The 137,333-nt window shown below is 41.9% G+C and overlaps 1 protein-coding gene across 6 annotated transcripts; it reads right to left on the bottom strand.

The window, feature by feature from the left end:
- Window positions 1–16,302: 16,302 nt before the first annotated feature.
- MPPED2 (metallophosphoesterase domain containing 2) lies at window positions 16,303–126,262 on the bottom strand. Of its 6 annotated transcripts, none has more exons than XM_031505083.2 (7): window positions 126,147–126,262; window positions 120,564–120,806; window positions 87,472–87,653; window positions 65,327–65,552; window positions 22,619–22,734; window positions 19,971–20,084; window positions 16,303–16,492 (listed from the first exon to the last, which is right to left on the bottom strand). In XM_031505083.2, exons 2-7 carry the CDS (start codon window positions 120,689–120,691, stop codon window positions 16,374–16,376), a joined length of 885 nt encoding a protein of 294 aa, XP_031360943.1. In that variant the 5' UTR covers window positions 120,692–120,806; window positions 126,147–126,262; the 3' UTR covers window positions 16,303–16,373. The 6 variants fall into 6 exon arrangements, with proteins under 6 accessions (XP_031360943.1, XP_021392390.1, XP_021392395.1 ...); XM_021536715.3 differs by lacking the exon at window positions 126,147–126,262 and adding an exon at window positions 125,558–125,658; XM_021536720.3 differs by lacking the exon at window positions 126,147–126,262 and adding an exon at window positions 124,501–124,550.
- Between the last annotated feature and the right edge of the window lie 11,071 nt (window positions 126,263–137,333).

Below are 137,333 nucleotides of genomic sequence, written 5' to 3'. Positions count from 1 at the left end.
CCATAGAACAGGCTTTGCTGGTGACAACAATCAGTGGAAATGCAGAATTGTCTTGGTTCCTGCAGCACCTGGTGCCACAAAGAAAGGGCCACATGCTGGAAGCTGTGTTGGCTTGCTTTGAGAAAGACAGGGAAAGCTGGGCACACTCTCTCTGTGGATTTAAGCCTGCACCCTGAACCTGCTGGGGGAAAGGCTAGCAGGATCTGAAACCTGCTTTCTTTACTTCCAAAGACTGCAGCGAGGCTTCTTTATGCACTGAAGCCCACTTGGAAGAATAGGGCATGTTATTCCTAATCTGAATTAGGTCGAGTTTCCCAATATTCCACCAGCAATCAGAAAGGGAATACCCATGAAATCTGTTTGTAAAGCCTTTATCTGTGTCCTCTGTAGCATTTCTGACATAAAACACATTCAGTTATCTGAGGCACACATCTCATATTCTCCTTTTGGCAAAACAGCCGGATCCACAAAGCTCAGTGTGCACGTGCAAGGCTCACACTTGTAAATGGGAAGGAACAAAGAGCTTCCCAATGAAAGGGCATTTTACTTTAGAAATTTATTTATTATTGCTTATTTATTTTCCAGGGTGCTTTTCCAGTTAAGCTTTTTCCATTTTCCTGTGATCAAAAAATGAGGGGAAAAAAAGTAATCTGCTCACCACAAACTTTTTTTTTTCATTTAGAAATATTTCAATATGAATGCACTACAAAGTGACAGGGAGGTTTTTAAATCATGAGACATGAAAGTAGTTCTAACAAAAAATCTGTGCCAATTGTTCCAGCTTTGCTGGGCTCTATGTCGCTATGAGAAGTGGAAAAGAACATTCCCACATGGAGGGAGGCAGTGTGCATGTCCTGGTTGAGGGCAAATTTGGGAGAAAACCTCTAAAGGGGCTCCTCTAGAAAGCAAATTCAAACAACCCCTCTCCCAACTGGTTTGGTGTCAGAATCTGAGCTATTGATGATTCTGAGATTGTAGAAAGTCTCTGTCTGTCAGCCCCGCTGCCAAAGCAGAAGCCATAATTGGTCTGTGCTGGTTTCCAGGTTGTTTATTCTGTTTATCTCTCACATGTTCTGCTGCCCTGCCCAGCTCTGTCCTGCAGGGCAGCGTGTGGGGCTCTGCCCTCAGTGGGATGTGACAAACATTAAATACCAGAAACTCCCTGGGCTGGATTTACAAGAACGTGCCAAAATCTGTCACCTACGTTGGACAGTGTGTCCCCAGCCTGAACCAACAGAAAAATGCCAACACCACAGTGAGACATGGAGGGCATGAAGAAGGAGAAAAAGGACAAGGCACACCCAATTTCCTCCATCTTGGCCCCTTTGGACCCCTCATCTAGAATCCTAAAATTTTACTTTTGCACCTGGGCCACACTTAATTATTACTTATAGCAAACCCTCAGAGCTGGTAATTGATCCTGTAAGATTGAAAACTCTTTTCCATGGACAGAGATCACAGCCAGTGTCTCTGGGGGCTCTGTCCAGGGGGGTTCCTGACCCCTGCCAGGGTCCCAGACCTGCCAGGGCAGCCAGAGGGAAAGCTCTGGATTCCCACAGTTTGGGAAATAGATTTCCTTGGAGAAAAAGGGAAAAAGCCTGTTTATTTAACAGGCAAAGCATTCACCAGCAAAAAAAACAAAAAACAAACAAACAAACAAACAAACAAACCCAATATTAAACAACACTAAAAAGTCACCCCAGGACACAGTGGCTGCTGGGCTCAGCTGCTGGCTCCGGTTAAACCATGGCAGGACAGGTCCAGGCAGTACAGACACCCAAGTCTAAATGTTGTAACTATCAAAGATCAATCCACAGGGCTAGATTTCTGCTCTTACCTTTGCACACAAATCGAGGATCTTTCCCCTTTACTGTCCAGCATTTCAGTCTCTCCTCTGAAGATGTGGAGACACAAAAACCAGCAAATTGAAACCAGCTGGAAGCAGAGAGGGAAGAGAAAGTGCTCTGAAGCCTGGGTCACTCTCTGGGTGTCTCTGGGGACAGAGGAGAGCAGAGCTGGGGCAGCAGCGAGCACCCAGCTGCACTGGGGAGTGCTGGACCAGCATCCTCATGGCACAGCAGATGCCACCACCAGGCTGCCTGGGGAGCAGGGAAACCCAAGAGAGTGAAACAGCAGCTCTAGAAGGAAGAGTTTTGAGCCTGATTTCCCCCAGCCCAGTTGTCTTTGAAACTCCTTGTCTGCTTCAAGCCATTCAAGGGCTCCTGAGATTTTGTCTGCCAGCAGGGTGACACAACCTCCCTCCTCAGGTGCTCCACTTCCCCTGGCAGACACGACCATGGCTTCCTCAGCCATGCCCTATTGATTTCTGCGGCCTCTCCTTCCCCCAGGGGCTGACTGCACTTGATCAAATGAAGAACAAACTGAGTATTTAATGGGGCTCCTTCAATAAAGATGAAGTTTGATTGCTTGAAGTTCATCATAATTATTTATGCTGACAGCACCCTCAGAGACAATAAATCCTAGCCCTTTCTTGAAGGCCTCTCCTCATCAGGGAATTATTTTAATCCTGCTGTGCTTACCTGATACACTTCCCATTATTAAATATACTTATATTTACTATGTATTACTAAATACTATCTATATTTATTATTAACTATACTTCTCATTATTAAATATAAGAATAACAATCAGACAACAAAATGTATTTTTATTTCCACCGAAAGTGGTATCAAAACATTTATTTTTGTTCTGTTCTCATTTACCAAATAAAACACACATGCCTGAGTGTTGCCCTAATTTTAAAAGTACTAAGTTTTCTTTTATAGTTATTTTGAAATTTTAAAGTTCTTTTAAAGGTTTTCTATGCCTTCTGATGTTTACATATTTCTACTGGAGTTCTCATGCACTGTTCATGTAAATAATGATTGTTTTGCATTCTTCTTTGTGGGAGGAGAAAATTGATGGACTGCTGGTTTGACCAGTGTGGTTGGAAAGGTGGCAATTCCATCCTCCAATCCACTGTCACTTTTAGACTTTTATATTGCGAGGTGAGAAATAAAATTTGCTCTTTTTCTCTTTTGAACTTACCAAGCTTCTGTGTACTCACTTCGTGTCCAACAGCGACACCTGAGCAGTACCAGCAACTCACCTGCAGTTTGGAGTTAACAGCAGAACTTTTGGCTCTCCTGGGCAGAGGATCAGGGTTCTCCCTGCTCTTTTGCAGTTGCACAGGACTTATAAAATCCATTTGTGATGAAAAGTGCAGCATTTTTGTAATGTCTGAGAGGTCTGTCCCGAGGATTGCCTATAACCACCACTCTGAGCTAATAAATAGGTTTATCTGTGAGCAGGTATTTTCATGAGTGACAGAGAGGCTGAAAATAAATCTCTTGCAACTTTTTGAGTTCTGTCATTAAAAACCCTCGTGGCTGGGTATAATGAAACCAGACCTCAAAGTCTGTGTGTGTGTTTGTGGGTATCCCACAGAACCAGCTGTCCTGACACCTGAGGATGTTTGTCAATGCACAAAACAGCAGCAGGTTTCATTTTTGGTGTGTGTACACACACACATAAAAGTGAAAACAAGATGTTTCATATTTTATATATGTTTGCATTTATATGTTTTATATATGTTTACATTTGTACACACATATAGAAATACACAGGTGTAAAGGAGCCCTCCCCTTGCAGCTCCTATAAATGGAGCAGTGTAACTCCTCAGCCCCCAAAAAAGTTAAAAGGAAAAAAAAGAGAAGGCAATTTTCTGATTAATTAAAAAAAAAAAATTACTTTCCTTCCCCCTCAAACAACAGCTACATCCATCCTACTTTTCCCTGAAACACAGCTGTTAGAATAGAATACATTTTGGGACAGCCCCACACGAATGCTGCTTTTCTGTGGCAGGGAGCAAAGCAATGACTGTGGTTTTCCCAGCAGGAATGTAGCACTTACCCGGACTGGGGATCCTCCTGTGCTGGAGAGGACGTGGGCAGGGCTCTGACACACACTCCTGAAATGGTCCTTGAGGTTCCTTTGAGCAGCCAGCCCAGCATTCCTGCTGTGTGCATCCCACTCCTCCCCAGTGCAGCTTTCTCTCTCCAGAAATCTCTTGCTCTCAGAGCTTTCAGATGCACGATCAGCTGCCTGGCATTACACGGTGATTCTCCAGCCAAGGGACTGAGTAGAAAAATCAGCCTCTTAAGCCACCTAAGTGTAAAAGTTGTGTCACTGGAGGAGAGTTAGGAAAGATGAAAATGGAATTGAAGCTGCATGGAGGCAGCAGAGGCTCCCTCTCACCCAGCAGTGACACACAGCCCACTCCTGCAGCTGGACAGGGAAGGAGCAGCTGACCATGGGGGAAAAGCACATTGGAGGGGCTCCCTTAGATGGCCATGTTTACATCTTGCTTTGGCTCTCGTTTGCTCTTTGTCACATCTTGGTTCATCCCTCCTGGACTGAGTGTCAAAACACATCTCATCTGGGGGGGCTGCTCTGACAGCCAGCACTGCCTTGGCTTGCTCCATCCCCCCTGGGGCCAGGCAAAAGGAGGCTGGAGCTGCCCCCAGGACATGCCAGGGTTTGCATTTTGGCTGCTTGGAGCAGAGGAGGGGTTTTTTAGCAGCATGGCTCGATGCTGTGAAAGAAAAGGGCTTCAACCTGCTTCTCATTAAAAAAAATAAAATAATAAAGCAGGGAGGCAGGGAGCGAGCTTCTGGGAATTCAGGGCTTTCCTCTGGCTGCCCTGGCAGGTCTGGGACCCTGGCAGGGGTCAGGAACCCCCTGGACAGAGCCCCCAGAGACACTGGCTGTGATCTCTGTCCATGGAAAAGAGTTTTCAATCTTACAGGATGAATTACAAGCTCTGAGGGTTTGATATGAGTAATTATTAAGTGTGGCATGGGTGCAAAAGTAAAATTTTAGGATTCTAGATGAGGGGTCCAAAGGGGACAAGCTGGAGGAAATTTGGTGTGCCTTGTCCTTTTTCTCCTTCTTCATGCCCTCCATGTCTCACTGTGGTGTTGGCATTTTTCTGTTGGTTCAGGCTGGGGACACACTGTCCAACGTAGGTGACAGATATTGGCACGTTATTGTAAATGCAGCCCAGGGAGTTTCTGGTATTTAATGTTTGTCACATCCCACTGAGGGCAGAGCCCCACACGCTGCCCTGCAGGACAGAGCTGGGCAGGGCAGCAGAACATGTTAGAGATAAACAGAATAAACAACCTGGAAACCAGCACAGACCAATTATGGCTTCTGCTTTGGCAGGGGGCTGAGAGACAGAGACTTTCTACAGTCTGGGAATCATCAATAGCTCAGATTCGGACACGAGCTGCTCTGTTTCTTTAAGGGAGAGAGTCTGTGCCAGCCCCTCTGCTGAGCAGCTCATGCCATTCTCTGCCCTGCTCCAAGTTTCTCAGTGACACTGAACTCCAGGTGACCCTCGCAGACAGTAATTGCTTTAGCACAGGCTTGACAACAACAGCAAGAACCTGGCTAAAAATAAGCAAAGCTTAAAATAAATTTCAGCTCTGGAGACCTGCTCATGTGAGGAATCCAGTAAATCACCTGTGTTTTCCTTGATGAGCACCAGAGTTCCTGGCAATTGGGAAAAAATGAGTTTTGAAGGGATTTTCAATGCCTCCTGCTCCAGTTTCCACCTGGCAGGAGTCAGCCAGGAAAGACAGCAGGTGGCCTTTAAGGGACCCTCATGGGATAGCTCCAGGCCAGCATCCCTGCACATTTACCCCAACAGCTACCTCGCTGAAAGGTGGGATTTAGAGAAAACCAAATGTAATTGCAGTGCCTGGGATAAATGCCTTTCCTTGCTTTGCAGCTGTAACAAAATGAAATTAAACTGGGCTCATGCTACCTGGCAATAAACTCTACCTAAAAATCATCAAAATTCAATCAAAAGTGCATTCAGTTACCCTTGCACTGGGAGGATGACACAACTCAAATGCCCCTCAGCAGGAAAAGGGGTATTCCAGCTGCAAGTGCTGCAGAAATTGTTTGTTCTGGACACACACAGAGCAGAGGCATGTGTGCAGTTCCAGAGTACTTCTAGAGCATTTCCTGTTACAGCAAACCACCTGAAAATAATCATCAGGGCAAATTAGCCAGCCTTGATCCTGCAGAAGTTTAAAAGGCATATGTACCTTGCTGCTACACTGAATCTGGGGTATCAATTTCCAGTAAATTCAACAGAAAGTAACCCTTCCTTTTTCAAGAAGAAAGTGTTTGACTTGAAGCGAATGCAGTTTCCTTTTTCTAGCCCACACAGTGGTGGCATACACAGGATGGATTTTGATTTGATGAGTAATGAAGGAGAGAAGCAAATTTTTTTTTTCCCCTGGCTGTTTTTTAGAGACATTTTCCTCAGTTTTCCAGGCTGACTTTCTCAGACAGCTGTCTCACAATAGGAGCCACTGAAAATGAGAATGTCCCTGTCCATGTGGCACAGCCTCCCCTTGCTCATGTTGTATTAGGAAAAGGCTGTCAGGACATTAGAGAAGAGCCCCAAATGTGGAATTGTACACAGCAATCAGGGAGTAATTGTGAGAAATGAATTTGTAGAAAATTCTTAAAGCTTAATCTGGCAAATAATCCAGGTTCTTGTGTTTTATCCTCTTAGGAAGACTTCAAGTGTTTCAAGAAAAGAATTTGCATCAAGTTTCAATCCCCTATAGCAAACACGCTGAAAATAAGTGTTTGAAACTTGAAATACCAGTGGGCTCCAGGATGTGCTGTGTGAGGCAAGAGGAGACATAATTTCCCTGCATACAGCTGTCTGGAAACTGTTTTTTTTTCTTTTCCCTCACCAATAAAAGCCAGAGTCTGATCCCAAATGTAAACTGAAATACTCACCTGACAGCAAATATTCAGATATTCCAGGCAATTTTAAAGCAGCACTTTCTCCCATGACAAATGAAAGATCTGAATTCTGAAAAATATATAGTCCACATCCTTTGCTTGTTTTCCGATTAAATACACGTCTGCTCTATCATCACTGCTGAGGTCAGCTTGGTCCAACAATTTTTGATGAGACACTGCAGTGGGCTTGCTGTTGGCTTTTTATTAAATGCCTACATTTCAGAAAAAAATTGTCTATATCAGCTTGCTAAATAACAAAACTGGTGAAATTGCTCATTTTAGTCATCATTTGGAATAGTAGTAATTATGCCTGTAACAGTAAAATGAGATTTTAATGCTGATTAATGAAACTGTTAAATTGTCAAGACTGCTAGTCACAGTTATCAGTCTCTGGAGACTGTGCCCTAAACCAGTTGTCATCATATGTGTAATATGGCTTCTTTTGTGGGACCAGATGTGAAGCATATGGTGACCTATTACAATAGGGATGAGCTCTAAGTCCATCAGGGCTGAATTATATTGGGCAAACTATGGGAAAATAACATCCACTGATCATTGCAGCATCACAGCAACTTTCTAGAGGGTGAGGGATGATGAAGGACTTGGGAAACTGCCTAGCTGAGGTAATAATTCCTGTAATTCTGATTTTCTTCCATGTTTGCGTGTATCCTGGAGGAAGGCTGTGTTGCAGTGCATGCAAACACACTGTAAAACATACTGCTGCTGCTTGTTCCCTTTCTTTTCATATTGCTGCCTTTCCTGCCTGTCTCAGAGCCCCATTCTCGCTGCTGGAGGGAAATCCTGTGGGGTGCTGGCTGCTGGCAGGGGGATCTGTGCAGCTTCCCAGAGGAGGAAATGTGCTGGGTGATGGGGAGGATACGGGGCTAGCCAGAGTTCCGAGCAGCAGGCAGGAAAATAAAAACTAATGGAATGAAACCAACTGCCCTCCTATGCAGAGGCAATTCTGGTGTGTTGGGCACATGTCACCTCCTTTTGGCCACTGTCACCGGGGCAGGCTCCTTGCAGGAAAGCAGTGAGTGTCTGCACTGAGCTCAGGAGGGGCATCCTGAGAGCACTTGTGCCCCTGGGAGGAAGAAAGAGAGCAAACTTCTCTGAACAACCTTATTTCCCCTTGCCCATTAACTAGAATGTAATCAAAAACTGTGCGTAGTCTTCAGTACATTGGCAGGTACAGCCCAGAGCAAAATACAACGGACTGCTTTTCAGTTTTGCTACTGCCACTTTGTGTTACTCCTCAAACGTTTCTGCCGTTCTGTGAAGGGTTTAACCTATTTACTCACGTGCAAATGGACACTGGCTGAAGATCAGAGGGGCTTGATTTGCCACGAGGAGCTTCAATCTTTTCTCAAAGGGAAAAGCAGCAGCTGGCCTGGATGGCAGGTCAGACACTCTGTCCTGTAGGTGAGTATCAAACTACCAGCACCCTGCCAACCCACGTGTGGAGTGGCAAATACACCACAGCACAGACACAAACTGAGTTTTAGAGGCCAGGGAAGTGTACACAGCTAGTTCAGTAACTAAACATATAAGTCAACAGGCAGGATGATTCAGATGATTCATAGGCATGTGCACTGTGCTTCACAGTCATTTCTAAAACCAGTGCTGTAATTGCTGAGGGTCAAACTTGCCTCAGGCAAGATGCTCTTGTTTGAATATATGCTCGGAGGAGGGAGTCAATTTTGTGGAAATCCCTTGCAAATTTTTTCCCTTGTCTTTTTTTCCAGCTGCCAAAAAATCTACTAGGCACAATTCCAGGATTTCTTCCCTTGCCCCCATTCTTGAGCTTTAGAATTGCCCTGGCCAGTGGAAGTGCTCTTCCCACAACCTGTCAGGTCTCACTGCTTTGGATGCAGTTTCATAGCAGCCAGTCCTGCACCCCTGACACACACGAGCAGCATCACCAACTTCACAAAATCAGATCCCCAGAAATGCTGAAATCTGTCCTACAATTCTGTAACCATGCAAGGCTGATTTACTGCAGCAGAAGCTCTCTTCAAATTGTCTGCCAACAGAAGCTGAGGTACTTTTTATTATATGGCCCAGCTTTCTGTGACAAATAGTGCTACCACAGCTTAATTGGCATTTATACAAATATTCTGGTCTGTAAATGATACTGGTGGAAGCCAGAGCTACAGCTGGGGCTGTCTGTATATGGTTACTGCACGGGGGATGGATAATTTGTTCCTTGGAAAAGTCTGTTTTCACAGGAACGTGGTTACAAAGCAGCCTCTCAAGTGCCACTGTGGGGAAAGCACATCACAGACAGAAGGTAATGACTGCTGACACCAGACCAGCTTTCCTCTTGTTCCAAATAAAAGCCAGCAAACTCTAAATCATCAGTGCAGCCACGCCGTGTACCTGCCCCCATTGTTCAGGCTTGGCTTTAAGCTGGGAACAAAATCTATCAAAATGCAGTTTCAGGGGAAAAAAATTTACTGTGTGACATGTACAGGTCCAACTGGCTGGTCTGAACAAAAGTAAACTGGGATTAAGATTTCAACAAAGAGCACTTCCCACTAAGGAATGGTGCCTTGGGAACTACTCCACACACACATAGGAGAAATCCTGTCCAAAACTCCACCTCCCCTCTCCAAACAAAAGAAAAATCTGGGGTAGGACGGTCCTGGAATTGTTCCTGCCCTGGCATTTTGGCACACACCCTTAAGAAGGAAGATTACAGTAAACAAGTCATAAACCACTATTTGTCTAACATTTGCCCAAACTATAACCTGTGTATTCTAGCCTGGAAATCCAGTTTGGAAATCTCAAATGCCCTTTCTGTTATCTACTGGTTATCTTTGGCTCAAGTGATAGTTTTAATGTGAAATCTTTTGTGGGCTTTCAAAATAATTTTGTTTCTAATCTGAATTAGGATTAGAAAACTGGCTCGTTCTCACTGTATGATCTTTCTAAATAAAAAGTTGTGAGGAATTGAATAGCAGCAAAATCAGAAAGTAAGGATTCCACCCTTAGTTTGGCTACAGGCCACTGGTGTTACTGTGGCTGATCAGTTTGGTTTTCCTCCCACAGCTGCTCTAACAGTAAAAATAACACAGTTACTGGCTTTTTGCTTTCCCTGATTCATGTTTGACTCGGGCTCCACAGCAAAGGGACCCTCTGACCACGTTTGACAAGGAACACCAAGTCAGGAAAGTCTCTGTGTTCCTGGAGTGCAGCTGAGAGCTCCAGCTTTTATTCACATAGCTGACAGTCTGCTGCAGGGCATTATGCTAAGAAAAGTAAATTTTGTCTCTGACTACCCACTGTGCTAAAGTCTGGTACCTACAGCAGCTCCAGAAAAATCTTAGAACAACGGGTAAGATTTTTTTTTAGTAAGAAATACCAAAAACCAGAATTTTTTAAACGTATTTCCAGATACAAGTATCTGTTTAAGAGTAACATGTAACTGGCAACATAAACATGTCTGAAAATCTGGCCTCAAACTGGTAACAGCAACACCAACCACTAATAAAACCAGATCACCTGAATTGCATTTTAAACTGATACAGCTCTTGGGTTTCAAAATTTTGTACTAAATGCAATTGATTAAGTCTGTGTATTCTGTAGTTTCAAGTCTGCAGAAAATTCAATAGCACTTTGAGCAAAAAGTCGCTCTGCTGATTAGGAGACCTTAATCAATACAGTTTAGCTCCTCTTAGGAATTGCCCCTCTCCCAGCCAGAGTTGGGCTTGAGCCTTGTAGTGTCAATATGATGCTCAAACAGAGCCTTCAAAATTCTCTAGATACCTCCTAACACAAACCCACTAACAAGGTGGTGGTACTGACAGAGCTGCAGTTTGTACCTCACAATAATGCAGATTTTGCACCTGCTTCAGATCTCAAAAAATCTATGCTAGTGCTCATACAAAAGCTTACATTGTTCCTGCAATTGCAGTAACTCACCAGAAAAGCAAATACTTTGCTGCGGTCCTTACACAAGAGTGAATGTTGAAAATGCTTGAGCACAGCATGTAAAACCCCTGATATTTGTGGTGCTGTTCCTTTAGTAACTGAGAGCCCAACAGACTGACTCCTGAGCCACTTCAATAGTAATGGCAATAAAAAAATACATCTTAATGCAATTCCGGGAAAACAAAGTCTTTTGTTTTATACTTTTAAGTCTAAGCTTTCTAGCCTAATTTTTTGAGTATGTTGCCATTTATCTGAACTCCTTGGACTTTATGCAGTCCCAGCTCTTCAGCTCGTAAGTCTGACAAACCCTATTGTACCACTGACACCTACCTAGATAAGTATCTGGGGAAGAGAAGGTGGGCTGTTCACTCAGTTATCCTAAACTCAGGTTTTTGTCACATCCCCTGTCGTGAATGTAAACCTTCACAAAATAAGTGACTGAGCTGTGCAGGGAGAATTACAGAGAAATGCTGCCCAGAAGAAATGAAAGGCTACTCTGATTCTATTCCATAAACAACAGAAAGCAAATTGAGCCTGAGGAAAACAAGAGGGAAGACAAAATGAGATGTATCCTTATAGCCACATCCTAATGGAATCACTGCAGCACTGCTGGCTCCTGCCAGAGGTGGAGGCAGGAAAGGGATAAACAGATGGGGAAGAAACAAATCAATATGGATCACTGAAAACTGATTTAGAGCACTGAGCTCGCTCAGACTTCTCTTGCATTTTCCCTTGATTGGGCTGGCAGGAAGCGAAGGTGAAAATGTTACAATCTGACTTCAGTTCTCCATGCTGCACTTGGGCTGCACTCTGGTGTGAGACTCCCTTTCCTGGCACTTCTGCACATCAGGCAGAGCTCTGGCAGCTGGAACCTGCCCACAGGGGTGCCGAGGGTGTCCTCTGACAGCCACCACCCCTGTCCAAGCCTGATCATAAATAACACCATTTCATTTGAGCAGCTCAAGTAAATTAGCTGGTGAGAGTGCTCAACAGCCTGGTCACAGCAAATGGGGAACCTGCAAGGAAGTCAGGATTAGTATAAAGGAAAGGAAATACGCTTGTTTTTACAATGCATTTCTCTCTCCATTATGAAGCTGTGATGTTAGGCAGAGAAAAAGCAGAATCCCTGCCAGCCTGTAACTGCTAGAGAATATTAGGTTGAAAAGAAGACATGGGGGAGTGAGGGAGAGAAGGAGTGAAAAGAAAATTCCAGAAACCTAATTCAAACACCTGTGGTCAAAAAGCAAGGTCTCAAGGAAGGCCCTGAGGTCAATATGACTACAGAGTTTGGAACTCTCCCTGTGACTTAACTTACAGATAGTTTCCAAGAGTTTCCTTAATTAAATTTGTCTAAGGAGAAAATACTGGTGTCAGTGAGGATAAAAACTCTGATTCACGGAAAATGGAAAAGAGAAAGGTAGCTTCAAGCAGGAGTCAGTCATCAATCTATTGCTGAGACAGAGTCTTGGCAAAACCCATCCTCCTGGCAGAACTTGCCTGGAGTAGAGCAGATTGATTTGACAGTCTCTTAGCCTAATAAATGCATGACCCCAAGGTCTGCTGAATTCACTAAATTGACTATGCAGAGAGAATTGGGAACCAATCACCTCTGGGGAGCTTCCTGCTCCTCAGCCCTCCCCTGCTGAAGGCCTTGACTGCTCTCAGCCTTGTGGAGATGAGGAGATGGGAGCTGCTGTCACAAGAAGAAAGGTTAATCGACTGCACTGCTGTTAATCCATCGCCTGGGAGGATTCAGCACGTGCAATAGGTGGGTCTCTATTCCCACCAAGAAATTCCTGCATCTTAACCAAGGACCATCTCCTCCAGCTGGAAGGATGAGTAATAGGCAGGAGCACAGTCCAGAGAGATGGCAGGTGTCTGATCCACAGCCAGCTGAAGTCAATAGAAAGACTCCTGGTGAGTTCAGTGGGCTTGGACCAGACCCCAAAGGAAGACTTATTACCCTGGGTTTGTTCTACATACATGCATTGAGCCACTTCCAGTGGAGAAAGATCCTTGAAATGAAGGAGATTCCTCACACACTTTTGACTGCCTGTGAAACCAAACTTCTACAAACCATGCTGTGTCCCAATTACCCTGACTGTCAGATATGGCTGACATTCAGCACAGGAAAATTATCTGCCTGTGACAGTACACACAAACATTACATTATCTACATTTCAAAATCTCCAAGGAGCACAACTAGAAAATAAGCCAAACTGCTAATATTTCCTGGCCATTTTTGTAATTGCTGCTAGCCAAAATGAGAGCTTTCTCAGAAGAGGAAAACTAGATCAGTTCTTGAAAGGACGAAAGAAAACTGAGGGAGTAAAATTTAAAATACCCTGGCATGGAGGAGAATGAGCTCAGTACTGAACCACCAGCAAGGTCAAGCTGAGAGAGCCTGAGAGAAAAAGATACCAGGAGAAAACCCAGGGTTAGAAAGCACCCCTGAAGACTTACCTCTGTAAATGAACAGCTGTATTTAGCCCCAACACCAACAGATGACAAAGCAGTGACTGCCCTTGATGTGTGTAAATGGGAGGAGGAAGCCTCAGCCTGCTGTGACAAATCCAGGCCCCTGTATGCCAGTGCAGAACCCCTTAGTGACACACCTGCTGCACCACACAGCCAAAAAGCCATGTGGCAAAGAGCTGGAACCAAGACTCACACCTTTAGGGCATCCATGGCTACAGGTACCAGCTAGGAGTTTATCCCAGAGGTTGCTACACATCTGCTCCCTCACAGCATCTGCTTCTTTAACATCTTACCCAAGGCAGGTTCCTGGGTGAACTTCCACTGCCATCCACTCCTTTTGCTGCCAGAAGTCTGCTCAAATCCTGGAACAAAGCTGTTGGCTTGGAAATCCTGCTTTTGGAATAACCCATTTCCTATGGAGAGGCAGAGACGTGACAGCCTGGTGCCATGGACCTCCTGCTGCAGCTAATGAAGAGGTGCCAGGCTCTCCAGAAGGCTGGAAAGCAACACAAGATACAGTGGCTATTCTCTGCTCACCTCAAAGCTCGTGGCACTACAGAGCATCTGAGGCTGTGGGTGTTTCCTCCTGATGCAGTGACAACATCCAAGAGATCAGTGAAACAGAATAATCCAAGGTGTGCTGCACACATGATTCCTGTGTGCCCCAAGAACTGCTTTTCTTCCAAGGACAACCATCTCAAAAGCTCTTTGCCAGTAGACAGCTGTGGCTGTCACAGCCAATTTCCTCATCTTCTCAGTGCTAGCTGAAAAAAAGCCCACAAGACAGACCCTGCATCTACATCCCAAAATAAGCATTAATATTTGGTGACCTTTCTTCCTTTGGCTCAGTTGATAAAATAACCAGCACTGCAAGCAAAGCGAGGCAGATATCATTAAGGAGTGAAGGCACCTATCTATTTCATAAGGAAACCTGACAAGGAATTCCATACAGAACAAGAACCAGATTTAAGACATACAGCAGCTTCTTCCCAAAAAAAAAAAAAGACTTTGGTATAGCAGACTTAGAAATGTGAAGATTTCGGCCAAGATCTGTGTCATGCATGTTGCATCAAAATACAGATGGTGGTCCTCTAAGTTGTATTCTGCTGTAAGAGCCTTGGATTTGTTTGTCTATTTTGTCTGTCTAATTTTTCTAATCTTTGTATCAAAATAATGTCAAAAGTTACCAACCTGTTAAGGTAAATGGGGATACTCTGTCCCTCTCCAGGAGTTGTGATGTTACTGTGGGTGCAGGTTCATGCAAACTGTACATTATTTTCTCATGTCTGAAAGCAGATTTTTGCAGCCATAGCTCCTGCTTTGGAAGAAGACTCTGTAATTATCTATCTAAGTGTGTGCAGCATCACCAGCAGTCCTGCAGTGTTTGTCAACCCGCTGCCCTACCAGTGGTGGGTCCTGCTGCAGCCACAAAACTGACAAGAGAGCCACATAAAAAGTGATGTATTTCACCTACTGACTATTCATTTTTTAGCCCAGAGTGGGTGAGCACGAGACACCTGCAGCTCGGTGCTAATGACCCAGTGAGGAAGCAAAAAGGCTCCTGCCTGATGGATTCTTCCTTGTGTCATTTGGAGCAGGGTCCCACAAGGTTTAAACTTGGTCACACTGAAGACCAACACCTAAAGACAAAAAGCCTTCTGCCACAGAAACCCACAGAACCAGAAGGGAAACTCAGGGCTCCACTGACCCAACTGGCAGCTGATGAATGGGCTGCAATATAAATGTACTGAGAAACAGAAAACTTCTTACTTACCCTTACCATCACTCCCCAAAATCGTTCATGCCACGAAAAAACCCCACAGATTTCCCTTGAAACACATATTTAAAAATCTTGCAATTTTATTTGCATATAAAGGCCGCTAGATATAATATCACAATAAATTTAAAGAAACAACTGCTTTTCTAAATTCCATTAACAAGGTAACATAAAACAGAACAAAGCTCAATAGCATTTACAGTGGTGGAACAGAAATAACTATCTGCAACAATATTTTGTGCTAGTGAGATTGCATTTACACACAGTGCAAAATAAGAAAAAGGAAATAAAAAAGACAAGAAGAATATTTAAATATAAAGGACAACTAAGCCTTATTTTATTTAGGCTTGATTGTATCCATTTGGCTCTATACATGCCTGAACTACAACAAAGATTTAACTCGGGCTCTTGAAGGCCTTGAGCACTTGGAAAAATGTGTCACATCCTTCATAATTTAGATGTGCTGTACAGCATAATTTTGCAGATGCTATACTGGCAATATTAAATCCTAGCTTAGTTATAATGCACAAAAAATACATATATATATAAATTCATATTTAAAAGGAGTCCGCATTTACATTTTTTTTTTTTTACTGCATGAAATACCTGCTCTTTGCAGCTTTCACCCCCAGTCTTTTAAAGCTAAAATAATTTAAAAAAGAAACAACAGAAGGTAGATATCACATACAGGCTGTGGCTATCTAGATCAGTCTTTATAAAGCAGGTAGAGACAAACAACTGAGAAGTCTATTCTCCCCTTTCTGAATCCTACCATGAATAGAAACAAGTTTAAGTACATGCACACGTGTCAAGAGGTAAATGGACCCCAAAACATCGTTTGTGCTACTAAAAAAACTGATATAAATTGAGACAAAAAGCTAACATTTAAATCTAGGGAAAAAAAAGACACTTAAAAAAACCCTGACAATAACAAAAGTTGTGCAAATTTGGGTGTATTTAAATGCTGCCTATTTTTTAGCTTATAATATAATATTAAAATAAGGTCTCTTACTTATTAAAAGAAAGCTTGGCTGTCCTTTTGAGAACACTATAACAATTTACAATGGAAAATTTATTGAAAAACAAAATTAATTTTACAAATTCACAATGCTTTATCAATTTAAAATGAATGCTGCATTTCCAAAAAGCACAACCTCTAACTTTTCTTCTTGTTTCTTTTGCACCAGCAAATTACAAATTAAAAAAAAAAAAAAATCCCAAACCCCACCCCAAAACAACCCCCCCCCCCCCCCACGACTGCCCCAAAATCCCCCTAGCCCCTATTTTGAAATAAACATGAATGTAAGTTTTGTAATTAGAAAATGGCAGTTTCTAGACCTTCCCCAGTAGTGCTTCAGGATCCTTGAGGGGTGGGAAGGTCGAAGATGATGGGAGGGTTGGTGGGCTGGAAGCTGACTGTGCAGGTGGAGGCGTTGATGTAGGTGGTGTAGCCATCTGTCATGATCCCATAACCTGTGGGGACAACGGGGCACGCTCACTGGGACGCCTCAGGCTCAGCTTTTCTATCTTCACATTCTGTGCTGCTTTAGTGTGCACTCCTGAGTTTCCCATCAGGGGATGCTGAGCTCTCTGCACAGAGCAGGGACACAAAACAATTCCTGCTCCAGCTGGGCACCAAGGACAAATGATCCAAATCTCAGCCCAGGAGCACAAACAGCGTGGGCTGGAGAGAGAAAAACAAGCAGGATGGGGCTGCCTGGGCTGAAGCTGGAATGGGACAATGAACTCCAAGGTGCCAATGGAGCAGAACTGATCCCAGGGAGAGCCCCCGGGAGCGCTCGTGCATTTTGGGACCATTTTGGGTCATTTGGGTGCAGCCCTGGCTGGGCTCTGGTGCTGCCCAAGGTGCATCCATGGAGGAGATCCTTTTAATCAATCCCTGCTTTATTCTTTAGCTCTGTCCAGCCTCTGTTCCAGGGCAGCTTTCCCAAGGCATCAACTACCAGGGACACATGGAGCACCCCAAGGCTGCTGGGGCTTCCCTGCTGTGCAGTAAAAACAAATTAACCCCTTCAAAATTACACCAGCCCCTTCTGGCATCTCTGCCACAAATGCTCAACTGAAAAAAATACAGTGGGCTGTGTTTGAGGTAAGAACAGGTAGTTTTGGTTTAAGCACAAACTTTTTGTCACCCCTGGAAAATCATCTGTTGCAACTGGGTGTGGCAGAGACACAAACCACACATGTACTTTTTCTAAGTAGTGAGCTATAGCTTGCATGCCTGTCAGAAGTAAAAGACCATTCAGAAGCAAAGGATTTTGAAGTAACTTTAGTTTAGCCTCAACACCCCCTCTCGAAAAAACAACCTGAAATCTGTCATCTCCCATGTGCTGGCCCTCATCACCCAGTGCCTCATCCCAGCACCGCCCCGCTGCTGCTCACACTGGCTTTGATGCCTTGGGAAGACTGGCCTAGAGCAAAGGCTGGACAGAGCTAAAGAATAAAGCAGGGATTGATTCAAAGGATCTCCTCCATGGATCCACCTTGGGCAGCACCAGAGCCCAGCCAGGGCTGCACCCAAATGACCCAAAATGGTCCCAAAATGCACGAGCGCTCCCGGGGGCTCTCCCTGGGATCAGTTCTGCTCCATTGGCACCTTGGAGTTCATTGTCCCATTCCAGCTTCAGCCCAGGCAGTCCCATCCTGCTTGTTTTTCTCTCTCCAGCCCACGCTGTTTGTGCTCCTGGGCTGAGATTTGGATCATTTGTCCTTGGTGCCCAGCTGGAGAAGGAATTGTTTTGTGTCCCTGCTCTGTGCAGAGAGCTCAGCATCCCCTGATGGGAAGCTCAGGAGTGCACACTAAAGCAGCACAGATTGTGAGAAATAGAAAAGCCAAAACCTGAGGCATCAGCTTCTGAAACCTTAGGTACTCCTCAGCAGGTTAAAAACACACACACATGCACATCTCCTCAGGCTGCCCAGGGAATGTTTTTCTGCCCTGTCCCCAAAGTGTTCAAAGCCAGGCTGGACAGGACTCTGAGCAGCCTGGGATAGTGAAAAATATCCCTGCACATGGCAGAGGGTTTGGAATGAGATGATCTTTAAAGTCCCTTCCAGTCCAAACCATTCTATGGCTCCATTATTTAATTTATATATCTATTTTACAACAATTTTATGGAAGAGTGTGTGTTTTCAGCTGACATCCACAGAAAGCTTACAAAGAAGCTTGAAAACATCTAGGAAGTATTTGACCCATATGTACTTAAAAAAAACCCAAAAAAAACCCCCAAAAAACACCAAAAAACCCCAGAGTTTCATGGAGGAAGAAAGCTTCCTATTGCAAACCCACAGAGGAAAAAGGTTTTTTCTTTTAAACCATTATGATACAGTACAGATCACTGCTGTCTGAAAGCCAAGATAAATACAGCTACCCACAGTGCCTATCAGAAAGAATAATCACTTCAGAATTGCTGCACTGTCCACCTGTATCACTTTATTTATTTAGACTGGCAATTTTGATTTAGATCATCTCATGGTGGGAAAAACCTTGTTTGTGGTTGTTTTGCTTATCAAACAGGGGGAAAAAACCTGCATCACCAAAATATGTGTATAGCCTCTGTTGGCTCCTGAGAGTGTGGTGCATGTTCATCTCAGCTGGGATTGGATAAAAATTAATTGCACCCTAAGATAATGCTCTCAACACTTTGCTGTTTCTTCCTGGTACTGAAACAAGCCATTCTTATGTCATCTGTTTAAGTACTTGGAATTAGTTTAAATTTTTGCTGGCATTTTTACAAGAATTTATTTGAATGCTCACTTTTAATATGTCCTGCTGCCTTTCCCAGGAAATTTAAATGTGGTGCTTTTTCATAACGATGCTCTTGGACATTCAGACACCCTCCTCTCCCACCTTTAGCACTGTTACAACCACAAGTTTCACCACCCAAATTTACAATTTACACATTTTAGCTGGGAGTCTTGCCATATTAATTTATTTTTAATATGCAAGGACTAATATTTGTACAAAATACCCAATATTTTTAATGGGTATATTAAAGGACTGTTATTTATGCCTCTATGCAGAGGGTCATGTCAGCATTCCTGGTATAAACTCTTTATTTACACATGCCAGGGATGGAAATCATTGTATGAAGCCACAAGGGCTTCAGAAAAACCAATAGCACTGGCAGAGAAAGCTGTCCTCTTTTTATTTGGCTTTTATGAAGTCCTCAAAATCTTTAGGCCTATGGAGAACCTAGTTAAAGACAATGGAGAAACCTCCAGGGGGAGAATATAAAACATTTAATGTGTAATTTTGAGTTGCAGGGTCATGAAGTCTTGCACTCTCTCCCAGGCAGAACTCCTAGTGTTTGTCTCTCAGCCACATGAAAGCCACAAAATTGTATTAAATATTTAAGTATCTCCAGAATGGATTTAATCTCTCAGTCTCTTCCCCTCCACTGCCACAAACTGAGCTTGTTGTTTCTGAAGCTTCACACTCTGCTGTGCTGGCAATGACAGAGGGGGAATATCTCTTCCAAAACATGAGACTAACTCGAGGTGCCCTCCTTTCTGCTGCTCCTTATACCTTGAGGGAGGTGAAGTTGTCTTCACATTTCCTTTTTTTTCCTCTAGCATCTTTCTTAGCTCCTGTGCTTGGAGTAATGGGGATAATTTTCATTTTGGCTCGCAAATGTGGGGAATCTCATCTGTTTCTCTAACTGAGTTTGTCAAAATCTGAATTGCTTTCAAATAACCTGCATGGAACAACCTTTGCTGCACAGTGAAAGATGTAGGTGGCTAAATGTAGCACACATTCCTGAAACAGTCTGCTTTAATTCTGGAATAAATTTACAAAGTGCCACGCAGGCAATCGCTTCCCTGAACTCCGTCCCTACTTTAATCCAATATGCCATTACCCACTGCAATACACCACCAAAATGTGCTCCTGGAAATCTGAGCTGCAGCAGGGAACAGCTCTGCTCCTTACCTTCATGAATCCCACCAAAGACGTGGAGTTTGGGCCTGACCCTCCTCTGCACCGTGTTCAGCAGCTCCACACAGCCCACTCTCTGCAGCTCCTTGGGAACCCAGTCTCGGAAACCTGAAGGCACAAAAAGCAATCAGTGCTGTGCACTTTCCCTCTTCAGGTGAGGTTTCACCCTGTCTTTCAGGAAGTCATAATTCACACTGGGTTTATTGCATTATCTCCAGTCATAACCTCTCCATTAAAGCACACAATGGCTTTTAAGAAATGTTTCACTGTCACTTTGTCTTCCTTAAGATTTCCTCCCTCCATCTGCATTAATATTTTTTTCTGGATGTGATTTGTTTTTTTGAACTATAGGTTTCTTCCACCTTGAAACCCCAGGGACTGGGCACTGTTGCAGAGTTTTCCTGGCACTGCTGCAGATTTTTCTTCCCTTTCCCCTGGCTCTTACAGCAGTTACTCCAGAAATGAAACATCTCAGGAAGATGAGCTAAGCTACGACTCAGTGCCAAAGATTTAAAATACAGACTGCCACATTTTCTGGAGCAGCGTGGTCTGCAGGCATCAGGTCACTTCTGAGCCCTCATCACCAGCCTCAAACCACACAAAAAGTGCAACCCAGCTCCCAACAAGCCAGTGCAGAAAAATTAACATACAGAAAAATTATTACATAAGCTGCCATCAGTCCCTGCAGGAGCCTGCTGCCTGGACTGGCATGGAAAAGGCAGTGAAAGGGAAATCAGGAGCCACATCCAGCTGCAGCACCATTCTACTGACTTGAGCAAAAACATGCTGGGACATGAACTTGGCTAAATTTTAGAGTGACCAAAGGGTCCAGCTATAGCTCTACCTCCCTCAATATTCACTTAATAAGTTAACACTCATTTAAAAAGCAGTATTTTATCAATGTTATCATACAGGCTGAGACCTAGAGCCCCTCATTTTAGGCACAGTATTGACACCTAATCCGTGTCTGTAGCTGAGATACAGTGCCAGCCTTTTGAAACTGAACTTCATTATCTCCTTCAAACACAACATTTAAGCAGGCTTATTCAATTACAGCACTCATTAGTGTCTGCTGCATCACTGTATTTCTGTATGAACCCAGTTCAGAGCAGATGGATGAACAACCCATTTAAAATAGAACCCATGAAACATTATAAACACATTTGGAGTTGGGGTTTTTTTTGTTATTTTTTGGGAAAATTGAGTGATTAAGAGAGTGCTGTTCAAGGCCCTGGTTTGCAGCACACTGGCAGCTCCAGGAAGATTAAAGAGAGTTTGCTGATCATCTTACAACATTCTCTAAATAATGTTAAAAAACTAGTCAGAATATAAAAGGAATAGTAAGGGTAATTGGTTAAAAACTTTCTGGACTTTTCTTTTTTCCCCTTAGCTTGAATTGCTGACTCTTAATTGTGGTAAAAGAACATAAGCATGCATTAATTCCTGAATTCACAGTCACCAAGAGGCTCTAAAAGAACACTGAACCAGCCTGCAAGTGCTTAAAATGCTGGTTTATAGTGGCACCATGCAATTCTGAGCAGATTTTACATATTTCCTGCCATGAATGGATTAAGTGACTGTGATTTGGTCACTCCCTGTGATTGTGTGACCCCTTGGACTGCCAGAGCTCAGTAAAACCCTGACAAAAATCCTAAAACCCTGACAAAAATCACTGCTCTCAGAGTAAGGGCAATGAAGACACTGCCACACTTCCTAATCCTGAGAAGTGGAATTTGGAAGAGGCTCAGCTGTTGGAAAGGCAGCTGGGATGGTCAAGCCCCAGTCCCAGGCTGCCTGCCCCACGGAGGAAAGGCAATAAAAAATACATTCTTGTGCCTCGTGGGGCACAGGCTGGAGGCAGGACAGTGGGAGTCCCCAAAGGGCTCTAGTGAGGGCTTGAGCTGCTCCAGAGCTGCCAAAACTGGGCACTCCTGCCTCTGCTGGATGAGAGTCCTGGGGTCCTGCTGAGCCTGGCAGAGCTTAGTTTGCACCTCAAGACTGAGAGCAGCCAATGACTCACACTGACAAGCAAAACTCAACTAAATTAGGAACTTCAGCTACCTAATGAAGAAACAAATTATGCATTCACACACTGGTGCTCACCTGTCATTAGCTCAAGTTAGGAACAATTATCTAAGAACATAATTTTATTCCTTCACAAATTTTTTATAAGACAATTAATACCTTTAAAACTATTCTTACATATTCTAAGTTTACAAGGACATTATCAAGGAGAATATGTGACTACATAGTTCCAAACTCTTGACTGCTCCTCTCAAACCTTCAAATGACATGACACTGTAGTGAGAAAAGGTTTCAAAAGTTTTAGTCAATCTCTAATAAGTCATATGGGATTGAAAACTGGTTGTCAGATTAATATATTCTTAAATAAAATGTCACACTATAATGGTTATGGTGTCAGATATTTGATCTTCCCTAGCTTGAATTTAATAAAAAAATTCAAGTTTTTTATGGAAGCTCAACAGATCAGCTAAGCCTAATCATCATTTTCCACTTCTTTAAGAAAGTTTTCCAATCCACAGTTTTTACTCTGGGTGCAATTACAGTATATCTTACAGCATTATCAACTTTGAAAGTAAAATTCTTATGCAAAAATCACACAGAACTTCTGTTTCACTTACCAAGGGGAGGTCCATGTGTCATTAGTATATCAATTCCCTCAGGAATAAGGTTCCACTTGTCTAGCAAAGACTGACCTCTGGGCAGATTAAAGCCCCATCCATTAAACCAGGGTGTCCTTTGGGGAAAATAAGACAAACTGCATCAGTTTGAAATTAAAAAAAAATTTCTTCCCTTCTCCAATTTTTTTCTGAATTAAAACAATTTTGTGCTTCAGAGATTACCTGCAGACAGCCTTTTTCAAGGGGGTGCCCCTGACACACACTGATCCAAATACACACATATGTTAAAATACACATTTGAATTTAGATTCATGTCTGATGTTATTTCTGTACTTTACGTGCAATCAGCCCTGGGGGCATTTACTCACTAGAGAGAAAGGGAAAAACACTAAAATAACAGAGCCTAAACCTTAAGCTTTTTATCACAGTTCGGGAATGTTCAAACTCTTTCCCTATGCTAACTATCAAAACAACCCAAATATTTTTTTGGAGGCAAAAATCAGTTTCAAGAGTCGAAACAGTTGAAACAAGTTGAAATAGTTTCAAGGTTTTCAGACAAGAGGCTCGATGGGGCAGCACCATGTGTGCCACTGTGACATTTCACTAAACTCAACCTTGCTCCTTTCAGCAATTTGTATAGCAGAACTGTCACCCAACTGGGTTTTGAACCCCTGAGCCTCCTAGAGATACAGGAAAGACAAAACAAAAATAATAAAAGAAGACACAATAAAAATAATAAAAGAAATAAACATTCACACAATGTTCAGCCTTACAGTGATTTTTTAAACTGATCTTATAATTTAGAATTCATATAGTGTTTCTCAAGGAAAACTGACACCTTCAGTGCTCTCCAGCAGAGCACAAAGATGTTCTGAGATACTGGTTTATCCACCAACCCAAGCATGTAGCAATGACAAGAACATTTTCTAGCACTTTTTTAATATATAGCTTTTTAAACATGTAATTTTGATACAGGGCTATCATAATAAAGCCCATTCCTATCAAATAAGTACACAGAAACAATTGCTCTGATGAAATACAGGAATATTTAGATTTGTTACCAATGACCTTTCATACAGCTCTTAGTATTGTACTAATTTTAAGAGTTTGCATCTGTGCATATGATTCCCAGAGCTCAGTTTTAGACTTTGTTTTCTAGGTAGGATTCTCTTGTCCTAGCCCTGGTCATATTTCTGAAAGTTCAGGCTACTCCTGAAGTCTTCTGTGTGCTGCAGTTCTGAAAACAGAAAACAGAAACTAGGGGCAAAAAACAACCACAAACCAACCTCAAAAAAAAAAACCAAAAAACAAAAAAACAAACATACCTGTTAAAACAGAGGTAATTCAAGTGCTGCATAATTTCATTATGTAATCTGCCTCATCTCCCCACTAAATTATTCATTTTTCCAGCCTCAAATATGCATTTGAGTGGGAATATCCTGCTGAGACGACATCTCTAATTTTTATTTTGTTATAATTAAAGCATTTTGTTTTGCTGAGACAATAATTTGACCAATGAGGATTGTACTCAACTCTGTGGATGATCTGCATTCCTGACAACTGGCAGTATGGAAAAACAGCAGGCGCTGCTAATATAGGGGCAGGAAGGTCACTGGTGCCTTTGTGACAAATAATAGACATATCCCATGTAGTCCTGCAGGATAATGCTCATACTACACACACACAGGAACTCATTCAAGCCAGCAGACTTCCTGAATGAACACTGACAAAAGACAGGAAAATTAGACTTTAGTCAAAGGTCTGATGGGAGTTGTGTGCTCAGCCACGAGGCTTCACTCACCTCTCACAGCTGCCTTGCTCTGCACCCACTGAGGCACCCAAAAACCCTCCTGTGCTGCAGAGCAAGGTCTGTGCACCCTGCAGGGTGTTTGTGTGCAGCTGAATTAAAACTGAAGCTGCTTGTCTTGGCTTCAGCTAAACCACAAGAATTTCTGCTTTCCTAGGACTGGCTTTCCTGAAGCACGTATCCGAGTTCCCCTTCCTATAACATTCCTAGATTTTAACCTATGGAGATTATTGTAAGCAGTCAGAAGTTAAAATATCCCTTCCTATAACATTCCTAGGTTTTAACCTATGGAGATTATTGTAAGCAGTCAGAAGTTAAAATATCCCTTCCTATAACATTCCTATGTTTTAACCTATGAAGATTATTGTAAGCTTCAGGGCTGCAGTCAGAAGTTAAAATATTCCTTCCTATATCATTCCTAGGTTTTAACCTATAGAGATTGTTGTAACCTTCCAGGGCTGCAGTCAGAAGTTAAAATATCGTTTGGCTAAATATTCTGTTGCTTAAAACAAACAAACACACAGCGCCCGGGTCAAACTTTTCACTGTCAATTAATGATTCTTTCCCCACTTGCATTTCTCCTGCAGATAAGACTGTAGTTATTACAACATAGTTAAACCTGAAATGTGAAACCACATCTGTGATGTCTCTGGAGCTCTTCGGAGACAACGACCACAGAAAAACCTGGATTTGTCTGCAGGAATTTTATTTTATTTTCTTCTGAAGCACTGTGGAAGGAGGAGGAGGGGAGCCTGAGCGCAGATAAATTCCTCATTCACCAACCTCTGTAATTAGCTGTGACTAACAGGCGCCACATGGGAATCCACTTGCAAGAAAACTTTTGAGAAACCTTCCTCATTATGCACAAAGAAAGATGGTCAAGTACTTATTTAATATACTGAAGATTTTCATCCAAAAGGGGTAAATCAAAGAGAAGAGCAGGCACGACGGGAAGAACACCTGGGTTACAGATTTAGGCTTCAGGCATTTAAAACATGAACCAGTGCACAACTCCTGACAGCACTGCAGGCTGGCCAGGCACACTGGGGGTCCCTGCCTTTGGAGGGGGTTCAGGCCTTGCCAGAAAGCCAAGTGTGTGCTCTGAACACCACCAAGAAGCCAAACAGCTGCCTGGCATGGGCTCAGGTTTGGTAGGACCCCAGGGAAGGTGAGCTGATGTTTGCTGTGCTGCAGGGAGGATGGATGGGGTGGCTGTGCTGCAAACCCTGGGAGTGGCTGGTTACCCCAACAAACTTTAAATACCTGCAGGAAACACAAAGCCTGCTCTGACTGTCCTGTCAAGGGGGATCAGAGAGGGATATTTTATTCCTTTTAAAGTGTTAGTGCCTTCTTTTTTTTTGCATACACAAGAGTTAAATAGAGTCACTCTCAACATCTATATAATTAAAAGAAAAGAATTGTGCACAGAGTTAGGTGCCTTCTGCAACATATTTTCAAGATGATTACTTACTGTGAGAAACCACTTCCTGTCTAGGAAGAAATGTAGATAATGAACTTTGGCTGCACTGTCATGGTTTAACCCCAGCTAGCAACCAAGCCCCTCCACAGCCCTTTTCCTTACATCCCACGGGGTGGGGGAGAGAATCAGAGGGGTAAAAGCACATATACCCACTTGTGGCAAATTGCAATCAAGCACAAGTAATTAATAAAGGCTACTCAGTCATTAGCAGCAATATTTCAGATCTGACCTAATTCTTTTTCCTGTGGATCCCTGAGTAAAATATTTCAGCTAATTCCTAAAACTTCATTTTTAAGCATAGCTGGCCAGAGCAGGAAGTTATTGGCTGCTGAACAATGCCACGAGGGAGGCGTGGAAGGAAAACCCAGAGGAGCTGGTAATGAGAGATTACAAATGGTTTTGTCACTTTAGGTTTGATGGAGCAGAACACGTCCCCACAGCCCATGTGCAGAGGCAGCTGAGTGAGGCTCTGCTGCCCAGAACCACGGCACAGCTCACAGCATCCCCCAGTGCCATCGAACCCCTCTGTAACTCCTGCCTGGCTGCAGAGCTTCCTCACCACCTGGGGAGAGCAGCTGTGCTGGCAGTGTGGCACAGGGAACATCCTCGATGGGCAGACACCTGGCCCATCCCTGCTCTCCTCAGCTCCTCCTTTCTGCACAGGAATCCCCACTGATCCCCCTCTCCACCTGGCGATTTGGAAGCTGTTTTCTGCAATTAAAAGGATGCTGATGCAGGAGGCTGCAAATTATCTTTACACCTTGTGCTGCAGGAGGTGCGGACATTGACATCATGCCAGGGAGGAGGGAATTTTAAGCTTCCCAGCAAGACTCATCCTCCTTTGACAGGTGCATTGGGAGAACCCCCAGACAGGACACACAAATCCATCTGCTTTTAGCAGCAGAGAGCTGCAGCTTCAGCAGGTGACACATCTCCCTTCTCCCAAGGAAGCACTGTATGGCTTTATCATTTTACTAATACATTAAAAACCACCCAAAACGAACCCAAACCAACCTGCAGGAGCAGCACAGTGGCAAAGCATCATTTCACAACACAAAAAATCACAACGGCTCCGATGGTGCCTTCACCTCAGAAGCAACGTTGTCACATGAGGAAAGGGGACACAGTGCCATGGCCAAGTTCACCTGGGTAACACAGAAATGTCAACTCATTCTGCAGCTTTAATGATCTTGAAGGATGGTAACTCCTACAACCTACTTTCATTTCCTCCCTGACTCATGAATTTAATTACCTGATCCTCAGAGTTCAACAACTCAAAAGGTAAATGTACAATGAGACCTTGTAGATTTTCTAGATTCACATTTTCCTCTTAAATCCACCAGTAAATCCATTTATTTCAACAGTTACTTCTAAACAGGATTAGAAAAAACAAATGATCTCATGGGTCTTTAATCCCAAGTATTCATTCATTTTTAAGGCTACCCAGTCTTTTAGGAAAGCTTAAATTTTATCTTTAATCCAATGAGTAAAGTGCACAGGAGGCAAAAATCTCTGTCTCCTTCCACAGGATAACAGCTGAGGGAGCATCTAAAAGGCATCCCGGTGGGAAGCACTTCCACACCACCACTAACAATAAGGAAATGCTTTCTGTTTTTACCAGCATTCAAAGGGAGCACACAGCCCTGGCTCCCGAGGTGGGGACACAGCTCCAGCAGCAGAGCAGAGCTGGTGGGACAGCCCGTGGATGTGCAGCCCTGCCCTCGATTCTCGGTGGGGCCACCCTACAGACTATAGTCCTGGGCCAAAGCTGCAGCCTTGCAGTGGAGCAGCAGAGACCAGCAAAGTGACAAAACAGCCACAGCAGTGACTTGGTGTGGCATAAGGAGAAGGAGAGGCTTTCAGTGCCCCCTGGCCCCGAGGGCACACACACAGCAGCACACAGTGCCCAAGGGAACACACACACAGGGACAGGGACAAGGGCAGGACAGGAGAGCCTGGGGCATCATCCAGACAAAACACTGAGCACAATGCATTGGATACCTTTTCTATTTTTCACATTCTGTGCTGCTTTAGTGTGCACTTCTGAGCTTCCCATGAGGGGATGCTGAGCTCTCTGCACAGAGCAGGGACACAAAACAATTCCTGCTCCAGCTGGGCACCAAGGACAAATGATCCAAATCTCAGCCCAGGAGCACAAACACCGTGGGCTGGAGAGAGAAAAACAAGCAGGATGGGACTGCCTGGGCTGAAGCTGGAATGGGACAATGAACTCCAAGGTGCCAATGGAGCAGAACTGATCCCAGGGAGAGCCCCCGGGAGCGCTCGTGCATTTTGGGACCATTTTGGGTCATTTGGGTGCAGCCCTGGCTGGGCTCTGGTGCTGCCCAAGGTGGATCCATGGAGGAGATCCTTTAAATCAATCCCTGCTTTATTCTTTACCTCTGTCCAGCCTCTGCTCTAAGTCAGCCTTTCCAAGGTGTCACATTTTACAGCAGCTTCTGCAAAGCCACTGAAACTTGCCTTCGGTGCCACAAAAATGCTTTTTTTGGTGAAGCTCCTTTTTACAGTGAAGATTCAAATGCTTTTTCATAATGTAACAACCACCAGGAAATGGTAAAGGCTAAACTGTTTCCTAAAGGTGCTCATTATATGCAGAGCTGTGACAGGTGAGAGAGGCACAGCCTGGGGCTCCAGCTGAATGTCATTCCCACCCAGCACTCGCCTGCTGTGCCTCAGTGCCCCATTTAGAAAGTGAGAACAGTAACACGGAACAGAAAGGAGCACCACAGAGCCTGGTTTCTTGGGATTTTGCTTACCCTGCATTTTTAAACAGCTGAAGCTCCCACAGAAGTGAATTATCAGTACTGCAATTATGTTAGCCGTGTTACTGTACGTACCTCCTTATTGCCAGCCTGCACTTAATCAGGAAGTCTCTAAAAGATAGTTCAGCTATTTTCACAAGATCAGAAAAACCTGAAACCTCAACAACCTGCTGGTTGTTTTGATTGGTTCTGTTTTGCAGGTTTTTATCTCTCCCTTTTAACTGACAGTCTCTAACCTCTGAATGCTGGTTATCTAAATGACAAAGCATTTGAGAAGCAGGACCACCATCCTGACTGTGTTTGGAGGGACAGAGCCCTGCAGTGCCTTTTCCCTGGGGAGCAGTTCTTCACTATGAGAAGCTGCAGGATCCCCTCAGCAGCCAGCGTGACCTGGCACACTCCTTGCAACAAGCCAGTCTCAGTTTGTACCTCAGACTGTACAAACTGGCCAGTGCAGGCTTTAGTTTAAACTCCTGCCAGAGACAGATTCAGGCCTGGATCTGTGAGAGCAGTGGAAAATCCAGGACCTTTACTGCTGCCATCCACCATGTTCCATGGATGTGCTGATCTGGACCAGATTGTGACATAAAACAGGCACAGGGCAGCAGCAAGTGCAGCTTTAGCCATCCATACAGCTGCAAAATGGTACATGGAAAGAGTTCCCTCCTGCACCTTTCCTCCCTCAGTGTCTGCACATCTCTGCCCCTACTGCCTCCAGGCTGCCCCAGCTGTTATTGACTGACTGAGCTCTGGTGCCCAAATCTACAGCCAAATCTACCACCTCTGTGGATACCTTTCACTTATTTCTCCTCTGATGGTCCACACCAGCCACTGACATCTCCTGCCCTATGTCTGCAATGGTTAGTGATCCTTTTTGCTAAGGATTGTCCATCCAGTTCACATGATTTGTTAACAATACCAGAACCTCACAGACAGTATTTTAGACAACTCATCTGTGGGCAAGACGTGTTTTAGTAAAAAAAGAAAACACACAAAAAATTGAATTAAGAAACATGTAAAAATAAAAATACACCAAGGGTTTAAGAAACTTGAGAGCAAAGGAGCAGACAGGCAGGAGGCTGGAACACCAGTAATGTCACAGTGACACTGAAGACAGCAGGACACAGAGCACAGAGCTCCCAGAGAACAGCAATAAACAACACAGTGCAGCAGAGCAGTGGACACCACCAGGAAACCAGTGGATACTGGAAAGGAGAGGAAGGGAGTAGGTGAATTTCTCAATCCAGACAGCCTTTGCTTAAGTATCCAGATTGCTCATCAGAGAGGAAATTTCCTCCAAACCTTCTGGGACTTCCCCAATCCCTAACCGTACTGCAATTATTTTATTTGGGGCTTTACTTAATGAGATCTGGGAGATATTTTAATATCCTAAAAAAATGAAAACTTGACTCAAGGGCTAATTTCATTCTACTTTTAAAAAGCACAGAATTACAAAGGCTTACGAATAGAGGCAAATACCAAACCTCACATGTGTGCTGTGCAGAGCTGGGGATGCCTTGAAGGATAGACCTGGCTTAAGTTAGGAGCAGACTCAGATGGACCCAGACATTAAGCATTAAGCACACAGTTTCCCCACCTGGCAGTGGTGCTGCACTGTGGCAGCAGCTCAGACCTACAGAACACATCCTGCACTGACCTGTAGGACTGCTGCTCATTCTGGAGTGAGCACATTTACTCCTTCATTCCCAGGGCAAGGTACCCATGCCCTGGAAGCATCAAAGGATGCTGCAGCACTGAAAAGAACCTAAATGACTCAAGTTCTTCTGGTAAAATTTTGTAGTGTTCGTAAAAACAGAGAATCTTAAAATATCTGTCTAGAGGAAGGAACTCTCTGGTGCTGAAGCTCACCACAACATAAATCAGTGTCTGTTCTCAGGGACATGACGGGGGAAAAAGGAAACAAAAGAAAAAAAAGAGCAGCTGTCTAAAATTTTGATTCCATTTTGCTCAACAACTGTGCATGTTTAAGAATGATCCTTGGATACTTGATTTCTCAGAGTAAACGTGGTCACAACACACCATTGTACCACATCTTAAATAAATTTTCTACATTCCCCTTATTATCTGTGCAGGAAATGCAAACTGACAAAGCTTCCACCCCAGGTCAGTCAGGGAGAGGCTTTTACTAGCAGTCCTGCTTCTGTGATGACAACACACATTAAAGTAGAGCCAAAAAAAAAAAAAAAAAAAAAAAAAAAAAGATACACACACTTAACAGTGCATATCCTCATCCCACTGGGGTAGTCTGTGTGACATGTAAAACAGCAAAATCTGAACAGGTCTAATTACATCCAGTAGTTCAATATTTCATGTATTTGCAAAAGCAGCATTTGGAAAATATTAACAGAAACACGTCAGCCTTTAAAACAAGTTAAGTTACATTTCAGTGAATTATGAAAGAAATGTTGCCAGATGTAAGTTAGTGTAACAAATAAAGCACTCCAAAGTATTTAAGTCAACTTGCCCTATTAGTGAAATTGGTTCTTGCTCCTAAGAAATGGCCTCTAGATATTTAATTATTCTGAATGCTCCTTAAAACAGAATTCTTTAGCATTGATAAAGTCTCTGTAGTTCCTCCAAAAGGCTCGGAGGGTCAGCAGATGTGATAGCTTGTTCATTAATTAATGCCACAGAACAGACAAATTCCAGACACATATTTTTATGAAGTGTTTCAGCACCTTTTTATATGTTTATACCTGCAGCCTGTACTGCTCCTAATATACACAACATTTAATGACACCTACAGGAAAGGTGTGACTTTCTTATATTGAGGAGCTCTACCACACAACACCACAAAGAAAAAGCTTTGGGTCTGGATGTCTTAGCTGCCCATACTTTTCCAATTCTACTTCCCAGAGTTATCAAACCAGTTTGGTGCTTCTGAAAAATAATAAACTGAAACCAACCCAAAAGAAACACACTAAGCACAAACCTACATCACAATCACAGGAACCTGAAGGCTTTCAAAAACTCTTTCAGGTGCTTTACAAGCAGTAAATAATTTAGGCTCAGAACAGTCTAGACAGAACACTGTTTAGAGAGGTGCAGAACTAGGCTGGCTAACCCAAGAATAAATTTGCCAGAATGTATCCCTAAGTAACTTGCATAAAGCCAATCAGATATTAGACACAGAATTTTGCCCTCCATGATTTTCACCATTAGTCTTTACCAATAACTCAATTATTCTTAGCTGTCTGATGACTTAAAATAAGACAGGGAGATTGTTCATTGCTAGATGGTGCTGTTTCTATAAATACCACCACTATTTTTATTTATGTTTTGCTCAAAATGCTGGCTAGCATTCCTCAATAAGAAACTGAAACTTTCCAGAATGCCTGCTGGGAAAACCAAACAAGGCTCACATGTATTAAGTCCTCCAGACACACACAGCCCACAATATTTAATTGTAGGAACTTGTAACGTAATCTTCTAAATATTTACAGAAAAGAATGGAAACAGTTAGTTATAATTAGGTCACAGGATACTCCCAGCATTTCTTGTTTGTCTGAGGTCTGTGCTACCTTCCGTTCCAGCTTATTCTTGATGTAAAGTCTCTTATCCTCACTAACCAGATGAAAACTGAGTTTCCAGTGTCACAATACATGCTTAGTTGGCATTTAGGTACAGTATAAAATACCATGGCTCTGTCTTAAGACATAATTTACCGGTTTACTGTTCAGTTATAAGTTTTAGGAAGTGTCATTTACTTGAAAGCTATGCAGATTTAGTTCATTTTCTTCAGTTATTACAGACCGTGCTCCATGCAGAAATTTAACATCTAGCATACTTGAAATTCCACCTCTGCTGAAAAATGTGATCCATCTTTGGAGTCTGCAGGAAGGGAAAGTTAAAGCTCCTGTCCAGTCTTCATCAAAAACCACTGCTGCCTTATCTGCCTAGTTCTGCCTACCAACAAACTTCTTCTGCAAGGTCATCTGGGGAATGGGATGATCGTGGATCTCAAAATGCACATCACATCTCCCTCTCAGCCTCAGGAGACTCCACTGCAAGCAAAGTCCACACAAAGAGAAAATCCCACACCTGATGTACACCTGATGCATACAACATGTGCACTTGTGCTTGGATATACTTATATATATGTATAATATAAATAAACATTCACTCCCTGCTGCTCTGCTTGGATCAGGGAAACTGAAAAACAGCTTGCACAAATGGCTCAGTGCACTCCCAAACCAGTGAGAGCTCCAAGTGCTGCAGCACTCAGGCGTGGCCACAGTAATGTGAGCAAATATTTTCAGGTTATTACCTGGAGGAGCTGTCTCATGTATGAGCCAATTCAGCAAATCAATTAAAGTAATGCAGTTACTTGATCAACAGATGAACACAAAGGGAAAGATACGATGGGGGAGATTGAGGGAAAAACATAAAGGTCATAAAGAAAAAGCAGCTGAAAAGGCTGGAGGCAGCATTGGGCATCACAGAGACAAGCAGAGCATTGTTTTAACTGAAAAGGATCTGTTTGAGCAATGGGCCACTCATTTTTGTTGCCTTCAAGATCAAACAAGGAACTCGGATGACAACTGGGTCATTTACACAACATTTAATTTTAAAGGTCCCCCGTCTTGGTGTCGTCCTTCCAATGAGGTTTGTGGGAGATGTTCACATTCTGTGCTGCTTTAGTGTGTGGATCTGGGCTTCCCATGAGGGGATGCTGAGCTCCCTGCACAGAGCAGGGACACAAAACAATTCCTGCTCCAGCTGGGCACCAAGGACAAATGATCCAAATCTCAGCCCAGGAGCACAAACACCGTGGGCTGGAGAGAGAAAAACAAGCAGGATGGGGCTGCCTGGGCTGAAGCTGGAATGGGACAATGAACTCCAAGGTGCCAATGGAGCAGAACTGATCCCAGGGAGAGCCCCCGGGAGCGCTCGTGCATTTTGGGACCATTTTAGGTTGTGCTGCCCATGGTGGATCTATTTGAGATCTCTTAATAAATCCCTACTTTACTCTTTAGCTCTGTCTAGTCTCTGTTCTAGCTCAGCCTTCACAAGGCATCAGAAGGACAACACAAAGGTGGGGGACCTTAAAATGAAATACTGTGAAAATGATCCAGTTGTCATCAGAGTTCCTTGTTTAATCTTGAAGGTAGCAAAAAGGAGTGACCCATTGCTTTAACAGACCCTTTTCAATTAAAATCATGCTCTGTTTGCCTCTGTGCTGCCCAATGCTCTCTCCAGTCTTTTCAGCTGCTTTTCTTTTATGACCCTCATGGGCAGGGACACCTTCCACAGGATCAGGCTGCTCAGAGCCTCATCCAGCTTGGCCTTGGGCATTTCCAGGGATCCAGGGGCAGCCACAGCTGCTCTGTGCCAGGGCCTCACCAGCCTCACAGTGAAGAATTTCTCCCCCAAATCTAATCTAACCCTGGCCTCTGTCAGTGTGCAGCCATTCCCCCTTGTCCTGTCCCTCCATGTCCTGTCCAAGTCTCCAGCTCTCCTGTAACCCCTTTAGGCTCTGGAAAGCTGCTGGAAGGTTCCCCCCAGACCCTTCTCCTCTCCAGGCTGAACAGCCTCAACTCTCTCAGCCTGTCTCTGCAGGAGAGGTGCTCCAGCCATGCTGCAGTGTCACAATTACATATTCACCCCTTGGAATATTATATAGTCATTTTTTTTTTTTTCAAGATGCATTCAAAGAAGAGTTGTGAGCTCATACTACAAGTTCTCAGCTGAAGTAAATGTTTTACTGATGAGTTACCAGCCTATGAACTGGTGGTTTATAACAGAAAGGCAGGCTGACATTTAAATAGAGTGGCACTAGAATAATGGCTTTACATTAGTATTTTATGGGAGGCTGAATAACCACAGAGTTAACATACTGTATTTTCTGGCAATAAAAAACCTTTTGAAAACAAAAGGTCATTTTATTTGATAATGTAAATGAATTAGATCTGTATTGTATGGCCAAGAGAGTAAAGGAAAGATTAATTCTTAGAGAAGAAGTCAATATATCAGGATGGTTAGGAGTGGTTTGGTTTTAATTCCTTCAGCATGCTGTAAAGCCTGCAGTTCATAACCCACAGCCATATATTGCTGTACACTGGGGGTTTTAATACAGGCCCCGGACTTCAAGCTGATCTGATAAAAATCTGAAACTTGCAGGAGGCCATCATGTGGGCAAACTATTCATTTTATATTCACCTCCTTGTCGTGTCAGTGCAGAGGTCATCTAAAGAGGGGGCCTAATTAATCAAACTGTCAGAGCCGATGAGGAGGAGCATGTTAATGGGACTTTTATTTCACCCAGGAAAGCAGTGCTCTGACAGGAACCAGGAAATATGGCCTTGATGCTGCTGTTTATTAGCAGTGCTGAGATCAGGCGTAATAGGTGCCAAGCAGCCAATGTCTGATAAAGCACTGGATGTCAGAACCTGCACCCAGCAGAAATCAGGCAGACAAGGGGCAGGAATCACCACAGCCTGTGCTGTGACAGCTCTGAGCACAGCTGGGGCTTGGCTGGGAGACAGAGCCCCAGCCTGCACAGGACACATTCTCCTTTCTTCAAAAGGAAATTAAAAACAAACAAACAAAAACCCCAAAACAGCAACAACAAAATCCCAAAAACAAACAAACAAAAAAACCCCACCCAAAACCCCTCACCCTTAAAATACCAAAACCTAGCTCTTTTTCTGCACTTAGGCTTTGCAATATTTAATGCCTACCTGGCTTGCCTGCTAGGCCAGCACAGCAGCACAGGAAAAAACCCTACATTTGGTGCAAGAGTGCTGAACTTAAAGGACTGCCTTGATGAGAGGGCAGCAGAGCTCTGATACCCTCTGAGAGCTGCCAGGACTGGAAATGCTCCAGGCCCAGCACAAGAGCTGGGCTCACCTGAGGCAGGCTGCACCAGGAGGAGGAGGCACAGCAGCCAGCTCTGTGCCAGCCCTGGCCCCACCAAACACAGTGACAATGCTAAAATAAACACAGAGGCCATTTCATTACTTCCCCAAAGCCCTTCTCCAAAACGGATGTTCTTAACACAAAATGCATGCCCAGAGTAAAGAAGAAAAGCAGGATACCTAGAAGGGAGTGAGTGGGAGATAGAAGAGATGCTCAGTTTTTGAAGGGCACTGGACTCATTTTAGCAGCAGCCAAGGCATTTGCTGTGTGGCTGACATATGTAAAATTTTAAATTAATTATTTTAGTAATGCTCCCCTACATGATTTCTCAGACTGCAATGTATTTTATACTTCAGGCCATGGTAGGTTTTATAATTAACTACTTTCTGAAGCCATTTTAATTATTCCCCCCCCCCCACACACCATTATTTCCAAATGAATAGAGTGCTAACATTAAATATCCTTCTAAATAGAGAGCTGCAGGAAACTGCTCTTGTAGGATAAAGCACTTGGAGGATCACTACCCTAGCAATGCCCCCAAAAAGGTTTAAGCAGCTGAAAGGAAATACATTGCCAAAGGGAAACCTCGGGCACTAGCAGGACATGCAAGTCCCCAGCTGAGTCAAAATTTTTATTGGTAGAAAAGAAAAGCTGCTGTGGTTTTGGCTACTGCCATGGATCCAAATACCCTCATCCTGAATTATCTTTTGCTTTTCTCCATTGTCTGGGTCTTCCTTTCAAAGCCAGCAGTGCTAGAATTGGAATGAGAAGATTCAGAACCAACTTCTGTGCCTCTGACTGAATGACTCAGGAGCCTGGGGTGGCCTTGCCTTCCCTCTGGGAACAGCTGCCCCTGTAGGAAATGGAAAGACAGAAACTTCCATAGACACAGGAGGGTTTAATTTGCAGCCTTGGAAGAAGCTTGGGTTGATGCAAAAATACAAGTACACAGACATAAAGCAGAAAAACTATAAACTTATGTTTCTACAGTTGTAAGTAAGAATGTGCCTTAAGTAAGTGAGAAACTGGATGGGTAAGATGGTGAAGGGTTGATAGTGTAGGGATGGAGTTGTATAAGAATTCAGATGTTACAACAGAAGCACACATGTGTGTGGCAGGTACATTCTTCTCTCTCTCAGGATTTTTTCATGGAGGAGCACAGAGGAAAGAAAGAGAAAACAATTTCTATTTCTGCTCCTTGTTTTTCCCATGTGGAATGCGTTTGGAGAATTGTTTACCTGGAGTGAGTGGTGAGGATTGTTTGAGCCTGGTGGCCAATCCAACCCACCTGAGGCTGGGCTCACGAGTTGTGAGTTAGATATGGCAGTTACAAAAGTAGATATGTAATTTTAGTATCTCCTTTAACTAGTATATTAATGTATTATAGTATAGTTATAATAAAGAAATCATTCAGCCTTCTGAACTGGAGTCAGACATCAGCATTTCTTCACACTGGGTTCACCTGCATTTACAATATGTGTGTACATTTTATAGCAGCCCATTGGATAAAAGCATCCATAGTGCAACAGAATTAAAGGTGATAGGTTAGAAAAACAAAATAAACTTTGTGGAAACTTTCCATTGGGTTAGAATGTTATATATTGTCTTATAATGAAAAAAAAAACCCAAAACTGTGGCTACTCTGAGCTATGGCAGAGTTCCTGCTCTAAAATCTCACAGCCCCGGAGGCTGATGTTTATCTGAGCAATAAATGATTTTTAGCCCAACAGTGGTCCCCTCCCTTCATTAAGACATCAATTACCCCTTGCAAGTCCACCCCCTGCAAGTGGACAGGCACAATTCCATCTACAGAGGCTGCAGAAAGGTGTTTTACTCTGCTAGCAAAACATCCTGCTCCTCTCCTGAGCCTCCCCCTGCCACAGGCACAGCTTCCTTCTGCTGATGAGCCTGAGGTGAGGCCACTGACAGCACCCTTGCTGACAAAAACAGGAAGATCTTTTCAGTTGTTTGGTTTTACAGGATTCACAATTTCAAGCTGCCCAAATGTGGGATTGGAGAGTGATAGCACTGGGCTCAGGACTGCTTGTCCAGGGCAGGAGCTGCTTCCCTGACAGCAAAACTCTCAGCTTTGCCACCAGATTACGGCTTAAAGACAACGATGCACTCCTGCTGCAAAAGAAATATAAGAACAACAATAAAGACACTCTTCCTGTCCTAATTTCTGCTGTTTAAAATGCACTTTTGAATGCTAAAAAATTATATTTTCATACTTTCATACTTTTCAATTTAAACATAAGGCACAGCCCCTATACTGCATAGAAAATAGAAAACAAATGCAGAAAGCTAAAGTGTAGTTAAAATAACAACCTTTGAAAGCTTTACATGGCTGCCTTCACAGCTACAAGAAAAATAAATGTTGATGTATAAAATCTTAATGGTTATGAGCCGCATTTTTATATTTCTTAGTGACAGTGGTGTTAAAAACATTAAAGTTAGTTCACTCTTAGCAAATGGAATAGTACAAGAATTTGGGACTATGTTGAGTATCATTTAAAAAAAGTATTAAAGAAGGTTTTCTGTCATTGACGTGCATTAATTAGCCATCTCCACAGTATTCTCTTAAGTGTTTTGTTAACTATATTGCACTATTAGCTTATAGGAGGGGAGGTCTGAATATTTTGTCATGTCACACCTTCATCTAGAAACATTGTATAGTCAAAGTATGACCACAAACCTCCTGCTTCAAAGCCTTTGCAAGAGTGTATTCCTAAAATGCCTGCCCAACTTCATGGAGATATTGTTCTTATTGTGAAACAAAGGAAAACCTGCATGTTAATCCCAGTGACATTGCCACAGGAACCTTATTTACAGTATGATTAAAAAATGGTTCTTTCTCACAGCCTCATTAAATCTAAGCCTCATTTAACTACCAGGACATTTTTACAATGGGTCTACTGACATACCATGATAAATGTCTGTATAACATCCTTCAACAATAGCCCTGACTACAGCCATAACCACAATGTGTATAAACACTGCAGCAGCTCTAACAATGTGCTGCCCTCAATAGTAGGAAGTGAAGTACCACTAAACCCATTTTTACTAAGCCCTACATCTCCAAACTTGTGTTTTGCTTTAGGTTTTTCCACTGGTTTCTCTTTTGTTTTGGGGGGGGACTTCTTTGTTTTGCCTTCTCAGTGGGAAAAGAAACGTTCTTCTTAAAATTACGAGAATTAAGATGTTAAACTTTGAAAATATTACAGGCCCCTTTGAGATTCTGACCTAGGCAGAAAGGTTTCCTGAAATTTGATTCTTTAGAGATAAAAGGGCTGGCAGCAGGATGAAAGCAGCCCTACCCTTTTTTCCAAGTCAGAGAAATGAATGGAGCAGCTTATGAATAACATGCAACTCACCCATTCAGGAGCCACGCTGGTGCCTGTTTGTCCTGAAATATCAGTGTCAGGTTACTGTGCACAGCAACCTCGCCGAGAGCCAGCACCAACGCCATCCAGCAACAATGAGGGCCACAAGAAGCATTTTGGAGATGTAACAAACTCTCCAAACTTCAAGGCGAGGCATTAAAAGACATTTCTGTGGGAATCGTGCTTTCAAAACTCCTCTATAAATTGTTCTCCACTGTAACTTACCCCTGCAAGGCACAGCCATCGGGAGTACCAGAACTGTACAACAAACCAAAACTGAACAGGTTTAAATGCTTTCCTGTTCCTGGCTAGCCTCTGATTTAATTTCACATCAAATGATATCTCAAAGCTGGACATGGTAAACCTACAGTATTTTTGCTGGAGACTAGGGTCTGACATTCTGTCTGAATGAAATTTCCCAGTTGTCCCAAACACTTTTTATCTTATTTCTATGCTGGCAGTTTGAAATGTCACTATCCATTGCCACAATGACAGATGAGCAAAGACACAAGAAAGCAACAGAGCTGCTTTCTCCAATGAACCATGCCTGGCAAATGTGAAAACTCACTTTTACCCCTGGCTCACTCCCAGGTATTGATGGTAACAGAGAGAAACTCAGTAATGTGACTTCACTCTGGTTGAAATACAGAATATGAGTTAATAAAACTTTGTATGTATGTATATAGATACTCACATTATTTTAAAACACCTCTAAGGGGCAAATCTTGCAAATATTTTTTTTCTTTTTTTACCACAGGCTATCAGATCCTGACAGCAATGAACACCCTGGGATACAGGAGATTAAGTCACGCTGCCATAATACATATTTTATGCAGATTAATAGACTGAGACCTAGCTGGTAGTGATAAAAAACTAAACATCCTTCAGAAAACATATTTGTAGGAGATGATGCCTGCTGCTCACAGGGATTTCAGAACCTACAGACATCTCTTCAGTGCGGAGGAGACCACAGGAACATTTCTCACTGCCCTAAATCAGAAATTTCTATCAATTACAGTGGACAACTTCAAGACCAAACTGTGAACTAGGGCTTGTCTTTGCTAAATTCTGCTGTAGTGAAATAATCATCTTCTGCCTCTAAAAGGCAACTCCTTTATGTAGGCTTGCTCCTGCCATAGAGCTGACATGCAGTGGGAGAGAAAGAGATGGGGTTATATTACCAATCAACGCCTGGATATTGCTTACCCTGTCCCTCTTGAGCCCCTGCTCTCTGCCCACTCCTGCTGAAAGGAGCAGGGAGCACTGGCATGCAGCAACCTCCCCCAGTGTGTGAAACGCTGCTCTCACCCGAGTCAGGGCTGGAAATTTCACCCATGATTTATTTTTTTCAATAAGTCCTCTCTTGCTGTCCTGCTCTTTGATATTGCTTTGCTTCTGAGAGAGCAGAAGACATGAAAAGGTGCATTTCTATTAGCAGCATCCACTTGGAAACTTGGTATGCTACCCTCTTTATAAGGCCCTGCTGCCTTCCATGCCCTAACACAAGCTGCTACTCAACCTTCTCCTGCCTTTATCATCAGTGGAAATAATTTTGACTAGCACTATAAAACCCAGAGCTCACCATGATGCCTTTCATAAGTATTAGGAAACAAACTTTTTAGCGGAAGGTAGGGTAAAAATCAAGTCCTGCACCATATTTTGCCTACATTCCCCTGAAGAAGTTCACCTGTACAACTCTTTTCTTTAAAAGTACAACACTGAGGCCCCAGATGGCCAGAATTTTCCATGGCTGAGCTGATACAAATGAGGTACGCCCTATTTTGGGGATATATTTTCAGAGCATAATGGGATCCACCTGAAACCTTCCTCTTCCAGGGATGCAGGAGATCACACCTGCTCCCTGCAGACCCACAGCCAGAGCCTTTCCTTAGCTTACAGTAATGTGAGCTTGGCTTACTCCTTAGCTCAGCTTCCCTTGCTACAACTGAGAGAAAAAAGGGAAAGGCAAGGCTGCTGGGATGGTGAATTCAGTTTATACCATAGTCCAATAATATAATACTCCAACTTGTATTTTAACCAATACAAGTGGTTTAAAAAACTCCCTCAGAAAGTTCTCATTCAGGAGGCATGAACAAAATAGTCTTCAGAAACCAAAGAGAAAACTAGAGGAACAGCCTCAACATGTCCTACACACAAGGCCAGTACCCCACGCATGCCTGCAGAAACACAGTGCATGCATTATATTTATGAGCAACATTATTATGCTAACATGCAGCACAATCCATCTATTTTCTCATATCTGTCTCTACACAAAAATAGGCAAGAGGCTTCAATCAAGCAATGAAATCAGCACGAGGATTTGGCATGCTGAAGGATCTTGACACACTTTGTGTAGGGAAATGCACACGCCCTGCTGCTGGAGCCCTGGCTGCTGAGAATTTGAGATTTTCTGTGCTGACAGGCACTGACCCCCAGGAGAACTCTGCATTGACCTGAGGCCGTGGAGAAGCTTCCAAAATGGAATGACAGAACTGGGATTGTGGGTGTGGAGTTTGGATAGAGGTGTGTAACAACACAGGGTGGAAAACTTAGAGTTTAAGGTTTCAGAATATAGTAATATATATATATATATAAAGCAAGATGGAGGTTTTAGGGCAGAGGCGGTCCGTCTTCTCCACCTTCTTCTCTGTGGGTTTGGGTGGTTTTGTGTAATTGAATAAAAAAGTCCACATTGCAGGACACAGGTGGTTGATTATTGGGTTAAAATTAAAAATAATTTAGGTGTAATTTCTTAATTGGACAGTTGATCCTTAACAGGCCATGTAGAGTTAGATACAGGGCCATTTTGTAGCTTGTCAGAGTGAAGTGCTGTGGAATTCAGGGTTTGTGAGACTGGAACACAGATAAGAACTAACAAACATGAATTCCAACACAAAACATCCTCTCACAATTTAATCTCGACCCTGACCAAGGAGGAAAAGAGAAGACAGAACTCGACACCCCGCCAAACTTTGTTCATCAAATTGTTAGAGCAGCTCGACTTCTGCCTGCAAATTTAAAAACTTATAACATTTATAGAATTTATGAAAGGGAGAGCAGTATTCACTGTCGTGCCTCTGCCAAGTTGCTTAATTGCAACGTGTATTTGGCCAGATGAATTAGCCAAGTGTTTAAAATACAAGCAATGCCTGTCAGTCATTTTTCCACAGTGGTTAACATTTTGCAGTGCTTAAACCACTTTCACAACACCCTTACAGAGGCAGCTTTATTTCTTGCAGTGCATCAGGAGCAAACATGACCTGTTTCCATTAGCTGCAGTGCATGCAAGTCTGTTAATACTGGAGCTAAATTCAGCTGTTTAGAAGTCAAATGTTTGGTGCAGGGCACTTTCCTTGCTCCCTTATGGGCAGCAGAGAGAGAAAAAAGCCCTTTTTGCAAAGGGTACAATGTGTAAAGCAGCTGGGATGGATTGCAGGTGCTGCTTTCAGTCTCCTTCCATCAAAATAGGAAGCTGAGGAACTCTTGCTTAGTTTCACACTGTAACATTTAAATTAAAAAAAGCAAACAATATCTAGGCTCCAACCCCAAATTTACTGTACCTTAAGGGACATGATACATTACATAAAATAAAGCTTCTGCAGAAATGGGGTGAGATAGATGTTTGTTCACACGAGCATGCACGTATATATACAGCACATAAAACCTGACACCTAAAAAATATATATATCAACTTCTGGCAATATTGAAAGCACTTCAACATGCTTCTTGTGTGCAATGCTTATAAGAAGGCAACTGTGATACTGCTTTTAAGCTATTTTAGTAAGGGCCCTTGACAAGCTTCACATAAAATATTCAGCATTGATGCTTTCAAGTCCACACAATTTAACTTAAAAAGCTCTCTTCTTCCACCCACATTATAAATAGGTTTATTATAAAGGTGGTATGTGGATTAGATGTTTCCCTTACCCTCCCAAAGCATGATTGTATTCGTTGTATCACAAGCACAAGCAGAAATTGAAAAACAATTTCTTTTTGAAATGAAATGATTTCTTGAATATTTTGATAGTTTTTAAGAAATTCAGAGGTATTTCACATACTGTTTCAAATAGTTCTGTCTCCAACAAGTAACTGTAGGGCTGAAAAGCAGTGAGAATCGAAAAGGTACTTTATTAATTTAGTCCTCCAGTATGAAACTTTATTGCCCATGCCTTAATTGGAAAGAATTTGTCTTCCAAATTAACTTTTGAAATTAATACATCCTTTCTTTACAGAACTGAGGAGCAAATGCTACTGATTTCAGAGAGAGATGGCTTTCATCCTTAATCTTTTAATTTTCATCTGCATAATGAACTGATAATCTGCTCCATGTAAGGAAGTTCTTTAAATAATACACTGAACATTGAAAAAACACAGAAAACACAGAATTCACACGACTTTTCAAACCACAGCTGCAATGAAGGCATAAAGAAAAAGCCTCTTCCAAATTCTTACAGGTCTGGAGACTCCAATACCTTTTTCTGAGCTGTTTAGATGCCCAAGCTGGCATCAAGATGCAAACGTGGCTGAGCCTGCATGCTGTATTTCACAGTGTAAATCTGCAGCCCTGAGTCAGGCAGAATTCCAAATACAGTGCTTTAAATTTTGTTCTCATCTGTTGTCTAAGAACCTCAGGATCAAACAGATGATTTAAAGCCTACCGAGATCAGTGGGAAAATCCTATTGGTTTCAAGGAGCCTTGCCTGAGACTCAGAGGACCACAGTCAGAAAGTTATCTAGGGCTGAAAAATGCATCTGGCAAGTTCTAGGCCAATTCTGTAGCTCAGCACCAAAACTTCTGGTCATCTCAGTTTTTTATCTCTACTTTTCAATCCCAAACTTTACTAATCAGACATTTTCTCAATTCAAAAATCTAACATTCAATAATCAAATGTCTCTTTTCTGCTCTCATTCTCTTCTCTATTTGGTACATTTGGGAATTTTATCATTGCCAACAGAACTCATGATAAAATGAGACCAATAACACTTTTAACTTCTTCCAGTGTTATGCAAAGATATTTTAACTGCTGTTGAACTTGAGCTATAGGAAATGGTGATTTCCAAGTGAACTTGATACAGTCATTGAAATATTTCCTATAAATATTTTACATGGTAATTCTATTCTTCCCAAAGAGAAAATGACTTAATTCTCAGGGGCTTCTGCTCACAGTATTCAGGGGAGCAGATATACTTTTTAGCATATTTAAAGAAACTAAATTATGAAAAGCAGTTCACACAGGGTAATTATTTGATAGTTCATTATGATGAACAGCACATTTATTTATAATAAGTGCCATGTTTTATAGCATGATACCTAAATCAGATACTACTTCATAGCTGTTAGAACTCTGGTTTTTGAGAATTTTAGACTTTTTGTGCTGATAGGCACTGACTCCTAAGAGAATATTGCATTTGACTCGAGGCTGTAGAAAAGGTTTCTAAAATTGAATGATAAAATTTGGATTATGGATGCATAGTTTATATAAAAGTGTGTAATATGACATAGTAAAAAACTTAAGAGGTTAAGGTTTTAGAATATGGTAATATATATAAAGCAAGGTGGAGGTTTTAGAGTAGAGGCTGGTCCTTCCTCTTTACTTTCTGCTTCATTGATTTGGATGGATTTGTGCAGTTAGATAAAAAAATTCCACACTGTGGGCCACGAGTGGTTAGTTAATAAGTTAAAAGTAAAAACAATTCAGGTGTTATTTCTTAAATAAACAATTTATCCTTAAAAAAACGTTGCCATTCCCCGTGTTTTATAATCTACCATTTAACCTTTAAGCATGTGTTTACCAAAACCTCTAGAGGCACAATGGCTTTCTTTAGCTGGAGAACTCCAGGCACACAAGGCAAGGTTTGTGCAAGGTTTTAACTTCTGCTTGACTGCAAGATATATCCAAACAGTCTCCCTGTTTGTCTTGGGAAGAGGGAACAACGTTCCTCTGTCTTCTCACCCCAGATCTGACATCACTTACAGAGACTGAGATTCATCGCCTACTGTAATGAGGAGAGCTCTGCCCAACGATTTGAAGTGGATCAAGATTTAATTGAGGTGAGTATTGGCAAGACATTTACTGCAGAGTTATTGCAAAACACGTTTCATTAATGACAATGATACTAAAACATTGGAAATCCATAAAGGTGGAATGTCCATGGAAGTCTATGGAAATAAGCTCTGGACCCCATTTTGCTTACAAAGCAACACCTTCTTTAGAGTTAGTAAAATTTCACACAAAGGATTAGTAGAATGTTACCTTTTATTTATATATAAATATCAAATCCCCATAACAAATGTAGGAGACTAGATATGAATAGTGAAAACACAGCAAGGGAGAGGAAGGAGACCATGTTTCCTCAAATTCATCCCCCTACTTTCAGCCACCTCATCCCGTATTTGAGAAATCAAGCACAGAGACCACAGTGTGCAGATTTCACCTGGAGTTTCACCACCAGCCTTTCCCCCCTGCACAGCTCCCCTGGCTCAGTGTGTCTGGCCAGCAGCCACGGAGCAGCAGCACAACAGGATCAGAGCCCTGTGCCTTGAAGGCAGCTGCTTTAAGGGATCACCACCCTAATGAAAAAAAAAAAAATCTACTTGCTGGGACAGAATATCAAAATGAGCAGTTCCTGCTCCCTCGCAAAGTTTGCCCTTTCTTGTCAGCTTTAGCTGAAGTAAAAATGACTTCACCTGAAATATAACCATCAGAGTGAGGTGAGAAGAAAGTGCAATACTATTAGGACCAAAGTGAAAGCTGTGATATGAAAGTCACAACCCCCTCCACCCCCACTATTTATTCCAGCTAGAATAACAGCTTTGCTCACGCCGATATTCACCTCCTTGTCACTTGAAGAGAAAGAAAAGTCAGACCAACTTTTAAATTAACTTACATACCCACACCTCCAGAAGTGATTAATTCTTCTTGAAAGGATAGTTAAGAACAGCAACAAAAGAAAAACCTAGATTACTGCAAATGGGCACAATTTCTTCTTGACCTAACCTCAGACAGAAAGATTTAATTGACCATGTTGTAAGGTCAGCTGCTACAAAATTCTGATTATCTAAGGTTTCCAGTGCACAATTCAGCATGATGCTTCTATGACAGAATCACAGAATTAACTAGATTGGAAAAGACCTTTGGGTTCCTGGGGTGCAAGCTATGACCTAACACAACCTTGTCAGCCAGACCATGGCACTGAGTGCCACATCCAGTCTTTTCTCCAGGGATGGTGACTCTCCCTGGGCAGCCCGCTCCAGTGCCCCATCACCCTTTCTGTCAAGAAATTCTCCCTAATATCCAGCCTCAACTTCCCCTGGTGCAGTTGAAGGTAGGCTGAAAACACAGGGACCTTCCATTTGTCCCAGATGGCAGTTGTCCTTTGTTAAGTGAGCAGTTTTTATTTCTCTCTTCCACAACCAGTCCTCTCTCCGAGGAGATATCTGCTGATAATGGGCTATTGAATGTCACTGCATGACCAATAAGAACTAAAACATCCCACTGGGGGATGCTCCACCCTGAGGGAGGAGCCAAGCATTCCTACCTGGATATAATCTTGAGTTTCTGGAACACCAGCGTAGCTTTTTCTGCACTGGATTTCCCAGAGGGACAGCTGCCTGTTCCACTGCAGGAAAACTACAGCCTTTTTTACAGGATCACTGCTCCAACAGAACCACACCTGACACTCCAGGAGGATTGCAGCCACAATTCCAATGGGACTGCAGCCAACACCCTGTCCAACAGGGTGTCAGGTTGTATTCTGACTGTCACTCCACTTTTATTTTTATTTTATCTTTTATTTTTTTCCCTAGTAAAGAACAGTTATTCCTGCTCCCATATTTTTGCCTGAGAACCCCCCTTAATGTCAAATTTATAACAATTCAGAAAGAAGGGGTTTACATTTCCCATTTCAGGCGAGGCTTCTGCCTTCCTTAGCAGACACCTGTCTTTCCAAACCGAGACACCATTACAGAAATAAAAGGGGCAAAGCAGAAAACCTGTGGGAAATCCCTGGGGAAGGAAGACTGACCTGCAGTGCCTGCCCCAATGGACTGAACCCATCAGCTCCAGCACCATCCATGGCCAGGAGCTCCCTCTGAGTGTCAGGAGTGCTGCAGCTTTCCAGGAGCTGCCCTGGTGCTCACCTCTGCTGGCATTAGCCAACACAGAGCTCCAGAAGCAGAGGAATACTGAATTTTGGCCTGCTGGGTGTGCAGGGTCTGTTTGCAGTGAGTGGGATGGCTCATTATTGTTTGTTGCTGGTTTTCACTGCTCTACTCTTTTATCTCTTGCAAAAGGCATTCAGTCTCCAAAAATATTTTAGACTCTACTGATTGGTTGCTTTCTTGCACAATTTGTTTTACATTTTAAGTTTCCATGGAAAAGGGTATTTTGGAATACACAATTAGAATAATTAACAGCTAAAATTAAAAAATAAGGTGGGGCCTTTTGGTGCAACCTTCTCACGTTGTGTAGCTATACATAAACCCAAGTGTCACAGGCAGCTGTCACCCCCAGTATAACAGGGGGACAGAAGACCCTACAGAAAGGAGGAGAGTAGCTTGGCATGTGGCTTCTCTTGCAGCAGAAATTAACACTCAAAACAAGTGGTGGTAGCGAGACAAACTTACATTTGATTTAATTACGTGGATTTTTGAGTTTTTACTTAGCAAATTCTGGTTTGCATAAAGTACATTATTACTGTGTTAGACAGCTAATTGTTTGTTTTTTTTTTTTACCCTAAAGATTTTACTACCTACATGAAGTCTACACTTACAATAATATAATAAAATCATTAATATCCCAAAAAATAAGCAATATTTACTTGTTCCTAAAGTTAAAAGTCAAGCCACTTAACTGAAAGAAGTCTCAGAATAAACTCTTATAATTACAATTTGCTGAAAAAGTTTTACAGAATTAACTTCTGCTTTTCTAGAAGAAAATACATTTTTTATTTTAGTTCATATAAGTAGAACATACTAATGCTTGATTAAAATGAAAATGAAAAATCCCCAAAAACCTGGGAATCAAAAAAGGAGAAGTACCACCTACAATTTATGAATAAAAACTAAATATAAAACACTATGTCCATTATCTCTGTAATCTTGAAAGACTGGCTTGACCAGGAACAATAGATTAGTTGGAAAAGCTGAGACAAAGGAAATATTTTGTCTTATAAAATTTGCTGCAATGAACTTTTTCCTTATGCATTTACAGTCCTAAGCTAATTTCATTCTGGTATGAGAATGCATTTTAAAACATTCTCTGTGTTTATTTATAAATTAATTCTAATAATTTGCATCAAAAGACAGCTGGAATCAATGGGGAAAAAAAAGATTTAAAAGCATAATTAATCACTTTATAATAAGAAAATATTTAAGCATATATACAAAAAGAACAAAAATATTATATTTTTATGCCTCTACTTAAATAAGAGTCAGCAGCATACTGTCACAAGTTTGAAAAAATGACATTTTGCCAATTATTGGCACTTAATCTTCTTCAAATAAATTATCGCTTGTATATTTTTAAGAAGTAAAATAGCAAAAACAGGGGAAAAAATTGCAAAAAATAAAAAATACAATAAAATGCAAAATAAACTAATTTTGAAATAAATAAAATAATAATGAATGAAATAATATAAATAATTAAAATTAAATAAAATTAAGTAAGGAATAAATAATTAAAACAAATAATTAAAATAAAGAAATAAAATTACAAAAAATTACAAAATAAAATAAATAAATTAAAATAAATTACAGAAATCACTTGACCCAGCCCACCATTCAGAAAATAAAGAATTCTTCCCCAGACAGCAGCACTTCTTTCCATCTGCTTCTGAGGTACTGATCTTTCTACAGCCCTATCCAAGGCTTCACTTCCCACTGCCCTCGCCCTGCACCTCAGCCCTTTTTATCCCCCTTATCAGCTCAGGAAGAAATTTGGGCAAAACTCTTCCTCTGGTCACTGATATCTCTGGGAAGCAAAGCCATTAAGATATTTGTGACCCCTACTCGAGCTGTTTTAACTGTGTGTTGTACAGGAAGGAACTGATAAAAATAGGATTACAATGGCCTTACAGATGAACCAGTGGGAAGCTTGATTGTGATTGATGCCTGAATAAATATACAATAACAGGCCCTACATTTCAACAGGGCTTTTGATGGAAGGGAAGAAGCAGTGTCAGTTTTCACTGCCTGGACTGCAGGACTTTTTGCTCAAATACCTGCTAAGTGCCTTTGGCTGGAGATTGAATCTTCTACCCTCAGTTTGGCTTCAAATAAAGAGCAAGAGGAGGTTATTAGGAGGTAGGAATGAATATTTGTATTATTTCGTGAGGTACAAAGGTGCATTTCTTCCCACAGGTGCTCACGTGTGGCCCACCCTAAGTACCTTTGAAGTCTCAATAACTTCCCCAGAGATAATCAGTGCCAAGGTGGGCGTATTTAAAAAAATACACCGCACCATTACAGCAGTGTGGGGGAAAAAAACAGGCTGGAATTGGAGTTCGGGAAGGCTGGGATTGTCCATGCCTTTGGCAACTCATCCGTGCCTTGGGAGAAGAAGTTTTCAGCAGTGAGCTGGGCACAGGCTCAGCCCAGGAACAGTTCCTGCAGGAGCCCAGCTTTGCTGGGCTGGACAGCACAGGAGAGCACAGATTTCTTTGCCAGATGGCTCTCCCTGACTCCATCCCCTCTGCAGCCTCTCTGCATTATCCCCATCTTTCTGAATAAACTAATTCTTAATGAGCGATGCCTTTACCACCCAAACCAGACGTTTCAGGAAGCAACCTCAGAGCACTGCAGTTTTTATTAACCTTCCTCTTTTGGAGAAGAGGGCTTCAAGTGTCCTGAAATGACACGTTATCAGCTCCCACTTCAAGCAGCACAGCTATCTATTCCACTTCAACAGTATCTCAAGAACGCCCCTTCTTATCCTGCAAAAAACAGACACCTACTCAGCTTTGCAGTGCAATGATCCAGCCAAGTGGCCCTGCAAGTACACAGTCCTCCAGGGGCAAACACTCCCTCTGGCCCCTCGGAAATCATTCCAGAAGGAAAGGCTTGCATTGGCTCAGGACCTTGCTGGATCACCTGGCTAAAAATAAGTTAGCAACAATACTTGGCACTTTCCAAGTGTTTTCATGTGCTGAAACTTGTTACTTTGATTTTTAAAAGTGTTAAGTATTCTTTGATAGTTCTTTTGAAAGTTTTAAAGTTCTCATAAAACTTCTTTAGCCTTCTGATAATGTTTACATATTTCTACTGGAGTTCTCACACACTGTTCATGTTAATAATGGTTGTTTTGCATTCTTCTTTGTAGGAAGAGAGAATTGATGGACTGTTGGTTTGACCAGCGTGGTTGGAGAGGTGGCAATTCCATCCTCCAATCCACTGCCACTTTTAGACTTTTATAAGTAAAACTGGCTCTTTTTCTCTTTTGAACTTATCAAGCTTCTGTGTACTCATTTCGTGACCAACAGCGACAGAAACTCCTGCCTGAATGGCAACCACATAACTGCTACTAGCCTTGTTTTGTAGGTGGAGAAATTAAACAAGGATTTATGTCCTGCACCCTGCACAGTGAGGCAGTGCTGGGACTCCCCTTCCCTGCTCCCTCACCCACATTCTCCACCCTTCTGGCACCCACGTGTTTCTCCTCACTGGAGGCACACTCACAGCCAGCACAGCAGGCTGCAAACAAATGTAAAAATTCAGTTCCACCTCTCACGACAGTCTGCACCAATTCATGGACATCACACACTAAAATCAGACCAACCCCCACTGCCATGAGCAGGGACACCTTCAACAGGTTGCTCAGGGCCCCACTGAAGCTGGCTTTGAATATTTCCAGAGATGGGGCATCTGCCACACCTCTGGGCAGCCTGTGCCAATGCTTCACTCCAAGGGCCAGCACTCACTATTGATTTTATCATTTGCTGTCAGCTGCTGCCCCCGGGTCTTTCATTTTAGCTCAACAGGTCTGGGTTTCTTCCTCTCACTGATTCTTTGTGGCTTTCAATTCTCTTCAGATGTATTAGCCTGCATTTTTTTTTTTTTCCTCAGAAGGAATCCCCTTTTCTTACTTATCTCAGTTTTTCTAACCTCCTTTGGCATAATTTCTTCCCCCACTGTCATGTTTATAACACTTCTCACTACATTGAAATCTGTGAATTTAATTAATGCACTGTTTGTCCCTTCTTCCAGATCATTAATAAAGATGTTAAGTAAAACTGATCCTAATGCCAATCCCTGCTAATGCAGGTCTTACTGAAGCACTAATTCTGTTCTGAAGCCATCATCCAACCAGACAGCAAACCCTATTTTGGTGTACCTGACACTAGGACTCCATCACACCCCTGAACCCCAAACCAAGGCACTGCAGCAAAGTATTTACCCAGTATAAGCTCGGGCAGTCCCAAATTTGGAGAACACACCTCCTAACTGTACTCTGGGGAATGAAACAGAGACCCAGCTGACTTGGAGGAAGCTGTTAAGAGATAATATGGCAGATCTCAGCCTCAGTACAACTGTGGAACTGAGATTAAGCACTCTTCCAACCCACCTTCCTCTCCCCAGCTCCAGAGGTGCTTAAATGCTTGCAGGGTGACACCAAATTCACTGCTTTTAAAGCCACTGAACCTCGGTGCTTGGGGAAAAGGGAGAAATCCTGGCTCCCAGTGCCCAGTGGTGTCTGAGCAGCACTGGGACTTGGCTCAGGCTGCAGAGCTGCCCAGCCCCGGCCAGCAGGGACGGTGCTCTGGCTTTGTGCTGCCCCAGAGCTCTGGATGAGCAGAGACCCAAATCAGGCCTGTGAGCCACAGTTTAACACCTCTTCTTACCCCAGATATGACGACTCAGTGGTGGTTGGCAGAGCGTGCCATTCCAGCCAAGGGGGGATAAAGAAGTGCTCCATTTATAGAGCAAAAACGGGCTTTTGCACAGAGCTTGTAAAAATCAAGCCAAACACAGTAAGAGAAAGCGAAACCTCACAAGATTGGTTTCATTCCATTGCTGCATGGCACAACTCCTTATTCAAGTTCATACTGATGCACACTATGAACTTGTGAAGCACAAAGTTTTTCCTATTCCAGTTTAAATACCTTAAATTTATACTGGCTAAATACTTTGAAAAATACAACTTCAGTGTGCTATTAAATGATACAGAGCCCCAAGCTGCACAGCAAGAAAGCACTTAACCCACGCTGAACTTAAGCAAACAGATAAATCCTACAAATTTCACAAGGATGAAAGCGTGCACTTAAAACATGGACAAGAGCTTACTATTGCTTTTGCAAACACATAAAAATAAAATTTCAAATAGACATGTGTATACTTCTATTACAGTTAATTATGTTTAATTAATTATGTTTATAATTATAATTATATATATATTTTAATAAATATATAAAACCCACAAAATGACAACTGCAGACAAACAAGCAGTAGACAATTCAAACTGCCACTAGACAACTGAAATACCAACAAGACAACTCCATCCATAGTAATTTTGTATTTAACATCAAGCCCTGGGGAGGCAGTGGGGAACATGGCACTGCCCAGCACACTCTGGATTACAGAGCAATGCTGCGAATCCTCTCTAGTAAGTCTAAGTGCAGCCCAGAATAAAATGATGGTGTAACTGGGGTGGGTGGGGGTGGAGGAGGTGTAATTGCTCTAAGAAAGGAGAATTATGGCTACTCAGCTGCCAAGATCTCAAAGTGCTCCAAAACCACAGCTCTATTTCACCACATTTCACTTCTGTACATATATTAAATTCAGCCAAATCAGTAGATTAAAACAACATAGTAGATTGTATCAACCCAGACTCTGGCAAAAATGTGACACAATCCCTTTTCAAAAACCCTAAAACTGGCTTGCTTGTGAGGACTACCACATGGCTGAATAGTGGCTGAAGGGCTATAAATAAATAGATTGCAGCAGCACAAGGGAGGTGCTAGCAGATTGCCACAGGGATTGGTATTAGGATCAGTTTTATTTAACATCTTTATTAATGATCTGGAAGAAGGGGTAAACAGTGCATTAATTAAATTCACAGATTTCAGTGTAGTGAGAAGTGTTATAAACATGACAGTGGGGAAAGAAATTATGCCAAAGGAGGTTAGGAACACTGAGATAAGTAAGAAAAGGGGATTCCTTCTGAGAAAAAAAAAAAAAATGCAGGCTAATACATCTGAAGAGAATTGAAAGCCACAAAGAATCAGTGAGAGGAAGAAACCCAGACCTGTTGAGCTAAAATGAAAGACCCGGGGGCAGCAGCTGACAGCAAACTATGCATGGGCTTGCAATGAATGGGGAAAAGAATAAAATGATCTGGGCTACACACATGGTTGTAGCAGACATCAGAGACTGATGCAAGCCTGGACTTCCTGCAGATGCAGTGAAAAAACACAGTCACCACCCTTCAGCAGGGCTCCAAGCAGCCAAGGAGCCCCTCATCACACAACAGTGACAGAGATCTCCACTTTGGGTCTAAGCCTCTTGTGAAAATTTGTAAAAAAAAAAAAAAAAAAAACCACAAACAAACAAAATACCAAAACACAAACAAACAAAAAACCAACAAAACAAACAACAACAAAAAAAAATCCAGCCAGACAATTAACCAACCAAATGCCCTGGAATATCAGCACCTCACCAGAAACAACAGAGAGGAAAAAATCTGAAAGGAATACGAAGACTGATGGGATAAAATAAATTACACAAGGCTAGAAAAGCAACATCATGAAGGGTACAAGAAATCTTTAGGCTCATCTCATCAAACTTGGCATCATTTGGCTTTTTTTTTTAAATAAAATAAACCTAGGAAACTTAGAAGCAGAATATTAGTTCCCATTAGTAACATCTTCACTACACTGAGGTACAACCTCAAAAAGAATTAACTGAAACTGCTTTTCTTCATTCCTTAGAACTGGGTATAATATTCAAAAATATAGTGTAGGAGACAATCCTGCAATAGCAGGATGATTTAATAGTTCTTTTCCATCTCTAAGTTCTATGATTCCTTAAGAGACAATAAGCAGAGAGACAACCCTCTGCAAAATTAAATCACTGGGATTCAACTGGAGAATGAAAATTAAATCACAGCAAAGTATTTTCTTCTCGGTAAGCATTAGCATTAATCACATGCAAAAGTAAAATATTAGTTAATTTGATTCCCTGTGCCTTCCAGACTCTGGTCGAAATGAATCAATGCTGGAAGCCTCATTTCTCTGATAATTGGGGAAATGGTAAGGAGGGAGGAAAAAAGAAAAAAAAAAGGTATAAATAGCTGGTGAAAATGAAATCACCAAAAGAAATTTGACTACAGAAAAATATGTTAGGGCACCTATTTCTTCTCTATTCCTAATAGGAACAGTATAGTAAAATATAGTAAAATTTCACTGTGGTGGCTTTGAAAAAGTCTTCGTTAAGCATGACTAGAATTGGGATAAGTCACCTTGGGCAGTAGAAACTGTCCAATTTACCACTTTAGGTGACTAAAACCTCTGAAAAATGGCTTTGCTCTCCATGCCCTTCCAGAGGTCAGCCCTCTGCAGCACCTGGGGTTTGCCAGGGAGAAGGTGGTGGCACACCAAAATGCCAGCTCCTCCCCCTCAGCAGAGACTGGGCAGGATGAGTTCATAAGACACAACTAATTTGGGAACCCCTTCTCCTGCCCTGCTGTGGAAAATCTCCTTTGGAACCCTTTGGGAACTGTATTGAGCTGGCTAAGGGGTACATCACCATCACTGAAACTTAAAAACAAAATAAATAAAGCCAAAGGGACAATATAGAAAAAAAAACTAGAGATCTGGTTTGTTTCTTTTGGTACATTTGTGCTTTGGTACATATGTGCTTTCCTCCTAAAGGCAAGAAATACTGCATTTAATTAGAAGAATAAATCATTACGTTTTTATAGTTAGCAGTTTCTTCTACAGTGGAACAAGATTAGTTTCTCACTACACATGCTGTTTATTGTTCAAATTTTATGGTAAGTTCTAATAACTTAAGTGTTGCAAACAGTTCAGTTTGAGGTTGGTTGGGTTTTTTTTTTTTGCTATTAAACCAGCTCTCAGCCTATTCTTTTGTTTTATATATATATATTATATACATAAAATGAAACTTGTTTATTATATATATATATATATAATGTATAATTTTATATATATAAATAAATATGTACAAAAATATATATATTTCACAAAAAATATCTATGGCTTTCTACCTATTGCAGGGAAATACACATTCCCTTAAATGACCCTCTGAATGTTATGGAGATAGACTTATCCCTCAAATTCTACAGAGTTTAAGTCTTAGTGCCACCTATGAGCAAAGTTTGAATTTTAATCCTCACAATTATAACTGGGCAGGTCCTTCACGTGCAAAGGTAAGCAGTGGCTCTGCTGTGACAGGACCCATCCTGCAACATACAGCCACAAATGTCACTTACCTATGCAATTTTCTGTAGGACTGCAATTATTTCCCTCTATTTTCCCCCTCCTACAGCACCAAAATCAAGATGTAGACACAAAGAAAGTGCAGTAGACACCTCAGTGATTTCACTGGCGTTTGAGACAAGCCCAGCAGCTCTGGGCTCTGGGCTGATGAGGTAAGCACATCAAGCACTTGCAACAGAACATCCAAGCAGACCTGTTTTGCAGCCTGATTAATAGAAACAACCTCTGAGGACTAATCACAAGTCAAGCCCTGTTTTGTAGATTAATAGAACAAAAGCACAAGAGAATAGGGAAGGTTACAGGACTGGAATATAAATAAGAAAAGGTGTACATTCTGGGCAGATTGACTGCTAGTAATTATCAGCTAAAGGCACATCCTTACAGCGAGGTCTTGCTGCTGTGTGCTAGAAGAGCTCATTTCCAGATGAACCATCAGTCTATGTATCTCTGAATATTCTGTCCCCAAAATCCACAAAACAATGACAAAATAGGTGTTTGTTTTGTTTGTTTCTCTGAAACAAGTCACACCTTCATCTCACCCTTTCAGGTATCTTGGATTTCTAGGTTGGTATTAGGTGATTCAAGTTTGTAGCAACTACATTTTTCAGCTATGCATATGTGAGTCAGAAATACAATACTGATATTGTATTTCTGACTGTTACACAAACCCTGCAATATGGATGGGACCAGATGCTGCAGCCCAGCAGAGATGCCACATACCCCATCTGGCTGTGCAGAGTGATCCATACTTGGTTTCTCCATCATTTTCTAAGCTTTCCCAAATGTTCCACCTCTCTACATACAGCAATATAAGGTCTTGAACCCCATAAATCTAGGAATTTATAAAAAAGATCTGCAGGTTAGGCCATGGAAGACAATATTCCTTAAAATAGCACTTTGCAGACTTCTCAAGAAACATGAAACTTATGTCACAGTCATAAACAGAAGGAGCCAAGCTTGCTAAAAACTGAAAAAAACCAAATTCAAGGAGCCATAACTCGAGATGAGTGTTTCAGGGCATCCCATATTAAAAATGGGAACACTTACACCTTTCAGACTAGCAACCCAGGTTGCCTTTCTCCTTCTTTTTGCAGTGCAGGCCATGGAAGTGTCCCAAGCTGCCCAGATGGAACACCAAGGGAAGTGTTAAAGAGAACACCTTTCTTGAAATTTATTACATCCCCAGTTTTGAGAACAAGATGCCTTAAAATCTGTGCCAGGAAAAGGAGACTGAAAGACAGCCTTCCTTCTTACATAAAGCTTACTTTATATATTACTTCTATAAAATTGGAGGCAGTACACAACTATAAAGAACAATAAACCCAACTCAAGAGATTAATACAGTTAGCAGCTGCAAAGATCAGCTTTTGTCAGTGGGACACACACTGATTCACATATGTACAAAAATAAACTGGCTTTCTGAAGGACCAGACCCACGACCTTCCTGCCAGCTCTACCCACCCTACAAATTCTGCCAAAGCAGCAAAACTTGAGGTGAGAGTTCTCCAGAAGCACAGGACTGACAGGCTGGCAGATCTGCAGATACAAAACTCAAGTACTCGCATTACTTGCAAAATAAATACGATGGCAGAGTTGTCAGATGGTTTCAGATCATCACGAGATCACTCCCTGGGAAGCATCATTGCCTTTGTCAAAGTGGCCCTGTTAGAAATGCCAGCAATCCTCACATTTCACAAACCATAATAACACACCAGCACCTAAACCTTTTAGGGGTGCTTATAAATACCCACAGGTCTCCTTGATTTTCAGCTGAATCCTTGAGTGCTGACCACTTCTGAAATAAGGTGCCAGATCTATTCTACTGAACAGATTCTCATGAAAATCTGATGAATGCAGTTGTCACTCTTGACCTTTATGTCTATGCTCAGATTCACAAGCAGTGGTCTCTTATTTAAAGTGCACGTGCAATTTTTGCTTTATTTCACAGCTCCTGTGAATTACTTTAAGCATTTTATACACATGACAGGGTAAAGTTAGCATTGTGATCAATAAGTATTAGATAAATATGACCCAAATCATCTGAAAGACAGTCATGAGAAATCTTACCCTTCACTGGGAGCTAACAAAATCTAGTCACTTACTTTTGGATTTAAAAAAATAAAAAATAATTGCTTCTCCATTTCTATTGCATTTTATCGCCATCAGATCTCGTGAGCTTTATTGTCAACTCTACCTGTGACATAAATTCTTTCACATTTCTTCCTGTTTGTCCTGAATAGATGAACTGTGAAACAAACCACTTGTAGATTGCATCTGTTTCCCACACCCAACCAGCACCTTCCTCCCTGTCACCTCCTCCATCCTCATTTCACTCCCCAGGAAGCCAGGCTTCATCACATGGAGTGCTTGCTCCAGAAGGCAAACACTGTAAATATCAAACACCATCCCCCCACTCTCCTTAGCTTTTATAGCTGAGCTGACATCACATGGGATGGAATATTCCCGTGGTCAGTGTGGGTCCCCTTCCAAAATCTTGCCCAGCCTGCTGATGGGGGGGAGGGATGTTGGAGAAAGCAGTGCTGATGCTGTAGCCAAACACAGGTGTGTCACCAACACCCTTCCAGCTCCCAGGGCAGAGCACAGCACTGGGATGGTGCTGTGAGAAACAGGCTCCAGCTCAGCCAGACCCAGACATCCTCCAACAGGCTTCTCTGCCTGTCACTCAGCATCCACCTGCTCCCTAATCCTTCTTGCTCAGGGCATGGGGGAAATGAAGCAATGCAAGTAATGAGGCTTGAAGAGCACCACACAATGGAAAACCCATTCTGATGTCAGCCTGTCAGAGCTGGAGCCCCTCTCTTACTTCTCCACTCTCCTGCCGTGAAGGTGGCTGTCCTAGAGAGAAGTCATTTTTCAGTTCACCTGAGCAGCAAGGGGTTTTCAGCTTCTATCTGTCTTCCCTTCTGTACCAGACCACCACAAAGAGCTGTGGTGCATGTGGAAATGGAAAAGCAGGAGTCCTGAAGTGCAGGGGCTGCATGGCAGAATTTATTCAAGCAAGTATCAACACACTGCAAGGAGTCCGACCCTGCAAAGAACTGCCCATCTCCAGATCTGCCTTAACTCTTGCCTTAACTCTTCTTTCCCAGCTCCCATTCTTTAAGGAGCTTCAAACCCTCTCCCAAGACAAAGTCTGATGAGAGTTAAAAATGCAAGGAGTTTTGCAGTATTCTGTTTCCTACTCTTGTAACTCCTCACTGGCTGTGAACGTTTTCAGCCTGCTCCTTGCACACGAATGCCACAGTGACCACTGTGTTATTCCAGTGTTCAGCTAAAGGAAAGCAAACTACCTGCTCCTGGCAAGTAAAAACACACCAACCAAAGCAAAACTAAGCACAGCTTGTCTGTCAAAATGTCCTTCTTGTTGAGCAAGCCATACTTCAACTTACAAATGAGGAGAGCACCATGAATAATCGGCGCCCCAGCACCACAGCTCACGCTCCTTCTGCCTCCCTGCTTTTCTCCCGAACTCCAGGAAAATGGAGCAAGAATTAGAGACTCAGAGCAGATTTCCACAGTCACTTGTGGAAAACATCAAATCCCTCTTTCCACACCAGATTCAAAAGAGCTAGGAGAGCTACCATTTGTCTCCTTTAACTGTTCAGAATTCCACTCACAAATTTTAGGCACAGTTTATTTGTTAACACCAGTAATGAATACTCTGAAGTTGTTATTCCTGCTGAAGTCAAGCCTGAAGAAAAGATCAAGGTTTCATGATCTGCCCCAGTGCCAGGATGCAGAGCTGTCCAAAGAATTAAATAGGGCCGGTTTGTGCCACAGTATTAAAAATTACTTATGAGCGAGTGCATTTAAAATTACAAACATACCTCTCTTTATTATAAAAAGAAAAAAAAAAAAAGAAGAAGAAAAAGAAAGAAAGCTTTCAAAAGTAAACAGGACAATTTTTTACTTGCAAGTGAATCTGATATCAAGGAGAGCAAAGAAAAATCAGCTACATTCCCAACAAGGCACAAAATGTAAACAAACCTGCAATTCTAGACCAGGGGGAATTCATTCTTCCATTCTAAACTGAGAGACCTGGAGGACAAATGCCAAGAAAAACGAAACAGAAGCCTGCACCTTTAAACACAGCCACGCTGCAGTGGTGGTGTGTTTGTTTAACATACAGACAGGAGACTTCAGTCTTTGCCAATAATTCTCTCAGTTGCTGACTTCTACTGCATAAACACAAGAATTCCTGAAAAACTGGTGCGACACACACAGCCTTGTCCAGTCTCCCCTGGTTTCCTCAGCACTAAACAGCAAAGAAGGACTTTATTGCTGAATAGTCCAATTTCTATCCCTCCTTTTCTTAGACACGAGCTAATTGCCAGCTAAGACCATGAAAATAAAAGAAATGAGATCCATTCCAACCCATCAGTGTATCTGAATCCCATCATGTGAGTTGCCAATTGGTTTTCCAGTCCTCACGCTCAATATCTGCTGTTAATTTGCTTGCTATTTCAAGAACTTGAAGACTGTCAGCAAAACCCATGATGCATTACAAAACTTATAATTGGAAAGGAAAAAAAACCCTCTGACACCTCTCTGACAGGATAAACAGAGAGTCTGAAAACACTGATCAGAACAAGGCAGAAGTACTGACTTAGAGCTGCTTGTACTAAAATATCATTGCAAATGAAGCAGAGAAAGAAACCGAGTTAGAGAAATAATTTTAAACCGATGTAAAGTCATTTGATGGAACACCAGATTTTACACTGGGCTAAAAAGAAAAGGCCAAGATTGCACAAAACATTATTTTTAAAGGAGCTGGCTGAACCCGTCTCTGCTTTCTTAAGGTTGCATTATCTATGCCAATTAAAACTTTGCTCCTGAAAAAGAGTTAAGGCACTTCCTCTAGAGTTACTAAAAAAAGCAAATGAAAGCCTTGGCCGCGCAGACGTGAGTGATAGTGAGCCGTTTGTTCTTGACCTCTGGATCACCCTCCAGATCAAATTCCTGGACACAGGACAAACCCAGCAGTGTTCATTAGAAGCTTTGTGCTCCGCTGCCGAGAGGCGCTCAGGATATCGCTGCACAGCGCTGCTGCCGGCAGGCAAGGGCTCTGTCCCACCTTCTCCCGGGGAATTCATCCGCATCGCAGCGATGCAAACCCCAGATTCCAGTCAGTATTGGAGTAATTGATTGTCATCTTCTACGTTCGTGGCGCTTTTCAGTTACCCACGGAGCGCTGGTTCTGCTAACCACCGGCATACATTGATTGCACTGAATGAGATTTACACCACACATTTCTGCCTTCAGAAAGATCTCTGTGTCTCCAGTTATCTAAGCAAATATATAGATGGAAAGTCTATATATTCATTATTTATATTTATTTTATAGATATAATTTTATATATTTATGTATTATCATGTAGATACTTATATATATTTATATATATTTACACTACACATTTCTTCCTTCAAAAAGATACATATATCTCCAGTTACTTGAACAAATACATATGCTGAAGTTATATATATTTATTTATTTCTATTATTATATATATTTATATATTATATTTATATATTTTTATATATTTAAACTACATATTTCTTCCTCCAAAAAGATACCTCCATATATCTCTAGTTATTTAAACAATTATATAGGCTGAAAGTCTATATATTTATTATTTATATATAATAACATATAAAAATGTATATTTATATAGTATCTTGTAGATATTTATACATATACTTTTATATTTATATATATTTACACTACACATTTCTTCTTTCAAAAAGATACCTATATCTTCAATTATCTAAACAAATATATAGGCTGAAAGTCCCAGGCCTCCAGTTTTACTTCTCCTTCTGGTAGATATGAGTGGAGTTTGCTGACATACTTTCATAACTAAAAATGATGTAAAGGATTGCTTTGTTAGATTAATTTACACTTAGAGCTTTTGATTTTTTCTGTGAAATTCTTATGCAGAACAGAATTTAAAATCTATAAATAAGCCTATTTCCTCCTTCTTCATAAAACTAAGAATCACGAATTTTGATGCACACAAAATAAAGTACATCAGAACACTTTTTCTTTTCAGCTACTTTTCTCTTTCAAACAGGCAAAACCCCACAGAAGTTACCTACAGAGCTAATCAGCAGAACAAAATAAAACAGTGAAAAATATTCTTCCTGAGCAATTGTTTCTGTCAAAATGTGGTTTAAACAAATTCTGGCTCCAGTTAACTGCAGTTCTCTGGTGGTTTGAGTGCTTTTAAAGCTTCATTAGAAAACACACGCTGTGAGAATATTTGTATCCAAATGTCTACAGCATACTATGGTAAATCCAGCCCTCAGCACGGATGAACAATTTCAAATAAGATTAAAAAAAAAACCAGCACATATTTGAAAATAACATTTGAATATAAGTAAAACTTACACTAATTCACTTATGCATATTCAGCACCCAGAGCTGCAGTAAAAACAGACTGTGTCTCCTTCCCCTTTCACAGATACATCAGCATGAGTTATGCTTATGTTTACTTCATAGGGGGAGTTTAAGATTTAAAAATTCATAAATCCATCACTGGTTTATTTTCCATCCTGTTTAATAAGAAACCTCAATCTCGAATTTCCCAAGGAAGAAATATTTTCACTGGAATCATACAGAATTTTTTACTGCATAAACTATCAATTTTTTTCCCAGCAAACAAGCCAAGTTCATAGGGCAAAGTCAGAAGGAAGAGAAAGGAGGGGAATGTTTTTGTGGATTGTTATCTATAAACCAAATGGAAAATCTTCAGCCATTTTGTTCCTTCAAGGTACATCAAAGAATCTCCTGTTTAAGGTGTGAAAATGTCAGTTAGATTCTTCACCTCAGAAAATGAGAAGAGCTCTGAATGCGATTTATGTCCCACCCTTGCACTTTTCTCTTTTAGGAGATGATACTCTTCTTTTCAACTTCCCTCCAGCTAATGCCATTTAATACTCTCAGAACTATCAGGCTAAATTCAGATTTTCTGCTCCTCAGAGGCTGTTGTTATGCACCACAGCACATTCCAATTGCAAATACACATGAATGCTCCCATGTATTGTAAGTTATTTTTTACTCACAAATCCTGCTAAATTGTAAGTTAGGAGGCCTACTTGAATTCTCGTAGGTCTTTAGAAAGCTTTTAAATGTACCATGAGTAATAACATGTAATGAATATGAACTGATATTTCTTCTCTGTATTTACACTGAGTTGGCAATTTACATTTTCTAGATAGATGACTTACAGCCAACCTTCCCAGTACTCAGGCAATTACTTCTTAGAAACCCCTGACAGGCTCAAACCTCCAGAATCACATCTGTTATTCTTGGTTTGAGCCCTCTTTTTAAAATTAAAACCAGTAGCTTTATCAGCAAATGAGAATTTTTTTCCCCCCTCTGGAAATACTTACAAAACTGCACATAAATTGAACATGCCAACTTATCTCACGTTAGGGTTGGCACATCTCCTGGGTTAATGACCAGTGCTCCAATTCTGTGACAGAACTAATTGGGGTAAGGAGGCTGTAAATACACACAAACCCCCACAAATTCTCTTCCTTGAGGGTAATCAGAAGATTTACAGGAATGGAGTAAGCTGTGATTGGAGGGGAGAGAGTATAAAAATTTAGGAAGTCGTAAAACGCCTGTCTGATCATCCTGTCTCAGTTTCTAGGCACAGAACAAAATTAGAGCAGATTTTACTAATATCTGATGGGCCTTTTTCTTCCTCTGAAAGACTGGCTAAAATACAAAAAAAAACAAACAAAAAAAAAAACCCAAAAAAAACCAACTAGTAAATTTTCATATTTTCTAACAACTGTCATTATTAAAAAAAAAAAAAAAAAAGAGAGAAAATGCATGGACAGTACCACATTTCTGCTCTCAACACGGACTGGCTGATAGATCTAAAAAGCTTTATTGAAAATACAGCTCAACTCCACACCAAGAGGTGCTCAAGACATGATTTGACAACAGTTTTTGGCAGCTAAACACAAATGAAGATCAAGAGAGTGAAGTCCTCACTTGATTTGAGCTCAGTGTAAATTTCTAACAATCCAGCTTCATTTATCATGCATCACTAATGGGAAAAATCCAGTTATCAATGGATTATGGGAAAGATTAATTCAGGTTTGTCTTCCATGACTAGGTCAGGAGACGTATGTCATTCTCTTTTTACAGCTAAGACAACTCAGGGCCTTGATGTGACGTCCCTTAATATTCCAGAGCAAACATTCTAAATCCATGTGCACACCTGCAAATGGAAAGAACTTCTAAATGCAGCATGAACTTCTAAATGTCTCTTCTGGAGACAAACGGAGGGCAGATTTCCATTATGGATTTGGGAAGGAAAGGAGAAGAAAAAAGAAAATTATAAATTACCAGTAAATATAAATGTAAATGTAAAGGTGCATCACATGGTCCTCTCCTGTGTTCTCCGGCAGTGCTGCAGGAAGCTGAGCTCATTAAATCTGATCTAAATAAATTTGCAAATATGCCTGCACTTCCTAACCCAAGTCTGATGCACACACACAAAAGCAGCTAAACACAATCCCAACTTCAGCAGCAAACCTTCCTCAGCTCCTCAGCCTGCAGCAAGCTTCAAACCAACCCCACTACCCAAGCCCTTCTGTGCTGCTGTTACAAAAAAATTACTTTAAACTGTCTTGAGGAGATGATTTCTAACCTGAATTAAGATCATCTTTCCCAATTTGCTGATATTGCAGGATTTAGGGCATTACTTTTTTTTTTTTTTTAGCTAAGCAATGTCAGGCTGATTTAAACTAGTAGCTAAAGGCTATGACTTAAATTAAAAGATTAGCAGCTAAAGTCAAGAATGTGAGATACAGAGCTAGATCACAGTTTTCCAGCCAGCACTAATGCATACAATATGACCAAGAGAAAGCATTGTCAGAAGCATCAATGTGAGTGGTGTCACACCAACCACCAAGGTCTCCAGGCCATGACAACAAAGATGAGCTGAAAGGGAAAATTTCTAATCCATGTATAGGTTTGTCCCATTTCCTGGTTCAACCCCTCACCTACTCTCACCTTTAAAGCAAGGCTGACATCAAAAAAAAGTTATAAGCTCATAATAAGCCCTTCTTATAGGTGTGCATAAATTAGCATGTCGGTGCTTCTGCTGACAATTGAGAATTCCAAGCAACAGAATGATTATCACCATCACTCAAGTTCAGGTCTCTGCTAAAACCTGAGAGGACTGTGGCTGTTCTCAGCATGAGAATTTAGAACAAGTGCTACCCAAGGCTCCAGAGAAAGATGTCAGGCATCACAATTAAATGACATGTAGAAAAAACAAGGCAGGATCTCCTTAGCACCAAACTGGGCAGCAATCTTTCCTGCATGACACGCTTGACACATGGGTGGAATGAAACCAAAACCCGTTTGAAATTCTGTTATCACAACTTTACAAGCAAAAGAAAACAATGCCTAGAACTGCTCAAAAATAGGGCTTAAAGCACCTGCTCCTTGTCCCCTTACGCTGTGTGGGTGTTAAATGCCACCACACTATTCTATTAGCACAGCAAATATAGATATAAATAAGTCAGCAGTATAGAATGCAATAGAGTCCCTAATGCATCCCAAAATGCCACCACAATTCATCCACAAGAACAGAGTTGGTATTGACTCCACAGTTTAGGTACATTTAGCAGGCAGAACACAAATAGTTACAGCTCCTTTTGTCATATTTCACACACTTGGCTAAATAGCGATTATCTATCCAAAAAAGAAAAGGGGAAAAATTTTAAAAAAAGAAAAGCAACTGTGTCAGAATGGTTACAGCTAAATATGATACTGTTCTGCAGGGTAATGCAACAAAGCAGCTTCATGCAGATTCAACAGGAATGATTCCTGCTGGGGTTCAAGCAATAAACAGCAAAGAAAGTTTAAATTGAGACTTACCACGGGGCACCATATATTCGGAATCCTTTAACTGTTACCTCTGAATCTTGTAAGTAAATACTATTTGTCAGGAGTGACTGAACATTGTCAAAGTCCTCTGGTTTCAATTTGGACACAGAGGGAAAGCGGTAGTAATCTTGTTTAACAAGGTCTGCCATGAATTCCTTATCAAATGTCAGTTCATGATTCCCAGCAATCACTATTTTATATTCATATGGTAGGTTTCCTGAAATAACAAAAAAGAGGACTTCATTAGCACATTTCCTCCCACAACAAGCAGCCAGCCAGCAGTGACAGAGTGGGACACCCAAGGCCTGGGAGCATCTCCGTGCTGGGCACAGGACACGGATGCTGCTCCTCCTCCACGCCGTGGAACAGGGTCAAAATGCACAGGAATGGCACATAGAGCCATGCCACAGCAAAGAGCCCGTGCTGCAGGGCTCAGCAGCACCAGCTGCTGGAGTCAAACCAGCTCCAAAGGCAGCATCAAACACCACTGCAGGGTTATTCACCTCAGTGTGACCACAAGGCTTTAGTCCTCAGGAGTGACCTGCAGTGAGGAGCCTGGCAGGTGACCAGAGACTGCAGGATGCTGCCAGCCATGTCCTGAGAGCACCAGAGCAGACTGCTGGGGCTGGTGGGGTCTAAATTACGGCTTTGTAATGATTAATCTGTATTCCCGTGGCATTTACTTGTTGGAGCCCTGGCTGCTGAGAATTGCAGACTTTCTGTGCTGGCAGGCACTGACCCCCAGGAGAACTCTGCATTGACCTGAGGCTGTGGAGAAGCTTCCAAAATGGAATGGCAGAACTGGGATTATGGGTGTGGAGTTTGGATAGAAGCGTGTAACATCACAGGGTAGAAAACTTAAGAGTTTAAGGTTTTAGAATATAGTAATATATAAAAAACAAAATAGGGGCTTTAGGGCAGAGGCTGGTCCTTCTTCACCTTCTTCTCCATGGGTTTGGGTGGTTTTGTGCAATTGAATAAAAAAGTCCCCATTGCAGGCAAGAGTGGTTGGTTATTGGGTTAAAAGTAACAATAATTTCGGTGTAATTTCTTAATTTGACAGTTTATCCTTAAAAGGCCTTGTAGAGAGGGAGATACAGCTCCATCAGGGTTGGTGAGACTGTAGAATAAGAACTAATAAACATCTGAGTCCCAACAAGAAATACCATCTCACACATTCAACCCTGACCTTGGCAGAAAAGAAGCAAAGAACCCATATTTATTCAAGACCTGGTTTATTCCCCAAAGCTTCAATTCATTTGCAATGTCCTTCTATAATATTATTATTATTGTCGTTGTTGATGTTGTTGTTACTATGTTTATAGCAGTATCTCAGTTCTTGTAAAAAGCTCACACGTAGGAGCAACCACGAAACTCAGCCATGTAAGACAAACTCGAAAAAAGGAAAATTATTTACCATCAGAGTCAGAAGGAAATAATCACATGTTTGCTCCCCCCAGTTCAGGGGAACTAATACCGTTGTTTGGAAGGAGGCATGGATCATGCTCACAGAGCCAGATTTTTGGAGTTCAGAACAGATTTTCAAGCGCTTGGTACCAGCAATCAGTGCCAGATCTTCCAAATAAACATACTGGGTGCTGAGCTCCCTTAAAAATGCAGTCTTCACAGAAGTTAGGCTCTCTTACAAAATCTGTCCCCCTGTGACTTGCCAAAAATCACACGTAAGATTGCATCAAAGCTAACTGCTCCTGCCTTCACAACAAGCCTGATTTCTTAGCCTCATACCTTATCCTTCATTTTGGTGTTTAATACTAATAATTGTTTAGAAATTGTTGGTTTTGTTATGGGAATTTCTGTGCAGTTTGTCCTTGTTTTTTCCATAAAGGCAGCAAAATTCATGTAGAAATCTGTGGGTTTATCTTCCAGTTCCGGAACCCACAACATCTGTCCCAGGAAAGATAGAATCTGTTGTACATTTCTTGTGAGTACAGTTCTTCTAAATAGAAGTGGCTTTCCTAGTTTAAAACTTATCTTCCAACTTTCGAAACTGTGTGAGTTTGGGCTCTTTTTTAAAGTGAGTCTCAGAGTAAAGCTGTAAGTATATACAACAAGATTAACTTTTCCCCTAAATAGGACTTGCAGGGGAACTAGTTAAAGCCCTTTGATTTTCAGTATTTGCAGCACAGAATCAGGAATTGCATGAGGCATGTGTGCACAATGTGTTTCATCTTTGCAAAATTAGTTAATTCTGGATGGAAAACCAAAAAGCTAGAAATCCCTTGAAAAAACCAAGCAGACTATGTTTTTCATAGATACCTCAGGTCTGAACAAAATACATATTCATAACGCTCTGTGGTGCTGCATTAGAATAAAAGCTGGGGAGATGCAATAAATGCTCCTTTACAGTTTTTTTTACTCACTCCTTTCCCACCTTCCTCCCCTTCCCCATCTCTCCTATGTGCTGCTCTGCGATGCATTTTTATTTAAAAACTCTCTGTGGCATGTAGCTACAATTCCTGCTCTCTGTGACTCCTGGGCACGAGATAAAACTGCTATTTTCTCTTCTCCCAGGAAACATAAAAGATATCACCAGCATGAAATTTGATACACTTGTCATAACCATCAATCCCCCAAAACAAGCTAGGTGTGATAATATTCTCAGAGAAGTGGGATGGAGAAGTCAAATTCAGTTTTCTGCTAAGTTATCAACATTTGCCTGTTTTAGCACAGAAAACTCTTCATCTTACTTGATACATGTCCAAGCTTTACACTTTCATTTATTTTGATAGACTTGAAAACCAGCACGTTTTGCTGATATTATGCCAAATTAAGCCTGGAGCATTTTTGCTTAATTTTTTTTTTTTTTTTTTAATGAGGGCTTACTTTGAAGGCACACTGAACATGCAAAGGCAAACTAATGGTGACATCAGTAATTATTAAAACACATAAAGGTAGCACTATACAAGTTATATAAGCACCTGAAATCTGCAGGGGAAACCCAGACAGTATTTCTTGCAATCGGTGTGAAGACAGCTGCTGGTATTTTAAGGATTAAGACACATCAAAAGCTAGGGCAGCAGCAAGAGAAAGTCTCATTCAATCCTTCTCTCTTCCTTGACGAAAAAGACTACCTAGCACTAATCACAGTAATAAATTATTTGCAATCAGATCACCTATTTATTCATCACATTCTGGTTTTTCCTTCTTGAACAGCCCCCGTGGCATTGCACATCAACTCTCTCTGCTACCATTTCTGAAATATTTTGTTTTCTTTTGGCAGACCTGCCCTTTGTCTATAATCTGTTGACCTTGTGTTTAATGTGGAAACATGAACAGTCATCTTCAAAAATCTCCTGCTCCATGGTAATTTAGTTTTATCTTGACCAGATTAATCTCTGCATATCTGCATCAGTGCTGCCTAAACAATACACAGGTGGAAAGGCTTTTCCTCATTTTCCTTCACTAAATCTTTGTTATCCACATTTGGTCCTTATTTTAGTCTGATTTCCTAACTATCAAATCTGCCATTATGTGTCAGCATCATTCATTCCAAATTTATATTGCGACTCTGGAAAACAATTAGAAGAATCCTTTTCCATACTAGAAAAACTGGGATCTGTTTGCTGGGCCAAGCACTTCAGAAACCCCTGATATTAACTCCCAGCATAATAACTGAGTTTACTTAAAATACTTAAATGCTTAACAGGTGAGATCAGAAGGCTAAAATTACAGCTACCAAAAATGACCAGGGCACTAAGTCTGTGAAGCAGAATCACTTATACTGGAGTATTTGAAACCCATATTTATGTGTATATACATAGACACACACACAGGATCTATCTTCAAAATATATCTATTATTTTAGTTAAGATGTTTTTCAACAATTCTCAACAGTACCAGCAAGGGCACCATGTAATAATTGATCAAGAAAATACTGCAATTAGACAAGTTGTTCTCTTCTGGAAGCCAAGAGGTCAACACCACTCTTGCTCAAACAAAGGCAACAATGGTTATCTCTGAATTACTTGCAAAAATGAAATTATTTACAGTACATGCATTAATGTGGGAGTCTCAGAAAACTTCTGTGACTTCTGGTCTAACAAGTCAACCCTCAAGCTACAGTCCCAGGTACATTTGTCCCCCAGTGGCTCATCTTTACTCCTGTGCCATGGCACCTTCCTGCCAACACGGATTTGGTGGGCATAGAGCAGAGGGGATCAGGGCACTGATCCAGATGAAAAATGATGTGGCAAAAAAGGAGTGGGGGTCTGAATGCTACTAAGGCAGAACTTTTATTGCTGGCTGCAACCACTTACACCACTCCAAGTGTCAGCTGAACAACAGACTGGCTTTAAATATATCTATTACATGGTGCAAGAGGGCAAGCTTCGGGGCCAAGGGGTTGTAGAGTCTTTTTAACCTAAGTTGTTTCAGTGGGTTTCTTTAAATTCACCTTAAGCACTTGAAGCCTAGGAAGCCTTAATCTGTTGAAGAACCATTCCCATTTTAATAGCATGCTTCATGTGAGTACAGTTTAGTCACACAACCCAAGTTCTGTAGAGCTGCCAGACATGAAAAGGAGTGTGCCTGGCAGTGAACATTAACTGCTGAGTCCCTATAAAAATAGAAAATCACATTATTTTTCTGCTACTGTTACCTGAAAACCCCACAGGGAAGTAGGGGAATAAGAAATAATGCGATGCTAGCTGTCTGTAGAGTGGTAGAAACCTGTATTTACACACAAATGATATGCAAGGGCTTTTGACGCAAAGCTCTGAATATGCATACGCATGCATTAACTATTTAAACCACACAACACTTCCATGAAACATGGAGCTTTTTTCATGCCTGTTTCATAGCCTCATAAACCCTTTGGCCATATGCTGAGAAACAGGCTGAGAAGCCTTGAAATCTAAATCTTAAAAAGAGGGAAAACTGTACAAGAGAGAGATGTGCGTGCAAGTGAATCATCTCAAATTTACGGTATTTTGTGTATGCCCCAAAAGTGTAAAACTGGTCATGGAGCAGTTTTATAAACAGCCCCATACATTTCCAGGGATGAACACTGTGTGGCTTCTACAGACTTCAGTCCCCACAGCTGCAGCTGCTGAGGGCAACCAGCAGAGCCCAGCTCTGGTCAGCAGCTCTGCAACTTCTTCCTAGAGAGGTTTCTCATGGAAAGCCCTTGGAATCACAGGGGCATGGTCACTCTCTCTTCCCAGCATATACAGCACAGCCCCAACACACAGAGGCTCCTTTCAGCTTTTTAAAACAAAGAGAGAATATCTCACAGGCTGCTATTTCTCCTTCAGCAGCAAAAAGTGAGTTAGACTGCAGAAGTACAATTACAAAGACTCGAGTTTCCACAAGGACAAGCTGGGTCTATCCCACCAACAATTCACTTCAGGTACCCAGATCCAAAACTGGGTAAGGAAAACACCTTCTCTAAGATGAGCCTGACCAACTGACTATGAAAGTATTTTGGCCATTTTAACTAAGTCAGCCTTCACCAAAAGTCCTCAATGGAACAGCTCAAACTGGTATGCACCAACACACTAGGTGAAAACATAGCCCATGAATTTCTGTGCTTCTGTGCAGTTTAGCTCCCTGTGTGTGTAGAAACCTACAAAATGAAACAATTAAAAGCATAAAAAAGGCAGCAAATGAGAAACAGAAGATGCACAAAAACAGAGCATGCTTCTAAAACAGTACAAAGAACTGAAGCACAGGATCTCTCTCAAAGTCTTCCCAGTGAAAAGTATTCTACCATCAATTCAAATGCCTGTGTTGGTTTCTTCCCCCCCCCTCTCTTGTTTTGCAGAAGGAAAAATAAAGGCAAGACACACATGTGCAAGACAGCTACAAGAGAGGATGAATGAAAATGTAACTGTTTTGCCTTTATGCAAAGAAAACATCACATCGCAGCACAGGGAGAAGTAAAGGCTGAGACCCTGGAATTCCTGTGATAAATCCAATGCTTGTACATTAAAGCTCCCCTTTGTTGAGAACACTGTTAGACACAACAAAACAGAAATGTTAGGTGAGTGCAAGCTCTGCCTGTGACCTTTCCCTCTGTAGCCGTCAGGCTTCATTAATCTCCACACGGCCTGACAGCTCCAGCGTTAATACTCACACTTGCGGATCGAGCCACACAGCAGGTTCAGTCTGCTGCCTTCTCCTCTCAAACTCAAGCATTAGGATTTCCTCCATGCTGGCAATGGAAAACCAAGTCTAAGGAACATTAAACACAAAAAACTACGTTACAATAATGCTGGGGTTGAGCCATAAACCCATGAAAGCAAGGAAGCACTGGGTGCATCTGGATCTCAGCCGGGCGGTGCCGAGGGGCACGGGGACCACAGGTCCTGGCCCAGGGAGCGCAGGTGGAGCAGCACGGCACACAGCTCTGATGTGCTCCATCACTGGTGCCTAACACCAAGTTTCCACTCCTTCCCTCTCTTCCACAGGTGAACGGAGTGAATTTTGGGCCCAGACATCCCCACGTGCACTGCAGAACCTGCTCGGCTCCAGGTCTGATTCAACCACGCTCTGGCACTGCTCACCACTCCTTGCTTTTATGTTTTTATGTCTCAACCATAACATTATTCTAATGTAACTGTTTGTGATTAATATCTCCCTCCTGTCTATTGAAATGAAAAATGCAGCACTACGTAAGCAACAAGCTTTTGTTTCCCTTCAGAGTTCCACGGCTTCCTTAGCATTATTCTGACAAAACTTGACCTGTTTTTTGATCTCCAGCTTGTTCTGAACTTCACTGGGCTACTGTTACTGAAACACTGAAACATGGAAATCTTCACTAAAGTTGTAACGATTATTATGTGATGTTTCTTTGTTTTGAAACAGGATCTGAAGTTTTTTTTTGTTCAGTCTAACCCCATAAGTAAAAAAAAAAAAAAAAAAAAAAACCAAACCAAAAAAACCCCAAAGAAACAAATAAAAAAAACACCACCAGCCTCCAGATTTTGCAGCTCAGAGCACTGCCAACTTTGCCAACTTTAGGTGTAAAAAGTCCCCCCAAATTGACTTTAAAATTATGAAATCTGAAACACAAGTAGCACAGATTGCTTGCTAGTCCCTGGAAAGGCTTTCTTTTCAGGCTTTTAATTATGCAACCTAAAAGATAGAGCTTTCAAGGGGAAAAAAAAAAATCACGTAACTTAAAATCAAAGGAGCTGGCAGCTGTGAAATTTCTCTTTAAATTTTGCAAATTCTGAGACACCTGGAAATGGCAATACCCTTGTCCCTTCTCATTTTCACAAGTGCTTCTTGCATTAATGGGAGTTGCTGCTCCTCTTCTCTTTCCCACAGCAGAATGACACCTGAAGGATTCCCAGGTCTGTGCTGGCTCCATGTGCCCCTTCTAAGGGATCCTTCAAGGTGCTCACTTTGAAAAATCATCAGAGATTTTCAGTGAGAATACCTTTTGTCTGGCAGAGCCGAAGGATGCTTCCCTAAACAGAATTACCCTGCACTTACAGTGACACAGACACTTGCATCAAGGCCCTGCAGTTCAGGGTCTGTAGAGAAATAAATTCCATTTTGTCCAACAGAACTTTAAATTTTCCTCTTGCAATCGAGATCTTAATGTAGCAGAGCTGAGCAGTTTTAGACCCATTTCAGCACCTCATGTGGTTTCAAATGGCTGCAACCTTGAACTCCAAATACTAAAGCTGGAACTTAAGCTCAGCCTTCACAGTGCCAGTAGGGCTAAGAAGAAATGGCCTTCTTGGACTTAATTTAGACTTAATTGACAAGAAACATTTTTGGTTACTATTGCATTAGGCTAAAACATAAAAATGAACCCTAATACTATCTAAATCTAATAAGAGAAAGGCATCTCCCTTTCAAAAATTTCAAAGCATTCTCTATAAACGAATCACAGATCAATTTACATGGTGCTTTTGCCAATAAGCAAAATAAAATCACAGGTTCCAATTGGCTTAACTCATATTGGAAAGCACGAAAGCAAATGCTAGAAAATGCCATTACTGCAAACAAACTCCATTTTCCCCACTCAGGAGGGAATTTCAGAGAACATTTTATTGTCCTCAAATAAAATTTCTAAAGGCATCAATACACAATTCTATTTTCTTTTCAGAGCGCACCACACTATATAACCTAATCCTCCATAAAGAAATTCACCAGATTTTGAAGTAATATATTGGTTGTTGATATTACCTTGTGCACACACACACTGTATCAATTTAAATGACTTTTCTCCACAAATCTTAAGAATATAAAAACCAGCTTCCACTGCCTGACACGAACAGATCTGGACCTATTTCCCAGAACATACCCTTTACATCTGTCATGTACAATTCCAATTAAGTCTTCCCCCCCCCCCCCCCCTTAAAATAAATGAATAAAAGCCACCAAAAAGGAGGTCATCTTGAGAAACAATTATACAGGAAGTAATTAAGCTAATCATAATTATCACAGACAATGTCTTGGTATTTGAATGTACATGGATTTTCACACTGCAAAAGGCCAGGGAAATCTAAAGGACAAGATTTTCCAGAAAAAGCGAAATCTTTATTTAAAAGAGAAACAAGGTCTGACATAATTTCTTCACTACTTAGTGAAGGCAATGAGAATTACGACTGCAGGACCCAGATCTAAATTCTGCCCCAAATTCTTCTACCTTATTGCAAGAGACCTTTAAACAAGCAGTAGAAATTCCCTTTCTGCCCACAGGACTGACCAACACACAACCCCCCATCAGGATCCTCCCAGCACCTACCCACCTATCTAAATATGAACAAATAAATACACCAACCAGGCAAACAGATTATCTCCAAAACATTCTTCTGCTTCCCAAGTCTTTGAGCTAGTTCCCATTATATGTCTGCTCATTTTTAGAAGAAACTCTCTGAGACTTACAAATGCACAAAGCAGTAGGAAATCACCTTCCTCTGTCTTGCGGCCTGGCAGAGCCCAGTCAGTATTTCTGAAAAAAAAAATCCCTTCAAATATCTGTTTTTTTCTGTATCCCAGGAAGGTATTCAGAGTGTTTCTTATGAAGAGAAAACTCTCAAAATACACAAACAATAAGCTTCTAAAAACTATTCTCTATGGTACATTATATTCTACATAACTTCTTGATTTTATACCCGGAACTGAAATCCTTCCTTTAAAATTATTATTTTTGAGCATATAGCTGGCAAACTACAAAACATGCTGGGGTTCATAATTAACCAACTATCAGCACCAGTGTTATGTGGATAAATATCCATAATGATAAGAGGAAAGAGAAAAGCAGGGATAGCAAGAATAATCACAAGGAAAATAAACTTAAAGAGAAGAAATAAGATAAAATGTTTTCTAAATATCCCAGAGGCTTTAAAAGCATGAACTACTGCCTAAAAGCAGGATGACAGCTTTTTAATAACTGAGAATGCAACGTTCTCCCATGTGCTAAACCAATTAGCTGCTCTTGAGATTTTACCCTGTGACCAAGCCTTGTGCTTTTATTTGTAAACATTCAAGAATAAGAAGCAAGTTTGCTATTCAAAGGTACTTTTAAATATATTTTTACAATGCTGATGCTTGTTGGGAAATGTTTCTTCCTTTTCTAAGTTGGAAGGGCAGAAATGGAAGTCTTGAGCTAAACTCCACTTCTAGAATACAATATCCAGCATGGATACGTGTGCTCCAGGACCACCTCCATGGGCCTTTTCGGAACTGTTTATGGAGGATAAAACACAAAAAGGAAGTGCACAGAGCATGCAAACAGCAATTACAGTCAGCTCAGATATTCAGGCAGGTCTTTAGGAACCTCCAGCACCATTTTCTGAACACCTTGTGTTTAAATTTATTATTCCAAACAAAGCTAAACATTCTGTTATAGTCTTCCAAGATGAACTTGGATACCAGGAATCTCCTGAGCCCCCTAAGGAAATTCCCTTTGAGGAATCCAGCTCACAGAGAGGTTCCTTAGCTACTGAGAGAGACAATCAAATCATTCCAGCTGTATCATGTTCTTGCAAGGAGCTGAATTCCTTTTATGCAGGTTCTTCCTGGCCCTCCAGAATTCTCTGAGCAGGAGGGAATTCCAGAATTCTCCAAGCAGGAGGGGATTCAGAATTCCCTGAGCAGGAGGGCACAGATCCCTCCTTGTGAGTTTAAGGAACAAACACTAAACACTAAAAAGAAAATGAAAAGGAAGCTTGAAGCCTGATAAAGGCTTAGGGTGGCAACTCTGGACATTGGCACCAGTGATTTCTGAGTTTTCTGCTACTGTTTCTTGCCACCTCTTTTTTTCTAGTGGCTTTGCAGAATTTCAATTTCCAGTTTATTTGTTGCAATTTGTGCTGCAGCACCCCAGGACCTCACAACAGAGCGGTCAAATTGACATTGAAGTTTTTCTAAGAATCCACATCTTTGAATTTCATTGCAGAAAACTGAAATACCTCCTAATTGTCCTTCCAAAGGCAGGACAAAACAGAGAAAAATGAAAAACAGTGTATGCAATGTAAACTCCATTCTGCAATAGAGAGTTTGCATGCTTTTATTTGTGACAGAATTCAGGTAAAACTCTTGATCTTTCCTGCCCCTGTCACAAGGAGATAGGCCCTCTGCTCCTCAAAAAGGATCATTGTAAGCCATTAACCTAGGAGTGAAATGTTTTCAATGAATGTGTGAGATTTACTGTACTTTCCATTGTGAATCTGAATTTACAGCAACATTTCCACAAGGTGCTTGAAAATCTCTATGATGCAGCACCTGTGCCTCAGTGCAGAGAGGACATTGGGAATTCTGGTCCACCAATAAATATTTGTCTTTAATTAAATGCTATGGTTAATTGTTGGAGCATGCAATTTTTCACTTAGTGTGCTTTCTGCAGAGTAGGGTCTCTCTTGACTTACCCATTTTAGCCATCTTTTCCAGCTCTTAAAAAAAAAATGGGATGAGAAACCTGCTATAAAAAGCTATGATAAGCAGGCTAAATTCTGCTGAATAACACAACTACTAAGTTAATCAGAGCTGGTCATTAGCACAAAGCATTCAGAGAGCAGCTACTTCAGTCACTTAAAGCAAAGGTAACAATTTATTCCTGATTTATTCTTCTTTCTGCCCAGGTTTTGCCCTCTCACCTCACAGGCAAGCATCGCTGTTCTCACAGCAGGTCTCAGGGAAGCAGTTGTTGATGAAGAGCTGTATTGCTTCCCTTCTAGCTGGACACACTCTGGTACCTCACTGCAATGCCAGACCCCTTCCAACACCAGAGCAGAGCTGTCTGCTTCCTTCCCCTGTCCCTGTGCACCTGGTGCCCACCACAGCAGGGCACCCCTCCTGCCTTCCCAAGCCAGCTAATGGCACAGGATTGTAAATTCATACATATGCAGAAAATGGGGAGTGGCTTTCTGGGCAGTGTGGGTTACAGAATTCACAGAATCCCTGAGTTGGAAGAGACCTTCAAGACCATCAAGTCAAACCCAGCCCCAACACCTCAATTAAACCCTGGCACCCAGTGCCACATTCAGGCTTTGTTAAACACACCCAGGGATGGGGACTCCACCACTTTGCAGGCCACTCCAGAACTTTACCACCCTTTCTGTAAAAAACTTCTTCCTGATATCCAACCTAAACTTCCCTTGGTGCAGTTTAAGACTGTGTCCTCTGGTTCTGTCAGTGCTGCCTGGAGACAGAGCCCAACCCCACCTGGCCACAGCCACCTTCCAGGGAGTTTAGAGAGTGATAAGGTCACCCCTGAGTCTCCTTTTCTCCAGGCTGAGCACCCCCAGCTCCCTCACAGGGCTTGTGTTCCAAGCCCCTCACCAGCCCCGTGGGGTTATTTCTCACGGGGTTTTAGAGGGGACAGCAGTCCAGGACCTTTACTCTCAGGAGCACAAGCCTGGCTACAGCTGTATTATTTTATTCCCAAAGATCACTGAAACTAGGGACAAAGGAGAGGAGAAGGAGCAAATTCCTTCCCTGCCGTGCTCAGGAGACATCTCCTGCACAAAGCTGCAGCAAACGTCGTGCCTGCCTTACAGCTTTTCTGCTCATCTCTCAGTAGTGAAGGCAAATGCCAAGTGCTGCTGAGGGAGCAGGGAGCCTTCAGAGTAACATATGGGGGAGAGCAGCTCAGGGAAAAGTAAGGACATGCGGGTAATTTTTTATCATTTGCAGCTGTTTTAAACTTAAGAGTCCTTTGTATCACCTGGTTACGCCAAACAATGGAATGACCATATTCAAGAAAGGAGCTACTGCACTCTGATACCCAGACTGCCCTGTAACGTGAAAGCTTCTAGTTCATTACAAAAGATGCACATAATTCTGAGGTCTTTCTGGTTCACCTAGCAAAAATTACAGGAAATTCAAAGTACTGAGTATTCCTGAGCTCTTATTTCCTAATTTCATTAACTTGAGAAGAGATGAAGCTCTGGAAAAAGCAAGTGAAAAAGAGCAGGTCCAGTACTTTATGTCCCTGTGCTCTCATTTGCCTCCTTCTTTGTAGTCTTCACCCCACCCCCAGTTTGATGTTCCTTTGTTCTTCCCGTTTGGCTTTCCATGGCCTCTCTCCTTACACTGCTGTCCCCTGGCGTGCTGCTTTCTTCCTTCTCCACCAAGGCACCATCAATAGCCAGAGAGGGTTTGGTGGCTGTCACCTCTCAGCGGGGGTGCAGGACAAGAAAAGAGACCAGAACAGCTCCATGAAGTGGGGCACTGGCATGACCTGAGCGTCAGAGCCACCACAGGTCCTGAGAAGCTCCCTTCCCAAAGGTGTGGCAGGGCCACCACAATCCAGCCCTGCTGTGAGCCCAGCCTGCTGACACAGGCTGAGGAGCACAGAGGGTCCTCCTGTGCCTCAAGTTTAGCTTTTCTATTTCTCACATCCTGTGCTGCTTTAGTGGGTGGGTCTGGGCTTCCCATCAGGGGATGCTGAGCTCTGCACAGAGCAGGGACACAAAACAATTCCTGCTCCAGCTGGGCACCAAGGACAAATGATCCAAATCTCAGCCCAGGAGCACAAACAGCGTGGGCTGGAGAGAGAAAAACAAGCAGGATGGGGCTGCCTGGGCTGAAGCTGGAATGGGACAATGAACTCCAAGGTGCCAATGGAGCAGAACTGATCCCAGGGAGAGCCCCCGGGAGCGCTCGTGCATTTTGGGACCATTTTGGGTCATTTGGGTGCAGCCCTGGCTGGGCTCTGGTGCTGCCCAAGGTGGATCCATGGAGGAGATCCTTTAAATCAATCCCTGCTTTATTCTTTAGCTCTGTCCAGCCTCTGCTCTAGGCCAGCCTTCCCAAGGGATCACTCCCAGCCTCCCACCAGGGCTGAAGGTGCTGCCTGTGGGTTTTGGTTCTCTCCAGAACAGGTGCCACCATTCACTGCCATGCCCAGCACAGAGCAGGACAAGGAAAACAAAAGCTCCTTTAGCTCTGGGAAAAGGGCTTCTCCTCTTCTCTTCCTCCCCACCAGTGGTGCCCACAAACATAACAGCCAAACCCTCCAAAACCAATCTACTCCCTAAATTCAGGTTTGAAGGTCTCCTAACAGGCCTGAGAGGGGTGGATGAGAGACAGGTCTTTCTTTCCAGTGTGCCAGGACACATCCTTCCCATGCAGGAATTGCCCAAGCTCAAACACCCCGTCCCCTGCAACAAGAGGGTTAATTAACAGGCTACGCAGGCTGGTTATAGCCAGCAATAAGCAGCTCTCTGTTTTTCTTTAAGAAAAAAATAAGTCAGTAATTCTTGGCACATTTATTAACCCCCTAGCATAGGCAATTACTGTAAGATAAAGGTCTGCCAGTCTTGCATTACCATAAATTGCTGCATGTTGCTTTTCTACAGCACAGTAATGTCCACCACCAGAGTGAATAAATGCTAACATTTGAGTTTCAAGCTCAATTCAATCCTCTCGATCAAACATTTTTAGCAGGAATTCACTTTCAGGGGCTGTTGGGCCACAAAAAAAATTATTTCATACAAGCCAAAAAGAATCCAGAATGGTATTTTACTGATAGACTGTTTTGTAGCTCAGTTTAAGGTAATCTCACATATTTCCTAACATGCAGAACAGAAAAGAGGAAGGCAGGTGGAAAGTACAAAATCCCTAAGATTGTTCCTGCTGTCTACGAGGTTTTGTAGTCACATACAACATAAAAAAAATAGTGGCAATAAAAAAAAAAAAAGAAAAAGGCTTTGTAATAGACAGAACACCGCCAACCAGCTTTAAATTGAATTACACAGCCTGCTAATCTTTATGATGAAATAAAATTTCTTTGAACACTTCACATTATACTAAAATCCGCAGTGCTTTCTCCCCAGCCCCAACCCCTCTCAGCTCAAAGCAAGTCCTCCACCCCTAAACCATTGTTCTTCCCACCCTGGAACGTGATGCTCTGCTAACAGAAGGACTCATTTTAATTAGCTATTGTTAATATGGCTTGCACGGTGTGAAAATGTAGGGGAAAAGTACTTTTGCACTTTGTATTTTTGATGCAACGTTAAATTTGCAAGTGAAGGAATTAACTGATGGCGTACAAAGAATCCATCCCTCCACTGCTCTCCACTGAAATCATTCTCATTACAATATATGGCTGTGACAGCAGCACTGGAGGAAAAATCTGATGAAAATGTCTATAAAAGTTTCTATTTGAGTGGCATTAGTTGTTCCGTGCCTTCTCAATACAACAACCATAAATCTCTTTTCTGTTTCAAAATGGATTTGTGGGAAAGGGGGAATTGAAAGGAAGAATTATTTGGGTTTTTTTAAATATGTTTGCTTTGGTTATAGCTTCTTATAAGAAACCTGATCATCCCCTCCCCCCTTCTAAGACAACATTAGCAGCCCAGGGAAGCAGAGCCAAGAAATGACCAAGCAATTATTGTGATTGAAAATCTATTCAAGAATTGTGCAATACTCTGCAGTGCTCACTGGCTCCTTTCTTTCATTGAAAATTACCAAATGAACATATTAGTTTAAACTTATAAAGAGCCACTCACTCCAGAACATTATTCTCTTTGAAAGCACATTTTACCTGAGCCAAGTTTTCTAATGGCTGTCAAATAACACCTTTATATTTGCTTTGACTGACCATGGCAATTCGTAAAGAGAATTTTACACTTTAGCAGCAAACACAGTTTTAAAACCCTCCGTTTCTCTATAGACCATTAGGAGATAGCAAAAATGGATTTTTGTGGAATCTCTTTATGAAGAATTGCCAGGAATAACATGAGCAGGACAAGAAAGAACGGATCAGATATGAATGATCTTACACTGCTCCTCAGGCATAAATTCCATTTCAGTCAGTAGAAATTTTACTACCTCGACATTCATTTTATCCAATGGCTTCTATTTTACCTTCAAAGTTACACTTCTGGGGTTCTGTTTCCCACACAGCATCTCATATCTGACCCAGAGCAGAGGAAAAATATGAAGAAGCATCTATAACCCTGGCCCAAAAGGAGAATTTTGAACTTTTTCCTACCTTTGTTTTCACACTGCACTACAGCTTCGTACAACAACAAAAAGTATTCAGCCTATTACCAAAAATCAATATGGTTGCACTTTCTCACTACTTCATAAATACAATAAAATAAACATTAAAACTATTTTTATATTTGTATGTTTGAATTATATTAAGAAAAAGCAAAGATAAAAATTAGTAATAATAGACCATTAAAAGGTATATGCAAATAAAAGCTGCACAGCAATTATCAATTCAGGCAAGCCATATGGGAATTGAAAGCTAAGTACAAATGGGAATTTAAGCATGATATCAAACATACTTTGGGTTAGAACAAAAGCAAAGGAAATATTCTTAAGCAGTAATATGGCAATAAACCCAAAATAAACTACAAAGAAGTTTTTTAAAACTTCATGGTAAAGACAGATTGAGATGCATAACCCAGAGAACTACTAAATCAGTAAAAAAACCACAAGTCCTCAGCACCAGCTCATCCTGTAAATAAAAAATCTCCATCCCACCCCAGCATCTGAAGCTTCTCACCAGGGCCATCACAGAAGACAGAGCTGTTTCCAAAATTGGATTAATAGATTTTCCAAGGAGTTGCTTCCCTCTCTCCCAGAACAGCTGTGCAAAACTCACACATACTTAGAGGATTAAAGCCACCTCAGCATTTCCTTTCACTTGCAATGAATGCAATTTTTTTTCAAGTGCTCAGTTTTGTTCATCAAAATGGTATTTTATGTTTAGTCAATTATTCATTCCAGCCGTAACAAGCAGAGCAATACAGAGTTCAAAATATGCTCCAGATGGTAAAAAACACAAATCAGAAATAAATCAATTTATAAAAAAGGAAGAGATTTGTTTTTACTGCCATAATTTAACTTTAAAATATTCACAAGCTTCCTTCTGGTTCTAAATTACCCCAGAATACTTTAAGCTAATACCTCTCTGAATCTGGAGAAATTCAGAGCTTACTGGTTTGGTTTTTTTACATAAAATAGTGTGATGTCAGATGCCAAAAGAATTCACATCAGAAATATACTTCTACGGAGCAAAAGCCCTCAAGAACAAACACTTCAACACACTGAAACTGTCCTCAGTGTACATTAGTAAAAGGAACACACTCGCTCTAAACCCTAAATGAGCCAAGCCTGGAGAGGAGATGAAGCCAGAACAACTAAGCCAGACCAGGGAGATTGAGAAAGGATAAAAGTGGAATGTAACCCTGCATTTTTAAACAGTGATAAGAAAAGAGCTTGAGCTTACTATTATACTATTCTGGTACAGTTCATTTTTTTTTTTAATTGAATTATGTTATCTTCAATATCAAACACATTCTGGCAGGTATCTGGCTTAGCAGTTTTGGATATAATTTCAAATTTCCACAGCTCTAATGCATGAATTTAAGTGGAGACTGGAACCAAGTGTCTGCCCATAGTTCTGAGAGCAGCACCACGTTTACATTTTGTCATCTATTCCACATTACAGCCAATTCCAAGGTGATGCTGCTATTTTCAATTACTAATAGTCGCACAAAAATGAAGTTTCAAATAATTTGCTGAGGACCACATCCACATATGCAGAGAGTAACAAGAAAACCTCCGCATTAAAATTATAAAATCATTCTTTTCTTCTCACTTCAAGTAACATGATCAAGTAACTACACAGCATAGGGGAAAAAAAGTTGGGGTTTTTTTAGCTCTAGCAACAATGTTTACACTAGAGGCAAGCACATATTACAAGTGAAGAAATATTTGCTCCAGTACAAATCCATATATATTTGGCCACTAAACCATTCACGAAGTTTTTACAGTCATTAACCCAAAGAAATTAAAAGAAATAAACATTCAAAAGAAAATCAAGACTTAAAAAAGCATGAAACAGTCAAGTTGCTAAATCCTAGATGAACTCAGAAAAAACCTAACTAAATTCAACTTTCAGCTCCACAGACAATAACCAGCAGCAAGGTCAGCTACTGAATTTATCCAAGTCTATCACTGCAAGATTTTGCAGTAATATTCTTTATAATAGAAACCTTGCAAAGGGGAAAGCCAAACAAACCTAAAGCAAAAAATGAACACAGTGTGATATAACCACTAAACAAAAAAAGTGCAAAATGGGCTATTTGAGAGAAATTTCTAAACTGAATTCAGATTATTCACACAAGCAAGGATATGCACAATCAGGCCCATAGTAACTGAGCAAAACAAACATCAACTCATTAAATATCTCTCTGGCTGAATTTATCTTTGCTTTCTCTTCAGTTCTTATGGGTTATTCAATCACTTCCCATCAGCCAGAAAAGGAAATATTGCACTATGAAGACAGAGCTATAATTAGATATTCTTCTATTTCATTTCACATATATGACTGAATGAGAATGGATGGGAAAAATATGAACAGAGATAATAATAGCAAGTTGAAGCATTCCGTACAAAATACATTTGGCACAGAATAACATCTCTCAGTTCTTCCTCAGCACATAATGCTGTGTTTACTGCAAAATTAGTTAAGTTAGTATAAGAGATTTTTAATGAAAACAATTATAAATTTAAAATAACTGTGTTTAAAGCATTTAACAGTCCCTAAGGTCAAGTGATTACAGCAGTTACAAGACCCGAGGGACATGTTCACACCAAAACAAAGTGAATAAATTACCTCAGCCAGCATATGTAATCACTAAGTGACCACAGAGGTTATTCAATGTATAAGCCCAGATGACTTCCATGCAAAAGAAATAATGAAAACGTAACAGCTGAAGGGAAAAAGCATTTAACTAGCAAAAGTTGCTGGAAGGGCTGAGAACTTGGGAGGATGGTAAAGGGAGTGTGGAAGACAAGCTCCATGGCTTGGCTGTGGAGACAAGGGAGAAGGATGAGTGTTGATGAAATGGAAAGGCAAGATGCTGAATATTTTTCCTAAAGAAAGGGACCCAAATTGTTGCAAAGGGATGCAGGACTCAAAAAATATAGAGCAGCAGGGCTCTAAGCAGTGCTCTCAGCCCTGTAAAACTGAAATATGTAACACCCAGTGAAGTACAAGCAAGGCAGGAGCCCAGAATAATCACCTTTCCACTTTCCCCTTGGCTTTACTGCCAGGAAGAATGATGGACAGTTACTGTGTTTTAGTTATGCCATGATATAATTCTAATGGAGGTAGGACCCTGGTTTTTATCACAGTGTGGGTAAGATAAGCTGCAGAATGAAACCCAGCTTTGATCCAGCTTCCCTCCCTCGTGGCATGAATGATACAGATGCCTTGTTTTCACTGCAGCTTCACGACACAGCTGCCAGAGGAGAAAACCAGAGCCAGGAAAGACAGAAAAACATCTTTCTGTAAGGACCACCTGGTATTTGATGTATTTAATTCTCAGTGTGCACCTTTGGAATAAGGTTCCTAGCAACTATGGTGGAAAAAGATGCTACTGAGGAAGCAAAAGGAATCCTGCTTGCTCCTGGTATGTATTTTTTTTTAACTATTGCACATCATCACCTCACATCCTTGAAAGTATTAAATCTTCACAGCACACACAGTAAATAATACCACAGTAAATAGTAAAACACAATTAACACACTTTGCAGAAAGGAGTCTGAAAAGAGAGGCAAAAGGACATGCCTGACTTTGGTGCTTTGATTCCTGGTGAGGAATACTTGCACTGAAGCAAGTATTCACCAACATTCCCACAGGTGAAGCAAATTGCTGGCTTGCCCTGTGCCAAGAACCTAATAACTGGTATTGTCATATATATATATACATATATATATATACACACACATACACACATAAATGTCAATATATATATGTGTGTATATATAGATGTGTATATATACATATATGCATATATGAGAAAATGCAAGTGAACTCTCTGCATGTAAAAAACTATTTTGTTTGTATCTGAAATATGAAAGCCTGAGGCCAAAGCCAGCAGGCCCTCACACAGCCAGAGCTCCCAGTTTCAGTGAAATTGCCTGCAAAATCTGCTTTTTCAGATAAACACTATACTGTCATCTACAAGAACTATGCATATATGCTAAGAAAGGACCCTGGTAAATTACTGAGGCTGGAACACAACCTATCCGAAGGGTTATAATTCTTCTGTTGGGCATGTTAAGCCAAGGACCTGTGTGCTAAAATAATCATGAAGCACCTGATAGGTGCAAGGAATGCCAAGGAATGCCAACACTGCAGGATTCCCCGTGGAAGGGTGAAAGCACCCTGGCAGATTATTTGGGCTGGCTTTTTGCAGCCCGGAGTGTTTTCAAATGCCAAGCACTGGCCACAGGCTCTGGCTGTACCTAAAAAGGATTTGTGAAATTTGTGAAATTACCCAGGGGCCAAAGAGGAGCTCAGGTGGCCAGACACTGCTCTCAGCAATGCACTCAGGGAGATCTGTGCTCTCCAAGAGGCAGTTCCTCCTCGGGAGCTCCATTTACAAGCACAGAAAAAGGGTAGTTTTGAGCCTACCAAACCTAGTATCACTTCCTAGAAATAAGAACAATACACCTAAGGTGCAGTGATATGATGAGAGAGCCCCACTCCCGTGTGAACAGCAATAAAAGAGAAGGAAAAACACTCATTCAAGTCGGAAGTGTGGAAATCAGAGGAGGTCAGGTAGAAAGAAGAGTACAAAGAAAGTGCAAAGAAGGATGACCAGACAGACAATGCAGAAGTCCTTCTATTTAAAAATCCCTTTTGTAAAGCCAGATGTTCCTTACATATCTCTTGAAGGCTCAGCCAAGGAACTCCAATGCAATAAATTGATGTAGAGATGCTACATATGATAAAATATGCAAGATATACATAAGATAAATTATGTAGAGATGCTGCCATCACCCAGCAGGCAAGAGAGAGTGCAGTAAAACCTGGCAACAAAGCTGTGCCTCAAAATACTTTTTATATAATGCTGTAAATTCATTCAGATGTTTTCTGAAAATCAGCTGCTCAAGTCACCTTCAGCTCTGGGTACTTCTAGAGCAAGAGGTGACCTGGCAGTGCACACCCAGCCTGCCAGTGGCATTTACAACAGCAGCCTCCCACACAAGCTCCCCTCCCTGATTTTGGCTGTCTGCTGTTGCTGTTTAATTGCCCTCAATTCCAGCAATAGGCTGTCAGGGCACTGCTGTCAAATACAGCAGAATATGAAAGGCATTTGTAGTGGGTTTGGTTTGTTAATTTGAGATTTTTTTTGATTAATGCACTAATGAGTGTGGTGGGTTAAGTGCTGGCTAATCACTAGAGCATTCACTGGGATGTACTCCCTTATTTCTTATTGTGAGGTAGGACTAGGGGAAAGGTAAAGTAGGCTTAAAACTTTAAAAGAGCATAAAGAGAAATTGATTAATAGTAACTAAATGAAAAAGTAATGAAAATTAGAACAAAACTTTTACGACACTTCTCATCTTTCTCTAACCTTTTCTTTCTTACTGATAATGTAAAGAAACAAAACCTAAAATTTGAGTTTACTACTTTTAGAATAATCTTTCTTTAGTTTACTTAGGGAGAGAAGTCTTTTTTGTTAATGTTATGGAGGTTTCTCTATAAGAAAAGTTTTTTTTTGTTTCTTTTTATGAATAGTATATGCTTGGGGAAATTTGTAATTGCAAAATTTCTCCTATTTTTTATAAGCTTTTTTTACAGTTGTGTTTATGGGCCTTATGGGGTAGAATTTTAAAGATGAGTTGTTTAAAGGTAAAGGTTTTCATTAGCTAGCTTTAAAATTATCTTTATCTCTGGGAATAGAGGTCTTTTTTTTTTCCTCTCCCTAGTGACAGTATGCTACCAAAGAGATGCTGACTGCCCTTGATCAAAGTTGAAATACCAGTACTCCAACTCAAAGAGGCAAGCATGTGAATATCACCCCCAACAAAATCTCCAAACATATATTATATATATCATATGTATCATACGTATAATATGTATTATGTATTATATATAATATGTAATATATAATATACAATATCTATTATATATAATATACAATATCTATTATATCGTACAATTCATATAAAATATCTTAATACTATATCACAATTATATATATACAATATACAACAGAGTATTATTATATGTTAATATTATAAATATAGCTACAATTATATACCTATAATATTATAGATATAGATATGAAATCTATACCTATGAAAAATATATATTAAATCTATATTTTTTATTTTTATTTCTTTATATTTTATATGTATGACAAATATATATATATGTGTATATATATGTATATATATATATACACACACACAATAATATTCTTCCAAAAGTATTACTGATTCTGCCACATGGGAAGGAGGACTTCCATCATTTCCAAGAATGCTGTATGTCCCAGCTGCGCTGTAGGTTATAGCAGAGCCAAACCACAGTGAGCAGCAGTTTTGGCTGTGGACACAAGGACACAAACCCCCCCAGCATCAACCTATGGGACACTGCATCCCCTGCATGAGGTGCCACCACCTCCTCAGGGGCTACGCAGTGCTTGTCCTGCAGTGACAGAATCTTTTCCCCAAGGCAAAGCAGAAATGCAGCATAGTCTCTCAATTTGTCTTAATTAAGAGAATTATTATTATTTATGATTAACAAGCAAGGCTAGAAGCAGCACATCACACGAGGACAAGTGGAGGAAGGGTGGGGGGAGATTTCTCGAGCGCCCTAATTCAATTAGCAGGCGGTGAGTGACACTCGGACAAGAGAGGTTAATTGGGGTCAGCAAAACGCAGTAATTCCTTACCTAACCAGTCATTAAACTTCTTAACCTCAGAGGGCAGTCCCAGCTCGGTGAAATCGCCCGTGTGGAGCAGGATGTCCCCATAGGGCATCTGGATGCCATCTGTTCTGGAGTGCGTGTCTGAGACGCAGACAAAGCGCGTGTGGCCCGCTGGTTTTGGAGTGTCATATGGGATAGGGTCGACCCTAAAGCAGACACAAAGATCTCGTAACAGTCACAAGGTTAAAAGCCTCACATCCATTACTGCAGAAATCAGCACACAGCTCCACGAAAGCAGCCACACATCCCCTGACACACGCCACGCTCCGCAGCGACGCTGCCAAAAACCCAGGAGGGACCACGGGGCTGCTAAAAACTTACCTGATAAGGAAAGGAAGATTGAAACATACACAAGATACAGCCACTCTGTGGTACTAAAGTGTGTTTAAACATGGGGAAAAACTGATTTAGGAGGCTTTGAATTCAGGTGTTTTACATCCTGTGCCTTATACAGAGGTACAGGGGCCATGGAATAACAGGTCTCAAGGTGGGCCAGGAACAGGCTCTCACCTGAGCTTAGCAGCTGATTTTGTCCAAGGGCATAGGTTCTCCTACAGATCCCAGGGCAGAGTGTTTACACACAATAAGGTACGTTCAGGAGTGCTTTGATGGAGGGTGGAAACAGCAGAACCAAGTCTAGCAACAGCTTCCTAAACTTCAACAAAATCCTGAGCTCGTCTTCCCAGAATTTATAAAAGTCAGAACTCATGTGCTACCACACTAAGCAATCACATATAAACGTTTGTTTTCTATAGCCAACAATGCTAAAAATTTAGTTCAACTGGTTATCTGCAAGCTATATTTGCTAATTTGATCTTATCAATTACATGTGTCCCATCATGGAAGTCTGGTCATTTGGTTTTGGTGACTTTTTTTAAGCACAATAGATTAAAAAAACCAGGTAATCGAAATGTTTTATGCATACTTACTGCTTAGAAGCTCTAATTTGTATCAGAATAACTTAAATACAAAACACAACCCATTGCCTACTTTGGAATAACAATTATTTCTCTGAAGAGTTACCATAATTTGATTTGCTCAACACTTGAATAGCACAGCATCTGGGTTAGTGCCACAGAAAATCCCATCCCAATTCCACAGAACTTCAGCTCATTCCACTGATGTGCCACTTTGATCAAGCTTAGAGCTTAGCTTCAGCTAGAAATTTTGGGATATTTAGGAGTTTTGTCAGAATAATAGTCCACTTACATCTCAAATTATCAGGCTAGTGAAACCAAGCTCCAGCTACTTTAAAGCACCCAAAAATAATTCTGTTCTAAAACTTATTTGGAAAAAGCGGCACAATAGGCATTCAAATCAAAACTGAAAGCAAGGATAAAATTAAACAGTTTTTATTTTGCTCTCCACACTGAGAAGAAACACCAGTAGACATCACTGTGAATTTGTTTGTCCTAAATCCCCAGAGCTATGATAAGATGTACAGTCAGTAATAGAAAATAAAGCACAAACCTTAAGAAAATACTGACTTTTGAAGTATTGCTTTTGTTTAGTGCACTGTAAACTACATTAGCATTTAGTTTTTACTGTACACTGAACTGTGTGAAAACTTCTACCAGTGCCTTCAACTTCAGCTCCCTGCATAGGTGAGAAAGACCAGAAGCATCCTCCAAGGTGCCAATCAGCTCCATGCTCTGGGGAGTTTTAGAGTGGCTCCAGAAATCAGACTCCATATGGGTATGTCCTGGTCTCCAGTGGAAAACCGTCCCTGTGAATGCACTTGCTACCAAGACTTCAGTGAGTTACAATTTAATTTTGTTAGAATTTAAAAATTATATTATTTTATATTTATATTATAATATATATAGTACATTTTAATAATATATTATATTAATTATTTATTCTATTTGTTAGACTATTCAGAGCTAAAACATTAGTGGGGGAAGCAGTAGGGGAGAGATATTTGTTAGAGTGCCTTTTCCTAGGTACCATAATTAGGTCTTTCCAATCAAGCTGTATTTACTAAAAATGTACCTTGTTGACACAAGCCACTTAATTAATTTGCAAAATTCAGGCTCTCCAAGATGATGCTGACTTTAAAAACATATTCTACTGCCAGCTGGACTGGAAAGTAGAGAATTTGGTGGATAACTCTTTCTGGGGTCTGGTTTTGTACCAGGTACAATTACCTGAGCCATGAAACTGTTACCACTGCAGAAACCCATGAGAAAAATCCAACAATCAATGGATATTTTTTTTTTTTCCTCAGCAAGGGTCTAAAATTAACAAGGTTATTATTCCAGAGAAAAATTAATTTACCCATTCAATTTACACTGGCAAGCTGGGCAGAACTGCAATTAGAGGTTACAGTGCTTTTCTACATGGTGCCTTCCTTCCAAAATATGGGGGCCCCCAAATCAACATTTCCCTACTTCCCAGCCCGTTTACTCCAGACAGAACAAAAAATGAACACCAGCTTTCATCATCACCACAGAACTTGTTCAGAATACCTCTGCTTGAGCTAAACCAGCACTGCCTGCCCTGGGGAGCCCAATTTTGTTTGTACACAGCAGCTATACATTTGCTATTCTCTGCAGCTTGCAGCCAAAAAAAACCCTGTTCTGCATTAGAGTAGGACACTGAAACCTGCTTTAGGATTTTTCCATTCGTGCCATGACTTACAGAAAATTCTATAATCAAAATTCATTAAGTCCCTGACCCTCCTTTCTCTTCTTTACAAACACTATGATGTTGCCAAGTAACCTTTTTTCTATGTCTTAGCTGCCTTCTCTTGTTCAGTAGTGCTTGCTTATTAAGTATTTCCAAGTGAGATACTGCAGGTGATTGTGCTCAGTCCATCAATTTATCATACTCAAAACAGTCCTTCAACAGAAACTTAATAAAAGTGGTGTTATTGCCAATCCTGAAGGCTCAAGTTTTCCTTCCATCCACAGCTGCAGCATGGCAAACAGCAATATGAGAGCCTCCCTTCCCCCTGCATCCCCAGAGGATTGGACTCTGCAGGCAAGGCAGTGCCCTGTCGCAGCTCCTGGTGGCACACAGGTTCTGGTGTGAGCATCGCCCTTCCTCCTGATCTACTTTCACCCTTCTTCCTGATCCACTCACAAACCAGCAGCTGGGGGCTGCACGCTGCCATTGCTAAAACAGTCAGTTCTGTATCTCACCCTTATTGCAGTTCAAGCAAAGTAATAAATAATAAAAGAAAATAAAGATTTCAACCCTGTCCACCCCCATTCTGCTGAATCGGAGAACATACATGAGAAATTCAACTTGTTCTTTACCTGTGCTGCAAACACAATGCATCCAGCTAACTCTGAAACTCTCCATCACCACCAACATTTTGGTTTTTTCAGTCTTCTTGACATGGCAGACTGAAACACTTCACAGATTATTTGATTACTGCATCTGGAAAAGCATGTTCATGGACAAATGCAGTAAGAGACATCTCAGAATAATTTAAATGTTCATATATTAGGGTTAATACAGTAATCAGGAAATAGGAAGCAACATAAGGTATGTTGCACCTTAGCAAATCAGGCACTTGGCTGTTTTTCAAAAAGTTTATGTAAGACCCAGAATAAAATCCCATAAGGCAGTTGAGCAATGGCTGCTTTGTGAGATCACAACAGTAATGCAAGATCTGTCACATTTAATGCATTTATGACAAGGGTTCAGGAATCAGAAGGGACAGTGGAATCTCCATACCCCTCTAGAAGAGCCTCTACCAGATAAATCCCCAGCTTTACTAAACTGCCCTTCCCAGCACTTGGAGCCCCTCATGCCCAAACCTCAGCTGTGCCTGGAAGGACAGCATCCCCCAGGCTCTGTCCTGCCTTGCTCAGGTGTCACTCAGCAGTCCCTTCCCCACAGCACCTCCAAGGGTGCTCAGGGCCGAGTGCTGCCCCTTGCCCTGCCAGCTGTGCACACAGCAGCCAGGCACGGCTCCATCCTGGGCTGCAGCCTGTCCTCACCCATAGACAGCAGATCCCACCGTGCTTTGGAAGGTGTCGGAATCTGAGCTATTGATGATCCCCAGATTGTAGAAAGTCTCTGTCTCTCAGCCCCACTGCCAAAGAAGAAGCCATAATTGGTCTGTGCTGGTTTCCAGGTTGTTTATTCTGTTTATCTCTCACATGTTCTGCTGCCCTGCCCAGCTCTGTCCTGCAGGGCAGTGTGTGGGGCTCTGCCCTCAGTGGGATGTGACAAACATTCAATACCAGAAACTCCCTGGGCTGGATTTACAAGAACGTGCCAATATCTGTCACCTACGTTGGACAGTGTGTCCCCAGCCTGAACCAACAGAAAAATGCCAACACCACAGTGAGACATGGAGGGCATGAAGAAGGAGAAAAAGGACAAGGAACACCCAATTTCCTCCATCTTGTCCCCTTTGGACCCCTCATCTAGAATCCTAAATTTTACTTTTGCACCTGTGCCACACCTAATGATTACTCATACCAAACACTCAGAGCTGGTAATTGATCCTGTAAGATTGAAAACTCTTTTCCATGGCCAGAGATCACAGACAGTGTCTCTGGGGGCTCTGTCCAGGGGGGTTCCTGACCCCTGCCAGGCTCCCAGACCTGCCAGGGCAGCCAGAGGGAAGCCCTGGACTCCCACAGGAAGTGAGAGATGGAATAAGTGAGAATGAGCAGCACACACCGTGTCAGGGGGGTTTGCACAGCAAGGGAGCGGGGGCTGAACTCAGGAACTCACCAAAAGGAGCACCCTGGGCCTTTCGCATGTGCAGGGCTGTGGATGCTGACAGCCTGGGCACAGAGAAAGTCAGATAAACTTTCCCAAGCATTGTTCTGGGGAGTTTTGAGAAAGATCAGAGAAAGAATTAAAAGAATCCTTAATCTTTGCAACTGGTGTTTTAAACTTGTTGTTTATTTGTATAATGTGCATAAGAAGGGTGTTGTTCCTATCAGCCTATGTGACTGAATTTGTGGGTTTATTTTTTATGACATCTAAATAAGTATTCATTATGCACCTATTTAAGCACAGGCTTGGAGACTGTGTGCCACGTAAAATCCATGTGTGCTGTTGCACTTGTTTACTTTTAAGATGTGTACAAGAAGAGTGTTGCTCTTAATTAGCCAATAATGTGAGGAGTGTTAATTGAGGACCAATCAGGTCAGACCTTCTCAGAGCTGTCTATAAAACGAATGTGAATTATAATAAACTTCACAACATAAAAACAACATAAAAACCTGTGCCACTTGATTCAACCATCCCTAACACAACAGCAATACTGGGGCAAAGGACTTGATTTAGGATGTCTTGCTACAGAACAGACATGTTAACTGTGCATTTCAGCCCAAGCCTACACCAGTTACTCATAAGGATGTCTTATAAATCAGCAGTGTTGGAAAGCTCCTGTGAGACAGGCAGGGCAGTGCAGCCCTCCCACAGACACAGCTGCAGCCACGCTGGGACCCTGCTGCAAAAAAACTCAGAGAACACACAAGCACCATCTCCCTGAAAGGAGTCAGTTTTGATTGTGGAAGATAATTCTGCATGGCTGAGTTCAAATGCTGAAAAAAAAGGACCTGGGGTGTGTGGGAAATGAATCTGTAGAGAATTTTTAAAGTTTAATAGAAAGTTTAGTTAGTATGCATTTGCGTGCAAACTTTGAGGTAAGAAATGTTGATTTAGAAATACTGTCTATCTTATAGATATTGCTGAAAGATAAAAAGAACTAGAAATAAGTTTTAAAGGGTGGTTTTGTAAATAAGACTAGATATTTTAGAGAAATAGAACTATGAAAGATGTATTGTAATAAGACTTATGAAGAGAAATTTTAGATTATTCGTTTTAAAACATTTATAGTACAGTGTGATTAAAATCAATAGCTTATAAGAATCGCTTATAATGTAATTAAGAAAGTTTTTGATTGAAATAGTGTAAATTACAACTTTTTTTTTTTACATGAAATTGAAAATAAAATAAAAGCTTTAAAAATGTTTTTTAGTTCTTCTATTTCTGAATTAGAAAAAAACTTAATCTAACAGAGGTGGGTTAGCCAGTCCTGGGAATGCCTGTGGCTGGAGAGCCAAACGCCACAGACTGTTCATTGCCCTGCTCTCTCAGGTTTTCAGTTATGCAGACTCCAAACCCCCTCTCAGAGAGGGATTCCCAAGAAACCAATTCATCCTCGAAAATGGAATAAAAATCTTAAACATTAAGCCAGGAAAAATTTCCAATTGTTAATAGGGATTAAATCACTCAGAGGAACGCAGCACCCACAATGGACAAAACATAAACAGATGCTGAAAACCCCTCCTGCAGCCCCACTCCCCACAGCCCACATCAGGATTATTCCTGTTTACAAGCCACCACTCTGCAAGCTGCCTCTGCCACAGGTGAACAAGTCAGCAGGCAGCACAGAAAAGCATTTTACATTTCACTGTCCCAGGCTCTCCAGATTCATGAATAGTCCCATAGCACATTGCCCGTGTCCTCCCCAGCCTCTGTCACATCATATGCTGGCTTTCCATCTCACTAATTACTCCACTGGGGATATCTGGGACTGAATTTGTGGGTTTATTTTTCATGACATCTAAATAAGTATTCATTAGGCATCCATTTAAGCATAGGCTTCACGTCTGTGTGCAACATAAAATCCATGTGTGTTGTTGCACTTAGTCTGTTTTGGGAGTCACTTGAAGACATCCTATCTAGTAACACATTTAAAACATATCTATAAAACTGGCTTTTAAAAAGCATCCTACTCATACTTCCTGTGAATAGTCATCTTTGCATTTATTTACAGTTTAGCTTCTTCTTGTATAATTTCATACTCTTTTTGCTACTCCCGTTTTCAAAATTTGCAAACAAAATACTTCTTCAAAGAGCCAATTAGCTTGGTGTGTTTATTTTAGGATTAAAATACAAATATTTTCTGAAAAAAAAACACCTTTAGAAGCTTGTTTCTTAGTGCTGTTAGTTCCCCCTACTCAGCTAAGGCAATGAAATACAACTTTTTTGAAATTGGAAAACAAAAGCAACATATTTTCTATATCTTCAGGTTTTTCCTTCTTTGAATTCATACCTCTGCCTCTACACATGCTCCCTCTGGCATGAAAAATTCAGGAGAAAAGAATGGGTTTTTTCTGTGAAAACTGCTGTGTAAATGCATTTGTTTCTATATCCAAACCTCACAGCTTTGTTATGTTGTGATATTTGTTACTGCTCTTAGAGCCTGTCCCAAGTCCTGGAATAGGGCAATCATGTGAAACCTGTGGCTCAATTAATTTTTGTTAACATTTATCAGTAAGTCTCTCAGCTGAAGGAAAAAAGCATGAAATGCACCTGCATGCTCGGCAGCATCCAAGAAATGGAAGGAAAGTAACAGATGGGTGTGTAATTGTTCTTATTTAAAACAAACAAACAAACCAAACTCAATGCTGTTAGGCCGCCTTCAGAATTCTCCACTGAGTTTTTAAGGCCACAAACTAGAAAGACTGTATCAAACTGCAAATGTGTCTACATTTTGAAACAAAAATTTATTACCCTAATTCACAAACCTTCAAAACATGCACACAAATGTCATTTAAGTTCCCCTCTCAGGAAAACATTTACGTGCTCATAGCTGATTTTGTGATAGAACACATGCTGAAAACACAAAGCCAAACACTAATTTTCTTCTCAATACACAAAATTAATGCCCAAATATAGCATTGCTTTAGTTGGCCATTAATTGTTTAAATCATACATATTAATGCTTTTGTTAACTTGTCTTCCAGTATGCTCAAACACCAAGCCAACATCTGGTTTCTTGTCTGGCTGAAAAAGGGATGCAAATACCTTTCCACACTCTCCCTGGCAGATTTGATTTGTGCAAGCACACATACCCAAAACCAGACTCCCCCAAATCTGCTGGAAAGCTCCACCTCCTCTGGAAACCTCCATGTACATGTGTCACCCACCAAAGCCTCAGAGGCTTCTGGAGAACTGTAAAACAGAGGTTTGATATTTATTACAGAAATGGCATTAATTGTGTCTTGGTGCAATGTGGAAAAAAAAAAAAAAGGAAAATAAATTACATTTCCAAAGCCACAGGAGGATTCAATGCAGCGCTCAGCAGCTTACTGCTAACGCTTCCAACAATTATAGCTGCAGGGAAATGATGGATCTTTTTATTACAGGTTCTGGAGCTGTTTTACTTCCAGTGAGATTTATGAGATTAAACAGAAAAGACCTATATTACCCACTGTCATCATCTGGGCAAATTCAAGAAATCTCTCCTTTACAAGGAATTTATAATAATATATCTCAGCCCCATGTAAACCTTAACTAATTAAGGCTCCAAACTCTGTTAAACCCAGATTCTGGTCAGTAATAAAAGCAGAAAGAGCTAAAACCCAGATTTACCATGGTGTTCTTTGAGAGGCAAATAGTCAGCTGGCCTTTTCTGAAGTACCCGACCTCTGCCTTTGATACTAATGGGAATTCAGAAACAGAATTTCTTGAGCATTTTTGAAAATCCTATTAATCATCCCTCTGCAGAAAAAATTTCTTCTAAGTCAACAAAACACCTCCTGAAATTTAGCTATCAGTGGCTTTCCAAAGGTTAGAAAAGTAAAACAGAACTGGGAAAAGAGTTTCACTACGAGTATCAGCATCACTCCAAGGCCCAGAAAGAACTTTCCTTTAAATAAAATACTAAACCATTCTTATGCTGGTATGGTTTCAATTAAAATTCATTAGGAAGCACATTCCCCTTATTATTTTGCTGCTGTTGGTGGGGGATATAAATAATGTCTTTTTCCCACCCTGACAGAACTTATTTGCTGGCAAAACTGCACCTACTTGGAGGCTAAGTCAATAAGCTCTCTACACGGAAAGATTTTTGTTTCCTTACTATAAGCTATCCAAACACCAACTCATGAAATATATTCAGAAAGTACAATCTGGCATCCCAAGTTTAGATCCAATTTTAATTTAAGGACAATGAGGTTTGAAAAATACACATTTTGATATATTTAGCAAGAATGAGGCTAAATTAATGCATGGTATCCTTCCCATCATTTAATTTCAACTGCAGGAATCATAAACTGTGCTGGATTTACTTCTAGGATGGGAACCACAGAGAAGGCTTCAGCCCTTGTTTCAACAGTAAAACAGTTTTTCCAAAATGTAGTGGAAAAAAATGCACCCCAAAAGAAGCAGCAGCAGATCTCCAGGACAGATTATATTTCACTGGTTTTGCTCTAACTTGACATGCCATCTCCCTCAGAAATCAGGACAATTCTGAACAGAGGGACCAAGGTCACAAGTTTCTGCCAAAACAGAATTGTATAAGCACGTACTACAGCATGTATTCCATTTCTGATGCCCATTTATATTAAGAATCATATCTGGAATGTCATAAAACATACAGAATTCATCTGCATGATTCATTATATTTTCTTGGAGATGATATATTCACCAAATAACACTTATGTCATAGGGAAACTGGGCAAGTGGACCTGAAGTTCCGTAAAATTTTGAGGACTCCTTCACTTTGGAATTCACTGTTAAATCTGAAACCTATCTCCATGTTTCAGAAACAAACACTCAGTGTTTAAATACCCACAGGATTAAGCCCAGAGTGTTTGCAAAGAACCATTTGAGGCTGGTTCTGATTCTTTTCCCCCCAGTACATATTTGGTCTAAGGCACAGTGGCTACTTGAAATTTCAGCTCCAGAAATACAAGTGTTCTTCTTTAAGCAACAAGTTCAGCACACAGTACAAAGTCAGAACCTCTGCCCTCAGCCTGCTCAGTCATTTTGCTTCCTGACCTGCAGGGAACACCCTCTCCAAGGGATGGGCTGCAATTCCAGCTCCATGCAGCCAAGGGCCAGCCACAAAAACCCTGCTCAAAGGAGAGGCAGCTCATGCTGGGCAAACACCACTGGTACCCACCAGCACACCTGTGGGATTGTCCCTGATGTTAGGAGGAACAAACAGATGGGAACAGAGAACTCAAAATAAAATTTCCTAGCAGCCCTGCAGCTTGACATACTATTTTAAACATGACACACTATTTTAAACATGACACACTATCATAAAAAAGTAAATTGGCAGACATCATGTGTCGCCTGAATTGTTATTATTTGTGTTATGAATAATAATTCATACTATTCTTAATATGAATTTGTGCAGGTGAACCAGTGGGGCTGTTGTGTTGAGCATGGGTGAATAGAGCCACATATAGACTCTAAGGTTTTAGGAGGTAAAATGTTGAGTTTATTAGAATCTACACCTTTTTTTTTTTTTTATAAACAGTTACGATAAAGGTGGACTTCACTGGTCATTAATTAATACTTTTTACACTATTGGTTAATTAGGAATAGCACTCTTCTTGTAAACACTTTACAATTAACAGTAAGTTCAAAACACTTAATTTTAAGATTGCTTTAATGCTTTCTCAAAGCTTCCCAGGGAAAGTTTTTCTGACTTTCTCCTTTGACCAGTTCTCAGCATCTACAAACCAGTACAAAAACCTGTCTCTGTTAGGATATATATTGTCTCCTGCACCTGAGCCATAAAATGTTTCCCATCAAAACACAAGCATCTTACACTGTGTTCCTACTAAATAAATCCCTGAAGAACAGCCCTGCTGTCTTAAAAGGCCCTCTACCACTCAGTCTCATGAACAGGAGCCATTTCAGACCTCTTTTCATTTCTCTACCTCCTAAGGTTTAAGAAGCTTTCTACAGGGAAGATGATAATATTCAAACACCATTTGGCTCTCCCTCTAAAGCCCTAGTGTCTAGGAACAGAGAGGAGATTATGGACTGCCTTCTACCAACACCAAAACACAGGTCTCTACCCAGCATCCAGGTTAATAAAAAGCTCAGGATCACACTGAAATGGTTAACTGGAATTAAGTAAGCTTTCCTGCTCTCCAGTCACACAGCTGGCCTAATATTTGTTTACTCCTAGAAATCCCATTGCAAGAAATTTTGACACAAGTTGTCTTAAGTTCAACTTGAACTCTAGATCCAGACTAGTGAGAGATGTGAAGCAGTCCCAGGGTGTACAGAAAAATAAATACTTATCTCATATAATTTTCTTTGTTGCAGAGAAGGGAAAAAAAAAAAAACAACCAAATAAAACAAAAACAGAAAAACAAACAAACAAACAAAAAAAAAAAATCTAACTGCCAAAAAACAATTTCTGCTCTTAAGATATGCTCTCAACCTTTCACAGAAACTTTGCTGGAGACTCAGAGAGGTAAGAGACAACTTTGGGCTTGAAATTCTGCTGGGGAGAATTTAGTACTTTAATCTTTCCATCCTTTATCTTTGCAGTGCAAAGATATATCTTCATTGCAGCTAACAGCATCTCCCTGACACACATCTAACACAAAATCCAGTCCCAGACAGAACTGGATTCAATCAACAAAACTGCAATTCCTTGGTGGCTGGATTGGGATTGGAGGGGGCTGCAGTGGGCTGGACCACAGACACCAAAAGCTGATTCTTTGATTTGGAAAACACTGTGCCAAAAACATCCCCAGCTAAAAAGATTCTACCAGATAGCTCACCCCACTTTTTCTCTCTCTCTCCAGTATTAAATAACTTATGACAAGGAAACCTCAGGTCAAACAGTACACATCCCACAATATTTCAAGATACAAAAAGCTCAAGTGAGAAAAAGCTTGGTGGATAAAGCTGTGGGACAGAAAAAAATCTCATGTCTTCACTGCTGCAAGAAGGTAACTCCAGCTGGAGATACTCCTTGCAAATGTACAACTCATTCCGATTTGCTTTCTCCCCCTTTTTATTTATTTTTTTCAAATCACTCTTATTATTTGGTGTTCTCACTCATTTTCCATGAGTACTTCTGTGTGACAGAGGCTGTCGAAATCAGGACCATCATCTTCTTACAGAAAACACAAAACATCTCACGGGTAAAAAGCAGCACTGACTGTTTCAGTTGTGCCATCACTTTAGCTTGACTGTGGCATTTATTTGACACGCATCCCGTTTATACAACATTATGAGAAGCAGTGCTGCATACAGGATCAGGAGGTTTTATCAATAATGTAGTTAATAGGCAGAGTGTTTGTGGGCAGCCACAGTGTTACAGGTTATCTCAGAACGTTTGTGTTTTGCTTATACTTCTGTAATAAAAATTAATGACTTCAAAGTCCTCAGTGGGAGTATCTAGGACATTCATATTTATCAGAACTGTTACTGGCTTCTGCAGTAAGCAATTATTCTTATTGCATTAAACCGTTCATTTCCAAGGATGTACCCCCAAAAATCAAATAAATCCAAGAATGAATTATAGTCAAGATAGAAATCTACCTCAGGGATACTTTCAGAAAACTCAATTTAAAAACGCATTTACTTTTGCCTCTGTGCCAGCAACAAAGGCAGGAGGAAAGAGGGAAGAGCAACAGAATAATTTTTATTTCAGTGTTTTCTACAAGACATTTCCAAAGCCAAAGCAGCTGAAAGCCCTCAATATCCAGTTTCTATCTGTGAAAGGTAGGAAGGCATTGCCACCTATGACTCGGAGGTTGCTGCTAATTGTACAGACCAAATGAATAATGCTGAATATGCAACAGAATATGGTTTTCAATGTTGCCCTTGAAAGCTTTGAAAACTCACTGCTTCCCAATCCGTGTGTCGAGCACCACCAGGATTTTAGCTGGCACAACAGATGCAGGAGCACACTGCAGAAAGTGATTTCTGTGTCAAGCACAAAAGGCAAATAGTTGCAGTTTGAAATTTAGAGAAAGAACATCACAAGGAGAAGCCCCAGGAAGGAGGAAAACAAGCCACAGCACATAACGTTTTACGGTACAAAACGAGATGTGGGCAATGTAATTTCACTGACGTGATTCATTTTATAAGCAATGCAAATGCAATCTCACTGATTATGCTCCAAAACAAAAGAGGGAATTTCATTACTTCAGCCAGTGCAATTAGACATGCAAAAATCACAAAACATCCTATCTGCAGCAGAACAAACAGAAACCATCATTTACTATTTAGATGTGAATAACCAAGGTGGGTGAAATGCATTCTGTTGTGGTGGATGCTGGGGAGGAATAAACTGAATTGTGCAGCTTTGAAGCTCACACAGTCTGTGCTACATACAGACACACACAGAGACTAATTCCACCAAATTTGTCATAAATGAGCTAAAGATGCCTCAGAACATGCATAACATGAGGTAAAAAACCCCAAACAACAACAAAACTGACAAAAAACCCCAAACCAGTGTCTTCCCCAACAAAACAAAATACCACTTAAAAAACCACCCCAAAACTGCACGCCTATTTTTTATACAAGAGTCTTTTCCAGTTTTTCTTTATCTTCTGGTTTCTCAAAGCTTGAAAATAGGCAGTTACTTTCAAGTAAGGCAGGCTGTGTGAATTAAGAGTACCATTGCTTTCCCTATATGGCTCCCCAGGGAATCCATTTATTAGGCACAGGCCTGTTTTCTGATTTAGCTTAAGCACTTCTCCCAGAGAATATCACTGTCCACACCAAGAGGAATTTTCGAGTAACAACTGCAGAACAGCCTTTTTCTGTAGGAACTGTCTTGAATCAGTTCCCCTATATGGATACACAGTATTGATTTCTATCTTCATACTCCCCTTTGTACTTAAAAGGAGAAGAAAATGAAAACTCTTTAATAGGCAGTCCAATAATAAAAACTTCAGAAAAGCCTCAGCTTCTTGAAAATTAGCTATAAAATTGAAACTGACAAAACCAAACTACATAAATAGATGGAATATCAGGGCACTCAGCTATACTAATTTGGGTGTGTTGCTTTTAGTTTAACAATCAAAAACACTTTTGCTTTGACTAAGAATACATGCCAAATTGCACCCACCTACCCATCCACAGTCATATTTCTCAGCATGTAAATGAAATTCTAATTCTTTTGATTTCATCCATTAAGGAGCAGGGAAAGGCACCTTCTAGGGACAGACTACAACAGAATTCCACAGCTCTGCAATGCTATACAGAAGTGCAAAGGAAAAAAGAAAAAAAAAATGTTTCTATGAGTTTGCAGGAAAAAATCATTACTGAACATTCTGTAAAAGATACAACTATTAGGGTAGTTTTTAAGGAAACAGGCTAATCCACTAAGTTGATCAAGGAGACAAAAAAAAAAAAAAACACTTGAAAAAACATGCAACTGTGAAAGCCTGGGAACAGCTGCCTTTTCCACTTATTTCTTAACCTCTGCATCCACTGGACTGTTACTTTTCTTTGCATTTCTGCACTCTGGCACTGCCAGTGACAGTTGCAGCTGCACAGCACCAGGGCTGCCTGTGCTGGTGCTTGCTGCAGTCAGTAAAGTCAAGGTTCACAGTGACCATAACAGGACAGGATGTGAGCTGGGTGAAACTGCCCTGTTCACATCAATACTGTTCCAGTCACCCACACGATACAAAATTAGCAGTTAAGAGTCTCGGTTCTCTGACTGAAGTGACTAATTTCCTGCAACCTTTCTCCTCCTTCCTCCCTCCAAATGTTTTGGCAACCAAGAACAGGTTTAGGGGCTGTTTCATAATGAATACAGCCCTTAAGGGTGAAACTGCAAAGACACTCCAGTCTGTTCCAGAAACCCCTTCTGCAATTCATTATTCCATCTAGTTCTACTCTCCTGGTTTACTCCAACCTATAAAACCTTGAGCTCCTTCATCTTCTCCAGCCTGTGAAGACTTGAGACTAGCCATACCCCTAAAGACCAAAACCATGTGTTTCTAGAATTTAAATGCTCTAGTCCCTGTACCTTTTGGAAAATCAACTGCTCTAGATCTTTCCTCAAGAAGGGTTTTTTCTGCATTTTGCTGTAGAAAATGAAAGGCGACATGCTCAGAGCCTTTCCACTACTTTTGCCTCAGAAACCATCTCCAGCACTTGCATTTTCCCACCGTTGTTACCTACAGTAACAAGAACCACACCTATCCCTCTCTCTTTGTCAAATAACATGACAGATTTTTTAAATAACGATCACCTTCAACTGATGAGAATACCATGCAGCTCCAAAAAGCTGTGCTCATCTCGCCCACGCAAATGACTTTTTCTTCTAAAAAAGAAAGTCAAACATCACAATCTCCCCCAAAGACCCTTTCTCACCAAAGCAATACTGTGACTTGATAGCTGCATACCCTTTGCAGTGTGTCACCCAGAGAGCAGCAAACACAACTCAATTGAACAAGCACAGATGCGTATTTTGTGCAAAACAGCAAAATGACTTCACTGAGATCACTGACATTCCCTGTGTCACCGTACCTGTCCTTACAAGCCACGCTGTGCACGCCCCTCCAGCAAACACCATCCAGAAAATTGCTCTGCCCTTGACCTTTGCTAAGGAAGCAGGCCCAGAGAACACCTGAATTTCAGACTTGCCTTTGAACCTGCCTCAGTCCGGGGCAGCCCGCCAGGTGTGTGAGCAGGCCATCGGTGAGCTCAGCTCAGGCAAGGCAGCTGTCCCCAGGGAATCCAACCTCACGGGAATTTAGGGAATTTAACAAGCTCTTGGACTCGTGCCATGTGCCACTCTCTTTTTCGGTTCCCAGCCTGATGGCAAAAATGGAATCCCAGTCCAAACGTGATGGGAGCACGTGGAGGGAGCAGTGCAGCGTGGGACAAAGGGAATTCAGCCCTGGGCCATGACGTGTGGCCTGCCACCACTTTAACAGATGTCAGAGCTGCACTCTGAGGCCAAGACAATGCGCAGCCACTTTTACAGCTAGGAGCAAGTATGGGAAGTGCTGCTGAACTCATAAAGCATGCAGTCATTTTTCACACTGCTAAGCAAAACAGACCAAAGTGTTAACCACAAGGACCTGTTGTTTTCCCTCATCACGCTCAGCATGTGATTCTCTCATTTTTATGAGTGTCTCAGCAAGCTCTGACTCATGGGAGATAACACATCAGGAAGCCTATCAAGGGAATTGCCTCTAACACCCATTCCATTCCCAGGTCTGGTGAAGGCCACTACTCCTTCTTCCTCTCCCACTAACCTAGAAGCTACCTCTGGAGCTCACAGCCACCCCTTAGCAGGGATGTGCTCAGTCAAACCTCCTCGCAGGCCACTCACACAACAGCTGCTCCACTGCCTGCGAGTGGAGACTGGCACATCACAGCCCAGAGAGGATTCCCACAGCAGCCACGCAGAGCTGGAGCCCTGTTCTCCTGTGTTCCACCTGCCCCTTCCCATGCTGTGCCTGCTGACTTGGACTAGTCCTGGAAGCTGCCTGGCCCTCCAGGACTGGATTCAGCTCAGCAGTCAGCTGAGTCTGAGAACAAACGAAGCAAAGGAGCACCAGGGCACGGCTGCCTCCTTTCTGCTACACACTGCACCAACACAGCCTTTCTCCCAAGGGTTAAGTGGGGTGCTGTTTTTTCCTATTAAGGCAAAAATGAGGAGCTCCTTGGTCTAATGAGAGTTTTCTCTACCTGCAGACACAGTTTGATGTTGCACTGCATATTGGACTTGCAGATGACTCCTTCTGTTAGGGATGGTATTAGGCTTGGATTGGAAACAGCCTTCTGAGCAGGAAAATTAAAAGCAAACAAAACGAATGAAGGAAGAAAAAAGGTAAAGCAAATATCTTAATACAATGGAGATAATAAGAGGCCTGGCTGAAGTTTGTTAATTGTGTATTGCACAACCTTCTTCACACCTTCTGGTCACAGCATCTCAGCCCTAACCATCCAGGCTTTTCTGTCACTTCATTCTTTGGTATCTTCCTCAGGTAAAACTGTATCCTCACACGGTCTCATGTAGCTCTTCAAGCAGTAAAAGCACCGAGTAACCAAGCTATACACAAAAAGCCCACTTTCACAGACTCTGATTTTTCTTTGTTTTCCTCCAACCATTTCATTTTTCCGGAGGGACACGCCGACATGAATGCCACATTAGCTGCCAACCCCATGAGAAGAACATCTCAATCACCCATTAGAACCAAGACTCAGACCTCTCAAGTCCCCTGGCCAGGCTGTTTCTGCCCTTCCAGTAACCCTGCAGCATGGCTATCACTGCCACTTCTTATCTTATCGCCTGCTCAAACGCTGTCTGCCAGGGGCAGACAAGGAGCCAGACCTAAACAATGATGGTAAATGAAAGCTTCCTCCCAGCACAGCCTTGAACTTCTGATGGAACTGTTCACTCCTCAGCAAGATAACCAACCCTGTTGGGGCTTTAAGGGCTTCAAAATCCAAGTCAAGAGAATGCAAATAGGAAGCAGGCTTCCAAAAAAGAAACCAGCAAAGCTCTCAGTGCGTGCAAACATTCATCTCTGGTCACCAGCTATATGTATATGTACATACATAGACACATGTAGAAACAAATAACAAATATACACCATGGGGATGTTTGGATTCCTCAGTCAAATTATCTTCTGTGAAATACAAAAATAAAAATTAAAGGAGGCTTTTTAGCTCATTATACTTTAAAACACAGCTGAAGCAGCAGTAACTTTTCCAAAGCAAAGGACTGGCATTTTTTAATTCCGTTAAAATTCAGACAACACTGCACTAGAATTAGATGCTTGTTAGAAAAAATAAGTTTTTAAATGTTTTTATAAGAGTAAAAAATCCAATAAACATGAAACAAAACAGAAAACCTAAACCTAGGAAGCAGCAAGACTTTTGCCTCCACCCTTTTTCTCCACCAGGCTACTTGCTACCAAGACTATATGCTTTGCCATCACAATCTGTGTCATTCTTAGGCAGATCTGTTAACATGATTAACATCAGAAGCACACCAGCTGCACTGAAGTGCACTCTGGCCTCTGCTCAGATTAACTGCCCTTTCTTCAGGGAGCCTCAGGTAGAGATTTAGGGTTTCCAAGGGTGGAAGACATCCTGTCCTGTCCCATTCATTCCACCTGCAGTGGGAACATGTGAGGAGAGGATACAAAGGACTCTGCAGAGTCAATATGAAACAAGCAAAAGACTTGATTTTTCTTCTGCTCATTGTTTCTATTTACTTCTTATCTTGTCACTCATTGATTGGTAGTTCTGCTTTGTCCACGAGGCAAGCAAACATCTTTTTATTAATCTAACTGGTAGATGCTTTAAGTGTCTTTTTACTTGTGTTGACACCCCTGTGTCTGTCAGCAACTTTTCTGCTTCTTCTTTCTTCTCACAACATCAGCTTTTTATCCCCAAAGGTGACCTCGTTCTTTAGTTCCAGAAGTTCATCTGGTTCATTCAGCCCATATCCATTTTCCTGTAGCTATGAACCCATGCCCACAACCATGCCCACAGCTCCACCAAGGCCTCAGCACAGGCAAGCTCTAGAGCCCCTGTGGGGCTTTGTTGGGGGATACCTTCTTATCGATTATATAGACAAGAGATTCATTTTGATTTTAACTTTTCTTCATCCTTTTCTTCATCCTGGAGACGCGTTTTTCACTTTCTATGCAAATTACTGATCATGCACAGTCTGTTCTTCTAGACCTTTCTGGAAATGGGCTGCATGACATTGGGGCTGTTTGGTGGTCCTGTCCCCACCCCCCTACAGCCCATGCCCATTATGAATCTCATTTGTGCATTTGTGTTGTGCTTATCTCCAGGCACGAGAACAAGGGTATTTATCCCAGAAAAGTGCTGCCTACCTCCCCATGGCCCCTGGCTCCAGCCACATCCTGCTCCTTCTCACAATATGTGTTACCACCAACCCTCAGCTGTCATTACCAGCAATCTGTCATTACCAGCTCCACAGCCATCTGACCATGGGTGTTTGAGACAAACCTGTTGGCCCCTCTGGGCTCTGCACACACTGACCCACAGTGCAAAACGGGCTGGCACTTCTGCATCCCTGCACCAACCTCTGCATCACCACCACTCCGGCAACACCTGGCAGCTCAGCCCTCTGCACCCTCCAAAAGCACTGCTCTGGCCCTGCAGAAACTCAGATTCTCACTGATCCCCCCATAGGTGCACTCAGACCCTTCAGGATGTACAAATTCTCTCCCGTTATTATTGTAACTTTGAAGAGCGTTAGGGAATTCTTTATATCCTGCTGGGAAATCATAGAGAAATGTGGTGTGGCTCTCATAAAACCTCTCTTCACACACCTCTTGGCGTTTTGATCTCAGCAGCAGTGGCTTGAACCACTCAAGCCACGCTGGATGTTACAAAAGAACCTAGTTTGAGCAGCCTACAGCAGCCCCAAGGTGCAGGTCTTTGAGGAATCACTGTGCACATCAGATTGCTGGCCCAGGCAGGAGTTCAACATCACCCAAAGGCAGTGGTGAGCCTTGGCTAGGTGTGCAAGTGAATACTTTCTTTCATCAGTGATTAAGCCACACGAAAAAGGCCAAAAATACCACGGGAAAAGAAAAATATAAAAACGTATTTTTCCTTTTTCAGCAATACAGTTCAGGAGAATATTCCATGGCACCTTACTGTTTCTGCAAGGACAGTGAACACAATCTCAGAAATCTTGATCCCACAGAAAATTGCCACAAAACTTCCATGCACAGGGGCTGCATTTCACCATTTCAAAACATTTCCCCAGCAACAGTTACAAGCTGGCCTTTCAAATGTATATGATGGGGCTGTGAAAGAGCACACAGCATTGAAGTTCTACTCTCTTTACCATTTTCATAAACATTTAAGACATGTGCTGCAGAGCAGCATCACTGAAAGCTCCTTCAAGTTTAATTCCAAGAGGGTCAGGATCAGCCGCCCTCTCTCTCTGAGTGCAGGAAGCAGAAGAATGAGAAAGCAAGTAAAGCTGTCAATACAGGGAATTGTCTGGATGCCATTGCTCTATAAAAACACTGTAGAACCCTAAAAGACCTTTTTGGGCACTGTGTCACTGCTAACAGCTAATGCAGCAGGAAATTTTAAGTCAAATACTGTATTAGCCAAAACTACAACAAATAAGTGGCAAAGTGGCCATGCCTTGCATGAAAATGAAGCCCTAATGAAACCTGGTAGAGTTTGTTGATACCATGTGCAGTCTAGGCTACATGCATAATGTAACAGTGCAACTGCTAACAGCAGGCTCACAGAAGATAATTTACACTTGTTTTTATGGACATGAGGAACTGATCTTTGAAGTTGTCCCTAATGAGATTCTGCTTGGCCCTGACAGCATCCTGAGAGAACGTGCTGGGTTTTTTCCCTCCCCTGCATCCGGTGCATATTTATGATGCAGAATCCAGAGCTATTTAAATTGCACATGGGCACTGGTGTCCCCCCCACGCCATCACCGAGGCACATTCTCACAGTGGGGGAAATACCTCCTAAAATGTCTCAATCCAGCTCCAAGTCCCTGCTGTAATTACCCAGCCCACCTCTGCTAAGTACCAGAAGACACACGGGGGTTAATGAATATGGCTTTTTTCCCTTTGTACAGCTGACCTCCTGACTTGATTGGAGCTGTCAGGTCAATTGGCAGCTGTATCACACATTGCAGAGGGCACATCCAAACCACGGGCACAAGGCTCCCCAGAGAAAGCACAAGTGTGGCTCTGCAATGCGTTTCAAAAACACAGGCAGCAGCACATTGTGGAAAACTTCACAATAAGAAATTTCCCTGAGCAGCTACTGTTTTCGTAAAAGAACCACAAAAAAATTAATTTTTTCATCTTGTAGAGCAATCCCCATAACATTAAGAAGAGAGACTTCTCTCCCTAAATAAACTAAAAAAAGACTATTTTAAAAGTAATAAACTAACTATAAATTTTAGGGTTTGTTTCTTTACATTATCAGAAAAACAGAAAAAAAGTTGTAAAGAGAAGAAAAGTATTCTAAAAAATTGTTTTAATTCTTACTACTTTTTTTCTTTTAGTTACTATTAATAAAATTTTCTTTATATCCCCTTTTAAAATTTTAAACCTACTTTACCTTTCTCCTAATCCTGTCTTTCTACCTCACAACAAAAAATAAAGACATATCTAATCAACCAACACTGAAACCCACCACACTCATCAACATAAAAAAATAAAATAATAAATAATAAAAAAAATCTCAAAATTAAAGAAATTTTAAATTAACAGACCAAAACCACTACAGTAAGGCAAATAGGAAAATGTTTTTTCTATGCCCTGTCTGGCCACTGCTTCAAGGCTACACCACCTATGACAGCCCAGATTTTACTCTCTCTTCCATAGTTCTCCCAGACAGAGCCATTCCTATACCTGGCTTCTTGATTATCACTGCTTCAGGTCCAAATTATTTAGGTAAACTAAGTGCAGACTGAGACAGTTCAATAAACTTTTTCATGCTTCATTCAAATGTTTCTTCTGCAGCTTTTGGGAGGGTGCTAAAATCAAAATATTATTTTATGCATATTTTATTTTATAGCTATATATAAAAATATCAAATATGAAACATTAAATTGTAGAGATAGATAATATTTTACATACATATCTATCATATAGATAATATTACTTCAATTATACCATCAGAGAATTTACATTTAAACTCTTAAATTTCTGTCTTTCTCTTTGGAAAATAGAGAAGGGGAAAAACAATCCCTAAATTCTTTGAACATACCTGTCAGCACTGTCTATGCTGTATGAATGCAGAGCATGTTGTTTAGGATTAGATGACTCAGAGGACAGACAGCAGGATGCTTGATTTTTCATTCAGAGCTCATTATCTAATAGCACACTAAACAAACAGAAATTCTACCCCACTGGCAGCCTTAAAAAGAAAAAAAAAACAAAACAAAAAACCCCACAAAAACCAACAAAACACAAGAAAGAATTCTGCTTTAATTCCTATAAACAACCTCTTTGTCAGCATGACCACGATTCCATGCAAAAAACTACAAGGCATAAGTCTGAAAGTCCAAAATCTGAAAACCCTTTTTGTTAGCAAAATAATACAACACATCCAAAGACACAAAAGAGAGAGTCCAACACAGCAGTACTGTGATATCTACATCACACTGCTGCACTTCATGCTAGGGCAGGAAAGTCTTTAAAACACATATGCAGGTAACAAAATTGTGATAAAGTAAATATGGCTATAAGTGCAAGGTGTGCTAAGAATTACACCTCAGGCCAACAGCTTATCTCAGGTTATTTCTGGGTATTTGAGATCATTTATACATTTCTCAACTCCCATTTATTCTGTATTGGTCATCTCCAGTACATCCCTCCTGTATTTTATTATACAAGTGTCTGGACCCAAAGAAATTGCACTGTCTTTTTATAGATGATATAAGATATACAGATATACAGAAAATTGCCATGTCTTATTCCAAATCTTCTAAAGGAACCCATTTAATCTGAACTAATTAATTTTAAAAACCTCTACCAACTTCCTGGCCACAGGAGTTTCAGTTCATACCTTTTAACTCTCCACTGAATGAGATTATTCCCAAGAGGTCTTTCTCAGGCTGTAGAATGACATCTGAAAAAGCTTCTGAGAGAAGCACTCACTGAAAATAGTGACTGTATGAAATGATGGTATGAACAGACTCAAGGAAGCCAGGTGCTCCAAAGTTAATTTTCAACCTCAATTAATATTTATCTTAACAATTTACACTGGATGCAAGGATTCTTTTCAGGAAAATAAGCTCTGTAATAATGATATCTAAAATGAATGAGCCAGAAGACAAAACAAAGTCCCCCTAAATACAGATCATTTTAATTCTGTGAGACCAGGGGTTTCCTTTCTGTCCTCACTCAAAGAAAATGAAGACTTCATTCTACATGCAAATATTCTTAAACCAACCTGCCTTCTCGAAGGCATAAAAGTGGTGGTGACAGATAACCAACAAGAAATGAAAAGTCCATGCATTAAAAGTCTGTGTTTTGTGCCAGGTTCTGAGAGGAGCAGTGTGTGTGATCCTTCCATTAAGGCAGCAGCACATGCAGAGCAGCTGAGCAGAACACCACCAAAGGTCACAGTGGAGATAAAAAAAGGGGGGGGAATCATATACCACCCCCAGCATTACCATCAGCATTTTAATTCTCTGAAGGGGTCTGAAATTCCTAATACAGCATTTGTTCTGTGCTGTCTCACTGTGCATTTGTAGGAGAAACACTGCCTTCAGAACTTGATACAAACACTTTAATTAGCCTCCAAAACATCTAACAAGTCACAATATGAATCATAACTCTTTCTCAAAAGCCCTAGGAGGGTACATAGGTGGAAACTTTCAAGGTACAGAATAGTATCGAGAGCAGAACAAAATTAATTGCTCTTGCAAACATCCCTGTTTAACAAACAAGATTATAAAAAAAAAATTGAACTAATGTCAAGAGAGATATCAAAAGGAAAATATTATATATAAAAACTTTAAAGTAATTCTAAGATTACACACAGGTTGTAAATCTCTTTTTTTCCCATATATTATTGTGCATTTATTTAGTTTGAATTTTTTCACTGCTTTGCGCCCAGAGGAAAAGTGAATGCCCGGATGACTTTAAATTAACAAAATAAACACACAACAAAGACAAAATTTCCCTCTTCCTTAATATCTGTCAATTACCATAATCCTATATGCACACTGCTAACAACCAGAGAAAATAACTCCTTGAAAGAATTGTTGCTTAAAATTGAGGGAGCCACTTAATATGGTATTTTTAAGTAGCAGGTCCTGTCCCAGGGGAAGCAGTAATGATGTCACTAATCACTGCATTTCACAAGTATAGGACAAGACCTCTGTTTTTATTATTTATTATTACTTTATTCTATAATAGTTTGTTATTAATATTAATAAATATGCTGGATGACATGAAATTTCAATTCTGAACATAATTTCCCCCCAAACTACTACTTCACCATTCACAGGAGAGCAAAGAACCCATTGTTAATGCTCACTGCTGGCCAAGATTGGCTTTAAGAAAGGAGGAAGCCTGGAGTAATTAAAAAGTAATGACTTTTTTCCTTTGTGCTCCTTATATGAAAGGAGCAGGAGGGAAGATATACTGGACTAGCACCTTTTCCTTCCCATAAACTGATGGAATGGCCAAACATTCAGCAGCAATGTGCTGACCTTCCTGCTCGCAGCCATAGCCCCAATCCCTCATTGCAGGGAAATGGGCAGCGTGGCAAATAGGGAGTTTGCTGCCTTCCAGATCCATCAGATGCAGCCCCTGTATCTCACACTCCCTCCCCTGCCCCTCTCCATCTGCTGCCCTCCTGGGAAAGGAGAGCTCCCCTTAATGGCTGTGTGCTTTTAAATCTAATGTGCTGGATTTAAGTTAATGCCCGCTACACTAAGTGGAGGCTCTGCTGCAAGGAAGCCTCTGGTGCTGGTTTTTTCCCTGTCAACATCCAGCAGAATCTCTGTAGCCCTGATGTCAGCCAGGGTGCAAGGAAGAGAGGGTCTGGGAATATGAAATCCACGACAGAAACAAACCTTGAAAGACACTACACTGCACAGTAATTTAAATAATCCTTCAGTAAAAAAAGGAGACGGGATTTTATTTGTCACTCCCCTCCACATAATGATTTAGATGAAGAAATTTAAATTTAGAAATGTATATACCCACTATAAAATAGGGCATATAAAGATAAGGGCAAGCATCTTTCTGCCAGTGGAGAGCACAGGTGAACTCTCTGTTGGCAGAAATTCAATGGGCCTGATCCATCAGGTATGAAGAGGACAGCTGTATTTGGGGATTATGAATTATGGAATGTGACCTGCTCTCCAGCCATCCTCTGGCCCACCCTGGAGCTTCAGCACTGCTCATCCACAGCACTGTGACAGCCAGAAGCAGAACATCCTGCAGGACACGTACAGCTCCTGTGCTGGGAGCAACCTCCAGCTTTATCAAGGGTATGACCAAGCTTTATGGCCAACTCTTCAGGAGATAAATAAAATTACTGCAACACCAGATACCTAAACTTTATTGTTTGGAACCCAAACTTGCTGTTTTCTGCTCCAACCACTTGGTACTGCTCCAAGAAAGTTACTGGGGGTAAGTTTATCCTACCCTAACTTTTTGTTTGAAAAAGGCAGCAAAACAAAATCCATTAAATGGAGTCTAGTCTCATATACCACAAGACAGAATTGGTTTGACTTCACTGTTTTAAAGGCACACATGTTTGCTGTTTTATGAGACCTTAACTTGTTGGATTTTTTTTTAATATCTTTAGCAATTAACATAACTGGTTTATATTGTGGTGAACCTGGCAGCGCTGGATTAATGGTTGGAGTTGATAATCCAGCCTAAACAAATCCATAATTCAGTCACAGCTTCCTCCTCAGTAAAAACAACCACACAAACAACCAAAACTTAAAAACAAACAAAACTTAAGCTACAACACACCACCTAAAAACCACAACCTTCACTGCCCACGCTAAAACTGAAAGTAAAGGGGTAAGACTTGAATTTCCAAATCCCAGCAAACAAGCTGTTTCAATGTTCTGAAACAGCTGCTCTGAAGTGTGTGCATGCCCGTGTGCATGCAGCCTCCTCTGCACTGCTCTGATGTTCACTGACATCACAGAGAGGAGCTCAGAGCTGCTCTCAGACCCTCTGCAAGCAGCAACAACCTCCTCAAGCCCACCAAGCTGCAGCTGCACGTGCCAAGCATGAGTCAAACCATTGGAAACAAGAAGTCATTGCTCCAAGGACCAAAACTCACAGCTTGCTGGAAAATCCACTCCCAGGGACATGGGAAAACCTGGTGTGAATTGTGAATGGGATGATTTTCCCATGCAGGACAGGGGGGAACTTCCTACCCAGCAGGTAATGCCAGCACCAGGCTCAGCTCTGCCTTCCCAGCAGCAACTTGACAAGCTCACTGCTCAGAGATGCCTTAGAGACATCCAGAGATGTTTTAAAGGCATGTCCCTGCCCTGCTGTACTTCTGCTGTGCCTAAAAGCATTTATTTTCTCAAGTTACATCATGGCATATCACAGAATCTAACAGCAAGCTGTTCATTTGACAGGGAGACACGCTAGCCCTCCATTTCTGAATTTTAGGCAACTGACTCCAAAATTAAGCTACCCCTGGGACCACAAGATCAGAAATGTAAACACAAAAAATTACCATGCCAATACTGAGTACAAAAAAGTCAATATCCACGACCAACTCTTGATCACTTCTGAAATAAACTTCTTGCACCACTAAATTTCTTGCATCAAACATAAGCAATATAATAATCTAACACATAACATAGGCAATAAACTCACATTGTTTATAGAACTTTCGCTTATTTGTCCAACAAAAAAAATCTAGCAAGGGTTTGCAAAAGAAAAAGAATGAGATGTGTGATAGGTAGCTGCAGCACTTGTCCTGGAACAGCCATGTGGCACAGCAAAGGGAACAGGCTCCCTCATCACTGCTGCCAGGGAGGACCAGCCTCATCCTGCCACTAGGAGAAAACCATGAGCCAAAAATTCTCCAGTGGGATTTGCAGTGCAGGGCTTGCAAACTTAGTTTTTAACTCTCTGCTCAGAAATCTACGCCCTAAAAGCTATTTCACAGGCCAGATTGCATCTCACCCTTCTAGCACTAAAGAAAAGCAAGAACCTGCTCCAATTCTGCAAGAATTCCACAACAATACCCCTCCTGCCCTGGTATTTTTAAAAAAATAAATTCGCAAGTTTCCAGTGACAGCACAACATCCTGATTGCAATGTATGTCCATGTTTTTTGTCAAGCTACTTCACAGCAAAGAGCTGCCTGGGTGAGCACAAGGTACTGTGGCAAGAGCCCCGGCTGCACAAGGCATTCCTGGCCAGATCCCATCACGCATCTCCCAAAAGATAAGAGCACATTTGTGTGCTGTACATACACGTGGAAGTGCAACTCAGCTGTGTCTCAGTGTGCCTGACCACCAAGTGAACCCTACAGTCAACACCAGAGTCACATCAGGTAATGCAAATTTCCTTTTACAGCGCTCAGCTACTGAGTGGGGCCTTGGAGAAAAAGAGTTTGTGACCTGGAGGCTTCTCTGCACCATTAATACAGCATAAATACATGCACACAAAAAACTTCTCTTTCCTCCCTCTCAGGGTTTACCAGCAGCAGCCAGACTGACTCCACAAGGTGTTTCAACAGCTCATTTTCATCAATGAAAATCTTAGGCAGTCTTATTTCTGCACCAAAGGTGAACAAATCTCCCCTTCCTTCTCTCCCTGCCCACTGGAGGATCCAGGAGCACATACCTCATGGCAGCTATTTCAGCAGAAACAGCTTGTTTGCTGGGATTTGGAAATTCAAGTCTTACCCATTTATCTTCAGTTTTGATGTGGGCCATGAAGGTTGCAATTTTTAGGTGGTGTATTGTAGCTTAAGGCTTGTGTTACTGTGTGGTTGTTTTTAATTAAGAGGAAACTGTGACTGAATTATGGATTTGCTTAGGCTGGATTATCAACTCCAACCATTAATCTAGCACTGCCAGGTCCACCACAATATAAACCAGTATGTTAATTGCTAAAGATATTAAAAAAAAAAAAAAAAAATCCAGCAAGTTAAGATCACACTGGCTGCCCCTGTGACCCTCTGCTGGTGAGGCTACACTAAGAGAGAGATGACTGAAAGTAGCTCATTGGAATAAACAAATTAAAGAAAAAAATAAAATAAACTCGCCCTACTACAAGGAGATGTGCACCCTGGACTGTGCCAGTGTCCATCCAGCAGCCCCCAAAAGGCTCTGCCAGCTCTCCTGGGGCAGGAGGGAGCAGCAGGTCCAGCTCTGAAGCCTTTCCTCATAGCAGGGATCTCCCCCTGCAGCCCTGAGGAGCTCCAGGGACTGGTGGGCTGATTTTGATAGGCAGAAACTGCTCTGGCAGCCTGGTCCCACCAGCACAAGAGGGGCTTAGCACCAACTGAAACCCTGTCTTGGGGCAGGGCCATGTGGAAAGAGTAATAACAGGGCAGTGGTGACAAAAGAAATTATTTTAAACCTGTCCTACATTTATTATAATAATAATATTGGCACTTTTACAGCATTAGCCTTCCAAGGATGTCAGGCTATTTTTTTAAAGGCAGTCTGATATTACTCCTTTTTACAATGACAAAAAGAAAGGTCAGAAATTTAATCACATTTTCAAGAGTGCTTATCATACGATGACTGCACTGAATAAACTCAATACAAGGGGCCTAAATTTGAATTTTAATTACAAAACTGAGCCTTACACCACCACTGTATGAACGCTTCCAATACGCTCCACACTCCAGCACCCCAAATAAGTGTCGCTTCTTTAAAAAGTAATTTTCATTTTACACCTAAAATTTAAGTTTAGATCTTAGGCGCTGCTTACATTTTTTGCACGAGTAACTTTGAACAGTGTACGATCAGTGAGATGGCAGAGATCTCTCACACAGACATGCACAGGACTAGTAACAGAGTTTTTTTAATGACAAGGGAGCAGACAGGGAGACTAAACCTGCACCAAGGTGAGATGATCATGAGCCCTGACCCCAGGAAAAAAATCCCTGGTTTAAGTGCACTCATTCTACAACTAGAGCTTAAATGTCACTTGATTGTTTCAGAGTGTATTTATTATATATTTATAATAGGTAATATTTAATAATATTAAATATTATAATAAATATATTTATTATAAATATATATTATACATGTGTTTATATATTTATTTAATAGTAAATATCTATTTGTTTATTTATTTATTTGGAAAAATAAGTAGTGAAAAGAAACCTGAATAGTTACAAGCTTTGCATGCTTTTGTAAAAATAAAGAAAAGAAGTGTAACTAATGGCCAGAGCAGCAATTTCCAGCAAAACTACAAGCAGCAGCTGAAGCAGCCTGGCCAGTCACACAGCTGACTGCTGTAAGACTGAATCTCTTTTTCTCTCAACCAATAACATTACATGTACCAGCTCCACTTTTCTCTAAATGTCAAGTGAGTTCATATTTTGCTAAGGCCAACTCTTTTCCCCTCCCGCTGAATATCACACACCTTACACGAAACAAAATTGGGGAATGCTGCAAATCAAATGCATCATTTCCCTCTAATCTCAGGGGGAGTTTATAAAGCCCATTAAATGCAGAATGGTTTCCTCAAGAAAAGGGGAAAAAAAAAAAAGAAACCAAGATCCTCTCTGTCAAGGTTAGCAGTCTAATAACATCTCTGGCTTCTAACAATGTCAGGTTTCATCACAGCTGAAAGTATTTTCTTCTATGATCAAACAGCTGTGCTTTTATTTTTTTATTATTATTATATTCTGATTTTAAACCAAAATTTTGTTTTAAATTTCTGATTTTGAGGAAGTTGCAGTATTTAAGTTAAAAATTATTTAAAATTCTGTCACTGTACCCTACTTTGATGTTTCAGATTTTATATATATGTATTTACATACAGACATTTATGTACTTTATTCAACCAGACATATATTTCTACCAATATAAAACTGTGCTTATACTCTTTGTTTTAAAATGAAAACATTCACGTGAGGGAGTGCTCTAGTACAGAAAAGGCAGTAAAATTATATAGTTACAGATTGAAAAATATATCTCCAGGTATGAATAAACTTATTTAGAGGACTTTTGCTCTGGCATAGGAACCTCTTTCTTACTCCCCTATTATTGAATTTAAGCCATATCAAAGTGTTCACATGCATTCAAACTACCCTAAAAAAGAAGCCACCACTCCTCCAAAAGGCTCAGCCTGCAGCTATTTTATCTTCACAAAACTCCCTCATCCTCACCAGACAGGCCTGCCCAAAGGGGCATTTTCCATAATACATACACAAGGTTTATTTCACTCTTCTTTTTTTTTTTTCCCTCTGCAAGTAAATGGGGTGTTGTACCTAAACAGGAAGATTTTCGTCTGGTTAAAAACTAAGGAAGTAGTTTTTCATTTGAATTTATCCCCAGGCTGCGTCCCACTGCTGCTCACTGGTATTATTGGAACCACTGCTAGGAAGCTGATACAGAATATTTTAAAAGTCTAAACAAGCTTAAAAGCTGGTTTGGTTTAAAAATAAATAAACAAACATCCAAAAAACCCTCAAACACACTCTTACACACCTAAGGAGCACTTCCCTCTTTAAGTCACAATTCTTGCCAAGAAATTTCGAAGTATGAAAACTCACAAAAAAATAGTAATCAACATGAACCACAGAGAAGCATATTATAGGTATTATAATATTAATAACCATAATATTATAGTTATTTATTATTTTGCAGATGCCCTTGAAAGCAGGGAACTAAGATGATGCTGTTAATTAAAACTAACTGAAGGTAAACACTAATTGGACAAAGCATTTAAATACAAACACTTTGTAACAGTCAGAGAGTAACTGAATCCTGTGGGTGGGAGCATCGCTTCAAGAAGACAAAATAATATTTAAGATTACATCCCTTTATGCAAAACAATTGTGCAGCAAAAATTGCCTTTAGAATACCTGTTCAAACACTAATTAGGAGAGAAACACAATTAAATTAAATGAAATGGTTGGACAAACTGATTCAGAAGCTATACTGACAAAGCTGCTGCTGCTGCCAGCCCAAGCAAAGGGAGCTGTAATAAATACTCTGCTGTTAACTGACACTACGCTTAAACAAATTGACTAAGGAGTATAAAAAATACATATAAAGATAAGAGAACTCTATCCCAGCTGATTGAACTACATGAAAGGCACAAAATAAAAGTGTGAGAAGCAGCCCAGGACATGTGAACTGGCAAAGCAGTGCCAGTAGTGCCTTACAGGAGGTAATGCTGGACTCTGCTCTCTGTGAAATCAGAGTTAGGCCCAAAGGATACAGGACCCTGTCAATGGCTCAGTGGGAGCCAGGAAGACATTTCTCACCTTTGCACAGGAAGATGCACAACCATAGAGAAATTACTTCTAAAAGCAGTATTTCCTTTAGCAAAGAACACTGTCCTCAAGCAGCACGAGCTCCTGATTTATGGCATGCAGCAATAGATTGCCCTGCTGTTCACATACATGTCACAAAACTCAGCTCCCATGTTGCTTCACTCATTTCTCTTCATCCCACGATTTTTAAAATAAATTTTTCACCAGAGAATAAAGTCTCTTCAAACCCCCTCTTAGGGAAAAAAACAACCAACCAACCAAAAAGAAACCAACAAACCACACACATGCATTACTCTAAAAGACAGCAGCAAAGAAAAGCAGACTGTAAAACCAAATCAAATCAATCCTGGCAGCTGCAGCAATGTAGCACTAACAGAGCCAAAACAGGGTAAAAAGATCATGGCTTCTTTGTTAATACTGCTTTTACCAATTTTCTGTTAAGATTTCTCACTTGATGACAACCTCTTTCAGATGAACACACAAAACTTCCACTACAATACATTAAAAAGACAAAGAGTCCATCCGAAGCTACCACACAATCCAGCTTCTCCTCCCCAGCAACAACTCTGCTGTTCTCACATCACACAAACCCTCAGCACACTCAGATCTTCACTTCCTTGCTTTCCTCTGCCCACCTGGTAGGAGCCCCTCTTTTCTTTCTCAACAGGTTTTCTAAAATCTGCCATTTGCTACCCAGACTTATGAACTCACCTCCTGCTCTGGAACATTTCTGTCTGCTTCCACTGTGGATCTGAGACCAATTCGTTGCCAGTTTTTCCAAATTCTGATCTCCCTTTCATGTGCCACACCTTCTGCTGAACCCAAATTTCTGATTTTAAGAAAGTTGCAGTATTTAAGTTTAAAATTATTTAAAATTCTGTCACTGTACCGCACTTTGAAGTTTTGGTGTTTATTTCAACTACACAGTTTTTCCAAACAAGTATCCTTCAAGACATTCATCAAGTTAGTATCATTTTACACTATCCCTTAGAGGAATGCCTGTATGTTTGTGAGGTTTTTAAACAAAGCATGAACAATTCTTACAGTTTTGAACACCACACTTAGTCTTAAATTCAGCTCCCACTGAAGTCAATGTCAATAGGAAGGGGTTCTTTACAACTGCCTTATGATTTTCTTTTGTTTGCTTTGAATTCATTCTCTAAATAAGATTTGTATTTAATGTCAGTCAGAAGCACAGCCTGGAGTGCAAAACACGCAACAGGAGTTTGCTGGCAAAAGGTCTAAAAAGTGAATCGAGACATGGAAATGTTTCTAAAATCAAAGTTCCATCACCGCGGTACTAATAAATCAAATGTAATTAATGGAAAGTTTTCCACCTTGAAAAGTGAAGGCACACAGACACTCAGCATCCTTCCTAAAGTTGCCTTTAGGAACATTGTGACCACAAGAAATCCTATTAGAAGGTGCTGAACTCCTACATTGTGACTCTTCCGGCAGGCTTCTACATAACAAAAATGCAATGAAGTACCATACAACTTTCCCCCCTTATTATGCAAAATCCTTATCAAATTCAATAGTGCGACATGGTTCAAAATCCTGCCTAACAATGGCTCGCAGGATGTCCAGGGATGTCGGCTTTGTTTTAGTTTCACGTGCTTTTCAGTCTATTAATGCTAAAAGAAAAAGAACCTTCACATAAATAACCGATAAAGATCAAACCCCCGCTAAACAATGGGAAGGAAATTCAGAGTTGGAGCTGGTGCTGTGCTGAGCCAGCAGCCCATTGTGCCGCCAGGGTGCCACAGCAGCCAGGAATACCGAGGTGAGGCCAGCAGGAACCTGCAGCTGCCCACCACGCAGGGCTGCGGCTGCAGGGAGGGCTCGCAGCCCTTCGGAGGAGCCGCGGGGCAGCCCCGGCTCCTTTGTGCGGCAGGTCGCGGGTGGAATGCGGAATTCGGCACACGTTCCGCTCCAACCAGGAGGACAAAGGATGCTCTGATGGGGGGGGGGGGGACAATTAGTCCCAATTAGGCCTATTTCGCAGCTGAGTGTAAGCGCTGGGGGAAGGGAGCTTAAATCTTAAAGCAAGGGGTCCCTCAGGCGAGTGAAAGCCAGAGCAGTGAAGTGACAAGCTTGAGAGCACGGGGCGAGTCCCACCGAGGTGGTGGCACCCATCGAGCCCCACCATCCCACCGAGGTGGTGGCACCCATCGAGCCCCACCATCCCACCGAGGTGATGGCACCGAGCGCCTCCATCCAGGAGAGGACGGAGCCCGGCACCTCACCCCTCGGACACACCGGGTCCAAAAGCTGCTGACCATTCTGCCTTTTAGATCCCGTGGCTAACTAAGGCAGTTTCCCAGTCTGGCAGCCTCTCCCCGAGCAGCAGTCCCGGTGTCAGGCACGCAGCAGGCACACAGGGGGAATACTCACATATGCACGTGGGGAGGCTGGAAGCGGCTCTGGTTGATGTTGTAGTGTGTGAACGCCTGCGTTGGGTTGGAGCTGTACTCATCCACCGTTATGGTAACTTTGCCTTGTGAAGGAATTCCATGAGCCATCCTTCCTCCTTATGGACATGAGCAGCTCACAGCTTCCCAAGGCCAGGGGCAGGGCAGGGCATTGTGGTCCGGGCAGATCCCGACTCCCAGCAGCTCCGCATCAACTCCGTGACCTCTGCCAGGAGAGACAGACAGCACACGCTGCTGTAAGCCATGAGATGTAAACACACCCTGACCCAGTGCTCTACACTCTCCTGACTTCCATTCAGATTTGAGATCTATTCAGATTTGAGATCTTTTTCTATAATTCCTCATGTACCCATCACCCCTCTCCACGCATTACTATTCATTTTTTTTTTTTAATTACCTCATCATCCAGCTCCATCGTCATCAGACACATCCAAACGATGAATGCTTAAAGTAAGGCTTTATCTTCAGGGGGTGGGGGAAGGGGGAATAACATATCTGTGTTGAAAGCTGCACTTAAATACTCCTCATTTCATATCCTCGATTTTAAATAACATCTTGCGTTTAATTGCAACCACGAAAACTCACAAGTGGAGCCAGCTTCCCGAAGGACAGAGGACTTTCCACAAACCTGCACACTTGTTTTCAAGCCGCTGCTGTAGCTTTAGAGCACTAACAACTGAGAAACTTGCAAGAAACTGATGTAGAGAACACGTTACCATTGCATAGCAAAAGGCACACCCAAATACTTTGAATCGAGGCGCTTATGTGCCCAGAGGAAGGTGAGTATCTAGGCAATGTTAACAAAATATCCACATTATAGCTCGCTAGCGCTGAACCTGGTTGGGATCCACTGTCAGCAGACAGCAATGATTTATCTGATTACAGCGCGATTTTATGCACGTTTCTGCACAAGGTGAAAGAAAAAGGCTCTTCCCTCTCTGTGCATCCCTGTCTGGCTTCTTCAGAGTGCTCTTAAACACATTTTGCGTTAGGCCTGGGTGTGTGCTGTGCTACCAGCACAGCCCAAGAGCCAGAACCTCCCAAACACGCTCAGCTGAGCTCCCTGGGCAAAACGTGGGCTCCGGTGTCTCGGTCCGTGTCCTGAGGATCGGGAACTGATCAGATGATGGTCGGAGGATACTTTCAAGATGAGCAACTCTGTAAAAGCCCCGTTTATGAGGCAGATCCTCAGCTGGGGCTAGCTGCAAGGACTTGCATGAAATCCCCACTCTCGGAACCCGCTGACATTCCTCCCTTTAGCTGCCACGTGCAAGAGTGGACTTTTCCTACCTGGAGTGCATTTCACAAAAGTAAATCCTTGCTTACTGAGAAGACAAAGAGATGGGAAAGAGAAGAGAATGACTTGAGCCCTGAGCACCAAACCAAGCAATATTTTTCCAGTGCAATTTCCCTGGGCTTCTCTAGCTCCCAGACAGAAATGTGCTTGCCATGTGTAACACTGAGCATTTGAAACCTTTGATTTGTATTCCAAATATATTTTTAATACAAAGAGTAATTTCCAGTTTGGCACGAGACATGATGAAAACGCTCTGTAAATGGCAGATGGCCTGCTATAGGCCATTTATTTTACTATTTTACCACCTCAGGCCTATGTAGGCTTCCATATGTCGGCTGGGTTAAGACATCCCGCAACCTTCATTCTAGCAACTGGATTCTATCCTTCATCTTCTTTAGTATTGGAAGGAAAAAAGTAAAAGGAAAAAATTAAAAGAAAAAGATGAAGACGAAATTAAAAGTTAAAGCATGGATTTCAAAACTGTCACTGGAGATGGTAGAGCATTGTAACTGTGGTTACAGCCTGGTCCTCCCTTGTGAGACCTCATGGACCTCTCTCATGACAACAAGGTTTCAGCAGCAAAAATCAGCAGGGGTGAGCTTTGCTGGAACACATCTTTGCTGTGCTAGATGTGATGTAAGATGCTGCAAGAGCTGTAGTGGTTACCACGCCAAGTTTGCAGCTGTTTCTCGAATTTCCTTTACAATTATATTTTAGTGTTATTTTGCATAATAGTAAACACAACACCTGCTTCAAACTGCAGTCCTGTTTCAAGTGCTGCAGTTCTTTTGAGATAGAAACTAAGAAGAGTGCACAACGCAGAACAGCATAATTGGCCTGTACTGAGAAGTAAATACAAATGAAAACATCTTCCTGCCAGAGAAATGACTGTCATTAACAAGACAGGCCATCAGAGCTCCCAGGGAAAAAAAAAATAATAAGGAGTTTTTATTTTACACTGCAAGAACTTTGGAGCCTTCATACATTAAGAAGTAGTGAGAAAATTACACATATAATGTTGGGTTTTTTCTGCAATTAAAACAACAATATAAAAAAAATGCATTAAATCAACAACAAAAAATATGCTTGGGATATCAGAAAAGCTAAATGACACTGTTTTCAGCAACCCAGCATAAGAAAGGTCAGAACATTAAATTTCATATTATAGTTCACTCATGGAAGAAAAATCTAATTTGTTCATGAGAATGAATTATACCTAAAGATAATAGCCATTTTTTTTACAATGTTTGTAGCAGTCCAGAAAGAAATTACAACTAACTGGCATAAAACAAATGACAAGAGGACACTGAGACAGCTGTATTAAATACTTTTAAGTTGACTCTCAGTAAGATTATAAGTGTATAAGCTGCAATTGCTTCCCATTGTTCTAATCTTTAATCTTAAAAATAAATCTGTACTTAAACTGAGACAAAGCTGAACAAAGCAGCCTTTTAAAATTAAACTCAACAACAAATGCCAGACTAGGGGTAAAAAGAAATGATAATTTGAAGCTGGCTTCTGTGTCAATTCTCTTAATTTCCATTTAATACTCCATAGAGTACTACAGCTCAATTATCAGAAGTATCTAATTATTACCTTCTTTACTGGGAACGTCTCTGAAGAAAATAGAAGAAAGAAGCTGAACACTTCAAAACTTTAAAACAAACATATCTTAGGCCCAAGATTAAAGAAAAAGAAATTAAAAGAGACTTCTTCGAATCGCTACCATTCTTCTTTCTCCAACTATGAGCACTATTGGAAGGTTACTCACAGAAGATGAGTGCAAAAAAATAAAAGTTGGATTATTTTCCCATCTAGCAAGACAACGCGTAGTGTCTTCCACACCTTTCGAGGCAGTTTTAAGTAAGAATGCCTATATTAAAAACCCAAATAACGCTTATTCAGCATGTTGCCTTTTCCCAGATACAGGCTGTTATCCTTTTCCAGCGTGTATTTGTAGCGGCAGCAAGACAGGAGATGTGCCATTGTACGCATCTGCCCGGTGTTACAGGTACAAACCGCAGCTTTTTCGGAACAGGGCTGACCCAAACGTGCCTGCAGCTATTTGTAAAGCGGTACACTGCCGCCCCGTCAGAAAACTGCCACGAAATCTGCACAGGTAAGTCCATCTCCGTGTAGCGTCACATCGCACAGTCAGCCGCTCCCACGAGCTCTGCCCATGCACACGAAGGCACGCGAAAAACCCATTTCCCCAAATAAAATATTTACGCCTTGCCCATCTGAATTTCAAACATTCGCCTCTAGCTGGGCCCGGGCTGCAGCAGCAAACGCCGAAAGGCAGGAGCCGGGAAGGGTTAAGCCCGTGTCAACACCTCCCGGTGATCCGTGCGCTCTGCCGGCGCTGCTGCACCGCCAGCACGCTGCGCCCGCCCGGGGCCGCGCTCGGTCCCGAGCCCCGGAGCCCCCGGCACTCACGGTGCGCCCCGGCCCCGCGGGACTCCGGCGCTCCCCGAGATGCTGCGCTGCACTTGGCGGACAACTCCGCGCTCCAGCTCCCCACCGAGCCCGGCGGAGCCAGCGGGGGCGGGGGGCGGACCCCGACCCCCGCCCCGTCCCGTCCCCCCGCCCCGACCCCCGGTACCTGGGCTCCGGCCGCTCCCCGCCTCCGCCCGCCCCGGCCGCGGCCCCGCGGGGCGCCGGGCTCGCCCCGCGGTGATTGATGGCTCCGGGTGGCCAATGGCTCCGGCGCGGCCCCGTCCCGGCGTGTGCCGCAGCCCCCGCCCCGCGCCCCCTGCCCTGCCCCCGCCCCGCGGCACCGGGGGGCATTTCTGCCCCGTCTGCGCCGTACGTGCCGCGCCGCACAAAGTTCGCATCGCCCCCGTCCCCGCCGTGCCACGGACCGAAAGGGCTGGGGGGGGGGGAGGATGCTCGGTTCGGGGGAGGGATGCGATGAACTCCACAGCAGCCGCGGGCGAGCGCGGCGGGCACGGGCGGGGGTGTGATGCCCGCCGCTTTTTATCGCGGTGGGGCCGACCCCGGCACCGCGCCCGCGACCCCTCCAAGGGCTCCAAGTGTCTGAGGCCTCCGGGATCAGGGTTTCAAAGCGGCTTCTCTGCCGCCGAAAGGGCGAGGGGCAACTCCGCCGGGCGACGCCGAGCCAACCCGCCTTTCCCTCCTTACTTTTGCGGCGTGTCCCCCCCTCGCCTCCCCCCATCGCCGGCTCCCTCCGCGCCCGCCGGGCTGCTCGGCGCTGCGCCCGCCCGCTGGCCCCAGCCAGCACAATGCTCCCGGCCTACCCTGCCGGCCCCGCCGCCGCAACCCGCCCCCGACCCCGCCGCCGCCGCCCCTGCGCCCGGCCGGGCAGCGGCGGAGGGCAGCGGGGCACGGCCTGGGCAGCGGAGCAGGGCAGGCTCGCTCAGCGCCGCCGACACCGCCGCCTCGGCTGCGGGGAAGCGCCGCCGCCGCCGCACCGACACGACCCGACCCGACCCGGCGGGCTCGGGCGGTCACGGCGGGGGCGCGGGCGGCCGCGTTCACGCTCAGCATTGTTCGCGGGAGGCTGGACCGGCGCCGCCGCCGGAGCTGCCGCCCGCCCCCCTCCGCTGTCGCCCATGACACGGCACCTCTAACCCGCCGCTTTGTGCTCCGCTGCCCTCGCCGTGCCCCCCTGCTCCCGACACCGGCCCGGGGCCGCTCACCTTCCCTCCGCAGGCTGCCGCTGCGGGCGGGCCGGGGATGCCTTCAGCGCGGGCAGCGGGGCCGCTCCATGGGGCTGCGGGGGCGCGGCCGGGGCAGAGCCTGCGCCCGACCCCGCGGCGGCGCCCGGCGGCGGCGGCCCTGGCTCCGGCTGGGCTCCGGCTGCGGGAGCGGCTGCGGGAGCGGCGGTGCAGTGAGCGGGGCTGCCACTGGGGTCAGGGAGCAGGCACCAGGAAACGCGGCGGCCACGGCGCTGCTCGCACTCGCACACACACACACACACACACGGAGACACGCACGGCTCCTCCCGCTGCCTCGCACTTCACCCCCCCGGGCAGGGAGGGAGGGAGCGAGCGAGCGCTGCTGCATTTCCCAGTGCGGCACAGGCTCCCCACGCCGAGGCGGCTGGAGCACGGCTTCCCTGCCGGGGTCACGGCCGGAGCCCGCCGGGACCCCCTCCCCGCCAAGGGGCAGCGCCCGGACACGGCCGGCCCGCAGCACGGCTCGTCCGCTGCCCACTGAGATGGCAAAATAAACAAGTAATAACAGCAACAATTAAAATACCCACATCCTCAGAACAGCTTTTCGCACCTTTCGTCACTGGGTGTTGATGCGGTGCCCTGCTCCTTTGTAGGTAAGCTCACCTCAGCGACCAGAAACACCAGGGTTCGCCTTTGAGGCCGAGCATTGTCTTGAGGGAACTGGAGCTTTCCTATGGAAAAATAAAATCAGGAATGTAGCTGTTGTCTTTTTTTCTCCCCCTTTTTTCTTTCCCCCTCCCACCCCCCCCCCCACCAAAAAAAAAAAAAAAATCACAGCAATTTTGTCAGCAGCCACAACAGTAACAAAGTGAGGATTGGACGCGTTTCTTCTTTTACTTTCAAGACAAAAAATGGAAAGGCGAGACTTCAAAAAATATATTACAATGAGGAGAAAGACAGACAGACAGAAAGACAGAGCGAGCCCAAATATTTCTGAACACTTGAGCAGACAGAAAATAACTAGCAGGCCTCTAATAGTGAGTAAGTGACCTATATATTTTAAATAAGTAATTTTGACTCTAGCCAACTTTCAGATATGCATGGCAAGAAGGCAGGTTTTTCTTTGTTGCTGAAAGCCATGAGGAGGGTCTTCTGCATTGCCAGGCAGAAATCCACTGGGATGGATTGTCCTGTTTAGAAACGTCAAACTAATAAAAATCAACATGAAAGAGACTAAATGGCGTAAGACTTTTTCCCAAATTTACCTTTTCACTCTGATATTTTTACAGTTGTCGTTACCGCTTTTGAAAGAAGTGAGCACTGTGAACCACCAGAGGAAAATTCCTATTTCAGACTAAAAGGCCCATAGACAAGTCGTCCTCCTGACCAAACCAAAGCAACACTTCCAGGGAAACTTTCCCTGGAATGGAGGTGAGGCCATAGCTGCACGGGTATTTTCAGCTGCCTGACTGTGACACAGCTGTAGTGCCAGCAGTCCAGCCTCCCACTCGTGTCCCTGCACTCTGGTGACAACAGGGAGCCACTGGGCACCAGGAAACACTTCCCAGCCTCCTCACCCCATCCACTTCCCAGCTGCACCAACCCTCCTGCTGGGTCTGGACAGGGAGCCAGGTGAGAACAGAGGGAGAGCAGGAGAGCTCCCTGCTGCCAGGAACACAGACAGGAGGTGATGGGGAGCACGTCTGACCCTGAACCTGCCGCATCCCTTCTCCACAGTCACAGCAGGAGGACTTGTCCCTCCTAGCACAGAGAAACAGGGAAGGAGCCTGGGTAGGATTGGGCTGGGAATTAGGAAGCTCACAGACCTCTTCTCTGGTAGCTGGTGAGAGATCAGACATTTCCCTGGCACTGAGGTGAGCATTTACCTGCCTCACTAGCCCTGACACACAGCAAGCCCTGTGGCCTCCAAGTTCCTGGTATTTGGGTTTTGCTTGTATGAATCCAGAGTGGGACCTGCTTCTAAGCTCACTCTTTTTCACAATACTACATGCCCAGCAACAACAGCAAGCTGTAATACAGTCATCAGGAGCATTTTTGTTCATCCATGACTTGGCAAACTCTGCAACACTGTGTTCTAACACTTTCTGTTAAGGGCACACACCAGAACTTTTCCCTTTTACAAACTAGTTGTGTTCAGTATGCTTTCCAAAGAGGCACTCATCTTAGGAATGTGCTGACCCCAGAGCTGCTCTAGGAAGGAAAAAATATTTTACTTAAACTGATTAAAGGGTTTTCTGGGGGAAGGAGTGGAATCCTCCTGCCTTTCTTCTCTAATTCAGAAGAGCATCACCTAAATGCATGTACACAAAAATAAAATACCTATATTATGACTGGAATGTGTATTTGTTGACAAGAGGATTTCAGAGATAAATTCAGAAACCTAAGAAGTAAATGAGATGTTCATTTTGAGTGTCACAGGATTGATATTTCTAGCTCAGTGAAATTCAAAACAGTGAACAGCTTTCCTTTACCTTAATACCTCCTATTAACGACAGTAAAAGGGTATGTTATACATGAAACTTCAGTCATGCTCAGAGTTGGCACTGGATTTTATTTTTTCACTTGTACAAATCCAAACAGAGTATCATCAAATGCACAGATTCAGGAGATGCATATTAAAAATTATAAAACACTATAGCATCCAGAAAAACAAACTCATTCTTCACAATCTATTATGTCATCCTTAATACATTTCACAGGTGTCACTGCCTCCAGTTTCTGCCAAGCACAGGACAGAGTTAACAGCTTATGAGACACACACAGGATACTTCAGGCATCCTGAACCACAGACACCTGCCTAATTTTGCTCTTTACTTCAGGAAAATTTTTCCTAACTATCTGTAAAGCAGTACAAGGAAACAGAATTTAAAGTCTACCTCTGAGCACTCACTCCTTAAATAATCAGATTTTTCGAGAGATCTTTTACACAGAAAGGAATTCCAACCAAACCAAAACAAAAAAACCCTTTCAAACACATGCAAACCACACATGAAGAACAAATTCAGTTTTTAAAAAGGCTCGTCCCACAAGGGCAGAAGGGGTTTTGAGGCAGACGCCAGGCTGGCCCACAGCAGTGCCATGTATGCTTGTGCTGGCACAAAGCAGTGCAGGACCAAGGCTGGCACCGCCTGAAAGAGTCAGGCCAGTGTTTCACACTGCCTTTTCCCCTGGATAAAGTACCAGAGGGGTTTGGGTTGTTTGTTTCACTCTCCTGGATTTTTTCTAGCCATTTTAAGACCAGAGCACCAAGGGTTCTCATTTGCACTGCAGATAATTCAGTTTTGGCCTGCAGAGTCTGGGACGTGCATATTTGAATTTCCTAACATATTTTAATTTTCCTGACATTTTAAGAAAGTAGAGTTTGGCCCAGTGGATGGTCACTGGTAGCAATCTTCACCAAAAGTCACTGGATTCACCATATGTCAGCACAGACCAAAAATTAGATCTTAACAGGCTCGTTCCCCTCATTAAAGCAGAAATTCTTCCCTAACTGTGGAACAGAAGAAAACTGCATTACTTTAGGCTTTCATGGCCCAGTGAGCCCCACAACATTCCAAATTTGCTGAATATGTTTGGAGAGATTTAAAGTCCTCGATTGCTCTGTTCTTTCACTTGCAGGCCACAAGTCACAGAGCATTTGGTGTGCGTGGTGGCCAACAACATGAAGAAGAGAGCATTACTTACAAACAACAAACAAACGGAAAAAAAAATCCAAAACCATTCCAATTTTGCAAGTTGGTTTTTTAGCTCTTAGGGCTTCTTAACAAGGCTTGCAGGCTGGAACCAGCAGCTAGCTAATTGAATCCTAAAAGCTGAAAAAAAACCCAAACCTCATGGCTTTGGATTTTCATAATCTGTCCCAGTATGAATTTTTAGCAGACTTTTTCCCCTCACAAACAGGCTCATGAACTGTTCAGTGCTCCAGCAAACACTTCAGAAAGAACCCACAGCCTTTCCATAGAAGCACACCAGCTTTGGGAGGAAAATGACAATTGCAAAAAGGAAGTGAAACTGGAGCCTTCTGTCAGAACCTTCAGACACAGAAGAGCATGTCATTATCCTACTTATAGAGAATCAGGTAAGATTACTGAAGGGAATATCACCAGTTGCCTTCTGGGCAGTCTTTTTATATTTGATGGGCCAGAACTTTGTCACAGGATAATGCTTGTCTGCTGCCTTGCACCTTTAAATTAAATTAAATTAAATATTTGATTGGAATTTTCCTACTTACCCTCTGTAAAAATAAAGTGAAGCAAAAAAACCCAGCTGGAAGTGAAGTGTTTGTCCTTCTAAAAACTCACAATGTAACTTATAATCAAGGTACCTGGGAAAGAAATCATTCCTTTTTTTTCTTTCCTGAACATTCCACTGAACATTATTTTTTCAGAGTTAAGAAGGATACACGGGTGATTTATTTCTTCATAACAGAGAAGGCAGTGACTCCAGTTTTGTGTGCACATAACGATGCAAGTGTTGTTTGATGGAGAGCAGTGGCTGCAAAGGCATCACTGCAGGAGCTCCCAGGTGCTGGAGGCTCAGGGCACACTTCAAAGGAAGGTTTTGGGGCTCACACTCTGGTCAATGTGCTGTGGCAGGGAGTACACAACACTGGGTGTTTTAACATCCTATTTATTGCATTCCACATTGCCTGTTTAGAAGGTGGATGTCTTCTTCCCCAAGTGATCATTTTATCATTTAATTAGTTTATTATTTGACTCAATTATTCATTGAGACAAAGCCAGTGCATGGGAAAACCTGAGTTTAATTCACCTGCAGCTCAGATACTCAAAGCCCATTGTACCAAACAACTCCAAAACCTGACGGTCTATCAGAAAACAGACATTGCTACTACACAAGAGTGTATTCCAAGCCTCTCCTCGACCTTTAACTTACTTAACTGCCTTCCCTGCTCATCACAGAGATTACCTCTCCTGTGGCAGACCCTGGTCACACACTGCTTCTGTTCTCTGTAACATGAACTGTGTCCCCACGGGTCCGAGGAGTCACAGTGATACCAGATGGCCTCCTGTCTGCACTCTAAATCTACCCCTGTCCTTCTGACTTTAGACAGAAGATTCAGTGAAGTGGTTTTCTATCACATTTTTCAAATGTCAAGCTCCACAAACTGAAATTCCTGCAGAGAGAAAATTCTTCTCTCTCTTCCTGAGAGAAGGTCCCCTATTGCATGGAAAGTTATGTATGAAATTCTCCAAATCAGTTAAAATTCCACATGGAAAGCAAATTGCAAAACTGAAACAGATCTTATTTCTCAGTGCAAGTAAAGCATTTCACATGGTATCACAGAGGAGAGAGTATTACTCCTGTGCTATCTTTCATTTGTTGGTATTTTTTGAAGGCTACAGATTTACTGGCAAATTCATCTGATGATGATGACTATTGTCAACAGCTACTCAGAGTTAACCTCTTTACATCTAAACAAATAGAGCTTCACTTCATTCCTTGCATAATTAACTTTATGCTTTTGACAGACATAAAGAACCATGGTCTCCAGCAAATCTGCATCTAGTTGTGGTTCATCCAGATTCCCTTGGGGTCAGAACTGTGGTGCCCTGACAGAAAATTGTAGGGTGAGCATAACAGAAAGCCTTTAAAGGTGTCAGGTGTTCCTACGTGGACATCTTTCCAATCTGAGGAAACAAGACTCCCTACATGAAGGAAGAGACTTTCTCAGGAGCCTTGTCACTTTAAATGTCCCTGGTAACACTGCTGATCTGAAGGTACACATAAACCTAAGAGCCTGAAGCCAAAATCTTTACTGTGTGCTAATTACAATCATTATCAGAGTCTGCTGTACAGAAAATACAGCTCATGTTGCTTAGGAATCCTCCCATCCAGTGTGGAAAGAGCAAACCTGAAATTCACAGGCAGTGCTGTTACGTAAGATAGGTTTCTGGAAAGGAATGGTGAAAGTCCTATGGTATCAGCTCTGGTCAATGCTCATTTTTATCCCTTGATTTGGCATTTTAAAAAATCAATATTCCTTAACAGTTATTGTCTAGATTTTGAATGTATCCAGGCTGAGAGCACTTGCTAAGAGCTGAGGGGTTTTACATTCTTTGTTTCAGCCACTCTCGGAACAGAAATCCCGTATTCCAGTTATGGTCTGGAATTTGAGTTCAGGGTTGGTAAACTGGTCCCTGCATGTCTTTGAGGCATATGGAAATTGATGATGAAAGTGTCTAGTATCACTACAAGTATAATTTGATGGAAACTGGAGCAGTGAACTGTGAGAAACTGCTAAATCAGTGTCATGAAACTCTGCTTGAAAAACAATGAAAAATACCACCAGGACACGAGCAACACAGTGCAAAGGCTGTGAAACCAGAGAGCAGATACAACAATCAAGGAAACCCACAAGAAATTATTTGTTATTTTTGAAACAAATATACAGTATAACTTTCCCGTTCAAATCCACTTGACGGAGACAGTGACATCACGTCTCCTCCAAATTGCTCAAGCCCAAAACCTTGGCACGAGCTGTTCCAATGGAATATCATGTTCAGCCCTGGCACTCTCTCCTGTCTGCCCAGAACCATGTGCAGAATGAGAACAGCACCATGGCCAATGGAGATCCTAGTTATAGCTCGAGTCCCTGGGGGCAGCAGGAAAATACCAAAATAGAAAACATATTACAGTTTTAAGGCAATAATATTACTGAGGGGAATAAAACAAATGTGACCTCAGAAGTAAGATGACATTTATTGCCTAAAAGTTAACAATTTCTGAAGCTGTAAAAGTATAAATAAGACCTGACAATGGCAGTGAAAAGATCCTGATATTGCTTTGTTCATACATTTTGAATGAAAACAAAACAAATTTACATGGAGATCTCAGAGCAGGAGCACAAAGAAGGAAGACATTGCCATTTTTGTATATTAGATGTATGTTTTGTTTACTGATGTTTACCTACATCAGTAAACACATTCAAATTACTGGAAAAAAATGAATTATTCTATTTAGTTCTACCTATGTTCTGAGACAGAAAAATGTGTTTGTATGCCCAAGAAGGGGATATAAGCGTGCACATCCATAGACTTGCCAGAAAATTTGTACAAAAAGATCACAGGGAGACAGAGACAGCTGGAAAAATTGGAGCAGGGGCTCTGATTTTCATGCCAGTTTACACCTAATGCAAAGGGAATGCAGATGATGGACTGCAAGCTATATGTTATTCCTCCTGACACATCTCAGTGTGCTTGTAGAGCTGAGAAAGACTGGGAAGTAACAAAAAAAAAAAACCAACAACCAAACAAAAAAAATTCCCAAAAATCCACACATATAAACAACAAAACACACAGAAATTACAGAATTTGTGTTATTATTAAACTAAAATATGTATCCCTCATACTTATTACAGTCATCAGCCTTTTCATGTACAAAAGACAATATCAAGATCAAGCAGAGGACACCAAGCAGGAGCTTCTAACATTTGAAAATTTAACTGAACTGTACCTTCAACCCCACCATGACACACGGATGGCAGAAACCATGAAATGGAAGATGAGCAGACACAAACATCTCTTGAATGTCCTGTATCATGTTTGAATGAGATGTTTCTGCACATGGATTTATGCAAATTAACTATCAATAAGCCTAATTAGAAAGCTGATATCTAATAATATCTAACATTTAGAAGATATTATGTAGAAGATTCCTTTCTTCTAGGGAATATACAGGTAGGAGGCTTGGTGGAAAAATGCTAAGTGGAATCCAGAGAACTTTCTGGTAATACATTCAGGTTTCTAAACTAATCTAGGTGTGGGTTCTGATATTTTTCCCATGAGGTGACCTCAAAACCTTTGTGTTAAAAAGCAAATTTCTCTGCCACTTAACCCAAACTATGCAGGTGAGGAGCCTCCTTTCAGTGTTTCTGAAAGAACTACTGAACTACTGAATACAATTCCATCTTTTGTGACATTATTGCTGCGATCCAAAACTGTGATCATACTCCAAAAAACTGCCTTCTCAGAGAAAACCAGTTCATAAAATCAGCTCTAAGTCTCAGTTAGAATTTAACCAGGGTACCTCGGTGTGCCCCCAGGGAGGGCTCCTGTGGATTCCTGCTGTGCATTCAGACCTGCACACAGCACAGCCTCGGGCTCAGAGGCTCTGTTTGTACCAACCTTCTTGTCCCCACTGAGATGTCCTACCTCGGGGAGGGAGAAGTGACAAGGAAAACATTAAAAACACAAATATGGCGAAGCAGAAAAAAAAGGGAAAAGTAGGGGTTCAGTTCCAGCTTGCCACAAGCCCATATCCAGTATAGGGCCAAGCCTACAAAACACTCCAGCTTTTAAAACAATTCCAGCCACGAAACTTCTCCAGATCAGCTTATATCTACCCACCAGCAAGATAAGACAATAATTGGACAGTGATTTTTTCCCATTTAGAACAACCTGCTAGCCTTAAGAAGGACAGATCTAGAATAAAATGTATACTTAAGCTTCTGTCCAAGCTTCAAACTTTATGCTGTTGTGTCAGGGAGCAGAAGATACAGGATCACATTTGTCCCACTGAATCCTTGTTTTCACTTCTAGTTAAACTGACAAAATTGAAAAGAGCACACATTCTGCCCTGCCTTGAGATCAAACTCCTATTTTTGAGATTAGTCATTAGCTGTGGATGTAAAAAACTTAATTATTTAATTATACATGATTTTTTTTGCCAATTGCTTCATATGCAAAAACCATGAAACCATAGTATTTCATTCACTGTTGTTGGCTTCTTTCTACTCTTTCCAGTTTGGCCTGTCATAAAGCCCTCTGTAAGCTTAAGAAGAAAATTTCCCACATATGGGAGTTCTACAAAGGAAAAATGACTTCTCCATATCTGGGGCTCCCTATCAAAATGAATAGTGTGAGCCAATGAACAGCAAGGGAAGGAAGAGATCACTGCTGTCAGTCCCTGCTTTGATTCCTCCAGTCTCAAATCCACCTGCACACTCTCCTGCCACTTTGAAGCATTCCCTTATTTTCTGATGGATTTTCATTAGTGTGCTCTTTTCCACCTATTTGTCGGGTCTGAACGTTCAATACTGCCAAATTAACAAAGCAAAAAAATCAATGATTAAAGCCCACCAGCCACACGATTGCCATAGTCTGCAAGCTGCTTAATTTCCATTTCTTCAAATGCTTGGTTCTGCTTGCATTGTTGCAAGAGTCTCTGTGCTGTAATTCTGTATTTATGTCAGAACACGTGCAGGCACCCACAGAAAAGTCCTGTGGCATTGCCTCTGGGTGAGCCCTGGTCTCCCAGAGATGAGTGTGACCCCAGCTCTGCACCCACAGGGAGCTTCTCCAACATCTGATGTCCATCCTTCAATTCCAGGTCTCAGAGCCTCTGACAGAAGACAGCTTGAAAGTTTAGGGCTCTGGGCCCTTGCACATGTTGTAATCAAAAATTTATTTCTTTGTGTGAGTCACAGGAAAAAGAGCCAGGCTGTCAGGATTTTAGAAGCCTGGGTTTAAAAATGGAAACAACAGGAAAATATGCTCCTAAACTATCCAAGAACTGATCCAACTGCCACTGTCTTAAAATCCCTCTGGCCATACCAGTACTGATTTATTACCATTGTTTTGTACTTCCCTGAGAGGAATGACAGGATGAGAGTCACGGGATGGGATATTTTATCTGACTTATCAAAGGGCAATGTTTGTAAAGACAAACTACACAACCAGAGGAGCAGAAAGGGCTCAAAAGATGCTGTTGAGTAGGTAAACTCTCAATAGGCTGAAATTTCTCTTTAAACACAGGGCTGAAGCCCAGGCTTCTTGCAGAGCCCAAGGCTCCTTCCAGGCCCAGCACAGCACACTTTGCCAGCTTTCCTCAGTGGGACTGCAGCAGGGCTTTGGAAAGATGGATTTGATTCCTGTCTAGTGCCTGAAAAGCATCCCTGCCAGCACCAGCACCATCCCCCCACAAAGCAGAGCTCACTATTAGATTTCTTTCTTCCACCAAATCCCACTCTTTTCAGAGACAATCTGGGACTTGCAAGGAATGCAGAATACATTTCCTTTCAGATTATAAAGAAATATTTAGAAACTTGCTGCTCTGAACAAGGTATGAGTTTTGTTATTAGTTTAAACAGAAGTGAGAGAAAGTTAAAGACTTACAAACCTGCACCTATAGGACAATTTTCCTTTTTTAAGGCTAGGATTTTGAGCCCAAAAAAGCCCCTTCAAAAGCAACCCCAAATGTAATGTACTTGGAATTCTCCCTAACGGTGACAAGAGCAAAGATGTCACTGTTGTCACTGTGTAACAACACAGGATGTTGCCAATGGTGTCATCCAAGCTGCACAAATCTGTACAGATTCTCTTTTAAAACAGTAGCTGGTGCTAAATCCAAAGTTCCTACTTGTGAGTTGGAGACAGACTCCACCCAGCACTCAGTGATTTATCTCCCTGCTCCTCCAGAAGCTCTGCAGCTTCAGGAATTTCTTTTTTTTAAGCTCACACAGCAGTTTGAAAGTCTCATCCAAGAGATACCAGGGGAATCCCAGCCAGCAGCTCATCCCTACACAGCCTCCCTAGCAAAGTCAGGATTTGCATTTCCTATTCCAAGACAATTGTGGACCTAGACACATTTTATTAACAAAAGTCTCCATGTCCAATAATCCACTTGTCACTATTCTTAATTTTTTCTCACAGCACTTATTTGGTACAGAAGGATGATGCATGCTTTATTTTGAATAGCTACACTGAAAATTATTATTAGAAAATCCTGTATTGTATTTTACCTGTCAGAGGTCATCAGAAGCTATATTTCAAGAAAACTGAAGGCATTAGATGTAGTTTGCCCAGTAGATTAATACTGAGCTGTGAACTTTCATCCTCTGCAGCAAGATTTCCATCCAACTGACACAGAACTGACATGCAGTAACACTTACAACCAGGGGGATCCAATTTAGACAGAGTTCAAATGGTTTCAAGCTACTCATAGGTCACAGAGGTAAAGTATGCATAAGAGAGCTGGCTTTAATCAGAAGGTTTTCAGTAATGTCACACCAGAAGTGATAGGCCACACTGAAAATGAGCTGAATGTTAGGCTGAAGAGTTAAATTGCCAAATATATTTAAATATTCCAAATATATTCTTTGAGAAACTTTCAAAAGCCCAAACACTATGTGGGGATTTTTTTCAGAACAATCCAAAAAGACATGGACTTTTACATGACAAAACCTTTCCTGTGTGGCATCATATCTGTGATGTCTATCTTCAGAGGTTTTTGGGGAAGAAAGTGATCCAAACCTAAAACAAAACAGCTTCATTGTGGGTGACAACTCAGAAATAATTCAAAAAAAGACTCCCCATTTTCTCCATAATGGGGCATTAGAACTTAGGGAAATTGAGAGGGACAGGCAGATTTACAGTGAGAGAGAGGATTTAGGAAAGTACAATTTTAATGCAGTTATCAAATGCTGACCTACTTGTGGAACAGGCAGGTGGAAACTCTCTTAAACATTTCATATCAAAGAACAATGTGAAAATGAGGGAACTCATTGAAAGACATGTCATTGAAAGACCATGTGCTATTCCCTTGAGGCTTTTAAAGGTTACATTCCACCCAGAACCCCCTGAATCTGTCAGGTGCCCTTATTCCAGGTTTCCCTGATCAGTTTGACTGCATCCAAAGCAGCCCTGTGCCCTCATTTCCAGGCAGATAGGCTGTGAGCTGTCTCCATGCCATCAGGTACAACTGGGAGCAAACTGGAAACAGCTTGGTGAGTGTGCACCACACCTTCTGCATAGCCACT

Source organism: Lonchura striata, chromosome 6 (assembly GCF_046129695.1).
Source record: "Lonchura striata isolate bLonStr1 chromosome 6, bLonStr1.mat, whole genome shotgun sequence".
NCBI classification, from domain to species: Eukaryota; Metazoa; Chordata; class Aves; order Passeriformes; family Estrildidae; genus Lonchura; species Lonchura striata.
The sequence above is the reverse complement of the archived record's forward strand: the minus strand, read 5'-3'. Positions and strand labels throughout refer to the sequence as shown.

Coding starts and splice junctions, on each gene's coding strand:
- MPPED2 (XM_031505083.2), bottom strand. CDS start 120,691: ATGGCTCATGGAATTCCTTCACAAGGCAAAGTTACCATAACGGTGGAT. Junction 87,654..120,563: donor CAGCCTCCCCACGTGCATAT/GTGAGTATTCCC, acceptor TGTCTGCTTTAG/GGTCGACCCTATCCCATATG. Junction 16,493..19,970: donor CTTTGGTGGGATTCATGAAG/GTAAGGAGCAGA, acceptor TTGTCCCCACAG/GTTATGGGATCATGACAGAT.